The 143,214-nt window shown below is 37.4% G+C and overlaps 1 protein-coding gene and 1 long non-coding RNA gene across 9 annotated transcripts; both read left to right on the top strand.

The window, feature by feature from the left end:
- The first annotated feature begins 30,590 nt into the window (after nt 1-30,590).
- On the top strand, nt 30,591-33,254 carry LOC132097139 (uncharacterized). The gene is made up of 3 exons (XR_009422674.1): nt 30,591-30,744; nt 30,880-30,931; nt 32,388-33,254. It is a non-coding gene; the product is annotated as an uncharacterized LOC132097139 (long non-coding RNA).
- A 1,938-nt stretch (nt 33,255-35,192) lies between these two features.
- Nucleotides 35,193-121,313, top strand: LOC132097600 (pre-B-cell leukemia transcription factor 3). Of its 8 annotated transcripts, none has more exons than XM_059503439.1 (11): nt 35,193-36,807; nt 37,503-37,582; nt 103,070-103,311; nt 105,463-105,653; nt 107,009-107,144; nt 109,006-109,035; nt 112,258-112,423; nt 112,995-113,072; nt 113,506-113,618; nt 114,577-114,666; nt 119,534-121,313. In XM_059503439.1, the coding sequence occupies exons 1-11, from the start codon at nt 36,611-36,613 to the stop codon at nt 119,624-119,626; spliced, it is 1,416 nt and encodes a 471-aa protein (XP_059359422.1). In that variant the 5' UTR covers nt 35,193-36,610; the 3' UTR covers nt 119,627-121,313. The 8 variants fall into 8 exon arrangements, with proteins under 8 accessions (XP_059359422.1, XP_059359424.1, XP_059359423.1 ...); XM_059503440.1 differs by having other exon boundaries at nt 35,203-36,807; nt 37,509-37,582; XM_059503441.1 differs by lacking the exon at nt 109,006-109,035 and having other exon boundaries at nt 35,199-36,807.
- Nucleotides 121,314-143,214: the final 21,901 nt, after the last annotated feature.

Raw genomic sequence — 143,214 nt, forward strand, 5'->3', positions numbered from 1 at the left:
TCCCTATGTACTCACCGCTATCCCGCAATCCCCCCCCCCCCAAAAATAAAAATACGGTAAGTAGGTCCCAGCTGATGCTGGAGGGCACGTCTTGCCAGCGTCGGCAGCTAACAGTTTGAGTTGGCATGGGTGAGCGGTGAGGGCAAAGTTTTCCCAAACACACCTTACCCTCGCACTCACAACCGCCCCGCTGAAGACCCAGAGCTTGAGCTGTCAGTCCGGACGTCCTTCACGACTTGGGGCTTTCATCTGGCATTGAGGAGGAGAAGGACCAGAGGGGTTTTCGGGAGAAAACAGAGATTTATTTCCATCAAGTCACATCGTGTCAGGCAAATCGGCAAACACTGTGCTAAGAAGAGAAACAAAGAGAGAGAAATTATTTACGATGCTTTTGATTGTGGGGACTAGAGCGAGAGGGAGAACAAGACAACACAGTATGCTTGACAACTACAGACAGACACCAAAGCCACAAAGAGAGAAGAAAGACAACCTCATTGCCAAATTCAACACTGCTCTTGTTCAAAATGTGTCCTAAGGCATGAATGCTTAGAAACCAACACTACAAACCTCACATTATAATTTGCGTTACCCCGTACAACCCACTGTTTTAGTTTACATAGTTACAGAGTTTGAAACCAAGGTCCACAAAAACACACCAGCTGTGTTAAATTGTTTCTACGAATTCCAAAGTGTAAAAATGCACTAGAAATGTACACAGAGAATGTGTGCTGCCTCCACAATTCTGTGTCTGTCTAGGACTGCAGTTTGTAACTTTCTGTACATTTCAGAACTCAAAATGTAGTCGTTAGTCTAAAAACAGCTTATATTGAAGCCAATCTGCCAAAATGACAGGTTGTGGAATGTGCCAACTTATGATGAAATAGTGTGGCTAAACACCGCCTCTGCAGAGGAAGATCAACACCTGCTTCTACATCGCTGCCTGTTTAGCCCCGCCCACTGATTCGTGCACAACGAAAATGGCGAACACAGGTCTATGCGGAAACAAAACAATAAACTTGGACTTTATTTTCAATGAAGTTTCAGACCACATCAATAAGAACTTGGTCCTTTGTTCACATCATTTTATCGTGGATTTGTTTACAAACAATGCACAATTTGAAACTGGATTTTTCGGAAGATTGTAACATGATGCTGTGCTGACTATGTCGGATATGATGTCGCACAATGCAAGTGTGAGTAATGGTTACTATTGCTTTGTCTGTTAGTATTTATGCATTTTAAACCTAAAATGCAGCAGCATCCGTGTGGTAGCTATCCAAACTGTTAGCTAATCAAAGTACTGGGCTTTTACTTCTGAGTCTACAATCTGCCACACCTATTCAAACAGAGCGTTCTGATGAGGACAGAAAATAGCCTGCAAATTATGTTTTTGATGTAAAAATCTTGATAACTTTATAAGTGGACCTCAGAAAAGAGTACCAAGAAAGAAAGAAATAAAAGTCAGTTCTTGACCCCTTAAAATGTACGATCTATAGCAGTTTACGGTTTCATTATGTACTACTTAATATATAATAAAAAACTAAATGCAATCATGGATGTAATAACAGTTCAGATGACACATTGCCATTTAAAATTTTGGGGTCTATAATTTATTTATTTTTTTCAAAGTATATCATGCCCAACAAAAAATAAAGTAAAAATAGTAATACCGTAAAAATAAGATTAAATTTAAAACAACAGTTCTATGTTTTAAAATATTTCAAAATGTCATATTTTTTCCTGTGATGTAAACAAATGAAAACTAATAATTCAATTAAACATTTCTTATTATCATGTGGAAAGTGTGGAAGAGTTTCTTTTAAGATTCTACAATGAACATAATTTGAAATAGAAATGTCTTTATTGGCCATTTTGCTCAGTTTTATCTTAAAAAAAGAAAAAAAATGAGAAAAAGTTCATCGTGAGGTGATTTTATAGGATCAGGCACTGGATCGGGCTCCCACTGAAAAGTTTTTTCAGCCAAAAGAATCACTTTACTGCCATGCGACGGTGATTTGGTTTGTTGCTTGTGAGTTGCTAAGCAATTTCTAATTTGTTCTGAGTGTCTTCAGCACATTGCTATGTGCTTGCTTGCAAGCCCAAACTTAAAACAGCTTCTTTGTGATATTCTGGTTGCTAGATATAGCTTGCATCTCTCTCTTTCCTTTTAAGTCTATGCAATTTTTCATCTGTTTTATAGTCTGACAGGCAAAAAAAAAAAAAAAATACAGTCTGATTGCTTAGAAAAGTGAAAGAAAATTATCAATGTGTCCAAAGTGTAAAGATACAGTACTGCTGGGGACTTAAAGTGTTATCTTAACATTATGTGAGTGGCATGGAAAAGTGTGTGTGCATGTGCTGAGAAGCGGGGAGTCTTATTAAGGTATATTTGCCTGACACTGAGTGATTTGAGTATTCACCCGCTCTTCAGGCACGCTGGTATAAAACACATTAACCGTCTTTTGATCACACTTTACCTGACACTGTTCATCTCCAGTTATCTGCTCTACTCGCAACATTGCCTTTGTCACCGAATGGAGTCTCCTGTAAAAACAGAGGGCAGATTATGGAAAGCAGGGCAGCAAGATGGACTTACGAGACAGCATCCTTTGCCAGCAAGAAAATTGAGACAGAGTCTGAATTACTAAATTGTAGCTAAGGGACAAGACATATATTAATGCTCAACAGACCTATGGCTCAGTATTGATCCAACATTGTCTGTTAACACATTAGTACCCATGAGAGGAAAAAAAAAGTTTCATAATGTCACCGAGAGGAGACCAATATATTAATAGATACAATGTCATTGTCTATATTTCATTAGTGTTTAGTTTTGACCAAACGTTTTAAGGTGTTTTATAGCCTCATAATGTAAGTGAAGTGCCAGGTGCATTTCTTTGGCCCTCAATACCAACAATGAAGTATATTGTTCACTCCTCAAACAGTTATTTTGCAAAAAATCCCCCACAATTCACTACCGTTGATGCCCTTTCTGAATTCAAACCATAATTTGTACTTCAAAGCTTTCTAGTATCCTCAAGTCACATGCAGGCCAATCACGTAAAGCTTTGAACTTTGAAAGAAGTTTCTGTGAAGACCTGGTTAAGAACTAAAAATGAATGTAACACACGCACCAGCCCTTCAGAAGGAAGGCAGAAACACCAGGCAAACTACTGCCCACTGAAATGTCTTTTTAATGATCAGGTTTTCCAACTTTACCACCGATGAGGATCAAAGGAAATTGAAATATGTCTTATGGTTCTCTGTGATTAGAGCAGAAAACTCCATACCATGCATGGTTGGGGACGTCCTGCTGATGACGGGCTGATTCGAGGCTGGTTTAAAACACACAAATCCACCAGCACATGCAGGATTTCCATCAAAAACTGTGATCTGAAGCGCAGCAGTGTTCACAGTATTAAAATTTAGGGGTGCAAAAATGGGTAAAAAAAAAAGGATGCATTAATTTGATCTAAGTTGACAGTAAAGAAATGTCAAATGTTACAAAAGATTTCTATTTCAAATAAATTATGTTCTTTTGAACTTTCAATATATCAAATAATCATGGTTTCCGTAAAAAAAAAAAAAAATATATATATATATATTAGGCAGTACAATCGTTTTTTAACAATGATAATATAATTAAAAAAATGTCTGTAAGAACATGTAGGCCTGTTATATTAAAATAGTTATTTTGAATTTTAGTAATATTTCACAATATTATTTTAACAGTTCTTTCCCCCCCATAAAGGACAAAAAGGACTTCTTTTCAATAACATAAAAATCTCACCCCAAATTTTGGAATGGTAGTCCAAATGCTGCAATTCTAAGGAGGAGGTAAAAAAGTTTGAGACCCAAACATCAACTTAAACATTGTTGTAACAAAATGAAAGTTGTTCGATAGCATACATTTTTGCTATGTCAAACTAAATTTTCACGAGTTGTCGTGAGTGTTGGTGGAGCCATGATTTTGTGCACCACATCAACACATGATCTCAGCCAAAGAAAACAGCGAATGCATTCTGATTCTCATCCCCTAATTAACAAATAATTAACATGGACTGTTTCAGGATGTGCTCAAAAGGTATAACCCTCTCTGTGATACATCTACCTTTTTTTTTTTTTTTGGGGGGGGGGGGGGGGGTTTACAGTTACACGTTTGGCAGGAATTTAAGCAGTTTTCCATCTGTATCTCGTCAAAAGTTCTAGAGACGTTTAAAAGTACAGATATGTAACATCAAGATAATTATATGCAACTGATAATTAGAAAAGAAAAAGAAATTGCATCTTCCTTGATCATCCTGATTTGTTGAAAGTGCAGGTCAATATATCAGCTAAAGTTTCTATGGTTTTGTCTGTATAGCAAGTTAACTGCATCTTTTTCACACTGTTAAAGGTGTAGCTTCACACTTCGCAAGTGTTAAATCAAATGTACAAAGTAACCAGATTTTCCCACTCCGACATTTCAACCTTCACCCTCTAGACTCCCTTTGGCTCATTTCGTCGATGCATGCCACAGTCAAAGGTTCAACACTTACACCACTTTGAGCTAAAAAAGGGAGAATTAAATAGCATAAGTAGAATAATTATTTACTTGACAGTTTAATAGCAAGAACACACAAGTTTCCTGGGTGGGCCCTGAGTATGAGCTCACAAAGAACTGCTGTTTCCATTCCAGCACTCAAAGCTGCAGCGTTAGAACAAGAAACACACCATGTAGAGTTCAGTGTTTGAATTGTATGACTTTCTGAGTTTTAGAGAGCACTGTTAATCTTAAAATTCATTTACAGTCATTGAAATAAGGATGAAATACACATATTAGATTAAATGAAAATTAGAAATGTTTCCTTGGCAAACCTAGTGGGAAAAATGTATAAATAATTAAATAAATACATATTTTTTTTTTATTTGCAATACATTTATTTTGTGCTAAGTATACTACAAATACATTTAATTTATGTGCTTAATAAAAATACCCTGCAGTTGTACTTTTAGCATACTAAAAGTATTACATAATTAAAATCTGCTAAATTGGAAACACTAATTTTGTACATAACGAACAAATATTGGAACTATTGCACGCATACTTTGGGTATATTTTAAGGATCTTGCATTTAAAGACTGATATTATAAAGCGATCATTCAATCCTTATTAATAGTGATAACACATTTTAGGCATAATATTAAGAAATGTGCATTAGAAATACTCCAAATAAAGTTTGACTTTAATTTTATATCAGAAGTCAGTAAGTGATATGTCAATAAATATGTTAATGGCTATGAAGTATACATAGCAAGAAATACATGTAATTAAAATAAATGATGGCATAGTTATAAAATATGGTTAAATATGGTTTTAGGACATTTAAACCTTGGATTGTAGGAAAAGTAAAATAGAAACAGGTTTGGACACTTTCAATAAGTAAATAACTAATCAAAAATTAAATGTAAAGTGTGTGTGTATGTATGTGTGTGTGTGTGTGTGTGTGTGTGTGTGTGTGTATATATATATAGACACACACACACACAAATCAAACAGAATCATGTCTTATGAAATTCTCCCTGAGGTTATTTAATCGGAATTCGACGCGATTCATCAAGCAAAATATTTCAGCCTCTAAACTCTTGGTGATAAAGCTTTGATATGCATTTTGTTAATCTATGCTGATGTTTGACTTCAAAGTTAACCTAGAAACTTTTTAAAAGCATTTTTGTAAAGGCCACTTTGCTTTGCAAATTATCCTGAGTGTACTTTAACAAGGGCCCATTTTGTATATTTTTTCATCAGCGGAAAAGAGTCTGTCCACGCCTGTCAAATCTCTCTTCCTTTTAACACTGCACGCATACCCTCTCCAGCCTCTCAACCTCTCTCCTAATTGCATTGCTTTTAGCACAGTAAATCTCTCGGTGTCACTGGCTGCACTCTCCGCACATAACGTATTGCCTCTGTGCCGACATGCCTGGCACTTTCAAAAACTTGCCGCCTTCAAAAATCTGAACTGTAATGACATGATTAATGAGCTTATTAATTAATCGCTAAATGTATGCTAATTGTTTAATTGGTCGCTTGATCTATTTAAGATCATTTATAAATTAAATGAGTTGATTTACCCTGTGTATTGATTGGATCTGACAAGGAATTATTTGGCCGGCTACCTGATTTGCAATTTCTCCAATTAATTCACAAAACGGACGTGTGAAGACCGGCAGGGTGATGTTCAGCACCGTCCAGGTGATCTACACAGGCCTGACAAAAACTGCACTTATTTATGAAATCGAGCAGGTGAAAAGAATCCATTAATATTAATGCAGAACTGTACATTTTCATAAGAGCTGGCTTACGGAGAGCTAATCTTTGAGCATTTGTCATTGTAAATCTAAATGTGCTTCAAAAATTCAGGCTAAAAAAAAGGGAGCTTACCTTTGAAAATCCTCAAGGGGGATAAGAACTGATTTTCACAAAGCTTTTTAGCTTCAGTTTAACAAATCAACCAAAACACACACGCTGAACACACTGGATTTCAAAGTTTCTGTTTCAGCAGGTGCAAATGTTCCTATTTTCTTGGAAACCTTATTTGTCAGTATTCACATGTAAAGTCTAATAATGCAGAACAGAATTTACATTAAATTAGGTCAGTGTTAAATTTATTAAAAAAAGTGATGCATGAAAGAAATATTTATTATTAAACAAGACCACAGGAAGTAGTGCAGACAATCTCCACAACTTATATATATATATATATATATATATATATATATATTCAATCCATGTATTTCAAGAACTCAATAATCATTTAATAACCAAATTTCAGTATCAATCTAAATGTTTGCGTATGAGGTGAGCGTGATTTCACCAAGTACATCATGTTCCTGGTTCAACATCCTTGTTGATCCTGGAGCAACATTCCAATCAACCAATCAGAATTGAGATATAACTTTTCAGGAAATATCTGTTTTAGGCTTACAATCAGGGTTAGGTGTGTCTACACCCTTGTTAATCAACTATCATTTCCCTCTGATTTTAGGAATAAATTATGGGTAGGCTTAGGTTCAGGGGAAGGGATTGGGTTAAATCTATATGTTTGGATAATAATGTTGATCCAGGATCATCAGACGATGTTGAACCAGGAACATGTCCCACTTGGGAAAATCACAGTGACCTTACATATGAATACTAATGAGATCAGGATGAAATTTTCCATTTAAGATGCAAGCAAATCACTCATATACTACATTGGTCTTCAATATGAACAATCCTCAAAAAATGTAACACTGAGTCAAACAAAGTGCTCTGAAACACCTTTAAAAGCTCAGAGCTGTGTGTGTATTAAGACCTATTTCAATATTAGTTTACAAGCCTTTGAGATTATAAATCCAACAGGATTTTGCTGTTGCAGTTTCCCTGGCCCTGATTTACTGTGGAGTTTAAAGGCATTGTTTGGTGAGGTGTAGGGAACTGCTGGGGCCCTCGCTATAAACCTACTTAGAAACGAAAAAATAGAGGAACAGAGATATACCCTGCATCCCAATGTGCACACTATCCACCCTGTCTGCCCTAAATAGTGTTGAAAATGACATTGGAATTTTACAAGAAGTACCGCAGCTCCTCACTGTAGTCTAAACACCTCACAGCTCTTTCATTTTGAATCAAAAGGACAACTAGTAACTTTTAGCAAAGTAAGAGTTGTTTATTAATGATATTCGTCCATTTATGATTCATTTCCAAATGTGCTTCTTGATCTGACACATATCTGTGCCTTGGCCATTCATTGTTTTCTTTGACATCGCACATTACTGGAAAAGCTAAAATAGCTGTTGTCACCTTTCTGTGGTAGAATCAAAGAATCAAAGAATTTCAAATAATTTTAGGAGAGCAATAGTGAATAAATATAAAGTCTTAAGTGGAGGAGCTTAAACTATAACAATATGCTGTTTTAGTACATTTGCTGGGATTACAGTATAGAGTGCCTCTTTATACCAGACTTTTAGATACACTTTAGACAAGCCCAGGCACTTTAATTTGATTACATTTTGATTCTTCAAACAGTGACAAGAAAATCAACAGAATGAAACTTTACAGGATGGATATAAATAGTTAAATTGGCTCAGTTATCAGTTGCCTTTTAGAGCCTAAGAGTTAACTTCTTTTAAAATGATCTTATTAAATAACTGCTGTTACAAAAGGGTTATTACAAAATATTCAATGGGTTGACTTGTGTCTAAAAGAAAGGACTATAAATACTTTAGTAATTAAAACATTTCCAAAATTTCCAAGAAAACACTTTTTAAAACTATTAATTAATTGCCAGTTTATTTATTCATTTATAATTTTTTTGGGATGTAGTAGCACTAGGTAACATGTTATGTATAATAATAATAATAATAATAATAATAATAATATTTTTTTATAATATATATGTATATATTTTTTATAATTTATATATTTTTAATTAATTAATTATGTCTCATTCCATATTGCCAAACGTCCACTGGGACATGTACCACATTTCGGTCAGTAAATGCTAATGTAATTCTGAATTCTAAAGTGTATTTCTCTTTTATCTTTGGTTCTCCCTCTTTCACTCTTTTATTTTCTTTGTACTTTTTCTCAGTCCATATATCTTGATGTCTGATGATTTGTATCAGCTCCATTGCTGTTATGGCTCTATCACAATTCTTAAGGCCAACTGGATAACAGAACCCATTTTGGATTCAGGCTAATGGTTTGCTCATTGATACTGTGAAGAATGTACAGTATCTCTGTCTCTTTCTCTCTCATTCTCTTTCCAGAGAGGTACCTCAGGGGATCAGGCACCCCATTTCACTTTTGCAGACTTATTACCCTGCCTACAAACCTGCATGTGATCAGAGCTGAAGTTTCTTGACTGCCTAAACTTTCACATAAATGTTCCTCCAAAGTGCCAATCTGAGACTCTGAAATGGCATGTTGCCTCTAGTTGGTAAATGAATTTCACTATCACTAAGATAATGATAAGGCTCTGTTTTAGTGACAGTTTGAATAATAGCAAGGTCTACAAAATGCAATTTGCAGTAAGAAACAAACCCTGTTAACTCCTCCAGCAATCACTGGGGTCACACTGACCCTCAAGTTTATTGAATAAAATAAATAAATAAACAAATAAATAAAATATTAAGCAACACAGCTGTTTTCAGCATTGATAATAATAAAAAACTCAGCATATTTGAATGATTTCTGAAGGATCTTGTGACAAGAATAATGAAGATGTGTCATCACAGGAATAAATTATATTTTAAAATATATTTAAATAGAAAATGCCTATTTTAAATAGTCATAAGGTATTGATGATATCATTGTAATAGTATTGTCACAATATTATTTCTAATCAAATAATAATCCTTTGAGAGCAAAGGACCCAACACTTTTGAATGATAGCCTATATTGTTATATTGTATTATTTTATTTTATTGCTAGTAAAATAATAATTTAATATGTGTGTCTGTACTATACTTTTAAACTATATGTTGCATCATATTTAAAATATTATACATTTTACACATAGTTAAATGTATACATAAAATCATGAACATATTTATTATTATATTATATTATATTATATTATATTATATTATATTATATTATATTATATTATATTATATTATATTATATTATATTATATTATATTATATTATATTATATTATATTATATTATATTATATTACACTTACACTAATTTATACAAATTAGTGGCTGGGGCCTCACTTTGGAAAGGGCTTTGGTGATTAGGTTTTAGGTGAATGTGAAATATCCTTAGAAAAATGTTTGGTCCTAGGACATATACTTGCGTATTCTCTCATCTACTCTAATGGTGTTGCTTTCCAAGAGCGTCAAAAGGGTCGCTGACAGGGTGGCTGGATGAAATGCTCTCACGAGTGGGTGGTGAAGTCGTGGAGATGGTCTGCACTACTTCCTGTGGCCTTTAAGAGAGCAGGAAGGAAAGGAAGGAGGTGATGAATGGCGATGGGTAGTGCCAGCAGCGAGGACTGCAGGAGAAGCTCATTCAGGCCTGCCTGCCTGTCTGATTTATAGTGCGGGGAGGGCACTATGTACAGCTCACCATTTGCCATTTTGCCCTCTCGCTGTTCTCCTTCTCTCTGTCGTCGATGCAGAAAAGGTTAGGGGGCATCGAACTGACACAGGCATTGTACACATCTGGCTAAGTGTGGGAGTTCTTTACTTTGATAGGAAAAGCACCGGGGATGTGCCTTAGTAAATACACCCTGTGCGGAAACAACACCTGTCGACGATTTGATATGGCACTCGGCACACTTCAGGCATCATCAGCAATCCTTTTTTGTTTTTGAACTCTATCAAACGCAGTGGATGAGTGACAGAAAGATGGACAGATGGTGTGATATTGTTATAAACAAAAGTTGAAAGGCGGCTGATGTTTGAAGGGCCTCTTCACAATAATCGCAGTAAGGGCAGAACGAGTGGCAAACATTAGCGCATCTACCTGAGCCGTGTGATTACTCCACCCCCGAGTCGTGCCCTTCTCAGGCTAATTACCACCTGTCAGACAACCATGTCACCTCACCTGCATTTCTCAAACACTCCTCTTCTTTGATGAGGTTCAAAATATTATCTTTCCGATGAAGAATAAGCAACGTGTGTGACTGCTGTGGTAATTATCATGTTTGCGCTGTCAGTGGAGCTGATTAGCCTGACTCATAAAAACATGACCCTCCGGCCCAGCAAAAACAAGGCCACCCATATTTATAACAGGCAAAGGCAGAAAACACCTGAACGGACTATTAGTCTGTCACAACACACTCTCGCCATCCAACACATACACACACACACACACACACACACACACACACACACACACACACATTTAAACACTTCCACATGGAGCTCAAGTCAGCACTTTATGAGCTCTCGTTAAAAAACGCACCTCGACAACTCAGCAGGTGAGCTTGTTGTCACTCAATTTGAGTATGTTTACATTTGAAATAAAAAATAAAAATATTATATATATTTTGTATTATTTTATTTGTGTTGTCTGATCTGTCTTTTGGAGGAAACTTCCTAATTGTATCTTTTTTTCTATAATAATAATAATTATTATTATTTTTATGTGTACAAGTGTAATTTTTCCCCCTCAGATTATTAATGTTATTTTGCCCTTGGGGAACATTATATAAATGTTATCTTAAATATTTATAATACTCATTCACATTTTACATGTTGAAAATATAATTTTAAAAAGCAAATCTGATAACTTTAAATTGAATGAAGAGAGAAGGAGAGAGGGAGGAAGAAAGGAGGGAGAGGGAAAGAAGAATAAAATTGGGAGTTTGTTGGCAGCTGAGTGACAGAAACAAACAGTCCAGGCTTGAATAGCGCTGCGTGTTGACTATGACAGGTAACATGTCACCCAATCGAAGCCAAGCCGCTAATTAGCAAGCCGCTAATTAAGACTCTCGCAAACACACACACACACACACACCATTCTGCATATGGACTTGAACTGGTAGCAGACATTTACTAAAACAAAGTCAGAGGAACCCAAATATGCTAACAAAAAGGATAAATTCAATCTTTCTGTCATTCTTTGAGAAGTTCATACTCTGGAATCATAGAATTCCACAGAAGTTTCAGCAATACTTCATATGCTTAACATAAATATATATATATATATATATATGGTAGCACATTAGCTTACAGTCCTGTTCAGCATGTACATAGTATGTTCTTATTATAGTAATTAAAATAACTGGGTAATAACTAGGTACTAAACCTAACCCTAAAACTAACCCATGTGCTAATCATATATTAGCCATTACTTTCTTAGGTAATACACTGTAATGGCACGTAAAGTATGACGAAAATTATATTAAATGTTAACATTGTTACACAATTAGGGTGACATCTGTATGATTTTTTTTCATTGATGTACTTTAGTTGTTCTCAACTGTAGAACTGTAGAATTAATCAAATAAAACTGTATACATTTTTTCCCCACAAATATCACTAGGCTTTGAGTTGATATGACCACATGGACACCAAACACCAAATACATACATAAATGCCTAAATAACATACTGTAATACGTAACATTTAATCAAGAATTCAACATCAATGTGAATTGATTTTGCCAGCATATTTTTATTGTCCCTATGCACTTTTAGAGACCCCTGTCTTATTAAATCATATTTAAATAATAAAATCAATGCTGTTAAAATGTTTTGGGAGGATTGTAAGGCCATGGGGATGATATAAGCATTTGAAACTCTATTAATTTCATCGGTACATGGCGTCATATTTAGATTTAATAGAAAGTTTTTAATGAAGCACGATTGGAAAGAGGATCTTCTACTCCATTACGGTTTGATGGATGGTGGAGAAAGGTTAGCAGACACTCATTAGCACTCTCTTAAATTACCAAAGCAGTAGCCACCCTTTTTTTTGCTCTCTCTCTCTCTCTCTCTCTCTCTCTCTCTCTCTCTCTCTCTCTCTCTCTCTCTCTCTCTTTCACACACACACACACACACACACACACACACACACACACCATTTTTCTCTGCTGAAATAAATATAATCTTTAGGGAAGATATGCTGTATTGGGTCCATGTGTAATTAGGACATTTCTGCCAGAAGCAAACAGTGGCAGTGAATCAGAAAATCTAAATGTGGGAATGAAGAAATACGAACCAAAATGTACAGATATGCTGCACTTGTATCAGATTTTTCACATGTTTATAAATGTGTATTTTCTTAATGCTAACTCCAGGGCACAATACAATTTTAAATTGAAATTACCCTGCAAATGACAAAAAACAGTCAAATGTGTACGTGTAGTTTGATGTTGATCCTGCGGTAGGTATAATCCAGGTGGGCGTCTGTCTCTGAGTATGTAAATGTGCTGGTACATTTGATGTGATATTATCATAATGGCCCCTGCAGGAAAGTCTGCATCTCCATCATTTCACGTGCCACGCAGATGATGGAGACCCTGGTGAACTAATATACATATTAAAATAGATGTACATATAAATTATATGGGGGTGTTTTATATTCGTATGAATGATGACGCAGAGCTAATGCAATGCCGTTATGAATGAAAGGCAGATGTTGAGCTGGAATATCACACATGCATGTAGCATGGAGATAGAAAAAAAGGCATACATTATAAGTTGTGCATAAAACGAGATGAAGAGACATGGTCATGGCCAGGATCACTAGTGCAGATGAATGTATACATGTATTATATAATTACTAAATAAGCCGAAATGCTGCAGGATTATATGAAAGCAGATGGGAGTGATTAAAAAAAGAAAGGAAACAAAAATTGCAATCACTTTTTTTATTAAATTTATTTATTTATTGTTAATTTGTAATTTTATCAAACATTAAAAAAAGAAGAAATTTGGCACAAAATGGTAATGTGTATCCAAAAACATTATAAACATTATGATGTTTCATACTGTAAAACAAATAAAAAAGGTGCCACTCTGGAGCAAATTATTACAGATAATAAACCTTATTTTTAACATAAGATTGGCTGTGCCTATTTGTAATTTGAATGTTCGAGGATTCCATTATCGTTTGCTTCCAGTTATTTTTCCTGTAAAAAAAACTTATATGTTGTATTATAATGCAAAGTAATTTTAATTTATTATCACTTAGCACTTAGATTTATTTATTCATGTATTTATTTATTTATTTATTTTTACTATAGTACCTAATGAATCAAAAGTCTTTCGCAAAGAAAACCGCTTACTTCAACCTTGCAAAATAAGGTGGATGCACAGCATTATCCCAACAGTAACATGGTCTGGATTAAAAACTGCTCTGGAATGAACTAAGCACACCCTTGTGTACATACCTCAGGCTGTGTATGCCGATCATTGCAAAACCCCTCAACTCCCCCCGACCCTCTGCCACAATCCATTGCCCCTGCAGCCTCCTGTCTGCAGATCATTACAGCTCTGATTATTAGTGACAACGGCGAACGCCCATCACTCAGCCCGCGTGCCATATTGGCAGATGAACAGCACCCTCCGCTCCACACAGCCCTGCAACCGGACCACAAATCTAGCTGAGAGGGGCCCAGACTGATGATGAGTTCTTTCAGAGGGTATGGCTTGTTGACTTTGAAAAGGGTCAGTGCAAGTGCACCATACCAAACTAACTAGGAAAAACAACCGAGAATACCTTCCCATCTTCAGTAGATGCAGTGTTCTACATTACAATGCTCATGGTGCACATATTGCATTTGAATAAAATTAGTGTTGTTACTAATTAACAATGTCTCTGTGCTATTAGTGGTGGGGTTATTTGTGACCTGTGCTGGCAAAATGAGTCACAATGAGCAAATTTTCAAAATATAAAATTATTCTATTTTTTTATTTTTATTTTCACCCATTGGAAGTCGACGAATTCAGCAAAGTCAGTTCTGAGAAAACTTGAAGTTTGAAGTTTGCTGAAGGTTCCAAAGCAAAATCGCCTAGCAACATTGCATCGATTCCTCCACTTCATTTCTTAATATGAATTACTATATCAATAATCACAATATAAACATTTTTATTTTATCTTCGTTATTAAAAATAAAAACAGATGCAAAACAACAACTGTAGAACAAATAGAAGAAAGAAACGCATGGCATTACTTTTTTTCATTTTGCATTTAAACAAAAGCATTCAATTAAAGAAAAAAAAAAGTTTGAATCGCTTCAGTGTGTTCATTACAAAAAAACTTTTTTTTTAAACTACAAAAATCTGTTCAATCAAGAGCAGCAATCTTTTCTTTTATCATTTGATTAACATTAATGCGACAAACGGACTATATAGTAAGTCATAGTGTACTGCACAGATATAATTTGATGCTACACATCAGATGTTTTCCCCAACAGTTCCCTTAACATTTTAGACTATGTTTGTGTGAATAGTCTACTTAAATATTTTAATTCTGTGTATACCATCTGTGTGTATATTTATCGGGATTGCGCGATAGCGGAAGCACATTTATGTGTGGGGTTCATATATCAGTTAGCAGCAGCACAAGAATCGAGCAGAGAAAAGGGTATCCCTCTCATTTTAGATATTGAATTACTATTTGGACCACTGGGATTGCTACATGGAATAAAATCAGTAAATGTGACCTTTGCTGGCAAAATGAGTTGGAATCCGCACAGGCTAATTTTGAGCTAGAGACAAAAAAGAGAAAAATTAGATTTTGGTCAAATTTAAAGTTTTCACAAAAATGAGTTCATCAAGGGCTTGTAGAAGCCCTATAAATAAAGAAATCAAGTGACTGTTTTCATGAGTTAATCATTAAAACATTCATTCTGCTGATTTGTTTAAAATCACAGATTCATTCAGGAATAAAATTAGATACTATCCTTACGAGTAATCATTGAATCATTAACACAACTGATTCATCCAAAACACGTTTTTTTTTTCAAGAATGAAAATAGTGTCTGTCTTTATGAATCAGACATGTCCTTGAATCAGCGATTCATCCATTTCATTCAGAAACACAAATTCAGTCAGGAGAGAAAGACCACAGTTGTGCGTTACTCATAGACTCAACAATTGATTTTGCTTTGACTTCCTTTGAAACCAGTATTTTCGTTGGTGAGCAAAAGTAGACATAGTAACTGGTAATACATAATTTCTGTTCTTGTTAAATAAATGTAAACTTTAAAAACTACAAATGTAGACAAAAATGTATTCTTTGCAGTGGATTTGAATGGTTTGGTGATTGCATTGAGATACAATGTAATAGAGTCAATGCTGTCTATTTACTTAGGAAGCTAATATAAGGTATGAAATATATAAAGTGATTAGCCTATATGAACACACTGTGTAATCAACTGTCAGATTATTATTATTATTATTATTATTATTATTATTATTACAATAAATATGTGTGCACTGTAATGTAAAGTGTTATCTGTTACTAAGCATTATGGTAATATTCAGGCAGTTTATTTTCTTTTTAATTTATTAACCTAAAATAAAATTCTCAAAGGTAAGAGTGGGGGAGAAAAAAATCTTCAGTCCAGGAAATTTGCATAAAGCAACAGTAATAAAGAATTTACTCATGCTAATCCAAATGGCCAGCATTATAGAAAAAGAAGCTTAATAATAATTATTTATTCATGCAACATGGTCCCAACTGAACGTGGTCATTTTTTAACGCATGTGTTTATTCTTTTTTAATAATGCTGGCGAAACAAAATAGTCTCCCCTCTGCCACTGGCCCGTAAATAATGATAAATCAAATGTTTCATCTCACTGGAACGCCAAATAAGCAAATAATGCAATTTTATCAATTAGGCTTTTGTCTTAATTGTTGACTTCACTTAGTGTGCGAGCAGCAGCAAGGCAGAGCGCTGTGCCATTTTTCAATTAAAAGGTCCAGATGTTTTCGGAGGCATCAGTAGGCACCAGCAGTTATGAGAAATGCTTCATCTGCATTGTAATAATCACTACAATATCAGCTCCGGGCAGCATTTACATACTCATGTTTTATTCCGGCCCTCTTTTCTAATGTAGCGCTTAATTATAGTCAGCATCCCACAATGGCGGGCCTCTGGAGCACCCAAATTTATTTACTCTGTAATGTGGAGAGGCACCGGTCTCCTTCCCAGCGAAGCTGTAATGTGCCACTCTCGCAGTGGTAGATAACGGAGGACAATGAATAGTTGAAGTTAATGAGTAAAAACATAGGAGATGTTTCGCTGTACAGAGGAAGTGAATTGTGGGATTGGGTTTAATTTTTGGCACTTGGTTATAGAATTAATTCAACATAAATGCATAAAGAGAAATACTTTTTTTTTTTTTTTTTTTTTTAATCTTTCCGGTTAACTATTCCTTTAAGACTGACTGCACCTTCATATTCTGGAGCACTGAGTTCTTCCAGTTGTGAAGGGCAGGTCATATTCCTACTTCCATCTCTCTGTGTGTTCGTTAGAGAGAAAAAGTGAATGAGTGCAAAGGAGGAACATAACAATTGGGCAAGATGCATTCATGCTCAGATAGAGAGAGCTATTCTCTTCCCTCCCTCAGTGTGTGTGTGTGTGTGTGTGTGTGAGCATGCAAGCAAGAGTAAGAAAGAGAGAGTTGTAATCCACTTTCTGTTCTCGCTGCAGAAGGCAATCAAATGTGCTGCTCATGTGTAAAGACACTTATCTGCTCGGGGAGTATTTCAACATCATATTTCCACAGGAAGTGAGTATCAGCCTTGACAGGCGATTGCCTCTGTTCTCTCATATGTCTCTATAGACAGCACCTCAGAAGGAGACAAAACAGAGAAAGTGAGAACAGAGAAAGGAGGGAAAAAGTGACATTTTCTTAAAGAAAGGCCTTTTACAACAATCATAGAAAAGTTATCAATATCCTCAGGAGTGTCAGCGCTGTGCAGTCGTCACGGAGGTGATCGCCTGGTGATAAAGATGGAAATTTTAATCAGGCCCGCTCATCTTCCCCGTGTGCGGGCACCCTACTTCTGCAGCTCGCTCAAGGCGCTTTTTATCATTTCTTTGTAAAACGATTTCTCTTCATCATTTTCAGAGCAGGTAATATACCCCTTGCTACTGCTCCGAGCTAGACAGACTTAATGTGTTCTTAAATTCACAAACAAGTAGCTTGTTTTGTGATTGTTCCGTTCCGTTCAGCAGGTGCGCTACATCTGCAACTTTTGGAGTCGATTTCAGCAAAGAGGGTATTTCGCTTGCTCCTCTCCTGTCCTATTCTTCAGTTTTCTTCAAATCAGGTAAATGCCACTGCTGGAGTATTACTGGCATGGTGTGAAGAAGAAAAAAAGTGTGTCAATTTCAATACCACCCAGATAAAACAAGCTCAGCTCGGCTTCCCACCAAGCAAGAGAGATGCTAATCAAATTCACACAGTCTGAATTTTTTATAGCTTTAAAGGATTGTCAAGGCTAATGGCGCCTCCTCCGCTGAACGTCGTCTGGCAGTAAATCAGTGCACGCGGGCCTCTTCCCCAAAAACAATGACTAATACCGCACTCTGTCTCTCCAAACGCTGGACTGGTGTGAAAAATCTGGGCGAAGTGGCCCTCCTGACACTGATGCATCGCAGACGCAGCCACAGCTGCATTCATCATGTCCTATGCTAAATTAATCTTGATAGGCTGAAACCAAATTACATTAGTCCTCTGTTTCACACACTGCTCTCGTGAAAGGAGCTGAACAAATATTTATGGTTAATTGCTGTTTTTAAGATAATTAGAGACAGGTTGTGTGACGCTGAACATGGCAAACTGAGATATCAATTTAATAGGTCGGGGGGAATGTAAAACTTTAGCCAAATTTTAAATGCATTATGTCAGATAAGTAAGTAAATAAATACAAAAATAAAATGTAAATACACATTTTTTAAGAAAAGATAAAAATTAAACTCACATGAATGCAAGCCCCCCACACACACACACACACACATACGCAAAGAACAGGTTTCAAATTGTAACAGTGTTTTTAAAAACAGAAGCTAATATATTTAGACACTTCATCCCTGTCAAATGTCAAACCTGTCCATAGTAAATTAGATAGCTCGTTACTAAGAGATACACTAATAATATTAATAGAACATGTGTGAACTTCATATACATCTACTGAAAATTGCACTAGCTGGTTAAGACCACAGAAGAAAATGGCTAAAAAAAGTTCATTCTTAAGATAACTCAGTTAATAATAATTCCAAAAGCTCATTGTGTTTAGATGTTGCTTGTAGTTCTGCTGGTTATCCAGCAAGCTTTGCGGATGGGTGATTTCAACCGGGTTTGGGTTCAATTATTTGAAGAGACTGAGGAGTTACTGTATATTAAACAGGTTTGGAAGTATGCTATGTTATATGTTAGAGAGAGCTCCAGAATGAAATATTGTGTTGACAGTGAGGTCAGTGAAAATGTTTATTTTATTCTATTATGTCTATTTATTAATTTATTAAGCTTGAGAAGTGGGTATATGTCACACAACAATAATTCGGTTTTTAATGCAATGACATTTATGTTCCTTTAATAATTATTTAAATGTCTACAATTGTCCATATGTCTTGGCATGCTACTGTATATGAATTAATGTAGTATATGTGAATTAATATAGTAACATGACTGCATATGTGTTAAAAGTCATCACAGTGAAAAGATACCTTTTATATTAATGTATGAAGGTCATTATTTCACTTGTTTTACATTTTAATGTTGAGAGCACTGATACTTAAAATACATTTCAGAATGAGATTGTAGAATCAGAGAGAGGTTTGTTGCCAAGTATGCTTCCACACATAAGGAATAAGCATTGGTGAAGCTTCTACTACAAAGAATAATACAAATAAAAATAGAACTACAATAACAATTGAAAGCCATCCGCTATTCAAAATAACTGAAAATAAATTCATTTCAAATTTCACATACAACACTCCAGAGACACGTGAACATTCATGTGCACACAGACATACTCTCAACACTCAAATTATTCATCTCACAAATGAACTTGTTTTCTTCTGAAATAATTAATAAATGTCGCAGGAGAAGGAAAGACCGAGAGCTTTTGTTCGCTTCTTGTATAATCATTAATTCATATTTACACGTGAGTCTTACAGAACAGAGCAGCAGCTAAAAATTGTGCACCTATACAAAGCGTGTTGTCCTGACAGGTAAAAGGAATCGTTTGCAAGCTTTTGCTAGTGTTGACACTTCATTCGTATCAACGGGAACCCTCTCCAAAAAAAAAGGGGGGGGGGGGTCGGAGTTGGGAAGTTTGCCAGCTTGGCGAGGTGGCCATATTTTAAAATACATCATCATGTCACTTCTTTAATGTACCATAATCTATTAGGCACATGGCAAACTAACAGGAATCTTTTTAAATGATGGCTTTTTATGGCTTTGTGCAGGTGATTAATTAAATAAAAAGTCAGCATTGCACAAATCATCCCTTTAATTAGTCGGAGGAATGTCACCGCAGCGTTCTGCGACGTTTCGCGGCGGGAGGATGAGGCGGCGGGGGGTGCCAGTCAAAGTGCCACCAAGAGCGAACGTGGTTGTGGGTGTGTGTCTGAGCATGTGTGTGTGTGTGTGTGTGTAGTAGTTTTCTCCGGGCCTATGCTGGGTACCCGGCAGCAATTGCAGGTGCTCATGTCAGCTGGAATTCAACTCCAGATGTTTGGAGAAGATTGATTTCATTATGTTCTTCTGCCTCCCTTGTTTTCTCTCTCAGTTTTCTCTGTGTTTTTCTTTAATTGCTTGTCTTGTGAATTAGCGGTTTTATTTCCTTGTTCCTTTTTTATTTTCAGCACTCTAAACTTTTCATGTTTTGCCAAAACTGCGAGAAGCGGAGAATATAAATAAATTAAAACAGCCATTTATTCCCATAATTGTGCATTGCTTCCAGGCTCCCAATTATAAATATACATCATACATCTGAAGCCTAATTAACTTTTGCCAAATTAAAGAGCAAAAATAGAGCCCCTAACAATAACGTTCAACAAAAACTCAGCTGTGACATTCAGTTCGATTCTCATCCATTATTATATAATGTCACCGTTTTCTGGTTTGGGTCGTAAATACAGAAATGTCCCATAAGTCTCTGCTGCTTCACAGATCACACGAATTGTGTTATCAGGACTCTCCTTTTATTGAATTAACTCAGGTTCCTCTTTTCTGATTAGAGGAATCCATTTCTCTCTCCATTTGGATAGATCTGTCCTCCATCATGGTTAATGTTAACTTCATGTACACACTGAAGAGGGACTGCTGGGATCATCATTCTCATTAATGAAGCTCAGACACCGGTCCCTGTGTCCTCCTCTATACAAAATGCTTCTTCATTTCAGAGTTGCTCTGCTTTATTAAAGCTCATTACCATTTCTCTTTTAATAAGGCCTCTTTAAAGTCATTACCTGCAGTGGGGTTTAAAGAGTACTGCTATTAAAAGGTTACTTAGATGTGAATAATAGCCCTGCGATATACTCAAGTTAATTACTATTGGAAACTGGTTGAGGTTTAATTTAATGCTGACCCGTTCCATTGAAGAATATGTTGCGCTGACAGAATTGACGAAAAACGAGGGAAGAGGAAAATCATTCACGGTCAATAAGCCTATTTATGTCAGATGGTTTTGAGCTGGATCGTATTCATTTTCCCAACAAAGAGACGCGTATCTGTGAGCAGAGGCCAGATGTTCGTATTCTTCAGCGCGGCCCGTTGGAAACTATCTTTGAGCGGCGGTATTTTTAAACAATCGAACGGTCCTGTTAGATGTTCCCTTTGTATCAGTCATATTACGTGCCTGCAATCAACATGAAAGAAGGAGAACTAATGATTTTTCCTTCTCGTTCGCTCTCTCTCTCCAATCACGCCCTCCTCTGCTGCCTCATTGTCACCATTGAACCAGACATAATCTGACTTCAATTGTTCTTGCTGTTCCAGACTCTTTACTCTGTCTCTGTCTGTTGTGAGCGAAGAAGTGCTCTTGTTCATTTGGAGACACTTTCTAACCTATATTCGTTTAGCAAGTTTACTTCGCATCAACATCGATACAGTGTGTCAGTCCGGTACGGCGACAAGACACAAAGGAGAACAGCAGAACTGGGGAGGAACGGGGGGTTGGGGGGTTCCGAGACCCCCCTGCTCCGACTCAGATGAATGTTGTATCCCTGGCTGGCGTCTCCTCATACATAAATCTGCAAGCCTGCTTAATTCAATCTGCCTCGTGCATCTGACTTGGCACACCACAATTTGATTACCACAACTGTACTTTTTAACTCCTGTCAGGGAGCAAGTGAGGCTTATGTAAACATCTGCCAGAACACATGGTTGCTTCCGATTAGGCCGGCCTTAAATCAAACCGCAGCAATGAATCTTTACCTGACACTAATACTTTTAAACTTCATACGCACAATTAAAATGAATTGCGGCTAAAGCAAAGGGGACAAACTGCATTAACGGGTCATCTCCCATGTATAGGCTCTGTCTGCCAGCGACGCTAGACGATGTGGATGTGGTTAGCTTTTTTCTGCTACACTGGAAGACAGATAAACACAGAGCTTACAGACACGCATCCATTACAAATCACTTTGGTATGAGGGTAAATTACCCCAAACATGAACATAAGTTCACATGTATGTTTCCCATAGAAAATGTGTTTTAAGTATTTGACAGTGATTAACTAATTATTAATTGTAATGTGTAATTTGTGACATGGGCATCATTTTTAGTAGTCTACATTATAGAATAATATTAATAATGCTTGTTAAAGGGATGAATAGAATTAAAAAGAATAAAATAATAGAAACAATTGGTTAACCATGTTTGCATTAGCCTCATATGACATAAAAAATTGATTTTTAAAATTGGATTATCGGAGCGCATTTTTACAAGAAAATACTATTTCACTACATCCTACTTTAAAATTTTCAGTGTAGATGGATTGCTGCTCCTAGATCTGCTAATAATAATAATAATAATAACTGAAAAGTCCACAATTTTATATTTTATCTTTATCTTATATTTTATTATGACTATTGTTCTTACTTATCATGCACATTGTGTGGCTCCATTATTTAAAGGACAACAAACTTCACCTTCTGTTTCCAAGAAAACACATTTATTGCTATTCATCTTATTGTGTCTGGGGAAAAAAAAAGCAAAGTTACAGCTATCAATTTTTAAAAAGGATTTGAGTATTAAATGAGAAAATGGGGTGGTGAATGTTAGATTAGACTGGGTTTACTCATTAAACCAGAGGGACTGTTAATGACTTCAGCAGTGCTGAAACGGCACATTCATGAGAGATGATCAGGCAACAGCACTGCATTTTGTACCGCTCCGCTCACAAAGTTAACATTCAAGTTTAAACCCGTTTTTGTAGTCTCAGTTCTTTTGCTTTTTGGAAAAAAAAAATAGCACCCTCAGATTTATAGTACATGTATTGGCAGAATGAGCCAAGAAATTAGACTCAGCAGCCATTACCTTATTGCTCTGTTATCAGCACATTTGATTCAGTGCATTACCAAATCACAGGGTGATTTTAAGAATGCTCCTCTCGAAATTATTTTAGTGTAATGTAACTTATTTGAACATAGAATTATTCATTGCTTAGAGAAAGTTGCATACAATACACAAACATAAATTAATAAAAAATGGGGGGGGGGTCTATAATGATATTAAATCTATATCAAATTCTATAAAATAAAAAAAAATGCATTTATGTATTGATCAGACCTTGAGATTCACTCAGTGATTTTTTTATTTTTTATTTTAAAAGTGAGATTTTAACACCCCTCATCTGCCACCCACTCCCTACCGGACCCCCGATGATTGACAGCTTGACTCAGTTACTATGTTTTACAGATGCATTCACCAGCAAGCAGAAGACCTTTGCAATCCACGGTTTTTACCTCATTCACAAAACAGCGGAAAAAAGGCATGATGTTGAGTGATGAGTTTTTTTTTTTTTTGGCTGGAGTGGAAATTTCCTTAATGATAAAGATGGTGGAAATTATGGATCACTCTTAAAAATGCCTCAATTTCTCTCTGTAAAAAATATGTATCGCAATTAGCTTTTTAATTAATCCTTGTTCGAAATGTGCTGCATGAACATGTTTTCTTTTTTTGTGTGAGCAATCTGTTTCCCTTCGTCTCAAGGTTGCTTGACTTTAAATCGGTGCACAGGAAAGACTTACGGGTGTATGTGCGAACCCTTTCATAAATCTCCAGACGTTTCATGGTAGATTCTAATTAGCAAAGGGCAAGAAGCCTTCTGATCACTTTTTCACCCCAGACTACATTAAAACAATGGCAAAGAGTGAAACAGGTGATGTCATACATGAGTAAAAAAAGAAAAAAAAGACAAGTTATCCTAGAATTGTCTTATTTGTATGGATAATTTCTAAATCTAATATTTTAGCAATTTTAATAATGCAATCAGTTTGATCAGACACTGTTGCCATATCTAACAGGATGATATTGACCCTATTTATTGTAAATAATCTTTTCAGCTGTATGATCTGCAGTTTTATGGGAGAGACATTTTCTTTAAACATTGTTTTTAGTAACTTTCAAGAAAAAATTCTTATGTAGGTTATTATGTTTAGCAGATTTCTTAATGTATATTCAAACATAAATATATTTATGAAAATATATGACTCATGTTTCTACTTACATAGAATGCATTGTAAGACATTGTTTGTTAATATTATTAATGAAAGTTATTATAAAGTTCTACTGAAATATTAGACAATAGGTATTTGGAAAATTACGGAAAAAAAAGAATGAAAGAAATGTAACGTGTGAAGTTTTAAACAGTTTACATTTTGTACATGTTTTTTGACTGAGCAGTAACATGTCTTCAAAAGCTTCTTGGTTTCCACTTCAAAATACACATTAAAGCGAGCAAAAAAATTTTTTTTAAGAATTTAAAGACATAATACTGAAATATGTTGTAAACCTGCAGGGTTGACAATCATGGTGTCTTAATGGTGTGTGAATGGTTCAGTTTTAATCATTTCAACATTAGACAGCCTCTCAATTACAAGTGAAGCGGACAGCAGAAACAAAGGCAAACCCTTTCAACTCTTATCAAGAGTTGATAAGCAGCTTTTGTGTTGCTCTTGTGGACTTCCACACATTGTGCCTGTATCTGTCGCTCCTTCCTTCAGACGCTTCAAGTCTTTGAGCCTTTGCAAACGGACATACAAAGCTCTGCTCATAATACAGAGAGCTGAGTGATCACAGGATGTTGTCGCACATTAAACAAGTCCTCCTGTCTGTGGTGGGCTTTTGAAAATAACACTCTGTCATCTGTATCTGACAGGAGAGATGAGCAAGTTCACTAGCAGAGATAGCTGAGATATCCGCTGCTCACTTAGCGTGGAAACACACCACACAGTGGCACTACAGAGTGTGTAGTCTGCTGAGGAAAGAGAATGTAATGGGAATCGGCTAAGAACCAACATGACATGACTGCCGGTCTGAGATAAATTTTGCTTTTTTTCTAATTCGAAACTTTTTCCATACAGAATCATTTGAAATTAGATTTGAAAGCTTTTAGAATGCGACTGTTACAATTAAAGACTCTTTTAGCGCTTCACTCTGAAATCAAATGGGCATTTAAGAGACATAAATACGTGTTTTATGCAAATATATGCTTTACAAATTATACACTTTAACATTCAGATTTGTTAGGGAAGTTTTATCAAAGAGATACTTTAAAAAGGAAAAAGGAAAAAAAAAGTAAATGTAAGAATGTGAGACCACAGTGTATCACAATCTAATTTAAAACATAAGAAAATGTGAGCATCAACATACACTCAATATAGATTCTGAACAATCGAAAATAAGTTTTCATAGTAACGACACAGAAGAACAAGTTTTGGTTTCTCAAAGAACCTGTCAGTGAAATGTGAAAAAAAGATCCATTTCATTCTTCACTCTTATTTATGGCTCCGTGAAGAACCTTGAACCTTTCCATTGGACAGAAGGTTCTTTGTAATGGAAGAAGGTTCTTTAGATAATTCAAATGTTCATCAAAAAAAAAGACTATTTTACATATTGATCACTGAAAGGTTTTTTTTTGTGAAAAAACCCTTTTGGAATCTTTGTTTTTAGGATTAAAATATTGTTTACATAAAGAAAAAAAGAGCTGTTCACTGAAAAGTTTTTTGGGGAAACCAAAAACAGTACTTCTAAGGCTTTGCTGTGAAAATCCCCTTTTTGAAACTAAAAGTGTTCCTCTGCATAAACTTTTTCCATGGATGTTCTTCATAGAACCATGCATTCCAACAGAGAACCTTTATTTTTTAAGTGTGTTTGTTAAATCTAAAACAGAGAATTGTGTGCAAAACCATCTACAATCTGCAAGTCGTCTCCCATCAGCAGCAGGATTATGCACATGGCTGATTAATGGCGTCCGCCACCAGATTACTTGATTTGATAAGCAGTACAACCCATCACGAACATAATACATCACAAATTGTTTTGTCAACAATTTATGGTACTATTTATCCAATGACCATCGCCACTCGCTGAGTAATAGTGTCATATCTGACATTATGTCAATAGAGAAGTTGAGCTAAGGGCAGCCAGGCTGCAGTGATTTAGACACAGTATGTGCTGACCTGCGTCTATGTTTAATTCATAGCAGATGAGCAGAAATAGATGGATTACTGTTCCTAGATCTGTGTTAAGGCAGAAATGGGTAGGAGTGGCCAGGTTGGTATGCCAGTCACACACCTGGTCCTGGTACAGAGTTCATATCTGTGATTGTGCTGAAAGTAAGCTTGACGCATCGAACAAAGGATTTGCAATTTGCAAATATTCTTTCCTGTATCATATAAATATGTTTAAACTCAATATATTTTAAATAAGCTGTAAAGCTGTAAAGAAGCTGTCATTGTAAGGTTTTTAGTGTGTTTTATCATGGCAAAGAAGTATAAATATCAAATTAAATATAACTATAAATATAAATTCCCCACTATTAACGTGTACTGTTAATTAATTTTTATACCGTTGAAACAGTGAAAATGTTAACATTTAAGTGCCTCATTGTAACCTTGATTTGTGTGTTTGTGTGTGTGTGTGTGTGTGTGTGTGTTTGTTTTTTTTGTTTTTTTTTAGAAAGGTGGAAATTCATTATTTGTGGTAATAAATATTATTCCACAAACGTTGTCTGTTGAGCTTAACTTGTGATGAACCTGGAAAATTTTCTTTCAGAAACACCACTATACTTGATAAATTTGGGCACATAAATGGTTTTGAAGACTTGACTTTTTCTAGGTCAAATGAATGTTCTTCATATGATAAGACTTGGCATATTGTACCAAAAATCAATAGCAAGTAGTAATAGGAGATATTCAGGCTGTCTGTACTAACATTTTAAAATCAAGGGCAGTACTAGGAAATAAAACGAAAAAAAAAAAAAAAAACGGTTCAGTTCCATTTATTGTATCAAAACAGTTTTTCGCTTCACAGTGCAAAAGGAAAGAAAAGCAATCTGAAATCCCACCTCTTCACATAATCATTCTAGTCATCATCGTGATGGTCAACAATTTCTGGCTGCTTGTTTTATGATGTTGTCAAAACAGGCCTGCACACCGTCGTAATTTGACAAGCTTTCCGGATAGCGTGCCCTTGGAATGAAGGCTGTGGTCCAAGCCGTCATCAAGGGGATCAATGCTGCTCCTGAGATTGGCCTGCAAGTGGCAAATAAATTCCACAGCAAAAACATCAGTTCCACAGGTATGAAAAGAAAGAGGTGAGCCAGCGCCGGCTGGTATATATATGGCTCTCGTCCAAAGCACCACTGGCTCATCTTAAAGGTTACAGTGACTACCCTGTGCACTAGTGTTAACAGAGCTTTCCCTCTCTGGGTTTATGGTCTGTGTAATAATTTTAAGCAAAGTGAAGAGTGTTTCCACAGGAGATGTTGGAGGAACAGCTGTGGGCCAGGGAGTAGGACAAGTGGAGAATGATTGATCACTGGGAGCGGAGAGGCTGTGTACCTCTCACCTTCCCCCTGCGAGGCTCCACGTCTGCCCCTGATCCCTTACATCTGCCTGCCCTTAGAAAAGCTGGAGGAGGAGGCCCGGCTGGATCTACTCAAATGTCCCTGTACTCTGGAAGAGGAGAGACTTAGAAACATTGGCCAAACCTTAAAACTGGGATGCCATTCCTTTTTATTATACGTGTAAAGGAAATTTTGCTTATGGCTCTGTTTTTATTTTTTTCAGTTATTTGAGGAAAATGTGCGATGGGAGACCTGCAACATTGTGAAAGAAACACTTCTACATTGTTGTAGTTAGCTGATTTTGTGCAATGATACCATTGCATTGGAAGGTTCACAGTAAATGAAATGAATGAAACCTTTTCTGCCTCTTTATTTCTCACGCAAAATGTGTGCATATAAAATGTATGCATAAAAAAAATTGAATTGGTGATTATTTACTTATTACTATTTACTTGACTAAAACCAGTAGCTGGTTACGCCAACAGGTGGTGACAGTTGATTGTCTTTTTATGTGAATTGATGTATCATTCACTTAAACGACTCGCTCAGAATCACTAATTCAAGAACAATTTGTTAAAAAATCACTGATTTATTCAGAATCGAAACTGCCTTGAAGAGTGAGGCATTGAATCATTTACTTTACAGATCCGTTTAAAATACTAACAAGGATTTAACTTTTTTTAACAAGGATTATTTTAAATACTAACAAATTTAATACTAATCCATTCAGGAACGATACAAGCCAGTGTATTTGTGTGCGAGTCATTGAATTATTCCCTCAAACGATTCGTTTTCCAAATAATGATTCACGGTTGTTGATCGGTGACGCAACATTTGATTCTATTTAGGCTTCGTTTTAAACTATTCCACGGTGAGTCAAACTGGAAAAGTAACGGGCAATATCTTGTCTGAAATGTAAGTTACTCAAAGCTTCTTTATTGCACAGTGGTTTGAAAGCAATATCATAATCGCCTAATTATTTTAAAATTAATTTTAATCTGCTGTCAAACGATAAACCAACACATAAAAGGCTAAAACGCTCTAACACTAACGTTTTTATCAGGCTCTCTTCGATGATTTAAGTAATGGTTAAGATCTTCTTCTTTTTTTACAACCTTAGGGGCCTATTTCTTTTTAACAGGATATTGTTACTAACCTGTCAAAACGAAGCGATACTTTATAAAAAACATTCATTTGATATTTGATTGAAATACACCATTATGGTTTCATTAGCTCATCGATTTAGCAGTAATCTCATATCAGAGACCATCAAGCAAGTTACATGCAATAACCTGGGGCTAAATGTTAAAATATGATCCAGACTAGCTAATGACCCTATTACAATCGACCCAGGAAGCTGAGAAAGAGATCCTCCAGGTTCTGCGGTGCCTCATGCAGACTGCCCTCTGCTGTATCATCATCTTACTATTACAAACCGGCACGTAATTCATCCAACCAACACAACTAATAATGTTTCAAATGAAAAAGGGAAGATGGAAGGGGAAAAGCCCTCCATGTCTCCCATATTTTTTCTTTTCCTCTCATTGTCCGCCTCTTTTCTTTCTTCAGCTCTATGATGTAAGAGGTGAGTGTCCACCACCAATGACCTATTAAATCAGGCTTCATTCCCTTAATTTCTTCGCCAAACAGGCACCAGACAAAAATGTCTGTAGAGACTGACAGTCAGAGAGAGAGAGCACACAGGCAGACCGACAAATAGGGAGAAAGGAGGGACGAAATAGAACCTCACAATCAAAAATTATTGCAGCTCCATGAATGTGTCCTGTAAATGTTGGCATGCTAATTGTGCATTTATAACATTTTTTAATGGCTTGTTAATTTACCTCCCACTCTATGATTGCACTTGAAATGAGTTAATGACTGTGGGGGGAGAGTTAACAACATGCCCTGGCAGACACAATATTTCCCTCTTATTTATCAACCTGGTCTGGGAGAGAGACAGAGCAGCTTTGATTGAATGAAGGGGATGCCTGCCGGGTGAAGAAGTTAAGCTATGGGGACATATATAGACCAGAACTGTAAAAATAGAATTAATGTTTTAATTTCCGTTTACCCCTTAAAAAATATAATAAGACATAATTACGAAAACTGCATTCAGTTGGAGAACAATTTTGTCTTTTTAAACATAAAAAGAAATTGGAAAAACAAAGCAGTCATACGATCAAAACTAATAACACGCCACAGTGTGAAAGACTAGTAAAAAAATCTGTTTTTCTAAATCCTAATATTAGCTATAATTCAAAACAGACTCCCTAACCAGCATTAGAGAAACTACTTTAAAACTGTAAATTGTAAATTACAAGCTAATAATAGTTATAAGGAAAACAGTTTCATATTATTAAAGGATCAGATTTTTAAACATTTTTTAAATACACTACTAGGTACTAATTTTATATTTTTAATCAATAGGCTACTACTGTATGCTTTATTTAAATATATAATATAAATATTTAAATAATATATATATACACACACACACACACACACATACACATGTATGTATGTATGTGTACTGCACGTTTGTGTGATTATTACACTTAAACACAAAAAAAATAAAACTAGACATGCTTCAAGTTCTACAACAAAGACAGAAGCATAGTAATTTCAGTGAATGTTTAACTTAGTATTTTGATATAAAAAAATGAAGATGAAGTATTCCACAGAGAGAGAATTGTTTATTTAAACTTCTTGATTTTCATGAGCCTGCTTTATTAAAATGAACCAGATTTCCCAATTCTACATATGAAAGAAAGCACAGTGTAGGAGAGTGCATTTTATTATTCACTACACAGTCAAGCTGTGTGCTGAATAATAATAACCTGAAATAGTAACCTTAAAAAGTAACCTGGTAACACTACTGGAATACTACTTTCACTACTTCTAGTTATTTACTGCTCAAGACTGGCCTTCTTAAACATAAAGCATGTCTGACGGTAATATTGATGTATGGCCTGCATGCAGTGAGTATCGGGAAATGAATAAACAAACACATAAACTAGATAAGAGACTGGTGCTAACATGGTTAGTAACGTCTCTGGCACTGTCCGTTCAAGTCATTTCCTCCAATCTTCCTCAGCAACAGGACATGCCTTGGCGACATATAGTCGAGAGGCAATTGAGTTGCTAGATTTCTTGCTGTAACCCGGGCAATGAGACAAGAGAGCAACACTCAGCAGTTCAGCTGGAATCCTAAACACACTGCAAAGGTATGTTTGTGTTTCTTAGGCTATTTGATGCTAGAATTAAAGAAAATAGGTCCCATTTCTAAATGTATCAATAAGCTTGATGCTCAAACCTTCAATTTACTTAACATTTCATTACTATTAACATCTTTTCACCAGGGCTGAAATCTGACCTGAATAGAGAGCGAAATGATTTGGGAGGCACTTTAAGGTAACACATTCGTAACTTACTCCACTGGAACTCCACTCCTCACTAAACAAGCCACTCTATCAGTAAATGCTAATCTCCTAATTAACAAGCTAATTAGGTAATTATGGGTTTGCAGAAGGATGCCTAAATGAATTATGACAACACAGTCACTGCTTTCTGAGACACCTGTGGGCCCCTTTTTGGCTGTCACTACCAAAAAAAAAAAAAAAAAAAAGTAAGGTGACAGCCTGTTCAGGTTTCAAAAACTTAATTCTCCTGGAAAAAGAAAAGAAAAAGATGTGTATGTTATGAGACAGGGGCTATTTGTTTTGAGCCTGTCAATTAAACCTGTCAGATAAGAATGAATTTGTGACTAATTACCACCTTATATGCATAAATAAGTGATAAATAATTGAGTGTTATTAAATATTGAAGACATAGAAAGGAGCTATGCACAGTAGTATTGTGATAGATTTGTTAACATTTTTTTTAAATAATAAATAATATACATTATTATTTACATCAGTAATATCTACATCATTATTTAACATCATTTCCTTTTGCAACTCATTTTAATGGGACCTTTTCACAAAATTTGATGACAATTATTATTTTTTTTTAAATATGTACTGTACATTTATAAAACTATAGCCAGTGTTACATTTTAAATTTCAGAAAGCTAGTTTATGCTGCTGCATACGTGTATCTAATATAGTGACTGAAGGAATGTCAGGAATTTGACATCTTTCGCTCTTTTAACCAACTTAATCAGTCTCTCTTTTTTATTTTGCTTTTGGAGCAGATAAGAACACAAAAAATATGTTTGTTGTAATTTCGTTCATCACTATAAAAGTTTACCCAACTATGATGACTTCCTCTTCTGAGAACCCTGCAACTGTAAAAAGGTTCTGTTATGCTTTTAATGTTTTGTTTTATGATGTCTGATAAAGTTGTGATGCAGAATCTGGTATGCATTCATTTATGCATAGTTTGTTTGTTTTTTCCGGTCAACCTTTTTGGCATGACAGATGCTAATATATATATATATATATATATGTGTATATATATATATATATATATATATATATATATATATATATATATATATATATATATATATTGGACATTGTTTTTCTCTCCAAAAGTAACCACTTGGGGTGAAAAACTGGTATGTGTTGGGGGGGGGGGGGGCTTGTGTGCTCATTAGTGAAAATAATCCTGAACGGTAGGCTTCTGTCCAAGAGCAATAATATTAACAGTTCCTACTGACAACAGTGAGGTTACACTGGCCATATTTGGGAGAAACTTCGACTGATATTTTCAAGACGCTCAGTATATAGGCGTACTGCTCTTTAGGTTGGCTGAAGGAAGTGGGCAGTAAACATCCAATAATAGAAATTGTGTTTATGTTATTATGTAAGCATGGCATCATGACCACAATAAGCTGAAGTGTCTTTTTTTCCCCTCCCACCAAAAGATTTGCTGTCATACTTGGGGAAAATGAATTATGTTGACATATGGCTGAAAACAATGGTGGAAAGGCATTCAACATAAGGCAATGAAGAATCATGCAGTGTTGTGGAGGAGAGGATCTGGAGCTGTTCCTTTGAGCCCTCTATGACAGGTATACAGAGCCACCTGACAGCACAGTATTTCAGTGATAAATGCAGTGGGTCTGGGACTTCCATTCACTAAAGTCAGGAGTGTGCTGGGCTGATACTTCAAGGTCAAGTGAATATGAAAGAGCCGAACCACACAGCTTGCTAAAAAGAACAATGCTTCCTAACTTCGACAACTTCTAAATGTTATGTTCATGTGACGTGCTTATAAACACAGATGTTGTGTCACAGCATCGTTTCGTGATTTTTGAATGTTTGTGATTTAAAAAAAAATCATAATCTGTCAGCCACACGTGCTATATTCAGTCTAGTTCCTCTACACACTGATAATAAAAATGACAACGACTATATAAATGAAGGTGAAACATACGCACACACACACATACGCACTCAGTCGCAGCCAAAACAATTGAATTACGGGGCTTGTGGCATGTTGTCTCACTCTGTGATATGTGTGAAATGGTTAATTAAAGGTGAGCTCATTATTCTTGCTCAGGATCCAGTAACTGTGTTAACATGATCCATGACTAATATATCACCCACTTATTGCACCCGAAGAATTTAATCAATTGCTCTGAACACCAATTCATACACAAGAGTTGAAGTAAATATGCCACTATAAATTCTACTGTTTGATCTGTATTGTTCAGGAGGATTGATGTGTAAATCAAAAGCCAATGGTTGTGTATTAAATATGGTGCTTATATTAAACTATTACAGAAGAACACCATGTTGTAGTGTATTTAAGGACCATATAGCTGATTTTTTCAGTCTGATATAGCCTAAATATAACATTAAATTACTCTACACAATGGAAGATGCAACTCAAATAGTTATATAATATTTGTGTATTTATCCTTTAAAAAAGTAATTCAAAATCCAATGAAATTCTAAACAAATTTAGAACAAATATATTAAACATAAGCTAAAAACAGTGTGTACATGACCATATTTTTGTGACCTAAATATATATATTATAGAATGTCCCCATTAAGATGACAAAATTTCTGTGTAACATTCAATCAAGTTTATGCAGCAAATATACAGCAAATACACTTTAGTTATTAAATTATGCAGTTTATGCAGCAAATATACAATATGCACTGTCCTTTTTTTTTTTTTTTTTGCAAAGTCTACAGGTATTTTGGAAACGAGGTTAAAAACCATTGCCAATTGGAACCGATTTTTAACATATAGATGAAACACATGGATGGTTTATATCAAACTGAACAATAAAAAATGGCTGATTCAGACCATTTCACTCACTTAACATTTATTAACATGATCACAGAAAAAAAAAATATATACAACAGACAAGAAATAATTTTTAGTTGTAACTTCTTAAAAATGTAGTATTTTTTCATATTTAATAAGTGAAAATTAGCTCAATCTGTGTTACAGAACTTTGTGATCTCATAATCAAAACCATGTCTACATATATGCACTTATATATATATATATATATATAAACAGACTCTCTGGCATCAAAATAAATGCTATAGATTGAATATCATGAAGCTCTTGAAGCTCCAGGCATGCTGACAGATCCTTCTGTGCTTTTCACATTGTTTATCCTGATCTGGCTCATCCCAGAGGAAGTTTTGATTTTCTGCATATCTGATTATTCACTCTTTAATTAGCCTGTGTTAATTTCCCGTGTTGAGTGTGTCAGTGATGGAGGCAGTCCACTGGGCCTTCAGTCAGATCATGCACTATGGAACGGGACTTTCTGGTGCCAGCTTTCACAAATTCTCAGCGTAGCGTCACATGTTGGTGCCTTTGGAAGGGTGTCTGATTGACTTTCTTACTGTGCAAAAATTAACAGCTCTGTTTCCTCGGTGTGTGTCTCCGATTCTTGGTAATTAGTCCCATCACATCAGTGGCTGTCATGTCACAAGTGCAACCCTGCCGTAATGCATTACCTCAGCTATGGCACCAGAGGATTTCATAATTAATATTAACCTGTAGGTACATACAGTGTCTCATGGCAAAGTGCAACTTTTTTTCTTTTCACTCAAAAATAAAATTGAAATTGGCTTTTTTGTACCAACTGATCAAATTAGTGCCATAAATATTGTCTGAATGCTTTCGAGCACTAAATATATAACAACATGATTTAAATAACGTTAGATGAAATAAAAAATTATTGAACGCATCAATGCAATGTAATTAGATGTGAACTGTAAACTTTAATAGAATAATTATACAAATCTGTGTAACGTAGTGGAGTTAGCACATATATTTCCTTGGTAATCGTTTTTTGTCAGTGATGAGCTCTTATTTACCTCAGCACGAGAACAAAACTCCAACAAAACCGTGTAGGTTTATGACTTTGAACAAAAGACGCGTATTTTAAAGCGCAAAAACGCCAGCCTACGTGAAATGTAGTGATTTGGAATCGAAAATACAGTGGTTTGGCGGGAAACCCAGAGTGGGTTTAGTAAAGACCGGAGGAAGCGCAGATATGTTTCAGTGTGTCTCCTTGCTTCAAGCCCACCGAGCAGTCTGCTACCATAGCAACTGCCAAGGAGCGCTGCGAAGCGCCGCCTGCTTTTGCAGTAGATGTCACCCTTGGCAACGGCCAATCAGAAGTTGATATCTCTCTGTACAACCGTAGCAAAGGTACTGTGCTCTGAAGGCGGGCGTTCTTGCTCAGCGGGAGCCAGCCGTTGGTCCTTGGGGCCGTCGCTCAATCGCGGACTCTTTGCTGATTGGTTCACGGCGTCTATTTCCAATATTATAAACATGTCCTCTGCTTTCCTACCCCTACGAGCACGGCTTGTTGGAGGCGACCATACTATGGTGTAAGGAAGCGAAGGGGGCCCGTGCAATTCATTATTAGTTTGAATCAGACAATATAAAACTCCGACCTTTTGTTTGTTTTATTGGAAATGGTTATAATGTAACGGCATGTTAATACATGGACGCTCTTTTAAATGAGGCACGCTTAAAGTGGAGACTTAAACGCTGTTGATTTGATGTTCTGGTCTCATCATTATCACCACCAGCAGTATCATTAGTAGCTAACTGGCATTTTGTTTTCGGGGGCTTCGGCGAGAAGTGACAAGAATCTAAGACCCCTCCTCTACAGGGCGGAGCGTGCATTTTGATGTCGATTTTGTATCTTTTTTTCTTCTCTGACACGTCCGCACTGAGTGAATGGCATTGGCACATTGTCAATCGCTCACTACCGCTGCCATCAAACAACATAAAGCACACACAGCCCGCGCGCTCGACTCATAAATTTCCGCCAGCAGATATTTTTGCGCATCGCTTTATGGCGCGTGATTAATTTTTTCGCCAGTTTTTCTATTTTCCCTACTGAAAGTAAGAAAACTTTTTTATACGTTTTTCTATATATATTTTTCCCTTACAATCTTTATAGCTCTGGTCGCCGGTGCTGATGGTTTAATTTATTTCACTCGGCTTCTTTTATTTTCTTATTTTATTTTTTTGGAAAATCGTTTTAAAGGCAATATTTTTGCCTGTTGTTCACACTCAGTGTGCGTATTTTTAATTATATAATCATTAATTTTAATTAATCGTTACTTTCCATCAAAGGCATGGGATGTTTTGCTTGCAACTCTTTGTAATAGGCTACTAAGGATTTGTCCAAGTTTTCCAGAAGTGCACAAGGCGAAATTATCCTAAGAAGACCGAAAATAAGAATTCCAGACATCTGCAAAGGACCCAGCTCTTCTAAGAAAAAGACAAATTGGCATGAAGATTCGGACAGGATTGAACGGGCAAGCCACTGTCACCTGAACGCTGAAGTTTACTGAAATAATAGGCACGAAATAGCATCGCTCATTTTTCTCCGATGGACATTCGTACAGGAGGATCAAAGACGATTTAAATCTTTTCCATAAAGTGATTCCTGGGACATCAATTCTACTATATTTCATCCAGCGATTTATCGTATCTGCTACGTTGCTTCACGGTCAATATTTTGTGCACGATAGCGACCCGTTAACCACCGCACATGAAATAATCAAGTTGTTTTTGCATGTGCATTACCCGACTTTAATTTCACCCATCTTAGTGACTGAGCACGAGCGCATTGATTGTGTTGCTGCGGACTATGGACGAGCAAGCCCGGATCATGCAGGCTCTCGGCGGTGTCAGCCTGGCCGGTCACTCGGTACAAGGAGGCATGGCTCTGCCGCCTCCACATGGACACGACGGAACCGATGGGGATGGAAGAAAACAAGACATCGGTGACATTCTGCATCAGATCATGACCATCACCGACCAAAGCCTGGACGAGGCGCAAGCAAAGTTGGTGCATTTTTACGTTTACATTGTTTTGTTCAGAAAGTATTTATATTCATGCTTTCTTATTTGATTTGTAAAATAGCTTACTAGTGCTTCCACTCACACGTTACAACAGCTAACTTTATTTTACAGTTCTGTCCACTCATTGAAACCCTCGTCCCAACTCTAATTTTTCACAAATGTTAATACAGTAATACATTGAGTAACGTTTGCATCTGAACTCCAGGTGGCCTTGTCACAGGTTATAATGACAATGTCTCAAGTTATAAAGTTTAGACAGAATATCATAGTTACTTTTCACTAAACTTGTAGCTGATATAAAAAAACTAGCCTCTGAGAATGATACACAGGTAAAGTAGCCTTACACAACACATGTGGGCATCTCATTAAAAGTTTCTACATCACAATTTCCTACTTATAAACTTAAGAAGGCCTTGAAACTTTTACAGCCCTTAGCAATTACAAAATGTTTTTGTTTACAATGAATATAAATATTGGCTAGTAATTTTACGTAGCTTTGTTTTGAACTTCTCTGATGTGTCTAAATCCAGCTTTGCCTATATGCTTTTATCACCTTTAATCTAATGCAGTTTAAGGTTCAATTTAAACTTGAGACTTAATGTCTTATTAAGTTTTAATGTGACGGAATTATGAGTTTTAAGTGACTATATATCAATCTCGTTTCTTGCTCCCAAATGGCACAGGAAACATGGGCTCAACTGTCACAGAATGAAGCCAGCCCTCTTCAGTGTCCTCTGCGAGATCAAAGAGAAAACAGGTAAGATAATGCATGCCCCAACACAAGGGCAAAATTACGCACCGACATCTCAAGAAGAAAAAAGCAACAATACAGTGCCAGTAATCCGTCAGACACCGCCATCTTTACTGGTCTTTCTTTCTTGCTTTATTTTTTTATTTATTTTTTATTTTTTATTTGGTCGTCAGCGGGATCCAGTTGTACCAAGCCATATCTAGCATCCACATTTCCGTTTCTTACTTCTGAGAATTAATAGTAATAATTGGATTTCTAAGAATAAGACTGTGAAATATGCACCGATGAGCTCCCCCCTCCCTCTGCGTTGCATCGTGAGGCTGAACTGAGTGCCTTCTTCTGGGGGCATGTATGAGAGAGGCACCCCGGCAGTTCCCTTGTTTACAGCGCGCTATTCTCACACCATCCATTTAATCTTTCAGGACCCACTCTTGTTGAATTGTTAGGCAATTATGCATCTTCGGGATACTCTTCATTTGTCATTGAGGATATGTTTAGTGCGGGGTTGGTGTTGTATATCAGGCTTGTTTTGTTTAATTGTACTACTACGAGCCCAGTGAGCGTCTACGCGTGTTCGTGGTTCTGAGCGCAGTCCAATTCCAGCGATCCTCTGCCTAATTATGCGACCAATTTACTGGATAATTATTGGCAGTATCGGCGGTCCTGCAGTTAATTATTGCCCCCATTTTATTATGAAAGACGCCAGCGCTGTGAAGGTGACATCGTTCTCCGACACGTGCAAAGACGCTTGGCTTTATAGTGTCGTCGCCGTTGTTTTTTTTTAATTATTATAATTTTTTGTGTCTCTGTGTGTGAAAACGAGCTTGTTATTTCTGATAAGGAATTTTCGATATGCCATTTATTATTACTTTGTTGGGAGCCTAACTTGTAAAAAATGTTTAGATCATAGGCTACACATGGGAAAATATTTAAATCCTAATAATCTTATATTAATTTATGCAGTTTATACTCAATACTAGGTGTGTTTAAAACTTAATATGGATTTCTTTATCAGTAATTAAATACAAAGTGGTTAAAAAGTGTAATGAACTGTAAGTTGTCACTTTTGCACCACTTAAAAATTAAAATTGTAATTAAACTTGATTTAATTGTTATTTTATTTTACTGAGCACTGACGGAGGCAGGTGTTAATATTTGTTTGTAAATTTCAATATTTAACTAATGCAAAACATTGATCCTGAATGGCAGGCTTACTTTAATTTATCACTAACACCATTTAGGGACCTTCTGTAAATCAATTTTTATTGCAGAAACACGAACGCAGGTTATTTTGCAAAATGTTTACTTTCCTGTGGCTCGTGTGTGACATCACTTTATTGTAATTAGAAGTGCTTTATAGAAATTAAGAAAAATATATTTTAGAAACAAACAGAAATAGCCGATTTCCACTTTTTTTTCTGACATTCAAGCACCTCAGAAATAGTCTGTCGCGCGCGCACTGTAAATGAAGTCCAATGATATATACAGCATCAATTCAGCACGTGCGTTACCAAAGCTATACAGCCTGCCCCAATGACACGGAACATTAGCATATGTCACTGTCTCACAAAAGACAGTTTATTTTTTTCTTTGAGGGAAGAGAATCAGATCAGTACGTCCAGTAGCTTAGTAGATGTAGTTTTATATGCAGTTTTTCCTTTATGCTGCGACGGTTAACACGCGCGTGATGTGCGCAAAGGCGCGCGCGTTCTGCAATCATGCAGGGCGCAGGTATAAAGAGAGAATGACCACATAACCAGATATGCAGAATCCAGAGAGACCCTAAGATAAGGGGCATTTACCAGGAATGTGCAGTATGTATTGCTGGATAATGCGAAAGGAGAATAGCAGAGCGAAACCTGTAAGGTGAGCCCAAAATACAATGGCAAACGCACTGAATTAGACTAATAACTGTGCTTTTGTCTTTGCTTTTTAATTTTTAAGCATAAGAAAAGGGAAGTTTATTTTATATGTTGTGTTGAATACACATATGTGTTTTGAAATAAGCATGTTTTTGAGTGCTATTTAAAAAATAAATAAAGTAAACTTTATCGTATGTATGATGAATGTATGAATATTAATAGGTTCACAAATTACACATTTAATTTTTGATAAGGAAAGAGATGGTCAATTCACATACTAGAGCTTAAATCTAGTTTTTGAACAAAGATGAATACAGTAATGTAATGGCATTCAGATATCAGTTCATGTGTTTATCATATCTCAGTGTGGTTGTATAGGCAGATTTGTGGCCTTTGTGTGGCTTATAAGCAGAAGTGACTGGAGGAAGATCATAAAACTTAATGAACTTCTCGGCCGTTAGAGGTTTCAACTGCGGGAGGGCAAGGCCCTGATCCACTGCCCGGTCTGCTTGAGTTGTTCTTTATGCCTGTTCAGTAATGGAGGGAATGAGGAAAAAAAAGATAAAGAAATTAATTACTAAATGCTGTCGCTGTATCGTGACAGCTTAAACTGGCTACTGTTGTGTCTCAAGAAAAGATGAATAGTTGCAAGACAATTTTTTATTATTATCATTATTATTTTACATTTGCATTTACATTAACATTATGTGATCTGGTGTGAGGTGTTTTTTAAATATATATTAATGTAATATATGTAATATGTAATATATTAGTATATTTAAATAATACTTAAATATATTACATTTAATATATATATATATATATATATATATATATATATATATATATATATATATATATATATATATATACACACAAATACAAATTTTTTTTTGTATAGCGCTATTTACGATACAAATCATTACAAAGCAACTTTAGAAAATTTTAGAAGATTACGTTTCTACAATATTTAGTAATAGCTTATAAGTGGTGACTCACAGTTTGTGTGCATATGAGAGGATTTTTCAGACGATGAACATTATTAACAGCAATTATTATATGATGCAATCACACTTGTAGCAATATTTGTTAGTTCTGTTTGTATTACTTAATAATTTTATATATATATATATATATATATATATATATATATATATATATATATATATATATATATATATAATAACTTGTTTGCTTATGAGTGAATTGTGTGTTAGTGTATATATAGGTGTAATCATGCAATACTTTTCTTTCTAAAGTCTATTCTTGTGTTTTTAAATATTATCCATTATTTGCTTACAAATGCAGTTAAATGTAAGTGCATTTATTGCATTATTTCTGAGAAAATTTTCCATTTAATGTTACACTGTACAAGTATTTTGATTATTTTAAACCTACCTCCAGCTGTTGACTGTGGTTTCATGTGCACCTATCATGTTACGTGTAATACAGCTATGTCCCTTATTACATTATAGCTCTAATTAAATATGCATAAAGAGTAGAGTCCCTAAGTATGCTAATTTTTTAAATGAGCTTGTTTACTAGCTCAGTTGCTGTAATCTTGCTTAATCCCTTTGACGCTGCCTGTTTGAATGGTTTCTTTTTTTCCTCCGTCTTAACGCATCCAGACTAATTTCCTAACAAGCTTCATTCTGCTAATTTGTTTATTAACTCTGAAGTGAACACAAGCATGATATTTTCCTGTTCCGTACATGTATGTTCGCTTTTTATTGTTTCCCGCTATCTGAAATAATATCACGAAAGCAGTTTTTTTAAAACTGTTAACTGGTTTTATAAATAGACTAGTGCAGCAGTACCGATGCTTAATTTACCAGCTATAGCGTACAGTTATTGAGTGATGAAGGAAGCTGTCGCTTTCTTCTTTTTTTTCCCTCCACAGGCCCGTTGAAGGACATTGTCTCATCAGAGTGATAAGAGATACTTCCACTGATAAGCATGCTACTACTGCTACTCCTTGTTATTGTTTTTCAGCCAGACACATCTTCTGGAGGCTTTTTTCTCCATTAACGCACCACACACATACCTAGTGAATACTTAGTGTCAGAGCAGTATTTTGCATATCGTACTCAACAGATGTGTAGAAGAAATGAGAAGTTGAGGGGTTGTTGTCAGGTTTTGGTGCAGTTGCAGTGAAAGAACAAATGTGAAAAAGTTCCTGAAAGTTATGGGACAATGCATGCACATTTAGCACAGTCTCTGACATTCTGACAATTTACGACTGCTGTGGAGATTTTTTATGTTTGTCTTTAACCCAATCATTTTTTATTACAGATTTTAAAAAGTAGCAAAAATTTTTTTGTTGCAATTAGCAATCTTTATAATTTAGCTTAGTGTGTGTGATTTTGATATTGTACAGTTTGTGCCATGCAGTCACTGCTAAATGTATCTCTCTTTATACAATAAGAGAAAATGCTAACAACTGCCAGTGCTGATGTATGAATAAGTTCCAATTGGAGAGATTTCTTGGCCTTGTATTTGTGAATCGCAGCAGAGAACAGAGCTTTGAAAAGATGAAACATTCATTGTTGCTTTTGGATCTGATGCAAAGGGGGCTTAAAGGCGAAAAAGGGTAAATCAAACCTGAAGTGTTTTTACTGTAGCTATGTAAACAGTGAGAAGTAAAAGCTGTGTATGTACATCTGTTTGTAGAGCGAGCAAACAGAGATGATGTGTGTGACTGTTCGGGATGCATGAGTGTGTTAAGAGTGTGTACCTTTGCCTCGTCTATGAGAATGTCAAGGATGTGCGCATTTATACCCCAAAACTGCCTGATCTTAACTTCTTATCTCTCATTGCGAAGGTTGTGAATGACAACCGTCGTGTTGACGAGTACAGAAACGTGCCGAGTTAATTGTCAGATTAACCGCAGATTACCACAAATTCAAAGTCTTGTCGGACTGATAGGTTTGAGTTGTTTTTGGGGTCCCCGGGGCACCGCGGAGAATCGGCATGAAAAAATGTTCTTTCTTTCTCTCTTTCAAAGAGTGGCTGGGCTAGATGATGTGAGGGAGAGAGGGTGGGTAGAGGAGGAGAGGAGAGAGATACATACATGGTGGATAAATGGATACAAGCTTTTTGCAATGCAAAGCTGTCTGTAGTGTTGGGGAGCTTTCTTGGCACTCCACTAACTGCTACTGGAGGCCCTGAGTAGATTTCCCCATTGCTAATGCCCTGGAAGTATTAATTCACTTTGATATGCTAATTAGAGGGCATTATGCAAGAAATGAGATTAAGTGGCAGCGTGAAGTCATTTGCCTGTCAGTAAATTGAGTGTTTTTAGCAGGAGGGGTTTGTTTTTTTTCTTCTTCCCTTCGACTTTCTCTCGCTTTTGCATTTAAATGAATCAAATGAAGGGAATATGGCAGAATGCTTGAAAATCATTTTTTTGTTAGCAGATGCTGTTTTTTTTTTTGCTCTCCCTTTATTTATTTTATTTTTTTTTCCCAAGTATCTGTTTTTCCAAGGAAGTTAGTGGTCTTTGTGAGGTGGCTATTTTTTTCATGTTTTTCTGCAGAATCCTTTGAAATACATGTATTATACAATGTCATTCGCTTCCGCTCCTGCTAACATTTCATTTGGAGGTGTAATTAACAAAACAGATTATTTTAGTTTAATTTCTGTGGAGCTTATATTGTTTCTAATCCCGGGACAGCAATGGAGGAATCCCAGCAGGAAGGGTGAAAGAAGTCTTAACGTGTGAAGAATAAACTTGTCTGGTTTGTTTCGAAAGGGAATACAGAAGTGCAGCGGCGAATTGAGGAAGACCTCTGCTGGGTTGACTGTGTGCTAATCAGACGGCGCATGTGTGTGTGTGTGTGTGCGCGCACGTTGTTTGCTTTCTCTCCGCCGGTAGAGAGCAGGGCTGGCGGCAGCAGTGGCAGATGCAGCTGGAGCAGCGAGGAATAACAAAGGTGAAAGATTACCTCCATATGGCATTTCTGACCAGGAAAGAGAGAAAGAAAGGAGAGGGGTTAGGTGTGCTCTGAAGCAACACTCCTTTCTGAAGTGAGGTTTAATCAATACAGAGAGATTACAGAAAACTATTACAGGGCCAAAATCATAGGCTCCTCTTTCTCTCGGTTTCTCTCCTCTTCCCTTGTTTGCTGCCTCGGCGGCGGCTGCCTGCCTATTGACTTGTTGTTTTTCTGACCTTTGACTCATCAAGTTCAGAAACGGGAGGTCTGGAGGAGAGACTGCAGGAAGCCGGCAGTGTGGCCCCCGCTGTGCTGTTCCCCTCACACACACACATGCGCGCACACACACACGTACGCTGTTTTTCAGCTGCGTGTTGTTATTTGTGCATCCGCGGCGAGACCCTTCTTTGTGCACTCTGAACCGGCTGAATTAATTTGTAGGCACCGTCGTAATTAACCACATGCGAGGCTGGCTAAAAGCATTACCTTGAAAAAATGGAATGCAAGGATTTCGAGAGTAAGCGTTTCTTAAACCCTCGGGGACCATTCATTTTGAGGCGCCCTGACAAAGCGGTAATGAGCCAACTAAATCTACCCTGAAGTTAATTTGACATCTGCTGGGTTATTGTTGTTATTACTTGAATTGTTATTGTTCTATTTTTTTTTTGCCATTTATTTTCTATTTTTTAAATAATAGGGTGGTAAAATAATCTGAAAGTGATATTTTCAGTATCAATTGATTGGATTATTATGAATGTGACGGCTCATTTTAATACTCCGTAATTACAGATTATTAATTAATGAGAGAACATACTCATTAATTGTTTGCTAATTACGAAATAACAAAGGAGCACTTAACCATGAAACTATGAAAAATTGACTCCGGCTCGTGAATCATATTTGTGTAGGTGGGAAGCCGTGCGTCTCAGTCTCTTTATGACATCATCATGAACCCAGTCGTTACCATCCAAAGTAAATATTAGTGAGCACCACCCTCCTCTCTCGCCTTTAGTTACAATAGCACAATCTTTTTTTTTTTATGTTTTTGTTTTTTTCAAATGCCTGAGTAAATGTATGCAGCCTGCAATAGAAAGCCATTCAGCAGTGGAGACAATTGACTTTGGGCTGCTTTTTGTTCCCGTCTGCCCCAGCGATGCGTCTGCAGTGACAAGATAGTGTAAGGCAGAATGGCTTCTGCTCAGCAGGGCGCCTGGACTCCTGAATGCCGTGGCCTCTCTCTCTCTCTTTATCTCTCTGTCCTTCTCTCTCTTTCTCTGTTTCTTTCCATTACATGACTTGGTGTTTGAAAATCGAGGAAGAGTGACTGCTATCTTCCTTACAGTGCCGTAAAACCCTTTGCTTTCTGCTGGTGGAAGGTGGGTATGGAAAAGAAAGAGCAGATGAAGGAATTAACAAAAGAAAAAGCGAGGGTACGGATGGATGTCAGGCTTCCGAGAGGTAAAAAGAATGCAAAAAAAGGAGAAGGGAAAATCTGTAATCGCAAGCATTCACGTGCTTGGAGCATTTGTCTTTTTTCGAGGAAATGTTCCCACTCTGTGCCTTGTCAGACATGTTTTTACATATGAGGCTAATCTACTTCTTGTTGCATATGGCAAAGGCTTTGCGGCACAAATAACGTGCCTATATACAAAATGCACTTACATTCACATCAGTATGATTTTTCACTGTACTTATCCACCATAGCTTCAAATCTTTAACTGAGATAAAAAAAATAAAATAAAAAAAAAACATCAACAGTTGATTTTTTTGTTTTTGTTTATGCTTCCTGTAACACATTTGCTATGCAAATAAGCCTTTTATGGTGTAAAATTTTGGCAGGATTGTTAGGAAATGTCTCGATTGTACATTTAGCAATGGCAGAGGTGGTGAAAATGCTGTTGGAATGGCTCAGAATGGCTCTGTTTTTTGACAGAGACAGAACATGTTGCAGGTCAGATTCAAACCTGTTTTCTCACATGAGCAGCAAGGTTCAGTGTGTCTAGATTTACAGCTAACATTTAGACTTTTTCAGTGATTGTATATCTCAGTCTCCTTTGGGTTCAATAAAAGGTACTGTCTTGATAGAAAGTGTGACTTTAATAAGCCACTGCAGTGTTTCTCTATATGTGGTCTGTGCATTAGGAAAGAGAATATACACCTCCCTGGAATATATACGGCTTTTAGAGACATTGTCTTGTATTTGCTTGTCTTATTCATAAATTGCCTCCTGATTCCTCAACACACACACACACACACACACACACACACACACACACACACACACACACACACACACACACACACACACACACACACACACACACACTCCTGTCCAACTCCTTCTCCTTCTACTCAGTCTAAGATGAGCTCACGTTTCATTTAATTATCTCTGACTACAGATTGCCCCTGTAACCTGTCTATGAGGAAGTGGACATGAAATAGTTGATCTTTTTAAACTCCTGGCCAATCAAGAGCAAGATTTCCATATCCACTTTTACCTCATAGTTTTATTTTGTGTGTTTATATATAAAACACTAATTCTTTATGATATATGTTTTTTTTTCCTCCTTAATGCTCGACCTACACTTTACCCAGTGTCACATGCATGCTCTTTATATACATGCACACACGTATTCCTCAGATGCGGTGACTGCCGCAAACCTCTGATGAATCTCACATCACCTTTGAATTGTCAGCTATCCTTTGCCGTTTAACTAAATTGTGCTCTGTATTGAAACATTAAATTTTCATTTAAAAAAAGTAAATGTTCCCACCCGGCGCTGCTGTTTTAATATTTTACATCCCCCCCTCACCCTGTCATCTGTATATGAAATAAGTGCAATTTGTGATGCGTTGTCATCAATAATTTTGTCACCAGGGCGTAAAAGCTGCGAAACACCCATCCACCCACAGCAGTGTTTGTGTCACATACGGAGCAAACTGTGATGCGATGAGCATTGCTAACGTTGGCCAAACGTTCTGGATATGATATTTGTGTAACTCAATTCATAGAGCGCTGTCTAACACGGGTCCCATTTGTTATTGACACAAGGTTCATGGGCTGTTATGTGCAGTTTTATATAGATATTTTCAATATTGCAAGCAGTGGTACTGCATCCGGTAATGGAAATAAAACCTTTTTTTTTTTTTTCTTGAATTATTCTCAGTGTTGTGTTACATTGATTTATGTTCAACATGGTAATAAAATAAAGCCAGGGCTTTCAACCAGAAACCCCCTGGGGGCTCATGAAGGTACTGTAGGGGTCCTTAGACTTACAAAGAATATTTTTACATATATCTCAAAGTGTATTTCTTTAAATTTATGCAAACTCTTTTATCATCTGATTTACATTTATGTTCTGTGTTGGACAACAAATTGGCACAATGAATCAAGGGCATAGAAAACGAAGTAAAGGTAGTTTTTTTCCAAGCATTTTTATTGATTGGCAGAGGGTCTAGTTGTGTGGTCCCCATGTCAAAAAAGGCTGACTGTCCTTTAAATTAAGGAAACATTATCGGGAGCCCTTGATCACGTTTAGGTTTCAGGAACGACCTGGAAAACTACAGTTGTGCAGTACTTACAATTATTCCTCCTTTACTACTCCTCATACTGCATGATTATTAATTTTGCAGGTGATTGCACAATCCGAGTGCATTACTCAATTCCGTCTCAAAATCTTTATAGTGTCCCACTGAGGTAATGTCCAAGTGCTTGCTGAGGCTTTCTTGGGTCACCACTCTGGTTGCACGACCCCGATCTGCACGGCTATCCAGCAGAACCTGCATCACTGTCAGAATGCTTATTAGCACAAAAAGGGTCAGGTGGGAGGGGAGGGGAGGAGAGTGGTCCTCTCATTGTAATGACATCGCTATTTATAGATCTCCATTTCATTAGCCTCCTCTGTTTCAGTGGTGAGATTTCCTCAAGGGGCAGAAGATGCAAGTCCATATACTTCCTCATGTACCGTCCTCATGTGTGTAATATGCAGTGTTTGTCGATGCACACTTGTTTTTCTAGGACAGAACTACTGCATAGCCATGTCTCTTTTCCTGTATTTTTTTTAAATATTTGGATTCATTTTTGTAGGTATAATATGGTTGAATTTAATCAGTGGAGTTATGTTAATATTTATTTATTTATTTGTAATTTAATTTTAATTCAATTCGATGATAGTTATTACAAGCATATATTTTTTAGAGAAAGTTAACATTTTGTTTATAATTGCATGGATATACTGATTTACTAAGTTCACTCCTCTATGCAAAATTTGACATTATAAGGATTGTTTTAAAAGTAGTTTACATGTAGAATGTGTTTAGAATATCTGGCAAATATGCACGTAATATGTGCACAGTGCATTTTTCGAGCTCAGGCAAGTTGCCTGATGTGTGTGCAGAAATCCAAATGTTTTTTTTAATGGTAAATTAGACTGAAGTATAAGTCTGTGTTTTATTTTTTAGCCTAAGGCAGCATTTCTGGGTCTTATTCTCCCCACAGCACTGCTCTATCCTCTCCTCTTCCTATTTGCATTCCTCAAATGAAGTCCCTGTGCCATTGTTCCTTCAGCATTTCATACGTTAGAATGATATATTGAAAGCAGAAATGGGAAAAAGACTGCAACGCAATGAAATTTTAATCAGCGTCTTCTGCTGCTTTAACAAGGCAAATAATTCTTATTGGCTGCTGTGTTAAGATTTCTAATATTTAATTCATAACAAAGCTGGCGTTATTCTGCAGCGGCCTTGACAAGCCTCGCTTCGCCTGCATGGAACAGCGTTAAAAAAAAACCTATAAGCAGACGTAAACGTCCGGAAGCTAGTGGGCAGTCCTCAAGAGTGGTTTCTAAAAAATCGACTACTAGGCATTCCTTGGATTTAATCACTGGAGGGGTTATGTATTGATTGATTTGCACTTATTTATTTAACATCAAGAAACCGGCCTAATGCCATCGCTCACTTTGACTGTAGCGTTTTCGGGTTAATGCTCACACGTTTAATGCCCCCCCCCCCTTTTTTTTCCTGGTTAAACATACACTCCCTTGAATAAATGGCCCTCACATAGTTGACAGGAAGTTTTAAAGCTAACCCACTACTATAACTGAAAAGTTAAATGCTAATGTTTGTGTTTTTGTGACCATGGGGACATTTACACTCTTGGGTGAGGAAACAAGAAAAAAAGGTATGCAGGCTATGTAGTCTATCTCACAGAGAGTAAACTGTTTAACTCCTGACTGAACGAGTGAGATTTACTCTACGTGTTGCTAACGCTGCTGGAGGGAATGCTACTTTACCCAACTCTTCCATTTTTATACATCCCATCAGTTAAAGAACCCAAAAGCCTCAAATAAATGTAACATCGTTAACACTTGAAGGTATCCTTGTTGCACTTTTTGTTGCATGTACTTACTATTAAAATAACATTTATTTATGCATAATTACATCTAAGTTACCCTAAATCAATCCCTAATCCTAACCCTAACCATATAGTAAGTACATGTAGTTAATTAATACTCAGTACTTAAATGTATAATTACACTGTAACAAGGACACCTTTAAATAAAGTGTAATTGTATCTTTTCTTTTTCAAGAGTACATAGTCAGCTGCCTACATAGACAACATTTTAAGGCATCATAAATGCTGTTTTAAATGTAGTCAATTATTATGCATAAATCCAATCCAAAGGCAGCATCACATTTGTGTCTTTATGTAGATGGCAGTTACAGAAAGTTTTGTGGTGAGCTTGGGTAATAAACAAATTAAATAAAAATAAATTCAAATATATTTTAAATAAATTATACATACATAGATAAATGCATGGCAACTGCAAGTGAAATATATGCAGTGACCATTACCATTTAAAAGTTTGAAAAGTTTGAAAGTATTTGATGTTTTTGAAAGAAATGCTTATTTCTTTCATCGCTGCATTTACTTGATCAAAATTACAGTAAAACAATATTGTGAAATATTGTTACAATTTAAAATAATTATAAATAATATTTTGAAATGTCATTTATTCCTGTGATGGCAAAGCTGAATTTCCAGCAGCAATTAATACAGTCTTCAGAGTCACATGATCCTTCAGACACTATTAGGCTGATTTGTCTCATTATCAGTATTAAAGTCAGTTATGTTGCATAATTTTTTTTGTGGACCCCACCCCCCTACTGACCCCATTTTTTTAACAATAACGTATAGATAGAAATAGATCAATGTGATTTAAACATAACTGTTTTATCCAACATTTATATGTATTATGTATTTTTTTATTAGAGTAACACACCATTAGTTAAGCAACCGGACAACTTTGAACTTGAGATCAAATGCCAGTTGAGCGAACGCTATTTATGTTCCACAAAGATTTTCCATCTACGTAGAGCGTTCCAAATCAGTCACTTATGATGTTCCATGATAGTCAGAAGGCAGCTGACTGTGTAGGCAGAAGGAAGCAAGGCAGCTCTCTAGGTTTTGGAACAGAGCTTGTCTCTTCACCCTAAGCCCTTGAAGTTCATTTTTGTAAGCTGAAGCAACGGAAAGATGGCGCAGGGCCAGCCGGAGCTAGGTGCTGTCTCATGTATCAGTGAGAGGGGCAGATCCTGTTCTGGGCTCATGGTGAAATGGCTTAATTGGTGTCAGAGCCCCTGGGATAGTCTCTCTCTTTCTTTCTTTCTTTCTTTCTTTCTTTCTTTCTTTCTTTCTTTCTTTCTTTCTTTCTTTCTTTCTTTCTTTCTTTCTTTCTTTCTATCTGGTTATCTCTCTCTCTTTCCCTTTCTCTCTGTATGTTCTGAAAAGCGACTCCTCATCCTTTCTCCTCTCTCCTCATCCTCTCTCCTCATCCTCTCTCCTCTCCTCTCCTCTCCTCTCCTCTCCTCTCCTCTCCTCTCCTCTCCTCTCCTCTCCTCTCCTCGGTCAGAGCTGCTTGAATGAGGAGTGAGCAGCACCATAACAATGCTTGCTGATGTTTGGGATGACAGAAATGAATACGCACTCAGTTCCTGGGAAAGTGGTGATTAATGGCAGTGAGTAGGGGAACACTGTCCTCTCCTTCTGCTACAATTTGATGGGGATTGAAAAGCAGCAGAAGAAAAGGAGCAGGTCTTTATTCTCTCACAACGTGGAGGTCATTCTGGAGTACATTATTTCTATTTCCTGCTGCCATTCACTCCATTTTCTTTCCTGTTCTCACTTCTCCATCCTCTGTGTTGTGTTGTTGTCAGTTGGAGGTCCTCATGGAGGTCCTTGCTGTGATATTGTTCCAATGAGGTGCTGACGGTAGTGGCTGTATACTGCCCCAGAAGTTTGGACTTCTTTTAAGAAGTCTCTTATGCACATCAAGGCTGCAAAAATACAGTGAAAATAGTATTATTGAAGAAATATTTTTGCAAATTAAATGATTTATTTAACAACTATGTCTATTTGAATATATTTAAAATGTAATTTATTCCTGTGATGGCAAAGCTGAATTTTCTTAGCATTATCCTCCGTCTTCAGTGGCACATGATCCTTCAGAAATCATTCTGACATGGCGATTTTGCTGACCAAAAAACATTTTTTAATCATTATGATCATTGTTAAAAAAGTGGTGCATTTATGTTGTGAATTTATGTATCATTTTAAGTAAAAATAATATATGAGGAGAAAAAAAAGAAGTGTAGATGAGTTAAAAATTAGTTATGCAATGCAATGAAAAATAGAAAAATAATTTGTTATATTAACTATATATTTATATACACACACACACAATGTAAATATTCAATATACTTGTCAAAACTACATTTTATAGCCCAGTAGAATCATTCATATATAAAGTACAATTCACAGAATTAGACAAGATCTGATTTTGTGCACACCAAGTATTCATGCCTTCATATCAGTTAAGATAGTGAGGTTAATTACTGTCACCAAGTTTTTCTCCTCTCTCTCTGTGGCAGTGGCAGGGTCCCAGGGACATCGCCTCAGTTACTTGTTAATTCATTTAATCAGGGATCTTGGCACTCTGCTCTTCTCCTGGATGGTGCAGTAATCTTATTTAGAGCGAGACGCAGGGGAAACCGCATGTCCGCGACCTGATACTTTCATCCCTGTCAATACACACAACGCTCCACTCAGCACAGCAGGGTTCTGACACGAGCTGCTCCATCCTTCCCCGTGCAGTAAATATGTGCACTTCACATTTATTTTCATGCATTACTCATTTTGTTTGGTCATCAGACAGATGAAATAAGTTCCACTCTTAAGTCCTTTGTATCCGGCTTTTGATTTAGAGCTCAAATATCAAATCCTCTTTTTGATAATGAAACTTGCAGTGCACGGTTTCATTTCGCATCAAAGTTGAAATAGCTGAACCGAATTCGATGACATGCGGTGGTCGCGATATCATTATCTGTTGTGTCCTACTAGAGACGGCATGCATTTTTAATCATGTGTGCCATGGCGCTCTGTTCATCCCTTCACGTAACTCCTTACATTTCATATAAGAGCAGAAAAACAAGAGGACCAGCGATCGAAGGCCTTTGGTGAAGGCTCGTAGCTGCTGAAATGTAAAGTGTGGGTTTAGACACTGGCCACTCTGCTGACAGCTAGATTTTTTTGCTCACTTTTGCCTCTCAAATAAGCAGCAGCTCTGTCAGAATGATTGATAGCGATTTGTTTTACGTGGCACAGTTTGAGATTTTTCACTCTTTTTCTGCCTTACAAGGAGTTGGGAGTTTTTAGAAGTGGAGCAATGAGTTTAGTAAAAAAAAAAGGCTGTCATTAATAGACAGACGAGTGCTAAAGAGGGTTTTTTCGATTTCACACAGTAACTACATGTCAAATATTGGTCTTAATGATCTACTAAAATAGTTTAACTCTTGGCATCCTTTTTTGTAGTAAAGTTGATGTTTTTCTAACAAATATTGTACTTTCTTTATATAATTGAAAACTATATAGTGTGTGGGCGAAATGAGAGGAGAATTAGCTTGTTTTTTTTTTTATCACATAGCACTTCATGGCCTTTTTAATTTGCCCTAGCCTTTAATCTAATCATGTTCTGTAGACTAGTGCATCCTAACCCATGCTAATGAAGATTATACACCAAGGGCAGAGGGAGCGTTTCTCATTTTCCTCTTCAAATTATTGACACTTTCAACGAGACACCAGGTGTATAGTAACATTCTTATCATGTATTTCAGCTTATGTGTGTCTGCTAATTCACCACTTACATTGAGTCTGTAACTGGCTTTTTTTCTGGAATATGATGAGCACTATATGTGTTTTGTGCATGTTTGTGTGCACGCAGAGCATGGTCATAGTCGCACGGGTCCGCAGGGATGGTAGTGTAGCAGAGTTAATTTATTTAATGACTGAACCTCTCCTGTCTCCTGAGTCCTGATTATTCTCTCTGCCTGATGAGAGCAGAGATAGAGTGCAGGAAGAAATAGAACACACACACACACACACACACACACACACATGCAATAATAAGCATTTTAAAGTGTGTTTTATTGTAACACAGTATAATTTTATTTAAAAATGCAAAAAGAATTCTAATTATCTTAAATTATATAAATATACATATAAATATATAGAAAGATAGATAGATACATATTTTATCCAATATTATAACTAGACTGTGCACAATAGTGTGCATCCTCTACCCCTCCTCCTGTCTATCCAGGCACCAGTGATCAGGCTGGACTGTAGGGCACACTGCTAACACACAGGGTCTGCAGTAGAATGGAAGCACTGGACCCTTGAGCTCAACCTGAACTTGGAATGAAGTAATGAAAACACAACATGATGGCTCAGAGGATGAGAGAGGAGAGCTAGAGCGAGGGAGAGAGTAGGAAAGTCAACGTATAGCATTTCCATAAGCCAGCGGAGGGTCGCACAAACTGGAAATGATTTCTTCAGGCATTCGCTGTCAAGTGTTATTCAAATAGCGCCAACCTCATATTTGAATAACAGCCGACATTTTGAATTAATTAATCAGCCGAGATAGTCCAGGGCCTTTTCTCATTAGCAGACGGGTCAGGCCGGAGAAGATATATGCTCTGGTGATGATATACTTGTCTTTAATCGTGATTTATGGAGATTTGCAATCGCACACAATTTGTCAGAGGTTCCGGGAGCATGCTAAAAATAAATAGATAACAAAACAGGACAGAGCATATTTCATTACCTGATCTTTGATTGATCTGGCAATGCTGAAAAAAAAAGTTTTTCTTTTGCATTTGCAGGAACTATCACTTTTGCATTTTCATGTTCCTTTTGGTGCTGTCAGCTGTTTTTCTACTGCTGTTTATTGCCAATAGTGGGATCTTTATGCAATCTTTATAATATTATAATTTAATATTATTATTATTATTAATATTAAACTATCAATGTAAATACAATGCCAATGTACGTATACTTGATCAAAAATATGCTATAATTTAGGCCTAATACTGTTAATTTTACTATTAATTTTATATATATATATATATATATATATATATATATATATATATATATATATATATATATATATATATATATATATATAGGTTAATACACTGGTGATTAGAAGTTTAAGTGATTAGCTTATGCTGGTGATTAGCTTATGCTCACCAAGGTTGCATTTATCTGATCTAAAATACAGTAAACAGATGAATATTGTGAAATTTAAAAAAAATATATATTTTTTTCTATTTTATTTTATTTGCAAATGTAGTTTATTCTAGTTATGGCAAAGCTGACTTTTCAGCAACCATTACTTAGTATTCAGTGTCACATAATTTATATTTCAGCAGTCAGTGCTGCCTAATATATTTGTGGAAACTGATACTTTTTTTTTTTCCAGGATTTATTTTTTGAACAGGGTTTTTTGTAACAATGTAAACATCTTTTCTGTCACTTTTGATTAAGGTAATGCATCCTCGCTGAATACAATTTTTAATTTCTTTCAAACTGTCCTCAAACTTTTAAGTGGTAGTGTATAACTATCTATAACTTTCTCTCAGTACGTGTCCTAAAATAAAGATGAAGCGCTCTGTGTCACTGCCCAATGTAAATAACATCCCGCAGTGTTGTTGACAGTCCAGTGTTAAGCAAACTGTCACTTCTCTTCTCTTGTTTAGTGTTGTTCAGTACAATTCCAGAGATGCGTTCTGATTTAAAACAGGGATGACGGTCTGCTGCTGTGGTTTCAGATCTGAAATATAGAACATCAAATTAATTTTTATTTATCCATCCATTAATATGTATTATTTTTTAGTCTCTGTTTGTGTTCGCATAGGTAATACATTCAAGTCCAGGCAGCTTTTGGCAAAGGAGCAGTTCACATCTAGGATTACACGGGCCTAGTTGGAGTCGTGCTTAGAGACTCGTTAATGTGCTTGTGTTTTCAGACGAATTAATCATTCCTCCTGCCAGTATTTGTGGACTGTCAAGTGGACTCGCTCTAAGTGTGTATGTATACACTCGTAAGTACTATGTATGTTTAGAAAGAGAAAAGTTCAGCGCTCTGTAAAATAAAGGCCTGCTGGTTTGTGGTTTGGTGTTTGTGGGTGTTTGCACGGGCTTGTGGCGGTTAAGCGTGTAGAGCAGGAGTTTACGTTGTAATTGGTATGTCTGGTGCCGAGCAAGGGCTGCGTGTGGAACTGTTACAGAGTAATAGGAGAGGCGATCTTCTAAATGCCTGAAACAGCTGCTAACTACGTCTGACTGTGTGTTTCAGCATTAACACTGCCCTAACAAGACTCAACCAGCTGCCTGCCAACACAAGCGTTTACACTAGACTCCCAAAGCAGTTCTTTTAAAAATGTTTACCGCTGTCTAAAGTACGACGTGAAAATGCGCCAAGCTTCCTACAGGTAATAGGAATCTGTGCTAATAACATGTTAGCACCTTTTCAGTGAAGTGCAAATAGAATTTTCTCTATTTGACTTTTTTCCATTGTGTATTTTTTTTTTCACCATATGTAAATAGGACATATAACACCACTTCCCAAGATGCATTCATAGATTTAAGCATTAATTGTTTAAACTTCTGCAATGTGTCACTACATTTCACAGGAAACTAATTAGATGTTTCTGCATCTCACATGTTTTATCCCTTTAGGTGTTTTAAGTCTTCATTAAAATGTGGTGAACTGCATCTGTGTGGATGAGAGTGTCAGTATATTTGTGTGTGTCTGCGTATGTGTGTGTCTGCATACATATGGGCAGGGGGTAGATGTGCCATATTGGCGTGCGGCCTTCATATAATGCAGCACAGCGCTGACAAAACATTCAAATAAATTGCTGTCATGAAGTCCAAACGCCGGATCCTGCGATTTTTATCTGACGGGCAGAGGACTCAAAATGTGCCACCCTGACAGCCGATGCCGGGACACCTGTGACAGAGAGAGAGAGGGAGATGGAAAGAGAGAGGGATGATAGAAATCTAGATATGGCTGATCCGTTACACCTCAGCACTCATCAATGCTTGATATTAGGAATGTAAGAAAAGAGCCATGCGTGTTGCGAGACATGACTGGGAGAGGATGTGTCATCATATATCTTGTCAACAAGCTGCGGATGTCACTTTTGGCACCATTGGACAACTGCTGTCATGAGAGCAGGTTTTTTAGTTTTTTTTTTTTTTACTAATTTTTACTTGTAGTTCTTAGACATAGTTTAAATTTATACTTTTTTTTAAATTTTTTTTAAATTAATTTTAAATTTTTAATTTACATGACATTTTCAGACATTGGATACAAATTTCTACATTTATTTCTAAACATTTTATAGTTTGCTTACCTTGTAAGCTTACAGTATATCTGCTTCCAAATTTACTGTCATTTATGGTCTGTGATTTTGATTTATTTATTTTACAAATTTAATTTAATTTTAATTTAATTAATTGATTTTTAACTAATATTTGTTTTTGGCTGCACGTTTCTGTCACTACAGCTGTTTATACTGTATACATTCCAAAGTTTCTTTATCACACGCTCCAATGCATTACATCAGCTTCTCGTTTTTGATGTTATGAAGACACTAAACAATCATTTCCAAATAGCAATGCTGAAAAAGCTTGTTCTTGATTCAGCCCCACATATTAATATTAAGCTTGAAATCTGGCTTTGTCATTTATTGACAACAGAGGAACAGCAGAAGGATGTTGACATTGTGACGAGGGGCCTTCCTCTGTGTCTTACATTCTCTGTAGCATTGTTATTTTGCTCGTATGCCATCTTAATGAGAAATAGAGCCTCATTATGATTTTAAGGATGAGAGGGGAAAGCTTTTAATTAATGATATGTAAATGGTTCTGAATTGATTATGTTACAATATCAAGAGAGATGGGTAGAAGCTGTGGTGTAATATATTTTAATTAAGAATTAATTAAAAATGATGGCAATTTCAGAAAGCCTCACAGAAAATAGTGGAATTTACTCTCAGTCAGAAGTGAATTAGCCTCTGATTAAATGAATGCCTTGTATTTATAGCATGGTTATTTTTATGCCTCGCCAGGAAGAATTACACATTTGCTCTGATATAAATTAGCACTTGTGTCTTGGTGGTCCACCAATCGCTGGAATGATTGGAGGTCATGTGACTTCTGTACATTCTCATAATCAACCAGGTTCTCTAATTGATCTTAATTTGGAGACATTTTCACATTTTATATTTTTCAGTCTGATATGCCCTCTCTCTATCTTTCTCTCTCTTCACATTGTGATGGAGGCTTTTATTGCTTTTATACTGAGCCAATGACCTTTTTGCATTTTTCTATTTTCATTAAGACATTATTAAGTATGTTAATTAAGCCGTTTTCTTACAGTAAGTGTGATTTTTTGTGTGTGTGTGTTTTACTATCCTTATGGGGACTCAATTTGGTTCTCAATGCAGGCAAAACCTGACCCACCGACATACTGTATTGAATCCGTCTATATTCATAGACATAGTCTGACACATCAAACACAAAAACTGTCTAACTTAAATAAATTTGAGATCTTAAATATCCATATACTGTTATATAGTCTATATGCATTTTTAAACACTGTGGACCGAGACGCAAGAATTGACAGAGTTTATCACAGAGTCGACACTCCAGAGAGAGTGAACTGTGAACATCGGAAGACACTGATTAACCTTTAGCTGCATAGATCTTCCAGTCCTTTGTTCGGAAAGAGAGACGAGAGAGAAGATGCGGTTCTCAGGAGTGTAGGAGGTGGCAGAGAGGCCTTTGTTCTTGCCGCTGCGTAGCACACGTTTCAGGAAAGATCTCCCCCGCGATCAATGGAAGCGCGGCTGGGATGGGAGTAATCGAGGTGGGGGGTCCCTCGAGGTCGGGTTTGATTGGAGTGCTAAGTTTGGTGTTGAAAGGCAGAGGGGAGAAGCCTGCTGTATCTAAATGTATCTAAAGGCATTAAAAAGTATATGCATGTGTATCTGATGTCAGTTTTGGTCCTGGACAACTTTATTTTGCATTTCTTTATTATTTACTTTTATTATTTATTATTTAAAACATTAACTTATTTTTTTAAATACTTTTTATTTTATTTACATTATACTAAATAAATCAATAAATCAGTTACTTTATAACTTTCAATAATTAACTTTTTAAATGAACTACATTTTAATTTGCGACATTGAAATAAATAAAATATTGAACTATTTTTTAAATATTCATTTAAACATTTTAATACATAAAAATACATAGAAATATTGTTTTTTCTTGCTCGAATGCTGCTTTAAAAAACATTGATTGATCATGATTTTGTGTGAGTGTTTTTCTAGCATGTTTCTATGTTGTTCATATGCAAAGATGGTGAGGCTTATGAAGGAGGACAGCTAATGTTAGTTCTTCTCTCTCTCTCTCTCTCTCTCTCTCTCTCTCTATCCCTCTCTTTCTCTCTCTCTCTCTCTCCCTCTCTCTCGGTCGAATTAGATGACAGTACTAAAAATGTTTTAACAGCGGTGCTCAATAGATTCCCTTCTGAATAAATGGAGTGTTTAAGAAAGAGAAATAGAGCGAGGCAGTGATAGGAGTCTAAACAGACAGCATGGAAAGCAAGAGAAGGACAGAAGAAGTGAAGGGGGTCAGCATGTAAACGGGGGGTATCAGTTCCATTCCCTGCAGAGCATCTCTCTCTCTCTCCCTCTCTTGCGGTTCACATCCCTCTCTCTCGCCCACCCACCCATGACTGGTCGAGTCTCGCTCCTCTCTTCGACACCTGCAACCAGTTGCAATACATCACTGTCAGGTCTGCTTTCCCCACCCATCCGCACATGTGTATGCTCACGAGTGTGTGTACGGGGAGAGTTGAGCGCTCCTGACACACACTCCCCGGTGGGAGCGGTTGTAGGTGAGGGTGCGTATGGAGATGCCAGGTCCCCTCACCACCCTCCACTGCTCTCACACTCAAAATATCATTCAAATGGAAGGCTGAGGATTTCTATTTTTTGTCCATGGGGCGATCTGAATGCATCAAGGTGTACCCGTGAGATCTCTTTGGTCAGAAGCGGCTCTGATTGGCTACCTCGTTTAGGGCACTTTGATCTAGCTAAAACACTTGGTTAGGTTTAAGGTAGTCTAGCACTGACAGACATTCAATGCTTTGCCCAAGTCTTTTTGACATTGCGACCAAAGAATCACCCATAAGTTTCACACTATCTTAGGCAATGTTAGAAATTCAGTTTGGAATTCCTATTTTGAAATTTCACACTGTATAAAATATAAACCACGGGTTAATGTTCTTATTTGCATATTTGCAGAGCCGGATATACAGAGAACAAGAATATTTAATGAGGCAGACAAGCACTGTATAATTGGTTGTTTGTTGCTAAAATTTAAATGTTTTAGTTCATCCAGAAAAGAAAATTTCTGTATAAATGCAAGAATCAAAACATAGTATAGTTTGGTATATAATTTGATAATATAATATAATAAGAGTATGTAAAATGTTTATTTTATTAATATATTTATTTAAAATCATACTTTTTAATTTAAATATATATTTTTTATATATTATTTAATGGTTCAAACCAGAAAAAACTGTTTTGCTTTTCAAATAAATATGCCTCCTTTTTTTAAAGGATGTTTATGTATTGTACTGGAAAACCGGATGTAATCACTTTTTTTCAGGCTAATAAAAAACATGTGAACCCTTATTTCTAGTAACAGAGTAAAGCATCCAATCAGAACAGAACAGATCTTATTGTTTTGAGTAAGCTCTTGTCATGTTTGTTTACAGTATGAATCAGATGGTCTGTCAATAATTCGCAGTTATCCCTTTTGCCGCCGAAAGGTTTATTAAGGAGATGTTAAAGAGGCTAGCATATGAAGTTCAATACAGTGAGTTCCAACTTGACACATTCCTGCTTCTGATGACGGTGCATATTGACGTTTCCAACTGTGACTGTAAAAACAGTTTTGCTTTTGTTAGTTCATTAAACTTCCCCACATGAGTCTGTGGTCAGTGGCCATACGGCCCAACAGGGGTGCAGAACATGAGGGCCAGTGTGTGTGTGTGTGTGTGAGATTGTCGTGAATGGGGCAGAATTACTACGGAGTGTGAAAGCAGGCTGTAATGGGGTCATTTGGAAGGCAATTGGCAAGGGTTAATGTACTATGGAGAGATGAGGTGATATTGGAGTGAAATTTGGGGCTCGATAATGTGTTTAAATGTAAAAGGCAGCCATGAGCTGAACACAAGAGTTGAAGCAGGAGCTGGGAAGTGTGTGGGGAGCAGAGGTAGGATGTTTCGAGGGGGCCGTGTGAACAATAAAACTCACAGTCATACAAATGGACATCAGGCCCTCGCTCTCTTTTTCAGTCTCTCCTCCTCATGCACATTTTTAAAACAAGAGTCCTCTGTGTGTCTCAGCGGCCATGGAGGAAGTGTTATTTTACTGAGGGCCGTCTCGGACAAAGCGCTCCATTGTCCTCTGCAAATTTATGAAATCATTTCCTGTATCATCAAGGAAAACACCAACATGAGAGTATGACAACATGAAATGTCACTTTGAAGGACTGCTTTGAAACTGAGCACCAAGGCCCCTATGATATTCAATACTCGGCATATGTTTAACATTACGGCCCGGATAAACAGCGCAATGGCCCGGTCTTGTCCTGAGTTAAGTGGTTCAGAAACAGTCATAATGACACAGGGAAGAGGCTTGGAGAGGACGGATCTTTATGCTTTGTTACATTAGCGTAATTGCTGTGGGTAATCCTGTTTTGGGGAGAACTTTAAGTGCGGTTCTGGGAGTTTGTCTTTGCCAAGGATCTTTAGAAAGAGTTTCACATTCCAGAAAAAAGTATTCTTGTATTGTTTGCTAAAAATATCTAAACATCCTTAAAATAAGGTAAATTCATTTGATAAAAAACTGTGTAAGATTAGACTTGTGATTATTCTGTTAAAACTTATATAATTGAATATTTTAGTATGTAATATCTTCAAAACATAGTTAGTATAATTGTTTTATTAAAACGTGCATTTTTTTCTTTTAAGCATGAATCTTATGCATTAATCTTAATTTAATATTATTTTATTCTATGTAATTGAATAAATTAATATATTAATAATAATAATAATTGTATTATATCCTTTCATAGTTTTTTCTTGTTGTAAGAATAATTCTAAAGCTTTAGGCTCTAAAAACAGCAAAAAGGAATTTAAAATAATTTAAAGCAAGATTCTCTGAACAGTCGTAAATAGCTCTGTTTTCTTTCTCGACTAAATGTGTCTTGTTTTAACACTGTTTAAGTATTTAATTGGAAAGCAAGACAAAAATACTGATTTGGAAAATGATTTTTGTAGTGCATCTAAAGGACATGCCGATATGCAGCTACACTACTCAGCTTAAACTTTGATCAAAGCCAAACTTCCTTAAGGTCATTCATGTGAATTCCCCCAGAGGTGTTAGTGTGCACTGGAGCACAAGGCAAGAGGAGTGTGTGTGTGTGTGTGTGGGAAGAGAGAGAGCATACAGTTGGAGTGCCCGTGCTGGATCACTGACCAGCCAGTGCATTATCATCAGTCCTGGCCTCCAGTATGTGAATCCCTCTGATCATGTTTAACACTGCAGCCGTACAGCAGTCCTGACTGAAGATTCATAGAGTGAGGGTGTTTTCTTTTATCTTTTTTCTCGAGTTCACCTTGTGAATCACTCTCTCGGTGCACGTGCAGATCTCTCTCTCTCCTTCGATCTCTCTCTGTCTTTCTCTCTCTCTCACACACAAACTGTGCCCCTCCACTTCTCCTGGGCTGAGGGTTTTGGCGAGGAGCCGGCTACTTCAGCTGAAGCAGATTTTCCCAGGCTCCCACAGGGCTATTTGAGCATGATTCCCATTGGGCCTTAACCCATTATCAATGTTCCAAATCATTTACAGAGAATCTATTGAGTCTTATACTGTAATGAACTCACTTCTCATGGCCTTCTCTCTCTCTCTCTCTCTCTCTCTCTCCATTTATATGAAAGTCAAAGTACTAAAGTGCTGCCCTCAACTCCACTTCTCCATTTTCATCTGACGCCACTGTGCTGTGTCAAAAGCCAGCGTTTGATTTGATTTAAAGTGCTCAGATCCAAACAATTCCTTGATTCCAATCAATAGTGGGATCTGAGTTTGATGTACCAATCACTTCTTTTGAAAGCAATTTACCTCATAGACTTAAATTAAGTGTTGAATGTGATTTTAGTGGTTATTTGCAGCACTTTAGTTTCAGCAGAAGCCCTCGTCTTATGAAGAACCATTTTTCGCTGTAGAGAGGTCTTTGAGTTGGCCATATAGTTGATGTTAGATTCAGAAGAACTTTGGAAGACCCATTTATACCCATTTATTATTTGGGAAATATTTACTTGAAATTGGCATGGGATTACCCCATTTAATGTTAGATGACGAACCATAGTTAATGAGGAGTGGGAAAAAAAGAAGTATGTTTTTTGTTTTTAATAATATGATTTTATTTTATATTTTTCTCAAGCTCAAGGTTGTTTACATAAAGATTTTTCCACGGCATCAGGCTACAAGACACTTTTTTTGATCACCACAGTGCTAAAATAACCTGTATTGTCCAACTAAAATACACATAATGATCAAATCCTGTGTATGTTTCCTAATTTAGAGACACTGGGGGATCTAGCCAGTGTTCCTCAAGCATAAAGCAGGCCCCCCAGTCTGGAATGAGTCTAGAGATCTCACTCCTGGTGTCAGGCCATGTGCAGGCTTATAGCAGACATCTTCCCCTGTCTTTAGGGATAGCCACTCCTCCTCCTTATCTCCCCACAGCAGACATTGGTTGAGAGATGAGGAGATTAAAGCTGCCCTCTCTTTTGTGTAACACCGTGTCTGCATTCATGTGAGACATGTGATTGAGAGAGGTGAACGAGTGCTTAGAGCAGCTCTGCTGTGGATGATATGAAGGGAATTACTCTCCTCCCTGTCTCCCTTTCTGTCTGTGTGTTGTTGTGTTTCTCTCTTTCTTCCCTGATCATAAGCCTAAAACAGATATTTTCTGAAAAGATATCCCTCAATACTGATTGGTTGATTGGTATGTTGTTCCAGGAACATGTTGTACTTTGTGAAATCACGTTCACCAAATGTATGTATATGTCTGTATATATACAGCAAGGTAGCTTGTTACTTCGAATGTGAAAACTGCATACATTAAGAGCACAGCCCCAGCATTCATGTCATGTCACTGGAAAAACACCATCAGAAAGAAAGAGAGAGAAAGAGGGCAAAGGGAAGAATGGAGAAAAAAATCAATGGTGCAATCTTTTTCTTTTTGCCTTCTCCAATCCGTAATTGAAATGGAAAATCAAATGAACGGCGAGCAGATAATTGTTTTATCAATATTCCCGGGCTGCCCTACAAGGGTCAGTGGCGAATGATCACAAGGCAGGGATATGACGAGGACGAAATGCGAAATTGAACAGCTAGGAGGTAATAAATCAGTCCTGACAACTAAGAGTGACCAGCACGTACCCGGAGCGACCTGTATATCCCCCTCTCAGAGGCGGAGTGTGCAGAATGAAGAATATTCGTCTCATTACCCATCTTTCTTAATGTCCTTATCAGATATTAGCCAAAGAAATTTCTCAGGTAACATCAAGGTCAGTTTGGACGGTCATTGTTATTGTTGTTCTACTGTAATATCCTAACTGTAACCGAGGACAGATGTCTATGACTTGAAGTCAAAACGGTTTTAAACATTTTCCGCTCCATTATGTATTCTCAAACCAACACGTTTGACTGACTTTACAAGTCTCGTAAAACTTAACGGCTAAAACTGTTGCTGAAAAGCAACATCCTAAACCAGACATCAGTCCTTTCAAATACAAACCATCCTCTAGCCAGACGTTGACAAAAAATATGAAATTGATTTGGTTGACGGGTGTTAAAGAGTCGACAGTAGAATGTCACAAACAATGAATGGTGGCAGTCGCAGAGAAAAAAAAAATCAATGTGGAAAGGTACGTGCATGGGGGGTGGGGTGTTTAGAGAAGGATTTGGCAGGTGCCCACCGTCCCACGGCTGAAGATCCATCTTCCTGGACTGGTGATCAAAAAGGAAAGCTGGATGGGTTTAATGAAAGAGGGATCCATAGAAAGGTGACAATACAGATAAAGATTCAACAGCGCAATGCTTCGCACATCAGAGCAGACTACTGTCAGTCTGACTTATTGAAGATACATCTTAATCAAATGTGCAGAGGCAGTAGAAAGTGATTAAATCTTCTGTTGTGCTGGATTTGGTTAGGCTGTTGATACTGAGAAACGCAAAAGCTCTGGTTTTAGTGAGCATGTGATGTTTATACTGTCAAATTTTCATATGATTTAGCTTTATAAAACTATTACATATTCTGAAAGGAAGGTTAAAGGATGTAAATAAATAAATTATTACGTAGACTCATGTCTTTCCAAACCTATATGACTTGCTTTCTTCTGTAGAGAGCAAAAGATGTTTTGCAGAATGTCCAAGCTGCACTTTTCTGTACAATGGACGTGAATGGTGACCACCAGTCCAACAGTCTGTTCTTCACAATAAGCTATTATTTGGCATTAGGGAACCTGAAAGATTGCGTATTAATCATATAGACTAGTTTTGGGATTGTTATTTATTTATATATTTTACCTTTTTGTAGCTTGTGAGCCTTTTGCACTATTTATTTGAAATAGAAAAGTGTTGTGTGGACATTCTTAAATACAGATTTATGGAAGAAAAAAATGTGATACGGGTTTGGAGCAACATGAGTATTGAGAGAAAAAAGAAAGAAAAGGAAAAGTGTTGAAGTATCGTCACAGTTTTGTTTAAGTGGTCATTACTGTTTAACCCCTCCTCTGTGAGTACCTTTACTTTGTTGGGATTGCATTTGTAAAGCCCGGGCCATATGCCGCTTCCTCTTTAGCTGGGATTATGCCACCATTACTGCTGATAAAGGCTGTTTACAGGCTTGGCGCGGGGTTGGCGCTTAGGGCGATTGGAAACTGGCACTGGTCTCAGTAGAAGTGTTTGGCTGATGCCAGCTGCTCAGTGCCCTGGCTGTTCTGTTTTGTAACAAGTCTTTTAAACTAGAAATGCCACATGTTTGTGACATTTATTTTACCTCGGATGGTCAGTGTGGGTTGTACTGGAAATATAATTATGTCTAACTGGTATTGGTGATTGTGGGGATGTGCTGAATTGCCTAAATAACCAGTCAACAAAACAATCTTAAGGAAGCGCTGAATAAGTAGTCTGGTTTCGTGTTCAGCTGACCTGCGCGCACACACACACACACACACACACAGAGAGAGAGAGAGAGAGAGTGAGAGTGAGTCCTGGTGTTTTGAACAACTATAAATGACTTTTCCGAAAGGTTTTCTTTTTGTAAACTAGTCAATAGTCAGTAGTTGGACAATTAGTTCATTATTATGACCTATCCTTAAAGTCTCTGTGCAAAAATATTATTGCTTTTGTTGTATTTCAATATATTATGTACAGTAAATCTATCGAGAGGTTCCGTTTTAGTTAAGCTGCAGTCACATTGGTTAAATTTCGATGAATTGTCATGGACCCAAACCATTAAATATAGGAATCCTTGTGATCAGGACTTTCGTTTTGACCAACAAAAAGCTGCTGGTTTGACAGTGACTTCTCTGTGAACTGTGCTTCATGCATCGCTACACTATTGACAAGAGACAATGGACCTTTATTTGCCCCCGAAATTTTATCGAAAATCCGCTAATGTGACTGCACCTTTAGCAAAGGGTTAAAGCCTTAAACTTTAAGAAAGGAGCTTATTGGTTGCTACACATCGATTGTGCCTCCTAACAATCAATTCAGCCTTCGGCATGTCAATCAGTGTGCGTGGTACGCTTGGTGTCGCGCTATGATAATGACCCGTTCCCATGACACCGGGGGCCCGATGGCCTCGCGTGTCTCTAATTAATAATGTAAAATCAACAACTGCCTGATTCCCAGGCAATTGTCTGGTCATCCTTTACCTGCACTTGTCAGGCTGATGCCTTTCATGCAAGCTCATCTGTCGAGAGAGAGAAAACAGAAAAAAAAAAGAAAAATGTGTCTCTATTCAAGTTCAGCCAAGACTAGCATACACGGCACAGCTGATTGAGTGTATTGATTGGCACCACCAGAATCAGCCTCTTTGATCAAACGCACATTGAGGCTGATGTGTCTGCACATGATATGCTCTTTTGTAGACTTGCCAGACCTGTTTTCTTATCCGCTCGCTGAGAGGGGTTTGAATGTAGGACAGTGAGACTCTTATTAGCTTTTTGTGCGGTTTTGTATTTGGTCAGCGAGCTAGATACTAGATGTTTTCCTGTGGAGTCGTACTTTAATAGTAGTTAAAATCGAGTGATCTGAGACATTATGATTGTGTGTGTTGTGTCCATGCGTGCAGTGATCTTTTCAATGATCTTATTTATTGATTTCAACAATGACTTTTAGGCTTTTAAGATCACATTTTTATGGCCCTTCCATGTCTTGAGGGTTTGTTCCTTTATTTTGTTTTGTTGGGTGTCTTAAGTTATCTCTCTCTCTCTCTCTCTCTCTTTCCACTCTTTTGGTGCCCAGGGAAATCACGCTGATCAATATTTCCCATTTTAGAGGAATTGCAGCAGACATTCAAGGAGAGCAGAATTTACAGTACCTTCTTCTCAGCTATAATCAAATTATAATTTAAATGTGCCCTGCGAACAATTGAGCTGAAATTAAAATCAACCACACAAGCATTGTGACGGTGTGTGTATGTTTTTGTTTAGTTCTTTTAGAGGTATTTCAGAGCAATATGTACAGATTCTCTCACTATATTATGTGTTTGACAGAAAAAGCAGCTCATACTGGTTTTGAATGTATTTATAATTATTCTAAATTTGTCTTCTTAGTATATAAATCAAAGAATGTAATTTCAGCTGCCTTTTATGATGATCAAAGGCCATTGCGCAACTCAACCTCAAGCTGTCTTTCCATTTGAGCTGAGAGGAGATCCTTTACATACTAATGTGCACTTCCCAGCTCCTTTTAGCATGCTGGTTGCTTTCTCTTTCGGCTGCTGCTCATGAAAGAAGAAACCGTTTGCGCAAATGACCACAGCTTTCAGAAAAGAGCTTGGATTACATGTTAGCATTGTCATGTTGAAAGAAAACCTTTAGTAGCTGCTAACTGGTGAGTTAGGACAGCAAAACGGATTGCACATTCAATAATACACTTATTTGTGAAGTAAATACACAGCCAGGTGTTTTTTTCAAATAAAAGTAGGTTACTTTTTGCCCTGTGGACTCTGTGCAAAACACATTTTTTCACACCTTAGTGTTAAGGATGCATCGATGTATCTGCCACCGATATTTATCGGCTGATTTTTGATTATTTTAAAGTCATCGGCATATTGTAAATAGCATGAAAATGGCAGAAACTAAAGGGTTTATTAATTAACTGCATGTCTGTTACATAATCCAACATTTTTCTCTGGGCAAAATAATTAAATACTTGCCTAAACAAAATAAAATCTATACAATATGTAGTTTGTCAGACAGCATAGTACGGCCTTTGCAAATGTGACGCTGACACAGCCAACCAATGAAATGCTTGCGTGGATTTGTCACAAACCACTAAGCATTAGGCCTAGATTTAAGTAAAACTGAATGGCAGGTAATATGCAGCTTTTTGTGTGTTTGAATCCAGCAAAAATGTATCGTGCAGAACATGGATTCAGACAAGTTCACATCATACACCTGCAGCATTTCTGTGAATGGAGAAAATTTAATAAAACTATATATATACAGTACAGACCAAAAGTTTGGACACACCTTCTCATTCAAAGAGTTTTCTTTATTTTCATGACTATGAAGATTGTAGATTCACACTGAAGGCATCAAAACTATGAATTAACACATGTGGAATTATATATGGAATTATATACATAACAAAAAAGTGTGAAACAACTGAAAATATGTCATATTGTAGGTTCTTCAAAGTAGCCACCTTTTGCTTTGATTACTGCTTTGCACACTCTTGGCATTCTCTTGATGAGCTTCAAGAGGTAGTCACCTGAAATGGTCTTCCAACAGTCTTGAAGGAGTTCCCCGAGAGATGCTTAGCACTTGTTGGGCCTTTTGCCTTCTGTCTGCGGTCCAGCTCACCCCTAAACCATCTCGATTGGGTTCAGGTCTGTTGACTGTGGAGGCCAGGTCATCTGGCGCAGCACCCCATCACTCTCCTTCTTGGTCAAATAGCCCTTGATGCCTTCAGTGTGACGCTACAATTTTCATAGTCATGAAAATAAATAAAACTCTTTGAATGAGAAGGTATATATATACCTATATTTATATAAAACAGTAAAAGACATGTCCAAATACCAATTCTGCTTGGAGTAAACCAATCCTTTTTTTTTTTTTTTTTTTTACCAGTGCTTTATGCAGTTAACCAATATCATTATTGGAGTCGGCCAATAGTTGTTTGTTAAAATCGGTATCGTAACGGCAAAAAAATATATACACCTATATATATAGGTGATTTTACACCATTGTATACATAGTAAATTCTTGTACATCATGTAATATTTTATTACATTTTTTCATAATTTGGCATTATTATGTCTTAAGAAAAAGATTCTGTAATTTTAAATAAAATAAGTTACATATCCTACAACCCGAATTCCGGAAAAGTTGGGACGTTTTTTAAATTTTAATAAAATGAAAACTAAAGGAATTTCAAATCACATGAGCCAATATTTTATTCACAATAGAACATAGATAATGTAGCAAATGTTTAAACTGAGAAATTTTACACTTTTATCCACTTAATTAGCTCTTTTAAAATTTAATGCCTGCTACAGGTCTCAAAAAAGTTGGCACGGGGGCAACAAATGGCTAAAAAAGCAAGCAGTTTTGAAAAGATTCAGCTGGGAGAACATCTAGTGATTAATTAAGTTAATTGATATCAGGTCTGTAACATGATTAGCTATAAAAGCTTTGTCTTAGAGAAGCAGAGTCTCTCAGAAGTAAAGATGGGCAGAGGCTCTCCAATCTGTGAAAGACTGCGTAAAAAAATTGTGGAAAACTTTAAAAACAATGTTCCTCAACGTCAAATTGCAAAGGCTTTGCAAATCTCATCATCTACAGTGCATAACATCATCAAAAGATTCAGAGAAACTGGAGAAATCTCTGTGCGTAAGGGACAACGCCGGAGACCTTTATTGGATGCCCGTGGTCTTCGGGCTCTCAGACGACACTGCATCACTCATCGGCATGATTGTGTCAATGACATTACTAAATGGGCCCAGGAATACTTTCAGAAACCACTGTCGGTAAACACAATCCGCCGTGCCATCAGCAGATACCAACTAAAGCTCTATCACGCAAAAAGGAAGCCATATGTGAACATGGTCCAGAAGCGCCGTCGTGTCCTGTGGGCCAAGGCTCATTTAAAATGGACTATTTCAAAGTGGAATAGTGTTTCATGGTCAGACGAGTCCAAATTTGACATTCTTGTTGGAAATCACGGACGCCGTGTCCTCCGGGCTAAAGAGGAGGGAGACCTTCCAGCATGTTATCAGCGTTCAGTTCAAAAGCCAGCATCTCTGATGGTATGGGGGTGCATAAGTGCATACGGTATGGGCAGCTTGCATGTTTTGGAAGGCTTTGTGAATGCTGAAAGGTATATAAAGGTTTTAGAGCAACATATGCTTCCCTCCAAACAACGTCTATTTCAGGGAAGGCCTTGTTTATTTCAGCAGGACAATGCAAAACCACATACTGCAGCTATAACAACAGCATGGCTTCGTCGTAGAAGAGTCCGGGTGCTAACCTGGCCTGCCTGCAGTCCAGATCTTTCACCTATAGAGAACATTTGGCGCATCATTAAACGAAAAATACGTCAAAGACGACAACGAACTCTTCAGCAGCTGGAAATCTATATAAGGCAAAAATGGGACCAAATTCCAACAGCAAAACTCCAGCAACTCATAGCCTCAATGCCCAGACGTCTTCAAACTGTTTTGAAAAGAAAAGGAGATGCTACACCATGGTAAACATGCCCCGTCCCAACTATTTTGAGACCTGTAGCAGAAATCAAAATTGAAATGAGCTCATTTTGTGCATAAAATTGTAAACTTTCTCAGTTTAAACATTTGCTATGTTATCTATGTTCTATTGTGAATAAAATATTGGCTCATTTGATTTGAAAGTCTTTTAGTTTTCATTTTATTAAAATCTAAAAAACGTCCCAACTTTTCCGGAATTCGGGTTGTACTTACAAGTGGAATTTACAAAAAGAAAATAGTTTTTATCTGTTAGTTTAAAAAAAAAACTCAACACCTGGGAGATTAGTACCCAAGGGACACCAAATTATGCAATTAGTTTAAAAAAAAAGAAATATTATTTACATATATTTACATAATGTATTACTTTTCATATAAACTGCCTGTATGTATAATTAAGTTTATTTGTTTATCTAATCCATTGTGGTCATATAACCTGCAACACTATCCAGGTTCTCTGCAGGGAAAAACACCTCAAGGCATTTTCGTACAGACAGCAAAATCAAGAACAGGGAAAGAAAATATTTATACAGTCCCCTAATGTGGGACTTTTTGGCTGCAAAGATTCTTTTGTGGAGCCCGAGGGTGTTGTGTAGTGCTTTCTTGCTCATGCATGTCTGTCTGTGCACTGAATCAAGCCCCAGTCCCCGTGCAGGAAGCCCTGCTTCAAGTCTCAGGGGCCCGGTGAGCCGCAGACGAGATGTTGGCAGCGGCCGAGTTAAGCTCGACTAGTGCGGACGGACCTTGATATATGACTCATGCACTGTGCGTATGTGTCAGTGATGAACACTTCTGGAATTTCCCTTACTCCAACTTTTTTTTTTTTTTTCATGTTCACTTTTTTATTGGAGTGTTAACAGTAATGGTTTATGAAGGTTTCTTTTTTCCCTAAAGTGTTTTCACGGTAAGATTTTGGAAAGGAACAACCCAGACTGCTTTTAAAAGAAGAAAAAAAAGTTCTCATCTGAAATGTGGCTTCCCTTACAAGGCCCATGTGGTCATGGTGATCTGTAATGATTTGTTTGTTGTGAGTTGGTTTGCTGAAATGGCGCTCCAGCCTAGAGTTATCTGATGGTATCAGTTACAGAGTTGTTCAGTCACTGAAGTATCGGACACTACGTATGAAGGCACTGCCAAATGGGTCGGGATGTTCAGGCTGTGCGTGCTTGAGGTGAGTTTGAGTGTGTGTGAACGTCTAGGGTTCATGGATTGTGCGCTGGGTTCAGCTGGTTGCTCATGGCAGGTGTGGACAGGGTTCGAGCTCCGCCTGTCACAGGTGTGTAAATTCAGATCCTCGGACAGTCCTGGACAGCCATGAAATGAGACACTAGTATCTCCCTTTCCCTTTCACTCTCACTTTTCCACTCTATCGTACCATCTCACTGACCCTTTCTCAACTCAAATCAAACAAAAAAACATGAGAAAACTGCCTTGGGCGTTATTCGAATGGGATTTGTTGTCCGTGAGCAGACTCTACATAATAATTTTTTTTTTCTTTAGAATCAGTAGGAAAACCAACTTACAAATGTAGCTTTAGTTACAGTATTTGATTGGAAAACTGATAAAATTGTATGAATAAATAAATATAGACAGCACTCCAGCAAAAATGGTCCATTGTCAATAGAGATGCATGAAGCATCACTCACACCAAAGAAATATTTTTAAAACAAGCAGGTTTCTGTTGGTCAGTGTGCCAAAATTTGAAAAATAAAGAAAAAACAATTTATAATAAAAGAAAAAAATCCATATAAAGTAAAAGTCTTGAACCCTATCCAAAATGTTGGAGAAATATTTCGTACTTATGCAACATTTTAAACTGTGCAGATTCTTATTGAAAAGACTAGAAATTGTATGGTTTCAGATGGCATTTAGTACATGTCAACCTTTGAACCTGAAAATGTTCTTCTCACGTAGTCAGTCACATGACAGTGTTCAACGCTGTGGTGAGTTCGATAATCATATACAGTAGTTTGTGTAAGTTATAAATCATAATATTTATAACCCTATATAATATATATTATACAGGTACATGTTTACATTTAAAACATGCAATTTAGCTCGTAGTTTTCTATCATTTTTATGGCAAGTTATTGGAGAGAGTAACACACATTTTTCCAATTCTAACTGCAATAAAATCCTTTTCCAAAGTAAAACACTTACAGTTCAAATAGGGTTTTTGCTTTATATTTTTTTATGAAGTTGTGTGGGAAAATTCAGACATGTTCAATTTGGACTGGATTTAAAATCCTAAAATACATTTGTGAAACACAAAGTTGGCCAAATAGAGTTTTACGCAGTACTACATGCACAATATCCTCTCTTCTCTTTTCACGCCATGAGCCTTCTGAAGAAGTGTGTGTGTGTTTGTGTGTGCATAGAGGAGCTAATGTTTCGGAAAATGTCACTTTCACTTGCTGGCCGTGGCTTGTCATAGGTCAGGCTCGAGGTGCGGGCTGATCCATTTATTAAGTCCAAAATCCCATAAACAGCAGTCTCAGCCCAATTAATAATTTACATAATTAACATGCAATTTTAAGTTGGGGCTGGCAGAGCAGGAGCCGTTTAGGGGGAGGGAGCGGTCTGGTGTGTGGGGGCATAATTAAGGCTAACGCAGCCATTCCGCCAGGACCCCTGTTGGCAATTCCAGCACATTCCACTCTCTCTCTCTCTCTACTGCATCCTCCTCAGCATGGTCGACTGACAACTGGGCGACAGGCTTTCCCAGCTAAAGCGAAAGCCCCCTCTGACAGTATTAATAGTTGACAAACTGCGCCTAAAGCCTGGGCATTGTTTCTGTCACTTGTTTGGTTTGATGTCAGTGTTAGCCATTATAAATCAATAGTGTCAGGATTTGGTAATGTTTATAGCAGAGCCAAGGTTTATTATTTCATGTGACTGTCATGGACAAATAGTATTTATCATAGCTGTCTATAAATTACGGCCGACAGACTGTTGGTTTACCCAAACCCACTCCACTCTAGCAGGGACCATTCTGACGTCCACTTCCATATTTAAAGCAATTTATTTTCCCTGAGCCGGAGCCAGACGTTAACCCCACGCTGGTTCTCCTTTCTCTCTGTCGGCCCACGTGTGTGTGTGAGTGTGTTGCTGCAGTGGTTTCTGCCGTCACATTAACACTTCCTAAACAGCTCAAGGGCAGACCTCGAAACATGACCTCTCACATCTCTCACTCCAGGAATTTTTCTTCTTTTCTTTTCTTTTGTCAAACTTTCTAATTTGTTGAGAATTACTTTAAAATCCCCCTTTTGAAACTTTTTTTAACTAGCCTTTCCTGTCCTTTCCTTTCCCATCCCATCCCGTCCCATCCTATCAAACTTTCCTTTTACTTTGTATTTCATATAAACAGATATTACACTTTGTTTTCATCCACATATATTATCTAGTGCATAGTAGTTTGAAACTTTATTTACAAGGTGAAATAAAATCACATTGCTAGAGTTAATCTTAAACCAGTCCTCACTTTTGTCGTTTTAGTAAAACAATGCTGTCTTTTAAGATAAAAGATGATTTGAATGGTAAATTTAGTAAAATATTACCACTTCTCTTATTTGCTATATATAAATGATGCAATGTTTACTGTAAGAATGAAATTAAGTGTACATTTACAGTAAGAAGTGGTTCTGAAATAGGGAGTTATCTTATGATACTATGCTAAATTCAAAAAACAATGTCCATATTTATCTTATTAATAGTAAAATAAATAGGTTTAAAAAAAATTGTTTTTATGTCAAAGTGCAATTATGGGCCAGTTTTTCAAACAGCTTATGCCAGCGCAAATCATCTTTTTGCATTAAAACAGTACTTTCAGGATTTACTAAAAATGTGCAGTGAATAAATATCACTGAAAAGTCGTGGACACAGTAATTTTTTAACGCCTGACCTTATTGAATATGCATATGCGCTGGTATATGCGCCATTATTTAAGACCTTCTTAATTCTTTTCTACTTTTCTACAATAAACAATTCTGAGCACTATGTTGCAATATAAAAATCAGTTGCAAACCAATGCAGCAACTAAATTAGTACATTAGGATCCTACATCAAAATATTTCTCCTGCTCTCTCTCTCTCTACCCAGAAACTGATCATTCCTTCTCTCTCCATCTCCCTCATCCTCTCTCTCTCCGTGGCTTTGATGATAGCCGGGCTGTCTCTGTGTGTAAGAGATGTCTTTGGCCTTGGAAATGATTTCTCGGTGGCCAGACCCAGCTCCGTGCTATTGATCAGTGGCAGCCATTGACTATCAGTTCCACTTGCAGCAAGGAGGTCATTAGTTACCCACACACACACATTCATCAGAAGGCAGCCGTGGATCACTTAGAATGCTAATGCACACGGTAGGAGCTGACAGCTGGACCAGGGGGAGAGAGACGGAGGGAGAGCGAGCGAGAAGAGGGGTGGCTGTAGGGTTGTTCCTGTGTTGAGGAGGGTGTACCAAGGGAACGCATGTTAAATTGTTTGCGCGTGTGTACAATTGAACTCTGTATTCTATTCTTAGTGGCTCGACTGCTAATGTGTGTGCACTTTTCCTTATCGTACCCCTCTTTTGGCCAAGCCTCAGAAATAGTGATGAAAAAGAGAGATGACATTGGCTATCCAGCTTTTACCTGCATTTGCAGTCTCTTCTGACAAGGGCCACCATGCCTGACCTACCTTGTTTTAGCCTACAGCTGAACGTGACCATACCCTTTAAAATAAAAACAAACGATGCACGAGGAAAGCAAGGCAGCAAGAGAGAAAGAGAGAGAGCGTTTTATAATTGGGCCAAGCGAAGCTGCGGGAGGTGGCCGAGCCTCCACGTTCGCCTTTTGTATATTCATGACCCCCTGACTTGATTGATGGAAGGATAGCGTTTGGTGACACTGTCATTTGCAAGTTGAAAAGGTAGCACAGTGGCTGGAGCCGTGGGCTGGGGTCCGGGCTAGGACTGTGGTACAAGCCGAGCGAGAAAGAGAGGGAGAGGGGCTCATTTCTATGCTGATGATATCCAAAGCCCTTCTCATTTCCTTTGTCTCCAGTGGAATGACATCTGCTGACAACAGACACTTTTTTCAAAGGGCTCCACAGTGGTGGAACAGAAAGGGAAAAAGTAGGATTCTGGGTTTGAATTTTATACAACTTAAAAACAGATACTATATATCATAGAAGATAGAAATTTCTTTGCATCTTATAAAATATATATTTAATGTATTCTATGTAGACTGTTTATGGGAACTTAAACCTGCAAATACAGCTTGTTTTTGTGATTCTAACATCGCAACTTTGAGCATATAACTGTTACACACTGTATGACTGTCTGCATTTACATATAAACACCTCAATGTGAACCACAACTGTATTTGGATGGCTGTCAGTCTTAACAAGGTAATTTGCATACAAGATGCCGTAAAACTAGAATAGCATAGCAAAAAATAGAAAAATAGAATAGCAAAAACAGCCTGTAAAATTAAATGTTTAATTTGATCAAAATACTTTTTATTACTTTTTTATTAAATTCAGTTTTTATTTTTGATATTTGTAATGAATAAAGCAAAAATCTTTTTTTTTTAAATAATTTTTACTCTTCTTTTTAGTTTAAATTTATGTAAAAATCAGACTAAAAATCTCACAGCATTCCTACATGACAGGCCAATTGGTGAAACACTGACGCGTTCATACACAGAAAGACACATCCATACACTCTGTTCGATCTACTAAATGTGCAGGTGTAGCTTCCGTCTTTGTATTTACACCAATTAACACATAAAGTGTAATTACCCCTGTGGAGTCGGTTGGAAGTCCACAAATGAGGGCACCGCTGAGGCCTCTGGCAGCTGACACAGAGAGCCAGAGAGAAAGAGGAGAAATTAGTAAGTATCAATTAAGTGACAGTGATACTGATGAATGCTCACTCTGAAAGGTGTCAGATGAAGACTGTGTGTAGGGACTAAACCCAGAAGACTGCAAGATTTGAATGCGCCATGGGGTCTGTGTCACCTAATGCTGTCTGTAAACCCTAAGATGAGGACAACAGATGGAAGATGAGGGGCTACACAGCCCAAACATAGACCAAAGTTTTACTGTTGATTCAGAAGTGTCAATGTCAAAGGTTTGTGTGCCAAAGTTTTGATTTTAAATAGAAAAAGCATTTAATGTAATGTATGATCCTGCAGAAATCATTGCAATATGCGTCATCTTCCATGTTAAAAACAGCTGAGGTGCTAATGTTTTGTGGAAACCATGATATAATTTTCAGCATTCTTTGATGAATTGAACATTGAAAACAACAGCATTTATTTAAACTAGAAATATTTTCTAATGTTATAAATGTCTTTACTGTTACTTATTCTTGCTGATTAAAAGTGTAATTATCTTCAAAAGTATATATCCAGAAGTCGATAAAATCTTCTCATTTAGATAGCTAAGTAAATATATGTGTGTGTTTATAAGAGACAGAGAGAGACATTATGTAGTTGCACTTGTCTTCTTTCTCGTATTGTCTTGGATTACATAGATATACAGACATGAAGAGTGAGAGAAAGAAAGAGAGAGGGAGAGCGAGAGGGAGCGCAAGTGTGATGGATAAGCTCAGGGGCTGTTTACAGCAGTGTGTAAAGCATTAAAGAGCTGGCAGAAGGGCCATTAGCATAAATGTTTAAATCAGACAAACAAACTTATGTACCCAAATGAAAATGTTTTCCTGCATTAATCTGGAGCAGAAGGCTCTGGTAGAACAATTAGTGCCTCTCTCATTCGCTCTTTCCCACTCTTTCTTTTCCCCCAACTCTTATTCTCTCTCTTTTATTCCGCAAGTGTTTGTTTAAAGACCTAGGACGGCACTTCTCCGGTCCCCTATTAGTGCAGAAGCATCTGACACTTTAGAGACCCTGTTTCAAGATTTGGCGAGTAATTGTCAGCCTGGTGTATTATGACTGAGTTTGTCAGACAACTGTAAAGTTTCACAGACTAGCTGCGAGGCATCAGACTCTCTTTGTCTTGCTCTCCCTCTCACTTCCCGAGTTTCTAGTGTTGAGGACCAGACTGAAGCTAGGCTGATTTAAGGCCTTGTAAAAGTGTCGGCTTTTTAAATACTGTTTGCATGCCGCCTCGCGGCAGACATTTCATATTCAGCAGATTTACATGATGGCCATTATTATGGTTTTATGAAGCGTGAGCTTTTAAAACTATTGCCTCAGAAATGCTGGGGCAATTTCTGAGATAGTTCACAAGCTCATGACTAGAAAAGACCATAAAGATTGCAGTGTGAAGCTCAGAGCCTTTTGTCAGATATACCAGTCCTCTGCTGCAAAACCTAGTGAGGCAGCATTTGAAGGCATCATAGGTGCTGCTGATGCAAAGACAGATAGAAACTCAGGCAACTTAATTTTATTTATATATATATATATATATATATATATTCCATTAAAGGTATTTGTTTTTCTTAATACATTAAGTCATGGCAGTAAAATGTGTTACAAATGGCATTTCTTGTTTACTTGATGAAATGGTATTTGAGTTTAACCTGTGTACTTGAATACCAAGGAATACCAGGTTCACCAAGATGTCATACCTTGGTCCTGTCAACTAGTATTTCATCTGGTTAACCATAGCTAATTTTTGACCACTTAATGACCATTTTAAATCTAGAAATGATATACAACCAGGTACCAGCTTGAACTAGTTTTAGCTGGAGTTTGTAAGTATTAGAAGTTTCCATTAAAAGAGTCTATGGGGCATTCAAGATGCCTGTGTGCTTCAGTCTGAGGAAAATCCCCTTTCACGGTATCCTTGTGTGTCATGGAATGGCATATATCCAGTCCAGTTTTTACATATGCCCTGTCGACACTGCTTTACATGAGCTGTTTGTTTAAACTAGCCGATAAGCTCTTCAAAGTTCAGCTGCTTAAATTCTCTCTCTGAGAGGTTTTCTACTCCCTTTTTTCTCTTCAAATGTTAAACTTGCATAATTTACGGTGGCCCGTTGCAGCACTCTTGGCCTGGCTCGTCGGGCCTGCCTCTATCCATCTTTACAGTAGTGTAAGCACTGATAGCAGAACATGCTAGGTGTGACAGAACCTCTCCTCTTGTGGGTCGGACTTGACGTTTCTCTCGTGGAGAGTTATGGCTGTTTTGGTAAGACTGGCGGGCCAGGAGGGGTCCTTGCTGCAGGGTGGAGTGATAGATTCAGCTGCCTGAAGCATCCCAGTGTGTTTATCCGTGGCTAGTATGGCAGCTTTCAGAAGACATTTACCCCATGATTTGCGATGAGCTTATGTGTGAATAATTAATGGCAATTAATCCTTAATTACAGTAATTAGGCAAGTCACAGGAAATTAAGCTGCAGCTGGAGAGGCCCTGCGCGTCAGGGAGGAGGAGAAGGGAGGACGCACAGGCGAATGTGGCATGGCGGTGCTGCTGGAGCAGCAGAGGGTGGCTCGGGTGGCACGGTGAGTGCCGGTGTGTGCCCATGCGAGATTGGCAGCCTTGGTGTGGCGTGCGGTGACACAGATGCTCAGCGGGCATAGAGCCGCCTCGCAGAAGAACAGAGCTGCTAGCGGTACAGAGCAATATTTTTTATCCGTCTTTTCTTTCGATCTTTCCATGCCTTCTTTCCGGCGGTCCCTCGTTTCTTGCAGCTTGCAGATATAGTCATTCACCCATTGCCTTTCTGAGATCTGGGGTCCACAGAGTTTAAGACAGCCATTTGAGTCATCTTCTTAATTTTCTTTTAATAAAACCAAAATTTATGGCATTTCCAAGCACCTGGGCCATAAAGCACTTGTGCCAGGCTGCCAGGAAGACCTGGTGGGTAGAATTCCAGGCGCGGCACACTAACTCATCCGATATGCCGGCGAGACTCCTGATGAGCCGTCTGCAGCAAAGTGCAAGCAAAATACACTAACCATTCAGAGAGCTTAAAATAGGCCAAAGGCAGATTTGTGCTTTCATTGGAGCAAGTGGACATGGGGAGATGTTTGGATTGTGTTAGCTCTTAATTGAGATGGGAGTCCAAGGAGACGCTGATCTATTTTCCCTGTTTAGTCCAGAGCTCATTTGCGTCTTTTCATGCCTGCCTGTGTGAATTTCCGCTCCTTTCTTCTACTGTTACTTCCAATTACGCTGTTATGCACATCACTAATTCATGTGCCAGGGCCTCCGGATCAGCCTTGGGTTTCATCTCTGCCCATTTTCAACCCAATATGACCTTCATCTGTGCTATTCTTTGGGTTTTTTGATGTGCCCTGCAGTCAATTTACATTTTAAGTTCTTAGGTGATCAGCAGGACTCGATACTGGGACCTTTTTTTTTTTTTTTTGGTAATTTGCGCTTTATTCTTACCTGTCTGAAACACCTTAATAATATATTCATAACTTCACATACTGTACATGGAATTTAATGCTAACTCCTGTTGTTCCATTTTAGGTTTTTGGTATGATGGGAATAATTATAACTGAGAGCCTAGACTCGTTTTTTTTCCGTATTCACTACCAGTTTTTGACAGTCTTCTCTCCAGTGCATCATTGAAGTGGCAGCGTGGGTTCATTTTTATAACACGGAGGGAGAAAGGGAGTGTTTTACTAATAGGGGGTTTAAGTGGCATGGTGAGGCGCCCAACTGTGATATTACATTAACCCACCCTGCCTCACATAGCCTGCCACCGACGACAAGATTAAGAGAACACACACCACCCCACTCTTAGCTCTCAAATACTCCACTTCAAATAATGAGAATTTATTGAGGAGCTCAAAGATGCTTCTCTCACACCTCCTTTACCTCTTCCCCCTCTTTTATCAGGACGCACAGCAGAAAGCATGCCAGAGTGCAGCTGATGTGGATGTGCACACTCTATAATGATGGTGTGCCTGCCTTTTTCTTCTGTCAATTTACAGTAAAATTCCATATAATAGTCACATAGTTAAAGCTCATATGTGTTAACCCTTTAGCCTTCCATTATAATAGGAGTTGAAGCATTTGCACACTATTTGCGTTCCGAATGTTCTAGCAAAATCTACGTTCGCTTTCCACATGCATACATTTTCCTCCATTGATTCCTTGGATAATCATACAGAACCCAAGCACCAGCGAGCCCTTTAGCTCCAGACAGAGAGAGCAAAAGGAGGGAGAGGGACTGGTGGTGTAAAGTGACAAGGTCAGCAGGTTCTCTCGTCGCTGTACAGAATCTTCCGGATAAGTGAAATAAATGAGGCAGTGTTAGCTGCTAACGGAACGCGTGTCACCGCAATGCTAAAGGCTAACTGCCGATTGCCACGCCTTCAAATCTCTGGGTAGGCTAAGCTTCTGCATCAGCATAGACATCCTGTTAAAGTGTCTGGGAAAAGTGCAATGGAAGCAGATACGCATATAGTCCAGCTCACTGATTCAGTTGATACAGGAAGCAAGACAGAACAGCATAGGTGCAGTACTAACAAGGCAGTTATTAACTACACATCAGCAAATGCAAAGAAATCAGAAAACCACTCTGACGTATTACTTGCACACTTAATCATTACTAGTCACATTAATAAGCTGTGCGTTTCTCTTGAAAATTCCTCTCTGAAAATAATGATAATGAAAATATGCTTCCTTGGCAATATATATATATATATTATTTTTTATTATTTTTTCATTTATAGATTTCCATCCTGTTAGAATTTTAAAAAAACCTTTAGCAAAAGCCAGTTTCCTGATGATATCATCCTCTAGAAAGGAAAATCATTTGGCTGGAAAACAACCGAACAAACATCAGTAAGTAGTTTGTTTTCTGGCATTAGTTAGTTCCAGTCTGTTTTGTTTTTATATAATTACAGAAATCTGCATATTATCAAAATTTCAAAAGATGCTGAATGCATAATAATCTATGATCAATAAAGATTAAATAGTAAAATATTAATAGGTTAGAAGATACTGCATAAGAGGAATGATATTGCTCACAACAGTTGCTTACATTTCAAAACAATCACCCCTCCCCCCCACACACACACACCAAAAAAAGCCCAAAAAGATTAATTTCACATTTTCATTTGACAGTGTCAGGTCCCAGTAAGACGTAGAAAATCCAATTGAGGGAAAGCACAGGAGACTGTACTCTGCATTTTTGTTTTCTTAATGTAGCATTTCCATACAAGCAAACTTTATTGGAAGACGCAGCATTATGGCTGGACCTCAAGATGTAAACGTAATCGAATAAGGACGCAATTTGTGAAAAGTGGCCGATGTCCTGAGTCTAGCCCCCATTCTCTTTCCCCCATCCAGTCCTCTTACAATTAAACATCCAAAGCACAAAGAAGAGGGGATTCATGCGGAAAGTATGTAATACCATTAGCTGACATTTCAAAGTAGAGATCTGTGTGTTTTTCTTTTAATTAGAGTCCAATTGTTTTAATGGCAAAGTTTCATTCAGAGTATTTGTATTCGTATACTTTCGCACATTTTCCTGTTTTTTTCCCTTATCTCCCTTATCTCTCTCTCCTCTTTATATTTTTCTTGGTCTCTAATTGTCCATTGCAGTGAGTCAGAGACACGCCACAAGAAAACATAAATGTGTGGAGGCTATTTCTCCCTGAGGAAACTCTGCAGGGAGGCACCAGTGACAGCACTACTGACGGGCTAATGGAGCAGTCTGAGTGTGTGTGGTTGTGTGCATACGTGTGGGTAAGGCTATCCCTTCGCCCCTGCACTGACCCTTTTGTGGGCCTGAATTCCTTAAATGTTTGCAGGATCAAGTCACTTAATTTGTGTCTCTGCTCGAACCCCAAAACGCAAGGCTTCGGAGGGAAGTAGAAATAAAAGAAAAGAGAAAGCTATTGAGATTGAGATGGAGGGAAAGCTTGGAAGAGATATTCTGTACATTGAGAGCCAGGTTTAAGTCAGTAGGCAGTATGTATTATTTCACACTACCTCATATTGTCCTTCGCCAATTGTTTTTGACAGGTAAAACGGTCAGGGAAATCGGCAAGGGAATTCTGTGTATTCCCACAAAATGGCAGGCATCGGCATTTAATCACAGAGTCTACGGTGTGAAACTGCTCTGTATTGAAATGTACGAATTTGCTGCGCCAGGAATGGGGCGCATCCTCTTTACGTCGAAGACTATTCTGGAGGGATCGCTCCTTGAGATAAAATTCAAACAGAATTCCTGTCGCCCGGCAATCACCGGCGCTCCCTTCATCAACTTGCAACAGCTCCCTCTTGATAGGAGCAATTCATAATTTCAGCTCTGTGTCACACTCGCACAACCGCGGCCCACTCATACCTAATAGCGAACGAGTCTGAGGCAGGAAGAATGGGGCTAAAACACGTCTGAGCCTTGAGAAATATTTGAGGATCAGTCAAAGTTATATTTCAAGAACTAGAATGCATAATATATTTGGGGCCTCGCAAACATCAGCCACTGTTTTGCTCCGCTTCTGTTTCCCGCTCAATCACGATGATGAAACAACAAAGGATGGGAGGAGGGTGGTGGGTTTAGAGGCGGGTTGGTCCTCCATGCCGGGCTGTGTGCTCGTCTCCCGAGTTCCTCTTCCTGGGTGAAACGACAGTCGTGTGGTGGGGGAGCGAAGGACTCCTCAGTCAGTGCGTGACACTGCTGTCAGTGCATGCATTAATTATGCAGCCCGGGGCCACGGAACGAGAGGGGGAATGTGTAAGACTAAGACGGAAAGATAGGGAAGGAGAGATGAGAAAAGAAGGAGATGGATAAAGGAGATGTGTGTGTGTGACAGGACAAACAGTGGAACGGAATGAACTGTTTAAGAAATGGCTCCAGAGTCCATTTTAACCTGGAGGATTTCTGTAGCGGTGCAGGGTCATACATAACGAATGAAGTCATTATAATTGACGTAAACCTGCTGTGACCCTTAAGTCAACGTAAAGTCAACAATAACCTGTGTATTTTCTTAATGCACATTCCTGGTCTTATTGTGAGCTATTTATTGTTGCTTGTTATTCCAAAGCAAAAAAAAATAAAATAATATATCTTGTAATGTTCAAAATGTAAAGTAACTTGCCCTTCCTCAGAAATGGCTTTCCTTTTAGTTTTATTTTATTCTAATTGAATTTTAGTTTGTTGTTGTTGTTGTTGTTATTATTTTGCATTTTCAATTTAGTTTAATTTTGACTCATTTTAATTGTTTTCAAAATGTCATAGTTTGTTTATTTAGTTTTTATTTTAGTTTTCATTTTAGTATTTTAGGGCTTCCAAAGTTAACGCACTAATTTCAAGTGTTAAACATCATTACGTTTCTCAACATAGTTTATTGTTATCTACTGGCATTTTATTTTTAATTGAAGTCAGTTAACATTTACTTACATTCAGCCTTGTTCCATAGTGGCTTGTAACGTGCCCTTTTCACTATCCGATAGGTTGTTTGGCCAAAAACAAAACAACAACAAGAAGAAAAAACAAATTATTTTCTTGAAAATCATTTTCAGATTACAGAAATATGATGGTTTTTGAATAGCAATTTATGTTGAATTCTTTCATACCATGTACACTATTATTTGGGTTAACAAACAGCTTGTAGATGAACTGTTCAAGCATCCAATGGAAAAATAACTCTGAAATATTGTCTTGGAAGATATTACTATTAAAGTGAAGAATCCAGTCACAAACTCATCCAAATAACCAAGACTTATTTACATTCGGCCAAGTGACTTTTTGGAGAAATGTTTGTACGTTCGTGTTCATTTGGGCCAAATGTGTTGTGTAGACAGGGCCAGCTGTGTTTAAGATATGACTCTACTTTTTAAGATGGACCAAACTGAACTGGACATGTAATGACAGCGAATCGCCATGGCAGGCTGCTCTCCATGAGAGATGCTAATTTTAAACCCTGGCCTAGATTTAGTACAGCCTAGCACAGCAGTTTCCTTCCTGTGTGCGCACACATACTTACGGCTCACTGTGCTGTCTCCTTTCCTGTCACTCATCCCGCATCATCCACCATAATTCAGAGGTGATGCCTCATGACTTCTCACTGCCATCAGCCTTCTGCTCTGTAAGTGTTCCAAGGTTTAAATCCGTGGCTGTCAGGATCTCTTCTATATCCAGGGATATATATTCTGCCTATTCTGTGGGCAATATTGATGAGGAGCTTTTTTTTATGGATAGTCCTAATTGAGTTAAATGCAAAAAGTAAGCCATTTTATTCTGTTGATCAGGAATTGTTTCCATGAATGCATGAGTTCACTACCATTATTCCCTGCGAGAACTTCTGCATCTTTATAAAGACTTAACCCTGCCGGATCCGGCATGCTCGCTTTGTAGCGCACACAATTTTGATCTCAGGGAAACTGCTGTTCCGTAACTGTCACCTGTCACTTCCATTTTTCCGCAACACAAAAGAACATATCTTGTATTACATGGTATTCCACAGGGGTGTTTTTCTTTCCTTCCCCTGATCTCTGCAGTTATTGAAAAATAAATGCTGTTAACTACTGTTTGAGTGGGCTTTGATTCAAATGGCATGAAAAGGAGCTGGTTGCTTTACTCTCAGGGAGCACAATTGAAACCATTAACGAATTATTCACTCTCTCCCTGAATGTATTCATTTCTTTATTCAACGTGATCATACATAACCATATTCCTTTTGACGGCAAGTATGAAAGCGATATTAGCAGCCCAACACAGCATGGAGCTACATCGCCCCAAACGGCACGGTTCCGTGGAAAGAAGTAGGTGGCACTGAGGAAAATCTTTGGATTCGTTCCCCGAGGAATGACATGAGCGTATAGCTTTAACTTCAGCCTCTGTTATACCTTAAACAAATTCACGCCCGCCCACGGACCTCTTAAATATTTAATTTGACAACTTTTTAATCCGTCACTATGGCGTGATGAAGTAATTGTCACATGTCGGGAGAGGAGGAAAAAAAAAGATTAAATTATACTTTGAAATGCGAATTGAAGTGATTTAAAAGGTGCCAAGCTCTTATTTGTTTTAGGACCTCAAGTAATAAGCCAAGGCTAAGAATGATGACTTTTCTCATGTACTTGCGTGTTTATCTGAGGGCTTTGGCATTACAAAGCCGGACTCCCTGGTGATTTGCCCGGTCTGGCGTCCCCTGCAATCCAGATGCTGGTGGGGGCTTCAAACCATAACCTGTACTAATGGAGTTCACGGGTCTGCTCACTCACACACACGCACATTTCCAAACTCAGCAGTGCCGTATATGACCGATGACATTTCACGAGTGCTTTTAAAACCTATGCCTAAGCTATTGACCTTGGTTTTGCTTGGATAATATGGAGCAGGAGGCAAAGGATTTGCTGGTTGAAGCGAAAACCTTTCTGTGTATGAGACAAACTCCTGAGCTCATGTACGGTGACTAACTGTCTTTTCTTAGCATATCTGATCTTTTCTGATCACAGATTAGCTATCACGAGAAAGACATAATGCCCTCCTATCTCATCTGCAGAGACTGGGAACAGAACAGATTATACTCTACCCATAATCCTGATGAGCTGAGTTGAATCCAACATCCCCAGTGTTTATCGGACCTTCATAATTTAATCAATTAAAACATTATATGAAAAGTATGACAATTGCTCACATTCATGTCATACCAAACCTGTATGTTCTTTCTCCTGCGGAATATAAAATAAGATATTTTGAAAAGTGTCTTTGTCTTCCATCATACATTGGACGTTAACTGGTCACCAAAATGTTTGGTTACCAATGTTCTGTAAAATATTTTATTTTTATGTTTCTAAGAGGGAAGAATCAAATTATATAATTTTAATTTGTGGATGAACTATACCTTTAAATGTGACTATTTAATTCAGACTCATATTTGTCTTTCTGGTTTGAGCTTTTTTTCTAGATTTACCCCCTGATTTCTTCTCACCCTCTCACCCTGGCATGGGAGGTGTGTGTGCCTGGTTGTGCCCGGCTGGTGCCCAGTTTTGCAGGGCATGGCGCCCAGAGCAGCGGGCAGACCCTTCAGGCTCTCTGTACCTTTCATCCATTGCTGAAGGTGAAAGTGCCCCCTCAGGGTTACTGAGTTCTGCCCCTACGATTAGCTGCTGTGCAGGGAGTCAGATAGAGGAGAAATTATATTAGAAAAAAAAAAAAAGAGAGAGAACTGATTTTGCCCTTGTCTACTGTATAATGTTTAATAATGAAGGCATTTTTTGTGTCAGAAATTAACTTTTATATTATGGAGCAATGTATGTCCCCTGGAGTCCTTCTTCTGGGCTTTTTATCTTTATGAAGGCTTATTTTTATCAACCTGTTGCCCGCTTATGTCAAATACTTCTGAATCAATTTTTGAAAAATTTTTCTCAGTTGAATAATTATGGATGTTATTATTTCAAATTAAATTAACATTCAATTTAATGTTATAAATTAATATCGGTTCTATCTATCTGTCTATCTGTCTGTCTGTCTGTCTGTCTGTCTATCTATCTGTCTAGCAATCCTTAAGCCATTAATAGATTGTTTTCATGTGTTCATTGAAAAGTAGTGTTCAGGAAGGCAGTACACATACACACCACTATTATCCTGCACAGAGGCAGCTGAGATTTATGAAGTCCACATGTTTAATACATTTCATTTGGTCCATGGGATTTGTACTTGCTTCGGGTTTTTTGTGCGTCCTCGAGTGAAATATTCAGTCCGTACTCAGCCAGTATTAATAAGGGACTCCAGAAGAGAGGGGAGCGCGGCGTGCATAAACATTTAGCCCTTATAGACTTCCTTGAGAATATAGGGACTGCACAGTACATGTTGAGTGCTATGAAGCCCCAATACATAAGGTCCCAGAAAGCAACAGCCTGTTGAGAAATGGAGAGCAGTGTTACATACTCCTGCAGGCCTTCTAGTAGTTTAGACAGTCAGATATGGAGAGTGTGTAGACTGAGAGAGAGAGAGCGAGAGGCCCCAGTGTGAAATAGCAACCAGGCAAATTTAAAGCCCCTGCCGTCTCGCATTTTCAGGTGGAATCCATTCTTTTGTAAACACATCCTACGAAGCTGCAGGAGTGAGTGAGGCAAAAGAAGGGGAAATTATGAAAAAAAAGAAAAATAAACAGATTACTCCTCTGCCAGGTGTGGTCACTGAAATATTTGCTTTGCTTAAGTGCTGTTGATTTTTCAAAAGAAATAAAAGAGATCAAGTGAGAGACAAAAACAGACCCTCTTCTCTGATGTACTTGCTAAGCAGGTGAGAGTTGTTTTTAGCGGAGTGTTTGCTTATCTAATGGGCTTTCCATTTTGATGGCTGAAAGTGTCATCACTTCTCCATTTAGGCAGCAAACAGGAAACATGAGTTAAGAGAGAGAGATAGAGAAACAAAAAGATTGCACTCTTTCTCTCTTGACTGCATGAGTAATGAGGGCTAAAGAGAGTTCACAACCTGACTAAACAGCTAGCTATGTTAGCTGCTGCCCATAGAGTGATACTTGCTAGCTCTTGTGTTTGTTTCGCCCTTGTGGACGCAAATGCACTTGCGAAGGCGGATGCTTTTGTTTACATGGGTAATACGGGTGTATTTAATGTTGACAGATATGGCTTTTGGGTGAATGCTAGCCGGGGTGGATTGAGGGGCCCATAATGTGGCTGTCATCTGTGTGAACAGAGGTTGAAGAGAAGCAGCCCACCTCCGTTTCCCCCCTCGCATGGAGCCTGTGCTCCTCTCACTCAGCGCTGCTCGTATTTATGGACTGGTTTTACTGGCCTCAGACATGGCGCTTTTACGCCGATCTGCTCAGACTCAGGGTTGTTCAGACATTTACGTTAAAATTGGGAGAAATTGTCTGTAAACCTGGGGAATGTAGAAGTACACTCGCATAGACACTGACACAAGTGTGACACAAAATTTACCACAGTCATGAGAATGTGTGCGGTGAAATATATATATATTTTTAATTTAATTTAATTATGAACACTACTTCCTTCCTGAACACTACTTTTCAATGAACACGTGAAAACAATCTATTAATGGTTTAAGGATTGCTAAATATTTAGATTGCTAAATATTGGATTGCTAAATAGATAGATTTTTGTTTTTTTTATTTTGCAGAAACTTGCTTCAATACCTTTCTTACCATTACAAAAAATGCCATGGTGTAATACTTTTGTTAAAATACTGTAATTGTCGCCATCAGTAGTGGAAAAAATATATACAGTTAATGTTCGTATTATAAAAGACATTAATGCAGAAATCAACTTTTTTTTTTATTGTAGCACCTACATGCAGACCACTTCTGTCAAAAAAAACAAACAAAAAAAAAAACATTTATTTCTGCATTAATGTCTTTTATAATACGAACATTAACTGTACTAATTTTGTGGTATTTTTGTTGGAAATTATGGTTACCAGGGTAAATGTATGCATGAGTGAGTCATCTTTATTATAGCAGATAAAATGAACTGCAAATACATACTTCATTTCATGCAAACTTTGGGGCCTCAATGCAGTGTGTTTCCATGAAACCAAAATCCATTACCAAGACATTTCTATCTTATTAATAAAGCCCCCTGCAATACACATTTATATTCAAATCTTTGAACTGCTGCGAAGCTCCAAAAGAAGCAGGCAGAAGTCATCTGCGAAAGTCTCTCTCTCGCTAAGCCCTCGAGTTTATATGCACAAACACACAGAGCGCAGAAGAAACGAAAGGGAACAAGGAGAGCGAGCGAGACAGCGACAACCCCTCCTCGCCCTCTTCTCCCAAATCCTAAACACTGTTTACTCATATTTTAAAATCAGCCTTTCCACTGCCCCACTGTGAGGATATCGAACTCATTCAAACACGTCATCTTTACCAAAGCTTATTAAAAAGACGGACACAGCAACGGAGAATCCTCATTTTTCAGTCTGTGCTGTAATTGCCCAACACAGACGGGCGAACAACAATCGCAGAGAGAGGGAGCGAGAGCGGGTACGCGGAGGCAAGGAGATAAAGGGCTTTAGAGGGCTGGAAGAAAGGAGGGAGAATGTCTCAGAATCTCTCAATGGACCATGTTCCAATAAATCCCCTCGCATTTCAAAAGGGTGCGGGATTTCACAAACACATTTTGAAAGACGATCCTGTGAATCGAGCGAGCACTTTACGATATAAGTGCCAGCTTCTTTAAGCTGAGAGAGCGAAAGAGGACGGGGGGCAGGGAAAATGCGAGCAAGCGGGGTGGGCTTTTTGTGCATGTAATGCCTTGTGTTTGACCTGAAACTGCACTGGCTGGCTGATCTTTTGTGGAAATGATATACATGTGGAACAGAAACATAAGGCAATCCAATCTGAAAAGGTCAGTCGCCACTGCAGTCGGCTAGAAAATGGAGATGAAGTGCATGTTTCCCCTCGTCTGTTTCATAATAAAAAAAATAAAAAAAACATAATAATAACAGCCCCAGCCCACAAAATGCTTTCAGAGCTTCATCTTTAGCCTGGAACCATTGAACTGAGGTGGCTAAATGCGTCAAGTCCTGAGAAGAAAGGAGTCAGTGATTGAATTGTTTGCCGGCAAGCTAGGCTAATGGTGCTGTTGCTGTGGAGGGCTCGCATGCTCTCATTAACCCTCTAGCTCGTTAGCGCCGGTGGTTGCGCATGCTTGACGAGCCCCGGCATCTCAACCTGACGCATGTCGTGTCAACGAGCACTCTTCCTCGCCCCGAGACAAAGGAACTTTGGCAAGACACTGGTCCACCCCGACCACAACCGACAAAACGTTATCCCCACTAATGTCTTCCCCTCCAATTAAATCTGTAACTGTTAATTACTGTAATTAGCTAAGCAAGACCTTTCTCTCTCTCTCTCTCTTTATCTCCTTCTCCACCTCTCTTTCTCTTCAGCGTTTAGCGATAAGCTGAGCTCTCAGTTTTGGAGTGCTGTTTGGAATGGAAAGGTGTGATGTTGTGAATATTTGTGATTAAAATGTTAACATATAATCTAAAAGCTAAAGGTCAGAGGCCACAGCTCAGACCCTAAACCCCTATTAAGAGATGTGTGAACAAATATGTTTTTAAAAAAAAACATTTTTCCATGCACAGAGTTCATCCATATGTGCCAAATTAAAGAAGAAAACAGTGCAGGTTATTTGAGAAAAATATCTTTGTATATGTTTTGTATGTGTGTGTGTGTTATGTTTATTTGAATACAATATAGAAATAATCAAATTAAATAAGAAGTGGTAAAATAGATCTGTTTAACAGTAGCATTTAAGTAAGCAATAATACAGAAAGTAAATAATCAGACGTAAAATTAAAACACTGTATCAGTCTACATAGGATAAATGTAATATAGATTAATCCTTACTGAAGCTACAAGGTAATTTAGTCAAGAGTAGCAAGTGATTTTCTCTTTTTCTTTTGTTGTTTGATTAACTTGATGATGCAGACAACAGGTATATTAGGCTGCTGTCACTTTAAGACCTAATGCACAGATCCAGTACCTTAACATATCACTTTTATCCAAACTGTTTACGTTAACTTGAAACATTTAAAACTTAAAACCAGCAGAATTTACACGAACGAGATGCCATTTTAACATAACATTGTGTGTATTTGACTGTTCAAGCGCATAAAGAATACTGAATTAGGGATCTTTGGGTATATGTCAGTGCAAGTACAGTACATCATTTAGCTCTTTTTCAAAGGCTATTGCACCTAATAACACTTTTAACACCCTGTGATATGCACAACATAGCAAAATATCCATCAATGGACAGTTTATATTGTTTGTATCACCCAGCCCTATGCTAAATATCTTGTTTTTAAGTAAATGATGACAGAACTCATTTTGGGTGAACTGTCCCTGTCCCACTCTCTGGGAAATAAAGTTTACTCTCTTTTACTTGTTTTTACACCTTTATGCCCAGTGATGGGCTGGTGCAGGTTAAAGAACCACTGTAGGGATCAGCAATGGATTTTACAGGAATTTTAGGGAACATCTTCCCTGTTCCTTCACACCTGATTTGTGTACTTGTGCGCTACTTAATGGATTTTGAAGAGTGTTATCGCTGAAATAATTGCATACGAGTTCTGTGGTGAATGTGCATCCTCAATGATTGGAGCTCCGCAGGTTTCCTGCCTCAGGATGCAGAAAACAAGGCAATGCTAATCTGTAATTTGGAGTGTAGTTCTTTCTCTGAAAAAAAAAGAAGTGATCCTTCAGAGGGAGCTCTTTCTCTCCTCCTCTGTCTATCTTGCTGTCTCTCTCTCTCTCTCTCTCTCTCTCTCTCTGCTCCAGGCAGCAGAGTCTTTGCTGTGGATTCACTGCAGCCAAATTTAAATGATGGACTGTCAAGTCTGGCACAGAGGACACCATTGCAAAAAGTCATTTCTTTGGCACTGGATCACGGCCCAGCTGTATGTTTCTAACGCTGCTTTTGTTGTTTATCAACACGCCCTTGCACATACACGTACAAAAAAAAAAAAAAAAGACACGCACATGTGGGCATCTGACATGCAGGAACACTCCAGCACACTCACATATCGCAGCGAGAGAAATGAAGAAACCAGGCAGAGAGGATTCTGGGATTAGTGTGCCTGCATATTACAGCAATATTCACATCTGCCCAAAGCTTTTTATTCTTGCCTTGCGTGCAGTCGTGCTCATGCGTGTGTGTATAATGACACTAATACACCAGAACCTGCCATTGGTGTGTCCTGTTTTTATATGTGTGTGTGTGTGTGTGTGTGTCTGTGTCTGTGTGTGTGTGTGACCTGGTTTTACATACTTCTCCGTTGCCTAATTAGGCAGTGCTGGAGAAGGACGAAGCGGCTTGCATAGATTATTTGCCTGTGGGTATTTCATAAGTGCCTTTCAATGACACATTTGCATTATTTGCTGGAGGTGTACATTAAGAGGCACACTACCTTGGCCACAAATGAAGGCCAGGAGCTTAATAAGACAAGAACAAATAACCTAAGCAGATATTAACATGAAATATGACAACCCAAAGTGGGCTAGAAATTGAGAGAGTCGAATTGGAAATGTACAATATTGAAAATAACAGAGCTCAAAGCACATATACATATTTCATGGAATTCTGGAAATATCATGATATTTTATATTTGAATGAATGAAGAGACCACTGTATTGGGGAAAAGGGGATGGTCAGTAGTAGAGTTGGGAAGTTTGATTCATATTAATGAAATGGTTTATTCAGACCTATTCAAATACTAATGCATTTTTATTGTGAATCATGACTCAAGTATTGATTTACTCAAATTTATATAATAGCTTTTTTATAAATACATTACAATACAATGAGTTTCAGCCTAATCATTAAACAGATGATTCATCTGCACTTTGTTCACATCCTTTTCAATTAAGTTATAGATTCCATTTGATTAGATTATAAAACATTTTGCAAACCATTTAGACCAAATCAAAGAACATGTTCAAAACATCAATTAGCAAATCAGATATCACTATTTTTGGTAGAAATTAATTTATTAATACTTCTTTTTAACAGTTTGTTTTCCATTTTGTTGTATAGATTACCATTAGATTAGATTAGTGATTTGAAAATCTAACTGAATCTTTACAAAGAATCAATTGAAATTACAGTTAATTTGTAAACTAGATATATCCAATCATCAGTTAAGATTCATTATTAATACCTTTTTTATCACTATGTTTTTGATTAGGTTTTTTTATATTTCCATTAGGTTCCATGGGTTACAGAGTGCTTTGTGAATAGTTTATTAAAGAGAAAAACAGCAAACATCCTTAATCAGTATCTTATCACTACTTCTGTTTAGCACTTTTTCCATTAGGTCATATAAATTACCATAGGTTAGAATATATTGTGCTTTGCAAATCGTTTCAACTGGATGGTTAAACAGAATTGGTTCAAATTAATTATTTTGTGAACTGGACATCACTAAACAATAAAGATCAATGTACAGTATCACTATGTTTTTGATTAGGTTATATAGACTCCCATTAAGGTACATTGCTGAATCACAAAAAAGAACCCGTAAAAAATAATGATTGTATATCACTAATCATTAGAGATCCATATCTTAACGTTTTCTTTTTCTTATATATGAATTAAGAACAGCTCTTTATCACATGGCTGACTGTAGGACTGCGCCTAACACTGTGTATACCGAAAACTGCTGGCTTCAGCATCTTGACCAGTGACTAATTATACATACAGGCTAAACAAATGATTGAATAAAGCTCAGCCTGGCCAGAGCCAGTGACCCCGTGAGATCCAGCACAGGAGCCCATGCTGAATAGGTCCCGTCAGGTCACTGTGTGTGAGAGAGAGTGTTGATCTGTGTCGCTGTGGCCTTGCACTCTGGTTTGGCCGGCCTCCACATAGACAGACAAGCAGCCTTGCTCGCTGACCACTGTGGTTCTTGGCCCCAGGCCGACTCCATGTCCAGGAGGGCACACACACACACCGACACACACAAAGAGGCAGAGACAGAGGCCCTCTTGTTTAGACACTCTCACTCTTTCTCTCCGTCTCTACCGCGCTTTCTCCGTCCTCTCCCTCTGGACTCTCTTGCTGCGTGTCACTACAGACAAATGTCAGCTCCTCAACGGGACAGTGATTAATTTTGGTGTGCTTGGCGAAATGTCTACAAGATGTTTGTTTGGGTTATCTTTTCCCACCCCTGTCTTCTCTCCCCTCCTCCTCTCTCTCACCCTGTCACAAACCTCTCTCCTGGGGAGAGGAAACACATCATCATCTAGGGACATCCAGGCTACCTGAACTGACAGGAAATCCTCTACTCTTGACTGCTGCCACTTTTAGTCACGTCTCTCACTCTCTCTTTCTCCCGCTTTCTTTCTCTCCTTCTCTATTGCCTTTTAAAATTCAGATGTTTAAACTTGAATGCCCTATCCCAGCTCTGAGGTGTGTGTGTGTGTATTGTCACGCATCGCTGTCAACAGACCTGATTAGCTTATCATTCTGTGCAGAGGGAAGAGATACCGCGTATCATCAACATCATCTTCCTCCCAGTCCAAATCGTACTGCTCCATCATTTCTCATTCCTCCTGCATTCACTGCCATGGTGTTGTCCAATCTGTAAGCACTGATAATTTAGAAGCCTTGTAGTGCAACAACTCAAAGATGTTTGTCAAACTCACTATTATAGCTAAATAACACTTAAACGAATTGTGATCGGTCAGTGGTCAGTATTCAAGTGGTCACAATGAAGTGCAACAGTAGCCAGATACTTTTTAGAGGCCTTGATTTGTATTTTTCCATTTTTTGTTTATTCATTTATTATTTATTTATTTTTATTTGAGGCAAAAAGTATTCCCATAAAATGTAAATTATATAAATGGTGAATGGGAATAAGATAAAAAAATTGTTTATTAATTCTAGATTATATTAATTCTCAAATTTAATTAGTTCTTATTTTCTTTAAAGAAATTAATTTCGCAATGAATCTGAAGTAGTGACATCTTTTCTTCTATAAAGACGAGTGTAACAAATTACCTGAAAAAAGACCATTGAAGAGAACTTTCTCTAGAGTATTTTTCTCTTATATTCTCTAGAATACACACACACACACACACACACACACACATATATATATATATATATATAAACGATCGATACCATACATTTACAAAAAAAATAAAAATAAATTCCGACTTTTTAAAATGACACCGATTTGTGTCTCTATAGAGAAATCAATAGGATTTTGCCTCTGAAATCCAGCTGTTGCACTCTATAAGCATAATTCATTCCAGACTTTATCCCAATAGTCTCACATCTCTCACACTCACTCTGTTGTAACTTTACATTTAGAAAATGTCCAGCATGTTAAGTCTGTCAGAGTCGACAGGCTGCGCGGTGGTCTCACGGTACAGCGGTCCCCGACTGTGGGGAAATAGAGAGCCTCTAGCGTGTGACTGGGGCTCTGATTTGAGCTGGCTCAGTCGATTTGGTGGGAGGGCGCAGTGTGCTGGCCTCCCCAGTGCAGTCTCAGGTATGGTAATTAGTCTGTCATTAACATTGGGAATAGCTAATGTGTATTAATGTGTTAATGGCATGTTAATTACCCTACATGTGAGAGCGAGAGAGAGCCCGGAGGCGCTTTCCGTCAGCGTTGTCTTTGCCATGTGGATGTAGGCCAAGACTCATGTATGGACACACACATACACAGAAAAAGACACTTGAAGACGCATTAATGTGCTTGAATGTTTTGGTTGTTTTACTTGGCAGAACAAAAGATTTTTTAGAAGTGATTTGATCTGCCATGATCTTAATGATTCTCCAACACGATGTGACTGAGAGGTAGATTGTGTTATTTGAGATAAAGATGTGTGTTAGTATGTACATACACAATCTGATGCACATCATATGTAATTCCAAATGCCCACTTTTTCACACACTTTCCATTGACTTTTATTGTTTTTTATACTGAGCTAATGAAGTTCTTTTCCCTAATCTTCTCACAAACCCTTTTAGATTTCAACTTAACACATTATGTAATGCATTTATTAAGCCATTTTCCTTGTGTGGACATTTAGTCTGCAAAACGCGCCCCACATATACACTTTTCATGGTCATGAACGACCGAGCACTGAGCCGCTCTGAGAGAGATGACCTTTCTAGATATTGACAGGAAATAAATTCCCTTTCGATTAGTTAGCTTTGGGAGACCTGCACCGGTCGATGCAATTAGACTTGCCGAGGTGTCGATAGGCAGCGGTCTGCTGCAGAGCAACTCATTGAACAGAAAGAGGGGATGAGGGGTTAAGGGGTCAGTCGGAGGTGTATTGAACTGAACTCATGGACCGTGGATGCGTGAAAGAGAGCGCTCGAGAAGAAATCACTCTATGATGGTGCTCGCATGCGGGGGATAACTGAATCACAACAAATTTCTTTCTTTCCCGTCTCCTCATGTTGCTTCACAAAACCAGATGCTCTTCCTGATATGAATGAACACGGAGAAGTATTTCTGCTGTCAGAATGTCACAGTCGAGTTTCAAGCCTTCCGTTAAATGGATGAACTGAAAACAAACAATTTAGTTGTCTAGATCAGTGTTTCTCAACCTTTTTTTCACATCTCAAGCACTTTTTTGTCTATATAAACAAGAAATATTAACTTTTAAAGTTGTGTTACACTACTGTTCAAAAGTTTGGGTACAGTAAGATTTTTCTTTCTTTTTTTAAAGAAATGAATACTTTTATTTAGAATAAAAGAGAATATACATAGTGACAGTAAAACCGTTTATTACATTACAAGTAATTCTATTAAAAATAAATTCTCTTATTTTTTTTAGATATTACATTTTAATATTTTTAATAAACTGCTTTGAGTTTAACTGACAAAATGTACATTAAAAGTGAATGTGTTTAGCAAGTAGTTACAAAAATACATTTTATATTATAATTTTTTCTTTTGAAAAGTCCTTATGTTTTCGTTCAGTGTTTTATTTAAGTTCTATTTATTTAAAGCAAAGCTGAAATCCCTGGTTGGGAATCACTGTTCTCGGGTTTGTGTAAGTAATCACAAACACAGATCCTCACCAAGTCGCTGACCGTACTGAAGAAAAAAAAATGACTCTCAATGGTGCTTGCGTGTGTGTTAAGAGCTTGGCACGCTTCAACACTGCACATTAACTCAGCAGGGATGCATCTTTATGGCTCTCAAGGCCACTTTTAAGTGATGGGAGTAAACAAGGTAGAGGTCAGAGGTCAGTCGTAAGGTTATGCCCAGTGCCTAAGGGACAGATTGAGGGAGAGAGACAGAAAGAGCAGGTGTAAATTCACTATAATTGTTGTGACGGCACACAGTTGTCAAATTCTTGTCTATAACAGTACCATTGTTTGTCTTTTGTACTAAAGTATAAGCCCTGTTTCACACTGCATTGTTTGTGCTGGTCCTACTGTACACTTCTGGAAATATGCACTGCTTACAGTGTGTGGTGTGAAACAGGCCTGAGTGTATTGAGTAATCTTTTGTTTGCAGTTTTAAAAAAAATAGTAGCATACCAGGAACAGTTCCCCCTTCATTGTGTTTCATTTTGAGCTGATGAAATCGAGTGACAGGCCTAAAGTACGGCGTTTAATTGGAGCTGGTTCTTCGTCGTACTGTGTATTTTTAGGGAACTTGTGAAGGTGAAGCTTGGCCTCCATTCTTCAAACAAGCTCCCAAACCCCTATTGTCCATTTACTATGATACCAGCAACATTGCATCAGACCCAGCTGCTCGGAAAAGAGCTTTTTCTGTCGCCTTGGCTCGGGGTTTAAGTCCTAAGGAACTTACATCAGACAAAAAAAGTTTAAAGGCAAACAAAAATTGAATGTTTCGTACTAATACCTTGGATTGTTGCATCAGGTAAAGGGTTTGGATAAAGGTGCATGATGTTTACACATGCCGTCAAGCTTATGCTGAGAGAGTGAGGTATTAGGTAAATCCAGTGTGGATATCTGTGACTAAAGCAGTGGAAATTCTCAGCTGCGTATTTGTGGCTTTACTGCCAATGAAAGATCTAATCACCTCAAAGCCTATTTTAGCAGTATCACGGCACGATGTTTACATTGCTCATCCTAAAAGTGTTATTAGCTGCTTAGCTTAAAGGAAACCGCAGGCCTCGGGATGAAATAACCTGCTGTGTGGATATGATAGCACTAATTCATTTCAGACATATTGGGGTTTAGTTTGAAGTGATAAAAGTGTTGTTACAACTGAGCAGATTTGCTTGTTTCTTATTTGTCTGGCTCCTCCGTGAGCCGGAAGTTATATGAATAGTGTTGCTATAGTAAAACGCATAAGAATAAAGATTAAGGGAAGCGAACCGAGAGAGAATATTCCAAACTGGAAGGATAGAAAATATGGTGAAATTACATGTGAGTGTATAAAGCAAAAGGAAAATTATATATATATATATATATATATATATATATATATATATATATATATATATGTGTATGTGTATAAATGTTTATTTTTATAAATTTTAAACCATATATAAGATGAGAAAATGGTGAAACGTATAACAGCTGAAAGAGAGAGGACTGGAGAACCCTAAAAAACTTTTGGTAGCGAATGGGGTAAAGATTCAACAGGAATTGACTAGACTCTTGTGTCTGCTGTTAAAAGAAAGTGGCCCCATAAAGCACAGCATTGTTTGCTTGAAGCTCTTGCAGCAGGTGGAGGTGGAAGAAAGGAGGGGGTCTGTGTCTACAAACATGCCCATTATGGATGGCTCTCCTGGGCTGCCGTGGCACCAATACACCCGGTCTGCAGCCTGGAGGGGCCCGACGCGCTCTCCGCACAGCCGAGTAATCATTTTTATCCTCGCCATTTCCCAAATAGAAATGGACACGTATGATAAAAGTGTCAGGGCCAGTGTGGGCGACAGGACCTTCTAACTGCATTACATGTCACATCCTCACGTCCCTCTCTGTTTTGCTTTGCCTGTGAACGGCCGTGTTATTGCTCACAGGAACTTGGCGGTAATATACAGTTCGAGACAAGCAGCTCTTTATGGCCTCAGATTATTTGGTTTGAATGAAAGTGCTGATTTATGTCTGTTTAAGTGAAAAGCTCTGTAAATTCCCTCAGCTGCGTTTCCTGTTCTGGTCCTTCAGGAGCGACTGAGCGGAATGGTAGTGACAACTGAGGCTGGTGTGGAAATGTGTCAGTTGTGGTATATTTAATATAACTGACAGAAACGTGAAGAAATAAACCAACCTCAAAAACTAAGCCTTTACCTCCTCTAATGTAACACAAATCAAACGCAAACCCAAACATACTCATACTTGCATATGCTACCCAGCGTGCACTGAAATCATCGCATCATCTGGAAAGTATCATGTTCATTTTTTTTTTTAAGCCGTTGTGTACAAACCCCTGATAAACATCTAAAACCGCAGACAACATCTGCTAAATGTCGTTCTAACATCTGACAGGGAACATTTGGGCTAATCCATATGAAAATGATGCACACATCAAATCAAGGTTATTGTAGTTAACTAAAACCTTTTAAAAATCATTACATATATACATATATAAACCTACTTGCAACATTTCACATTTTCATTTATTTTCATTTGATGTTCTAAAATAATTAAAACTACAATTTTAATAAATAAAAGCATAAAAACTACAAAAACAACATTACAATTTTTTTTTACTGAAATGAAAATAAAATGAATGAAAAATGGAAATATGAAAATGTAAAAATGAAAAGTGATTAAAAATATTAATAAAATTGACATATTATCAACTCGTACTAGAATCATTAAAACTAAACTAAAATTAATATAAACTATAAAAACATCTTAAATGAATAAAATGACAAAATTAACAAAATTACTAAAATAACTGAAATTAATATAAATGGATAAAAATGAAAATATGATATCATGGAAGCAAAAAGTAATTCAAAATAATAATACAATATAATAAAACCTATTATACTAGCAACTTGAAGTACTGATTTTTTAAACTGAAATTGATAAAAAATTGATAAAAAATAGAAATATTAAAATATTAAAATGAAGACAAATTCAAAATAGTAATAAAAACTATATAGTATCAATTTATGTACTAACATCATCTAAATTAAAATGAAATTATTATAAACTTTAAAAAAAATATATATAATAAAATGACAAAATCAACATAATTACTGAAACTTACTCAAATTAAAATAGGATAAAAATGAAAATATGAAACCATGAAAATAAAAAACGAATTCAAAATAATAGTAAAATATAATAAAAACTATTATGCTATCAAACTACAACTATTATTATTATTATTAATATAAACAAACAAACAAAAAATCTAGAACTAATGCAGCATCTTTTTTAAGCTTTGAGTGCATAGAAAAGTGCTATATAAATGTAAGAAATTATTATTAATTAATATTATTATCTTGCTCAAAATGATTCTAGTATCCCGAAGTACTGAAATAACACTGGATCAACTTGATGTCTTGGCTATTGGTTGGTTGTGTGTGTGTGTAGTGTTACTGCTGTTGGAGTCAGTGGAGCAGGGTCATATTGTCCCTGGTGTGGCCTTGGTTCTGTGCGCTGACACTGCATTGTCCAGCACAGCCAGCTGAGCGTCTCACACAAATGACCTCATTCATCCTCAGCCTCTCACACCATTACACCCCATGGCCTTATATCAACAGCACATACATGCGCTAACACCTGATCAATAGCGAACGGGCCAGGCAGTCTGGGCTGAAGGTGCCGCTCTTTAAATTTGTTGTGTTAGCCGAGTAAATGGTATCTTCATGTTGACAGCGTCTTGTCTTTGTATATTTACAAAAGTGGGTTAGCTAGAGGGTCCGTGTTCGGTGGGGTTTGTTTGTACTCTGGGTTTGCTTGCCACAGGAGTTGATGGATTATAGCTTTTTTTTTTTTTTTTTTTTGGTTGAGCTTTATGGAAGCGAGTCTTCAAGTCTGTTTGCAAAACCATAAAATGAATGTGTAAATATTTGTTTATGTTGTAATGTGCACAAGAATTGGAAGTAAGTGTAGCGTTGCAAATATATGACCTTAGTCAGTTATGTAGTGTGTATAAATGTATGCGTTCAAACTTGTATGTTGTTTATGGGATTGATTTGAACGACATATAGTAAATAAACTAGGTAGTTGACATAAAAAAATCAAGCAATGCCCTGTGGTACGGCAAAGCCGGCTACTGAATGCAGGGATGTACTTGTTTCCTATTTATTTCAGTTGTTTGAAAAAAACCAACAAAAAACATTGTTGCACAAGCAGCACAAAATTTATAGTAACATGTTTCTTGAACATCAAATCAGCATATTAGAATGATTATTGAAGGATCATGTGACACTAAAGACTGGAGAAATGATGCTGAAAAATCAGCTTTGCATCACAGGAATAATTTCAACTTCAAATAAAATATAATAAAACATAAGTTATTTTAAATTGTAGTAATATTTCACAATATTCCTGTTTTGACTGGATTTTTATCAAATAAATGAAGCCCTACTGACCCCAAATTTTTGGACGGTAGTATCCAAACCAACCTTTTTTCCATCCCAATATAATGTTGAACTACTCAAATGTAAAAGAAAATTCTTTAAACTGTTTACCCATCAAGCATACCTGTGTTCTTGAGCGTAGTGTGTGTGTGTATGTGTGTGTCTTTGTGTCTCTGTGTCTCTGTCAAACACACAGAGAGGCTTAGCTGCTTGCCAGGCTTCCACAGTGCAATAATAAAGTCAGTAATCTCCTCATTTAGGATTCAGCATCTCACAGTATCTTAATGAAGCCTGTAATGAAGCTCTCAGAAACTCTCAGAACCCCCAAATCACCCACTAGTTAAACCGTCCAAAATACCCAGACCAACCACAGCATACACACACTCGTCTTAGTCCTAGACATTTCTTGCATTTATGATGATTCCTCGCCCCCTGTGTTAGCTGAATAATAGTATGTTAATTTCAGCTTGTTTTTATTCTGGTTTCAAGGCTGTTTTTTTTTGTCTGGCTTTTAAAGCTTATGTGTTGAATGAAAATTAAGTGGGATCTATTCTTTACGTTCCCATAATTCTGTATAAAAAGATAGAACAAAATGGCAGAGAACTTTGATCCAAGCAGCTTTAGATACCAAGAACATTGTTTCTTACGGTGAATGACAAACACTACCACTATGAAAGTAGAAATCGGGATGTGTCCCAAAAAACAAACACAGAAGGCTGCAGACAGTGTGCATCTTCTTAGAGAGGCTCCGTACAAATACATGTTAAGATTAAAACGTTTGATTAAAATCTTTCACAAAAAGAACTTTTTCTGCTTCATTATTCTCCTATATGATTGGAATTCATTATGCAAACATGGAGAGAGAGAGAAAGAGAGAGAGAGGCAAGCATGCTGAGGAAGTTTGTAATCAATCTTAATGGCTCTTTACTGCTCCAAGGTTCATTATGAATATCAGGCAAAGACAATGAGCTATCTTTCACCCTCATATCGATTGCTATGCAAATTTACATACATTTCAAGCAGCCTTGCCTCTGCAGAGAGCAGAACCGGGTTGTATAATAAAACAGTTTGTGAACAACAAAACATAACGGCACTTGTGAGAACACTTTCTGCTCATTATTACACCGTACTCGTGATTTCGGAACAGCAGGTGAGCACGTTCAGGAACACGTGTACAGGCGCGCCTTTCTGTTTAGCATCGCCTCAGCGTGGAGAGGTGCCATCACGCTGTTGAGTGTGTGTCAGTCGGTGAGTGTCCCTGTCATGTATGGCTGTGAGTACACACACCGTGTGTGCAGTGTGCTGTGAAAATTTGAGAAGGCAGCACTGCAAAACAGAGGAAAAACAAATTCGTACCTACGGGCCTTTTCAGCACTCTCTCAATACCCCCAGTGCCCTGATCCGTCTCACTTTAACTCAAGCATAGAGACGGGCCGGAGTGGACGACGTGTTTTCACTCTAATACAGTCTGCAGTTATTTTGGCCTGTTGTGACAGATAGTGGTATCTGCTGACAGACAGAAGCTTGATTGCAGAGCTGACTACTCGTGTGATAGTGCGCCTGTGATTAATGACTATATGAAATTCTATCATTTGTCAATAATTAATTCACTCTTTCATCGTTCACGGGTCATGAGGGCAGCAGACGGACCCAAGTGAGGCAGTATATGTCTTTACATTCTCCGTTGTTTTTTTTTTTTTTTTTTAAACATTAAGAACTTGTTGCTGGAAACTTCTTGCATTATATGTAATGCAATACATATGCAATATGTAGAATAAACACAGTCTTTGTAGGGGTTTAGTAAGTGAGCATGTTCTGAAAATAATGGTTTGGCCAAAAATGAACAGTCTGTCATCATTTACTTGTTCCAGACCTGTTAGGGTTTTACACTTAAAGGGTTAGTTCACCCAAAAATGAAAATTCTGTCATTAATTACTCATCCTCATGTCGTTCCAAACCTGTAAGACCTTTATTCATCTTCGGGACACAAATTAAGATCCTAGAAAGTCCTAGAGTTCTCTGAACCCTCCTGTTCAGTTTTGGAGAAACTATCCATTTCAGAACATGCTCACTAACTAAACCATTTCAAAATCTTAAAACATAATATATTTTGAAAAATGTCACTGGGGTCCATGTTTTCTTTGAGCCTAAATGGCTTTAATTGACTTTAAAGGAGTATCAAAATGTAATCTTTTTTTTGTTCCACAGTTGAAAAGAGTCGTACATCCAATATGATAAATTGATTCAAAACTGTTTAAGAATATAAAAAGCCTGGCCATGTCACTGACCGATCGCTTCTTGTTGTTTATCAGGTCTAAGTATCCGCGGGGCTCAGGAGGAGGACCCGCCGGATCCACAGCTGATGCGTCTTGACAACATGCTTCTGGCAGAGGGCGTTTCTGGACCGGAGAAGGGCGGAGGATCGGCGGCGGCGGCAGCGGCGGCAGCAGCAGCCGGCAGTCCCACTGACAACTCCATCGAGCACTCTGACTACAGGGCCAAACTCTCCCAGATCAGACAGATCTACCATACTGAGCTGGAGAAATATGAGCAGGTGAATGACAGTATGCACTACATTACAGGAAGACTTTCCCAGCTTGCGGCAAATATTGCTGTACTGAAATTCATCTTCAGTATGCTTTCTTTCTCAAGTCCTATTCAATCTTCATAGGCAAAATGTTATAAAATGTAATGAAAATAAGTAAAGTAAAGTGTCAACTTTAATGTTTCAGTTGTGGAAATATGTTAAAATATGGATCAAATAATGGTCCATCATCAAACAGTCTAACAGAGATATTTGTTTAAAAATGGTTTGAGAAACATTGGGAAAAATTCATAAAGATTTAAAATTATAATCAATCAGTTTTGGGGGATTGAATAAAGTCTTTTAATATGTCATCTAATGATTATTGTTCTAAATATTCCAGACATGATTTTTTGGTATACAAACTATTGTTACATTGAATTTTATTGTGTACCATCTGTGAATCATAGGAAAAATGTATGACAGTAATTTTTCAATCTGAAGAAGTACAATTAATTAAGATGCATTCTAACGTACAAAAAAAGATACTGTATTAAACTTATAGTGTTTTTCAAAATCTGATGACCATCTTAAAATTGATGGATGATCTGCATTCACACATTTGCATTGATCCTATGAGTGTGAATAATCCCAGGTTGCTGCTCTGTCTGAATAGATGTTTTTCACTAAAGGCTTCATGACAAGTTTAAAGGGAGACCTGGAGGCCTTCAACTGAACTGAAGGTGTCAGAGGTCTAAACCTGAGCAAGCATTTTACATTTTACAGTCCTGTCTATCATGATTACGATTGAGAGCGGATGTGATTTATGGTGGTATTCAGGCATCAGGACATCTTCAACTTACCTGACCTCTGAACAGCGGTAGTCTAGACATCCTCTTATAAATATTGAGCAGACGCTTTTAGTTACAGTGTGGAGAGCAGCCTCTGATAGCATAGTGCATTTGAGAGTGTCGCTATGCAGGACTGGCTGCTTCATTGAGGTCATGTATTGATTCTTTAATGGAGCTGACATTAATTTTTGATTCAGCGCTTTAGTTATTTTTCTCATAATCAAGGACGAGTTGAACGAGGGCCTTTCAATCATTTTTTTCATATGCGCTAAAGTTAAAGTCCTTGGTGTTTTGAGAAGATGCCTTGAAAAATCCAAGTAATAGCTGCATGTCTATTTGCCCTGGGTCAATGACATGATGATCATTTTTTGCCTGGATCTGGAACCAACATGAATGCAAGTACATCTCTAAGAACTTGTGTTCTGTAATAAACTAGATTGTATATGGTTTTTCCTCTTGTTTGTCATTGACCCCCTAATGTTCATTCTGTACTTGCACCATAAACAATAAAGAATAGTCATGAGAACACTTTTATTTCTAAATAACAATCTTTTTAATATGATATGGAAGTTGTTTAGCTGATGGCCTAGCCAGCCAATGGCCTAAATTAGACTGATTAACTTGCAAGCATTTAAAAAAGGAGTGTGTGGAAAAGGTGGCTCAACCCTTTCACCCAGAGTAAATGCATCTTTCTTAAGGGTGTTCCCCCTTTTAATTATCTAAATGTAAATACTTAACAAATTTTACTCCGAGTAATGAGCTAAAGTGTGCACTACCTAAATTAGTTATTCTAATTAATCATGTATGAACCGCTGCTTTAACGAAAAGCTGTTTAAATTCTACTGGCGCTGGGCAGGTGCCAAATTGCAAATCGGCATTTGCATTCATAGATGACTTCACCTATTAAGCCGTTCAAGTCCTCCACAGCACTACAAACAGTATGGATGGTGTTTTTCTCATGCTTTCAAGAGCAGCAGCTTTGAACTTGCTTCAAAAATTGCTGATTGCTGCTCCAGAGAGCTTCAAACGAATGCAGTTGAACTGATGTGCTTCTTCTGCGGAATAATGTCAAAGAGTATTTCTGTCACTGTGCTGAGAGTATATAACGATTTTAAAAAGAGGGTCAGTCTCTAGGATGTTTTTGGAGTTTAAGTGAGGATGTGATGCCGGAATTGTATATTCAGAAATTATTTATTAGTCTAGCTGTTGAGTCTCAGCAGCAGGTTCTAAAGACTTTAGAGTAATTTAGTTTTGCATAATGCATTTTACACCTACATCCTCACTCAGAATAAAAGCTGTGTCCTAAGTTCAAAATTGTCTTTCTCCACAGGCATGTAACGAGTTTACTACCCACGTCATGAATCTGTTGAGGGAGCAGTCTCGCACACGGCCCATCTCGCCCAAAGAGATCGAGCGCATGGTCAGCATCATCCATCGCAAATTCAGCTCCATCCAAATGCAGCTTAAACAGAGCACCTGTGAGGCCGTCATGATCTTGAGGTCCCGCTTCCTTGATGCCAGGTTAGTATCAGTGTGTGATCTGTCCACATAAATTATAGTATGTGTATTTACATACAAGTTGTACCAGTTGTATTTGAAAGAATTAATTTTCTGCAAAAAATTAATCTATGCAAGAAAATAATTATTTGAGAATAAGATTTCAAGGCAACCATCAAATATAATGGCCCCAAAAGGAGTGGTCACATCTTTATGAATCAAGTCATATCAATAGAAATCCACTCAATCTGATTATTTCATGTATTGGCATTAAAGTTGGTCACATAGTTTTGCATTGTTTTCCACTAACATATTGTTCAAAACGAGGACAAAAGATTCATTATTCCACTAAAATTTTGTTTAACAGTAATGAAGTTAGTCCTAAAAAAAATCTCCTGCCTCATTAGTCTACAGATGCCAATTGGGTTGATATTTTATCTATACAGTGGAATTCGGAAGTTTTTAAAGTGTGATTTAAGTTTGTTCAAATACTTAGTTACTTGAAGTAGGATCCATTTTTAGTTCCTTTAACCTTTAACCTACCCAGTCAGGGTTCAGGCCAACCACAATAAAGCATTCATTATTATTCAACCATTAGTGGTTAAGATATGGTCTTGCCAAGACTAGGGTTTTAGAGCCTAAAGGCTAACCACTGAATGCAGTCATACTAAGCACCTGAAAGCAGTTAAGAGTTTTATAGAGTGGAAATTAAGTCATTTGTGTTTGGTGGGTAGGAGGTCATCAGCAGGTGGTCCAGATTACTGTAATCACAAACAGTTGGTAGAGGAGATCTGGAGAGGAGCAGAGGGGAGAGAAATGATGCAGTGAACATGAGAAAAGAGTGGATGAGGTCTCGAGGAGAACGCTCAAGTGAAGCAGAAGCACAATCGTTTGGCTGGCCACTCATGTAAAAGGCATTAAACAAGGCGAGAGAAAGAAGTCAGTGCTTAACCGTGGCGGGGTGGGCCGCAGTGAGTGGCGATAAGTGCAACTCCATCAGGCCCTGCCCCAGTACTTGAGGAACAGTGTTCAGCTGGCCATGGCCTGATTTCCTTAATGTCCCAAGATACAGCTCTGACTGGGAATGCTTGAGCACCTCTAAATGCCCCCATCAGAGTGAAAGAAAGCGCAATAGAGGGAGAAAGAGAGAGGGAAAGCTTGCTGCTCTAAACACTGAACATTTCATGCTTCGCTTAGAGCTCAACCGACAACGTAACATCATCCATTTGTGTGTCTACATATGAATTCTGATAATAGCCTTCCCGACTTCATTTCCTGCCAGCTGCTTCATTATGAGTTTGGCCATCACACATGGTTTAATTTGAGTTTCTCTAATTGCCTTCCTTTTCTTGTTTTTCCTCCCGCTTGTCCGACGGCAGACGGAAACGGCGGAACTTCAGCAAGCAGGCGACCGAGATCCTGAATGAGTATTTTTACTCACATCTTAGTAACCCTTATCCCAGTGAAGAGGCCAAAGAGGAGCTGGCTAAGAAGTGCAGCATAACAGTATCCCAGGTGAGGCCACACCACCCATCTATGTAGCACATGCCCCATTTGTTGGATAATCTGGAAAGAATGATTAACAACAGGTCAAAGTCTGAAGACTTAAAGTCCCCATTCTCAGGGTTTACTTAGGTAAATCCATTGCCATCCCTGCTCTGTTCCATTTGAACTGGTCTTAGCTGATTTAAGCTAGACTTCAGCTGAGGATCTTCAGCCCTTCTCTTGGAGGCAAACTGTTCTTCAGAGTTTAGTTCCAACCTGCTCCACCACACCTAACTCCCTGTTGAAAAAAAAAAAACAGCATATGCTGGTTAGGTATGTTTTGAAGAATGGCTGCTGGTTTGAGCTGGTTTAAGCTAGTCCTTAGCTGGTTGTGTGCTGGTTTAAGCTGGTCCTTAGCTGTTCGTGTGCTTGTTTAAGCTGGTCCTTAGCTGGTCTTGTGCTAGTCATAAACTGCTCCTAAACAATTAGCTCCTGCTCAGGACCAGCTTTGGGCCAGCACATGACCAGCTTTAACCAGCTCAAACCAGCAGCCATGCTTCAAAACATACCTAACCAGCATATGCTGTTTTTTCAACAGGGCTCAAAGTGATCCTGAAGACCTTGATTAGGTGGTTCAGGTTTACTTGGTTGGAGCTAAACTCTGCAGGACAGGTGTCACCAGGAGCAGAGTTGAAGACTCCTTCTCAAGATGGTTTAGAGGATTTTCCAGTTGGTCTCCTAGACTGTTCAACTTAAAAATCCCCAAGAACCCAAACTCGGTCCTGGAGGCCCGGTGTCCTGCAGAGTTAAGCTTCAACTTGCCTCAACACACCTGCCTGGATGTTTTTTAGCATGCCAAGTAAGACCTTGATTAGCTGGTTCAGGTGTGTTAAATTAGGGTTGGAGCTAAATTTTGCAGGACAATGGCTCTCCAGGAGCGAGTTCGAAGACCCTGGCTCTAAAACCAGTCAACAGACCAGCCTGATAGGCCATCTTAGACTGGTTTAAGCTATGTTTTTCAGCAGGGTAATACCATAATCTAGAATAACAGTGGCTAATTGGCTATGCTAGATCACACAAAGGCCCTGTCTTAAATGGTTTACTTAATGTCAACTTATGGTCTGGTGACCTTCGCTCATATGGTGTCCAGCTTGTCATTTTAGGTTTCCAAACCTTCCCAAGCAGCCCATTTGAAGCCACTATGCATCCTTGAATGTTACCCAGTAGTCCGTGTTGCAAAGCATATACTCTGAAGAGGATCGCTAGGGCTGAGGGTGCCATTTGGGACAGGGCCAAGCTTGATCAGACCAGAAAGACTCTCCAGCGTACTCTCTCTCTCATTGTCCTCTTCTTTCCTCTCGTCACTGTCTAGCATGCATACCTGTTTGCTCTAACACATCAGTCTGATACTTCCACTGAGCTGAGTCTCAAGCAGGGCCTGAAGACACAGAGTGTACCCTGTTGTGGATGGATGCCACAGTTTGTGGTGATCTGTGTCAGTCATTGTGTTTTAGAGTAAATGTGTGTGTGTATGTGAGTGTATGTGTGTCAGAGAGAAAGAAGAGGGACTTTATTTCAGTCGCAAAGTATGATTCATTATCGCAAGGAATTTAAAAGAATCACAGTGTTTTCCCACTCTATTAACTAAATTCAGAATCCACCTGAAGGCAAGAGTACCCACCCACACCCATCTCCCCACAGACAAAACTTTTTTCTGTTTTTTTCAAACAGTCACAGAGGTGGTCAAAGAAAGTGTGTACTGTTAATTTATTGGTCTTAGAGCATATCTGCATACCCTGTGGTGTAATAAATGTTTTTTCTCTGTGGGGAGGGGCTTATGGAGGGTTGTTCAGAGTCAGATCCTGTAAAAGCCATTCTTTTTTGCCTTCAGGGGGTGGGAACCACCATCACAGTGTCACAGGTATGTCATGACTTCTCCTGCTCCACTTTTCTTGTGCCATTTGTTTTTCTCTGTTGCTTTTCCTTTATTCTGTCACTCCTTTATGTGTGTTCACTTAGACCTTAGAACATGTTAAGACATACTCAGCACTTTGTTCCCCCCAAAAGTCTACCTTTCCTACACATACTGTAGTGCCAACAAATCTGTAAACTTATAACAAGTGTTGAATGGGCCTATATTTGGAGTGCTTAGTAATCAAACCAAGTGTAAGATATTTTTTTTTGTAATGGTAAGGCTTTTGCTGTAATGTACATATATACACCCCCTCCACTCTTCCCTAGAGAATTTCACTTGATTGTGAAAGCACTAAAAGTATGTGTCTCTTTTGATTGTGTTATGTCTTGTCATTGCACATTTTGACATGCCTGTAATAGATATTTACCCCGCATTGTATTTAATCAGTGTGTTCTGTGTATGTTCAGGAACCATTTTTATTTAGAAATATCTTATATTAAAATTAATTTGTATGTTGGAATATTTTGTTCTTAAATGTATTGTTTGTTATAGTATATAAATTGGGTTTAAAAAATATATGTAGAAATATATATAGTTTTTGTAGTGTTTTTTTATTTTATTTTTATTTTAGCAAATAAAAGATAGTAGTATATTTTTTTTTCTACCAGTTATTTACATTCTTAAGGTGGTAGACATATTTTTCTACTCTTATTTTAAAAGATTCTAGCACACATAGATCCCAGAAGCTACCTGCTTTGCCATTTTTCCTTTATCTGAGACATGAGCTGATTTAAAGTGATGTGTGGTGTTAATGGTATTGTTGATGATATTTAGTTGTCTTTATCAGGCACTACTTCACTCAGTGCACAGAATCAACCTCATTATCTGGGCACAATCTCTGTGCGTGTGTGATTCTCTGTCTTCTAAATGAGGCACACAAGGTCACATGATGTTTTTTTGAGAGAGAGTTTTCATAACCACTATGATTTTTAGCATTGTGTCTAGAGGGGATATTGTGCACCCTGCAAAAGAGTGGGCACAAAATGTGGTGCCCATCACCCAATTAAGTGTGATTCTTCTGCTTCGATCTTCCTGCGGTTCAAACAAGCGACACTTATCAATATTTCAGCTCATTATACATTTAGCAGAGCTCTGCCTCAGGTTAATGTGTTAACTATTAATGCAGACCACTTCATTATTGATAATATCAGCAGCCCTGGCCACTGCAACCGCCCATGCCAGGGAGTGAGAGTATGTGTGTGTGTGTGTGTGTGTGTGTGTGTGTTTGATGAAGCCAAACGTCTGAATCTCCATTTAAGCTCCACTCTCAGCAAGAGAGGCAGTATAAATCGGGAGGTATTGAGACCTGGGTAAGATCATCCATCCCATTTCAGTGACACTAGTGGCGTATTGACCCAAGCTTGGGGAAGGAGTAGTGGTGAATTATTTACTACATCCACACAGGCTTTCTTCTCCATTGGTTTAAAGCAAACAAATCAGGTATTGAGTTCCAGACATGAAAGTCTACTGCATCTCTGGTATGTTCTCGCATAAATATAAAACCCAAATATGTGAGGTAGATTTGTTTCAGAATATTAGTATTTAAAAATATTTGACAACTTAAAGTCAGTGTGATGTAACCAACATGCAGGAAGTAATTTGTTGTCATGTGAAAACACAAATTGTAAAACATGAAACTATATCACAGGATAGGGTGCTTTTTTCATATTGAAACCAATATGAATAAAAAGATTGCATTCAATACTTTTTGTAGTACATTTTTAAAATATTTCCTATTTTCATCATCTTTATCTTTCATCCTTATTTCATATTGACCCGTACAGCTAAAAAAATCAATAATTTAAATGAGTTATATGCCCCCCCCCCCCATGTTTTGTTAAAATATGAAATATTAGGGTTAGGAATAGCTAAGTTTAAGGTCTTTCATCTTTAGAAGGAGGTTAGCTTAGAGACTATGAGTGCCTCATTTCCATGGCCTTAAACTGCTTCATAAGCAGGTTAAGTAAAAAGGATGACGGCTAGTGCTTTCATTGCTTCCAATTAAACCTTGCTTGTTAGTTTAACCTCTAGGTAAACCCATCAAACAATTGATGTTAAGGCAAAAACCTGCCAACGGTGGTGGCTTCAGCCGAATGGTCATTAATTTTAATTGCCTAGATATTAAAGATTTAGAAGCGCAGAGGCATGGTGGGGGTAGAAATGATCTGATGTCATGTAAATTCAGCCGCTGTAGCGTAGTGTGGCTCGGGCTGCTGGAGATATTAAAATGGAAGCAGAGAGGTGGAAATTAAATAAAACATCATTAAGGGGCTGAGGCTCTCTGGTCCTCCAGTCCAGCCAGAGCCAGAATACGGCAGGAGAGATCGCCACGGCGACAGGCCACCGTAATTTATAGGGCTATTAAGAAACAACCCTTAATCTCTTTATTATTCCACAATTATGCAGTGCTAGCATTTGCACATCTACCACTCCCCATGTGACCCAGATCTTATTGTTTCCTGGCTGCTGTTTTTAGTAAAATTAGCATTATTGTAATTATTAATGTATTGTGTTGAGGCAGTGCGGCTGCTTTTAGGTGTACTATCTGAGTTGTGGTTATTATTATGTCTATTATTTGTCTTAAGGCAGGAGCACAAAAGTGGTTTTATGCAAAAGTAAAGAACATTAGTGTTATTAAGATGCATAAAAGCCTTGCCTTTGAAATGAAGGGAACCGAATGGATCCAATTTACCTTAAAGAAAGCTTAAAGAAAGTAACAATAAAAGAAAGAGTTATGTTAAAACTCTTATTGAGAATATATTCATTTATTAAATGGTGCCAGGGACCAGAAAAAAACACTTTTTAGCAAGATCTCTTAGCCTTATAAGGAACTATACCACCTTCACGTTTGGCACTAGCTACCTGATTCTATAAGAACAACACTGATCCAAATTTTGCCACAAGACGAGCAGCCCCTTGTGTGTTGGTTTAGTCTAGAGACAAAGAGAGCATGTCACGCCTCCATCCACAATAACGCACAAGCCCTGTGTGATAATCGCTTAATTAGTCTGCATGCCCAGCGGATATTACTGTGGGAGGCTGGGGACTGTGGACTTGATGGACCCAAACATGACATCTTGAAACAATCACTCTGCCTTGTCTGCACTGACGTCTGACGCCCCCTCCTCTTTTTTCCCCCTTTTTCTTTTCTTTCCGTCTCTCCCTCAGGTATCCAACTGGTTCGGCAACAAGAGGATCCGCTACAAAAAAAACATCGGCAAGTTCCAAGAGGAGGCCAACCTGTATGCCGCTAAGACAGCCGTGACTGCAGCGCATGCAGCAGCTGCCGCCGTCCAGAATAGTCAGACCAACTCACCCACCACACCCAACTCCGGTAAGCTTGCACTCATCCCGGACGAGCCCCCTAAAACCAACCAACCATCCAGAATTCCAGCTTGGTACCTTCTGAACCTCTGCTCCCTCTGGCATGCCGGATGGCTGCTGTGACAGTGAGAGGTCCCAGCCTGGGGATGAGTCTCACTCTCCTGCCTCTGAGACTATACATGCTGAACGAGACAAGCAAAGTCAAGCAGAAACTGTGTGAGCGGGTTGCACATGCTGAATATGTTTCTAGTTTTGCAGGGTGGGAGGGTGTTAGTGCTGGTGGGGGTAAAAGAGATAATCCTTACCCACTGTCCTCCCTTTCTATCCATAAATATGTGACAGTGTGACCCCCGCTGTAAATTAATGGAAATCTCTTGCTCGGAGCATGTTACACTCTTGAAGAAATGTGTAATATGAAATAATAATGAATATTTGATTAGCAAAATGATACAGTGTCTACCTTAAATTGATGCTCTTCAGACATAATAAGCAGAAGATTTGACTGTGATAAAGACATGGATTAGACCCTGAGGAGTTGCGGGTAAGCAATTTTTAAGGGGTCCCCTTTTTCTTGCACCCAGGATTCCAGATGAAAGATGAAGAATTTCAGCTGGACTCTGCAGAGAACAAAAACACTCTATTAACCAACATGTTCACTGGTACTGGCCTTTTCCATAAGCTTCTTATTGTCCTTCTTGTCATTGGCATATAATTCCCTTTATGAACTAGTCCACTAGAGTAGGAATAGGTGTGAACCCCTGTGGAAAACTTAAGACTTCCAACTCCATAATCCAGCTTTGTCCTTTTTTGTTATTTCTCAACTTTGTTTTGGCATTTTTGGTGACCCCCACGTGCCCTTTTAGAGATGTAATGCAACCTACCCGTCATCCCCATCCCTATCCTATCCTTACATTTCTTCTTTGTTTATTTTACTCTTCCTTTTGTTGCTTGCTTTCCGAGCATCACTTCCTAGCGTGGTGTATGGTGCACATATGTCCTCGCACACATTGCGTGTATGTGTGAGTCTGTGATAGCCTCTCTTTCTCTTTCACATCCTCTCGTTATTCAGCTCCTTACATCTTTCCTTTCTAGGTTCGTCAGGTTCTTTTAACCTCCCAAACTCAGGGGACATGTTCATGAGCATGCAGAATCTGAATGGGGATTCTTACCAAGGGGCACAAGTCGGAGCCAATGTGCAGTCACAGGTAGGCGCTACGCACAGGAACTGGGGCTGTGAACCAGAGCAGACCTGTCAGTTAGCCTACCATCCACATTAAAAACTCAACTCCCTCCCCCTCAACATATAGACAGTGATACAGATTCGATCACCCCCTCAACAATTAGCTTCATTATAGTCATGGAAGATTAATTATGACTATAGTCTGGACATGGATGGATCCTTCACATTTCCAGTCTGGACCCCCAACTAAAATACCATATCACAGCCCATAAGAGGCCCGTCTGACTAGAGACTCATTATTTACAGCATTATGCTAGTATATTGATCCTGGAGCAGACCCCATTTTGTAGTTGATGTTGTGAATGCATTTGGCTCTGACTTGAGCTCTTGGGTTGGTATTGGTTGTATGGTACTGTTCTTTCCTCCAAACCTCTATATCCTTTTCTGTCCCCTTTCCATCATGATTATCCCAATTTTCCATGTTAACATAAGCTCATTTTATCCTCATGTTAAAAGACACCATTTGAAGGAGAGAGACGAAGAGTTAATGTGTACTGAACATTTCTCAGATCTTCTCATGCTCTGATAATGTGTTACATACCGTATTCTCCTCCAACTGTTGTCATGTGTGAATATTACCGTGTTTTGTAGTAAATTTCACATCACAAATATTCCATTCCTTCTTTCTGTGATTTTGTGTTTCGAGCCTGGAAATAGAGTAATCCTTGCCAGAAAGCAATAGAGAGAGGAAACACATATGCTGTCCTAAATGTTGCATTAAACCACATATGTATCTCTAACTTCATTCCGCTGCATATTCCATTACAGTATGATTAATTTAGAAAACCGCAAAGCCATCAACTTTTTTGTTTAAACACCATTGCCTTTGTCTGTTGTCACCATGCATCACTGTGTTGATGTTTGCATGTGTTTCTGTAATGCAGAATGTTGACAAGCTTGACTTCCTGTTGTGTCCTCTGCAGGTGGATACCCTGCGCCATGTTATCAGTCAGACGGCAGGATACAATGATGCGCTGGGGGTGAATCCCATGTATAGTCCACATGGCTTGAATGTAAGTACAGTCTCAGTCAGCTATGACTGAAGTGCCACCAAATTAAGCAATAATAAAGATACTACACTCATCCTAACATTATAGAGATAATCTATAACTCAAGGCTTTTTCAAAAATTGTTATACATTACCATTCAAGAGGTCCCTTTTTTAATGTTTTGAAAGAAGTCTCTTATGCTCACTTAGGCTGCATTTGTTTCATTAATCATGAAATATTATTACAACATAAAATAACTGCTTTCTAATATGTTTTATGTCTATCTAATTTAATATGTTTTAAATGTAATGGATTCTTGTTGTGGCAAGCTATATTTTAAGCAGCCATTACTCCAGTCTTCAGAGTCACATGACCTTTCAGAAATCATTCTGTGCTGATTTTAATGCTCAAGAAACCATTCTTTTCTTTTCAATGTTGATAACAGTTGTACTGAGTAATAACTTTGTGGAAACCATGATTTTTAGGATTATTTGATGAATATGAAGTTCAAAAGAACAACATTATTATAATATTTTTAGACTTTTTATCAATATAATGCATCCTTGTTGAATAAAAGTATTAATTCGTTGTTAGGAATTTGCTTTATTTAACAAAATTATGTGCCATGGGTTGGGGCTGCACGAATAATCAATATTAAATTACAAAGGCGATAAATCGTGATTAGACAGAAGCAGCGATTGTCATGCATATCTTTCAGTGAATCGTCTGCGACTATGAACATGATTTTGCATAGCTTGTCAGTGAACTGACAAGCTATGCACTCCCGCAAGATTATCGCGACAGTCATTTGACTAGTGTGATCTCTTTGTTCCGTGCTTGGGCACGGTTCGTTTAACTGTTCCTGGCTCGATTTGAACAGGTGGGCCAGAGCATAGTTCAGTTGGGCTCAGGTGCGGTACATATGTAGCCGGAGCGCAGAACTTCTGATTTGTGCAGCATGATTGCGTGTACATTTCTTAGTAGGAAAAAAAGTTATAGATCTGTAAACCAACATAATGTGAGAGGAAATTGTGTTACCACATCCCAAACGACTTAAAATAAACCAAAAAGTTAACAAAACAAAACAATGTACTTCACTGTGTTGAGCGAGAGTGCTTCTCTGCTGTCTTCACGTGCTATCAGAAACTTCCCGTTTCCCACTTATGAAGTCATGATTACGAGCACATTGCATTTATTTCTGTTAAAAATAACAGTGAACAGCGGCTTGTGAATGTAGATGATTAGCCTAAATTATTTAATCGGGAGTGTTCTTGTGAGCACTGATGTAGTCTTAGGCCAACCCCAAATGCTCTCATTGGTTGAGATGCATGATGACACCCATCCCAAGCCAGTACTTATCAACATCCCACCCCTCCTGTGACCCATAGTTTGTCTGTACACTCTTAAAAATTAAGGGGCTTCAAAGGGTTCTTCAAGTGATGCCACAAAGAACGGTTCATTCAAAGATTCTTTTATAGAACCATCTCTTTCTTACCTTTTCATAATCTGAAAAACCTTCCTACACAATAAAGAACCTTTTGTGAAGCAGAAAGGTTATTCAGATGTTAAAGGTTCTTTATGGAAACATTTAGACAAAAAAGTTTTTCAATGGCATCGTGAAACACCTTTATTTTTAAGAGTGTATGTGTATTGCCAGCCAGTGAGCAATGGACTTTTATAATAATAATACATAAATAAAAACACTGTGTTAATGCGCAATAAAATAATTGTAGGCATTAATTAATTAATGGGTTAACGTGGTAATAACATGTTAACTTGCCCAGCCCTAGCAAATACATATAGTTCTTATAACATAAATCAGAAGGACCTGAGTCATAAGCAGGTCCCATCCCCAGCAAGGAATCACCATAAATCCAAACTCCACCTCAAACAGAGTGATGATTCAGAGAATGACAGGAGTATCTGTCCTATAATATGCATAAAGTGGAAAATATGACAATTTTTTAGAGTGGGAATAAATGCTTTGCTCAGTAAAAGCTCAAGCAGCTCAAGTATTTAGGAGTGGTGAGAGGAAAATGAGATTCAGAAATATGTAAAGTCAGTTTGTTGCCTGTGTAAACAGTTCCTATTACAGTAACCTATAACGTGGTAAGATGAAAAGGCTTTTACTAGCATGTCTTGCCTCTGTTTGCCTGTTTTGCAATGCTTCAAAGAATTTGCAATATCCTTATCAACATGATGAAATATGAAAGTATGATTGCCTGCAGCCGTCTGCAGGCATGAATTTTATCTTCCTTGATGAGGTTTGATATGATGTTTTTTTTTTGTTTTTTTTTTTTTTTTAACCATACACTGCATGATATAAAACCATCTGAGTAAAGACACATTTATTTGATGAGAAAGAGAGGGTGAGAGAAATACAGACATAAATCTTCCTTAAGCTAAACGCAGGTTTAGATGTTATATCTGTTCCCTTGCTTGTCGAGGAATTGTTTATAAAAACATAAACTTAGATGTGTTAGCTTTAAACATTAATCTAAAAAAAAACTGCCTAATGACAAGACTTTGGCTGGTGAGTTGACACTAGTTTTTTGACAATTGAGCATTTTCTTCATTTTCTGAATTTGTAATATTATCAAATGAGCCAGTAAAATATGTTTTAAGCATTATTACATATTCCTGATACAAAACAGCTTATTTATTAAATGATCCTTGTACATTATCAAAAAAGACACATGAGCTTTGCTAAAGCAAAATAAATCACTTTCTATTGAGAAACAGATGCAATCAGATGGAGGAATAATTTGCAGTGAGGTAATTAATAGAGCAGAGCTGTCATATGTGTACTTTCTGATGACTGTTAGAGCTCCATTTGCATGAATTAACTCTAGCAAAGCACACAACGATAAATGTCATAAGTGAAAACGTATGCCCGATTTTTCACAACAGTGGGGCCCAAACGTGGCAGTGTATCTCTGGCTAATGTGGAGACGGCTGTGTGTGTGTGTGTGTGTGTGTGTGTGTGTGTGTGTGTGTGTGTGTGTGTGTGTGTGTGTGTGTGTGGAGGCCTCTGTGGCCTGTAGCTGTGCAGATGAAGTGTCAGCCTCTCGCAGGCTCAAACGCCACACGTTCACACTCTCTCACTCTGGTCCACTGCTCAAGTCAGAACTCACTCTATCATTACAAGTGTGTGTGTGTGTGTGTGTGTGTGTGTGTGTGTGCGTTTGTTTGTGTGCATGTGTGTCAGGCTGAATGCGAGTTATCCATGTCATCAGGGTACAGCAGACTTCCTCATAACGCTCGCATTTCAGCATCAGTCCAGACATTGTGGCTGGAGGAGACTAGCACAATCTATTTATTGACCTGTTCCAGGAACTCAAAATCAGCAAATGCCTAATTCCGCCACTGAATAGTCCCTGTACACAGACAGATGCACAGGCACAAACATCTCCACATGATTTTTATATAGAAACACTGACAGATTGTTTTGATAACCAAACACCTCATTAGCAAATCAGCATACAGCAGTAGTTCCCAACTAGTATTGCTTCAGGATCCAGATTTCACATGAAGTGACAATTCTTTCAAATGTTCATTGTACAAAAAAGTTAAATAAAATTAAGCATAGTTTTATTATTAATATTATTATTATTGTAAAATATTATTGTAATATATAATTCACCATGTTTACTATTTGTATAATTATTTGTATAATTTTATTTATGAAGCCAATGATTTGCCATGTTCACCATGCTCTTCATTTTATTTATTATTTCTAATAATAGTTATTATAAATATTATTTTCTTTACTCTTCATATTATTTATTTATTATATAATGTGTTTGTTTGTTGACTGTTTATTATTATTATTATTATTATTATTAATGTTATTAATAGTAATAGCATTAATATTTTATGTTAAGCAGTGATTCACCATATTTATTTTAAAATAAATTATATTTTACTTATTATTAAGCCATTGATTCACCATATTTATCCTTTTTAGTTATATTAAATGTAGTCTGACATTTTCCTTTACCTAAATAATTTTCTTTGTGGTTTTCAAGAATGAGGGCATTTCCTCAGGTTGGCTTCTGCCTAAAATCACAAACTTCTGCTGAATAATTAAACATTTGATACTGCAGTTTTTGAATGAATTCACTGCTTTTGAGCTCAAATATTTTGAAATAGTCTCCAAAAAATAATTGGGTATTTTTTTTATGTGGTCCTGTCATGTCCTACTAATTGGGACCATTGGCATCTTCTAATTGTTTTTGTGTTGATATGGGGAGGGAGGGTTGACTTAGGTGGGGGATTTAACCGTTTTGGAGGGAAGAAATCCAGCTAAAGCTAGTCTCCACTAAGAGCCGGGCGATTGAGTCGGGAGCACACAGGCGAGCAGGGTTGAGGAAAGGCCTGCACCGTCGCTTCCACTCAGCATCCTTCCGGCTCCCCCCCTCCCGCCCCGGCCTCCCTCCCCTTGACTGACATCAAAATATGGAGCGACAAGCTGTCGGCCCACCGCTGAAATCTGATTAGACATTGATTTCAGCAATCGTTCCCATTGGCCACAACGTTTATGTGAATTTGTTTTCTGAAAGCGAGGGAAGCAGGGACAGAGAGAGGGAGAAGCCAAAGTATGTTTAGCGTGGCAAGATGGCCATCGGCATGTCAGACAGTAGATCAGAGGAGACAGGCTCTCTTATTAATTTCTTAATGCATTAGTATGCATATGTATGCATGCTTCACTCACATGTACACACCAGGATTAGGACACACACTTCACTGCAAGCAGACAAATAAACCCATGAATTTTTGAATACTAGGAAAGATTATCTCATGTGTTTTACATAACAAAGTGTATTCGTTTTTTTTTTTTTTTTTCACTGTGAAATTAATAATATTTTTTTTGTGTGTGTTTTGTTTTCAGGGTAATGGGGGATGGCATGATGCTACGACGCCATCCTCTGTGATCTCCCCTACAGAAGGCCCTGGTAGTGTGCACTCTGATACCTCGAACTGATCTCCTCATTGACATGGCCCCTTCCCAAGCTGTGGACAACAATCACAGAATTACAAAACCACAGACTGACCAATCAGAGACACAGAATAGACTCTCACAGATAATCCAGAAACATCCTCACGGATTCATCCGCAGTACTTTTCCACAGTGTTTTGGAAGCTGGACATTTCTTAGCCGTAACATCAGTCCACTGCAGTTTTTACTAACAAGCTCTCCTCCAATTATATTAAACCAGTATGTTTTGTTTCTTTTATCATTTGAAGTGTACAAGCTCAAAATGTATGTGAGTTATTAGGCTTTTTCCTCTTTTTTTTTTAGTTTATTACCAGTCATAACCCCTTTCCATTGTTCTAACCAACTGTTGGCAAAGCTTTAGTGCAGGAATGCAACTGATACGAAAGTATATTCATACGATGCTAACCGATGCATTTAACAGGGCTAAATGCTACAGAAGGCAGCTTAGGGACTCCATTGCTGATATTTTTTGAGTTTTTATTAATATCACACCTAGCAATGACTTAAACAAGACCACCTATGGAAGGGAATCCACTCCATTTTGGGAGGTGATTTTTTTGAAATACCTGGCAATTAATGTCTTTTTTTAAAAACACAAAACCTAATTGATATTTAGTCCACTGCGATTAAGGAAAGAAAGTGTAGAAGATGTAAAAAGGAAATATGGATCATCTTGTCGGCTCTTCTGGCAATTTTCAATTCAAAAACATTCTTGTATATGACATAGCTTGAGAGTATTTATACATCTCACAAATAAATACTCAGCTTTATTACCTCATTGAAATTCATAGAAAACCAATAGATTTAAAACATTTCTTTAGCTTATAGTGCTCTCACTGACTACCTCTCAAAATCACCACCACCACCATTTTTGTCTTTTACTTTCTGTCATTCTTTTTTTCATCTCTTTTTAAAATATTATTATTTTTTTTTTTTTGGATTGACTTTTGTTGGATTCGGTTCCATCTTGTAGAAATTAGCTCTCTCTGTCTCTCTCTCTCTCTCTCTCTTTCTCTCTCTTTCTCTCTCTTGCTCTCTTGCTCGCTCGCTCTTTATGTAATCTAGTGTATATTTTAACCTTCTAAGAAAATGAAGTTGCTTTGTTGCAGCTTTTAAAAAAGGAAAAAAAAAAAAAAAAGAACCATAATATGAATAATACGAATAACACGGAGAGTATGGCGAGTACAGTGGCTGGTGGAAGGGAATTTTGTGTTGGAACAGGGAGGGGGAAATATGATCATAAAATTAACACCAAACAGTAAAACTGTTGTAAATACTGAAGAACATTTTGAATGTTGCTCATCTTGTTACTAATTCATGCAAAAAAATAAATAAAAAAATAATAATAAACAAAAACCCATGATTAAAAAAAAAGAAAGAAAACCTGTAATGCATAGAGGTTTCAGTGAATTGTACATTTCAAAACCCTGTGTGACAGGGTTCCAACTTTCTTTCTCTTTTTTTGTATCGTATGTGATTCTGAAACTGATAAAAAAAAAAAAAAGACAAAAAAAGAAAGTCATACAAAATTTATTTGTGGCAGTGGTTCTAATGTATTAAAGATGTTTCGTGTTTCTTTCTAACCAGACTACACCCTGGACTGAAAAGTCTTCCTTGTGGTAGTTATGTGTAATTTCAAACATGAATAAACTGTTTTCCTTTCATGACAAAATGTTTTGATATTGCCTTCTTCGTTTTAGGTGCACTTGAGATGAATATATAACACTAAGAAATGACATGACATTTATTTACTTTAGTATTAGCACAAGCATGTTGGTGATTTGAGTTGCATTGTATTATTATGTACTTCTGTTTTATGCATATACATGTGTATCCATGCACATATCAAAACCAGAGTCTTGTTCATTTGCATGAATACCTCTTCATGCCAATTTCAACAAAGTGAGAGATTTATTCTCCTCCAGCGCGCATGTATCAAATCAAGCACACACTCCGAACTAAACACAACACTGCATTCTGCTGAAGCACAAGTGCTTGTGTCACATTACTTAGACAATCATACGCCAATATCTTAAATGCATTAGTACACGTCTATGCAAGCCACACATGCGCATGACAGAGCTTCTAAGAAGAATTGACAGTCCCCTCATAGAAAGCATGGTTCCCCCCGCAGGCTTGTTCTCTGTCAAAGAGAAAGAGAGGGATTTTAGCATAGTGAGGGCTGTTGGGGCCAAATGAATTATTTGGTTTGATAGGGACCCATGGAACAGCTTGTGAGAAGCTATTCCATGTGGCATGGCGACATGTGACAAGATTGCATTAATAGTACTAATTGTTGCCTGAGCCCTTTGACAAATGCAGCTAAATTAATAGCTTCCTTTAATTGGCCTGTTTGTGAATTCGCACTCTGGCCCAAATCCGGGATTTATTCTTCATCTTTTTTTTTTTCCCACAAATAAACAGGATGTGATCTTTAGACAATGAGTCGAATGAGAGTCTGGAAGTGTAGAGAACAGATAAAGGCACGCTCTATTCAAAACGTGTGGAAAAATGCTCAAAAATGGAACATATGCAGCTCAATCAAAATTAATAAATTATAGCAACAGTTGATAAGCCTAGAGGTTGCTATGAATTATATAATTTATGCTGTCACCAAATTGTTGAATTCTGGACCAACAGTTAATAGAAAATGTCCATGAACATCTATTCCACATTTCTATAGATGGTTAAACTGCCTAATTTTTAATGTAAGAGCAGGGATGGATTATCTTTTCCTTGACTGTGCAAGGCTTCCAGTGTCGTCCACTTCTAGTTATATTAAACTGGAATTTCTTACATGTTTTTAATTTATAATTGTAATGATACTTGCACTGTTATTCTTCTAGTTATTTACTTATAGCAGCTAATGATTTGGAAGTTGAGATGCATGAGAATACAGATTATTACTACATTTTAAGGCTGTCAGTTGATTAAAACAATGAATCATTTTCTCATGAATGATATTAACATTAATTATTTTGAACCTGCTGAAATGTTCCTATAAATGTATTTTTCTTTCCAAGTGTGCATTCTGAATACTACATATATTTCCCTACTAATTCATAGGTAAGTCTAGTGCTCATCTTCTCAAGTGTTTTTATCTGACCGATCATATTTCATACCAGCTGAGTTTTCATTTAAAATTGAATGTAACTGATAAACAGGATCTGCCTGTGTGTTGGTGTTCTTATCTTAAATAGTTGAATGAATACAGTACCTGCCTTGAAGAAATTTAACAAAATTAAACATATTTAATTAATCTTAAACAGTAGCATTGATTGCCAATGAAAAAAAGAGACATAGAATAGTGATTAAAACATTTAAAACAAATATATATATATATATATATATATATATATATATATATATAACTGACACCCTGTAGTGAAAAAGATTTGCATACAAATATAGATACAAATACAGTGTGTGGTTGAAATTAATTGTGGGTGGTTAGCAAGTAAGCTAACTGCATGCTAAAGTAGCAAAAGTGTTCCCCCAGTAAACTAACTTCTGAGAGTTTAGATTGGTTTAGAAGTAATGTAAATGGTCCAAAATTGCCATAATAATTTAATTTATAACCCTGAATCAATGATATAATATGCACGCTGGATAACAGAGCAAATTTTCCAAAAATGCACTGCAAATACAGCCTTTCCTCAGACAAATCCAAGTATTAGCTGACAAAAGATAAAACCATTACCAAGGTCATGCACTGCAGTTTAAGTGTCACTTTTAACCTAAAGTAGTGCTTTCTTGTACCAGAGTATATGCACCAGGAGTTTTACAGCACTTTCTGTTCTGACTAATGACCTGATTGACTTTGCAAGCAGAGAAAGACCTAATGGTTCAAAAGGAAGAATGTATAAGATATCTAATGCCTGGAAGACATGAGGCTAATCATTATGCCATGAGAAGTTACACACTCTTTTTGATCATTTTACCACCTAAATTACTGTAAACTGTTTTCTGATCTACTATATACGTGTTTCAGTATCTTGCCAAGCCATCTGCAAAATATCAGCCCAAATCATCATCATCTTTCTTTTTGTTGTGTCTTTTTTTTTTTTTTACTTGGATGGCCGAGAGAGAGGCACAGCGATAAACAGTTTGACCTTCAAATCTTGTTGCAGGTAAACCTATTTAGCATTGCCTCAGTCAACTGCTCCCGGTGGTCAGTGCCCCTAGTAATTAGAGGGGCAGCACAAATCATATACAGACCTTGAATAATGAAAGCCAATTTAAACAATCCCCCCTCTGATCCTACTAGAATGATTTAGCTGCCAAAGTGAGACTTCAATAGCCTCATTTGTTGCAATGGTGTTTTTGTATATTAATGTAATGTGGGAACTGAGATGGGTTTGACTGCTAAGAGAGGGGGTGTGTCTTTTTGTGCTCATTTATTAAAGGCAACATTTTTAATACATATATATTTTTAGAGCTGATTATTATATTTATATTATATTATATTATTAATTTATTTATTTTTTCAAATTTGTTTCTCATAATTTTGAATTTATAATTTTAAATGTGACTTAAAAAGGTATATGTGACTTTATTCCTTGTAATTGCTTAGTAACCAATTTACACACACACACACACACACACACACACACACACACACACACACACACACACACACACACACACACACACATATATGTATATGTATATAGGGGTGTGTGTGTGTGTGTGTGTGTATGTGTGTATGTAATATCCAGTTTGTATATTATCACAATTTTAAACTTGTTTCCCATAATTCTGAATTGAAATGTACTATTTCTAATGCAAATTATACAATTTATAATTTATAATGTTAGGTAAAAAATGTTAGCCTGAATGCACTGTAAGACGCTTTGGATAAAAGTGTCTGCTAAATGCATAAATTTAATTTTAATTTAATTTAGTAACGTGACATTTAAATCCCACAATGGAATTTATATCTCATAATGTGATTGTCTCACAATGTTAATGTTTATTTTTCTCAAATATGGCTTTGTATATTATATATTTTTATGTATATTTACATTATTTTTAAGTTTCAAAAAGTGACTTGTTGCTTATTTCTCTCCAATTGAGAAGTATATTTGAGTGAAATGACTTCTCAAACTAGAAAAAAAATGTAAGGTAAGACTTAATTTGGTTCATCAGAAATTGAATAGACTGCTGTCAGTTGCTACAATGCAGAGCAAAGTGCTTAAAATCCCCTTATCTGTTCTAAAATCACTGTAAACTACAGCTTCACAGTGCTTATTGCTTTCATTAAATGTTTACTATGTATAAGTGCCAAGGTTTCATAAAATAAACACACAGCAACAAAATATCTGTAATAAATGTAATATATATATATATATATATATTTTTTTTTTTTTTTCATTATTTAATCATTATTCCAAAAAGCAAAGTAGTTTTTCATAAATGTTTATCAGAATATTTAGCAGACACAACAAAACAGACTTAGTGGCGCAGTAATACTCATGTAATACAGAGTATTTTACAAACTATTGCTCATACTGTATATAATACAGAGTTACTGTTTGTAACAGAGTACAAACTTCACAATCATCGGGAAGAAGGAGGCGGGAACCGGCGGACATTTAAATGAAAGTTTAATTACAAAATAAACACAAAACTCGCGCACGACTGCCGCACACAAACAAAACCAAACACAAAATAAAGTCCAGGCCTGGTCCTCTCTCGTCCTTAACTGTTGTCGCTCCTCTTTTGTATCCTTCCAGTCTCCTCCCTGGGACTCGAGACCGGTGAGTGGAGCAGGTGTCGATCATTTCCAATCACTCCACCGGCCTCGCTCCGTTCCCACGGCTCTCGGCCCTGCCCCACTCGTCACATACCCCCATCACCCCTCGCAGGACGCGGGGTACTCCCGAGACTGCGCTTCACACCCCCACCCCCCCTTCACCCCTCCGGGGGGACCACTCACGTTGGCTGCGGGAACCTGGGGGTAAGGACAGACAGACGAGGCAAGAGAAAAGGAGATGGAAGGATGAGGAACGACAGAACGAAAGAGAGAGGGGAGAGAGGAGAAAAAAAAAACATTTGTTCCAGATCCCAGACACACTGCTGCTCGGCCATCCACCAGCTGTGTGAAGTCTTCCGCGGTGCCTGGCGACGGTGGACGCGACGGCTCCTCTGGTTTTGGGCAGACGGCAGGAGTCCCCCGTTCCCTGTTCCTCCTGATTCCTTCAAGGATGGCAGCAGGCTCCAGTGTAACAGATTACAAACTTCATAATCATCGGGATGAAGGAGGAACCGGCGGACATTTAAATGAAAGTTTAATTACAAAATAAACATAAACCTGCACGACAACCCCTCGCGGACGACTGCCGTGCACAAACAAAACCACCGGTGAGTGGAGCGGGTGTCCACCGACCTAGCTCCGTTCCCACGGCTCTCGGCCCACTCGTCATACTGTTGTATTACTGAAGTTTTAACCTTGGAAACATCACAGTAGCACTTGTACTGGATAATGTTCAACTTTCGGAATTTTGAGAAAGTGCTGAAAGTTGTCATGTCTGAAATATGCTGTCAAAAAAGTTCAGATGCTATTTAACAGACTGCCAAGTCAAAAACACTAGTTTTTGTCTCCACACAGATTCAGCTCTCTGCTAAAATAAAACAAGATTCACACTTTATAACAACTATTGAGACTTCATTGTGCAAGAAACCCGTGTTGTCATTATCCTCGGTCAGAGCATCACTCTTCCTAACCGTCTTCTGTCTCTCCTCCCCTCCAAACACTCGGCTGCAAAGGTGAAGACTTAATTGAACCTGGTTAGGAGGTGACTGCAGAAGCCGGCCACACTCACAGCAATTAACTGAAATGTCAGGCGCTTCTAATTCGAGTTATTCTGTCTGTCTGTGGTGGAAAGGGCTTCCTCCATGGGTCATTGGCTACCAATTTAAAATGGAAATTGACATCCATTTATTCCCATTTTCACTGCAGACTCCTCCAAAATGAACCGTGCCTTTTAACCCAAGCGAGGAGAGGGAAAAGTAGCTTGCAAGAGGCTTTTTTATTTATTTAATTTTGTGCTACTCTGAATAATGGATAATGCAGCAGTAATACAGCAAACAAAAACAGTAGGAAGAACATCATCATTCTCTGGCCTTCCAGAAATGTGTTTAAATCAGCAGATTCAACCGAAGGACCTTTAATGTAGGCCAAGTTACATTTGTTAAAGACAATGTCTATTAGGATTGTCTCTAAGGTTCATTAAAGGCAACATTTCCCCCTGTAAAATTTAGCCCCGAAAAGCATGCATCATTAAATATGGAAATCCTGAATTTTATTAGCAATCTGCTAGATCTGAGCTGATGCCAATTAAATTAAAAGAAGATATCATTTATTAAGCCAGAGTTCATATTCTGTTAAATATGAAATGTAATTTTCTTCTCGTATTGATTAATTGCTGCTGGTTCATTGTTCAAAGACCCATGTAACATTTCAGCGAAAAAGGACATTGTTTATTCATTAAAATTTGAAACCATCCTTTTTGCTTGATGCTCCTCAGCTAGAAATGAAATGGCTGTGATTCAAAACTATAAATGAATAAATACATCTGAAAGTGTAAAAAGAAAATGCAATGCCTATTTTTCATTAGAGGGCCTTAATATTTCTTTCACTCCACTGATGCTAATTTTTCTTATCTCCGTCTCTCTTTTTCACAAACCCACACATATTTAATCAGTCAGCTTTTTTTTTTTTTAATGGGCAGCCCTCTGATATTATTATCATCTACAAAAGAACATATAAATTCATATATTAAATAACACAGAACTCAAACACTGCTATTGACCAATCAGCATCAAACATCTGTTACTGATTATTGTAATTGATTACTCTGCCTTTGTCTCAGATCAAAGTGTTTATTTTTGTATCTCGCTGTTTAGTTGAGTCTCGACAGATCGAGTGCCGATTCTGGTCTTGAACGGTTTTATTGACAAGAGCAATATCACATGCAGGTCACCAGCCAGACGTCCCACTTGCCCACAGTGTATGTATGTATTCCACACACAATTTTCCACAACCTACCCTTGCAGACTGAAGAAGAGGACGGGGAGGGCGAACAGAGTGGAGATGTGTTGATTGGTACTTGTTAAAGTATGATGTATGGCCCTCTCGGAGAGTACAGCTATCTGGAAGTCATTACAGTGGTCTCTCTTATTCTCCAGCCAAAGTGAACTCTACATTTTAAAGGAGAATGTCCAGCCCTTTAATATCTGAATATAAATGGAGTGGTTATTTTAGAATGAGTGTGTGATTTATTACTGATACTTTGTCAAATTAAGTATACTTTGGGGTTGGGAGTTCGAAGGAGCTCTGAAGTTTGCCGCTGTGGTTCAATTCACACTTTGCTCACTCTTGTAGGATGTCACTGTTTGATTAATTTGATGGAGGACATCCGGGCCGGTGGATTAGAAGGATAGGTTATGATCTCCAAGTTTCTGCCATGGTGGATTGTCTAATATAATTATATTTGGATGGAGTTTGGCTACAGACACATGTTGTTCCAACTGGTCCCTCTTCAAATAAATAACTAAATAATGGATTGAAAATCATCCCGTTTCATATGCAAGTATGATTATGTGATGAATGACATTAGAACTAGTACAATGACTTAAAGCTGCAATCTGTAACTTTTTTTTTTTTTTAATGATCTGAAATTAATTTCTGAGCAAGTAACCAGCCAGTGTTCAAAATTATTGCCTTACCTTAGCCCAATTCACAATGGTAAGCTTATAACAATGTTTTTTTAATTTGAGTGGTACTTGTAAGAATTCGTGGGAAATTTGAGCATGCCGCTGCATCATTATGTCACGTCTGTAAACATCAGTGGGATTACACAAGTTTTGTATTTTAAAGAGAACCAGTTCTAAGAAAGAATAATTTGCTTTCAGATTAAACGCATTTCTTCATATGAAATGCATTAGATTGTAGAGGAATTGAAATCTACATGGAACGCTAATACACACTACATACACATAGTCACACAATGTTTATGATGTTAACATTAACAATTTGAGAACAAAGTATAACAAAAATAATAATTTGCACTGTTTGATGTGATAACTGATCATTAGATTTAATCAACATTGGTAGCGCGATTTATTGTAAATCTTTTACCTCAGTTGGTCAGAACAAAAGTGACTTGTTGAAAATTCTTGTTTGGGTCATACTTCCAAGACATAGAATCTGTGATTCTAAGGTACAGTATCCACACCAGTGCAGTGACTGACTGACACAAATACCACTCAAGTCAAGTCAAGTCACCTTTATTTATATAGCACTTTAAACAAAATACATTGCGTCAAAGCAACTGAACAACATTCATTAGGAAAACAGTGTGTCAATAATGCAAAATGACAGTTAAAGGCAGTTCATCATTGAATTCAGTGATGTCATTTGGAAAACAAATTCCTCTGGTCTTGGTTCTGTGGTGATAAATAAAGATTCTGAACTGATTTATTATTTTCCAGGTGTTTTTTTTTTCTTTCTGGCATTCACAGCTTAAAAACTGCAAGACAAATAGTTTTGAAACACTTGCTAATGCCCATACAATTAACACAAAGTTCTCTTTTGAGAATCCAATTAAAACTTTTGAGCTCTGAAACCATCACGTTTTGTTTTCTTCACGCTTGTGTAAATAGCTGGACTAATTATCACATGCCACAGTCCCCCCTTCTCTAAATGCAACATTTTCAACAAAACCCTTCAACAACAATCCATTCAGTATCTCTCACCTTCAACCTTGAGCTATATTACATGCTATAAGGCTGCAGACAGCGTCTGAGGGAGGAGAGGTAGTGTGTACTGTTCATGGGGACTTGACTTGTGAGTTTTGGGCAATGGCAGAGCTGTGAAGACTTGTGACAGTAGACAGGTGTTCTTTTTGCCTCTCAACACAGGGTTGTCAGACAGAATAGCAAAGCCTTTGTGCTCTTAAAGTGTAGTGATATCACAGACACATCACTGAATCAGACTTTTTCCCCTTTCTATCTCAATTTTGCCCTATATGTGCACCTTTTAATAGTTGACCCAAAAATAAAAATGTTCTTATTATTTACTCAACCTCATGTCATTCCAAATTTGTATGCTGTTATTTTTGTATAAAATGCACACAAAATGAAAAATTAAAGTTGAAATGATATTTAATTACATTTACAAAGATAATTACTTGGTAACACTTTAGAATACTGTTCCATGAGTAACGCAATATTAGCGCTCTAGTAACTACTATTATTTAACAAGAAACTCTAATTCATGAATTAGTAAGTAATAGTCCTTAGTCGAATGCAGTAATCAGTAACTACTATTTTTTTCATACCTCCCCAAGAACTACTTAGAACTACTGTATACATGTTCATAATTAATATGAATAATGCATAATTTATAATTAATTCTAAAGTGAAGGTCATAGTAACCCACTGGTAATGACTCAAGCATTACCAAATCCCTCAAAAAGAATTACAAATTATTTGGATCAGTATTCTAAAGTCACTAACATGATAATTATCTAATAATGACTGAAATCATTGTAAGCTTTTGAGGATTTTGTAAAGTATTGGATAGTAATTATTCAGGTGTTACTTCATCCTTCTAGAGGAATTAAAACATACTGTTTTTGTGTTCCACAACAAACTATATTTACAAAGTCTTTAATCGAATCTATCTTTTAGTTTCATCCCTTTCTTTCCTAAATAAGGACCCTGGCATTAAAGTACCAGGAGTGTTTGCAGGGCTATATTCTGTTTCTCACAATCTGGCACGTTTTCATATTTTGTAATAAAGAGATTTTGGTGGTTGGATTTGTAGATTTGCTTTCCGAATTCCCCTCAAGCTTCATTTATATTTAATATTTTGTGTTTCGCGTGGAATTAACAGCTGTGATTTGTTTTTGCCATCTGTAAGCATTTACTTGGACTTTATTTGGCTTTGTAACAATGGCTTGTTTTCGTCTTTGCATCTCTCTCGACAGGCGAAGCAGATCTCTGACAGGTGCTGAGGCTTTTGCTCAGGAGACTTGGAGAGTTGAGTTACTACTGCATTATTCAACTGAGCTTGGATAAACAAACAGCGCTCCTCCGCCAAACAATGCGCTCTAACAAGGCAACACTGTGTAGTACAGGCCCCTGTGCTAGATACTGTGCTCACAATTTTCATTTTCAAAAAAGAACTACTTACATCTCCTCCCTTCTCTGTGGATATTACTGGATGTCCTCCTCCTCCTCCTACAGCCTGGTTTCTCTTTCTTTGGTCACATGCACCCAATTCGAGTATGTGTGTATTTTTAATCCAATCTTGACATTTTGCAAGTGATTTAATCCGAACTGTTTGTTAAGACTGTGTTGTCAATATCTGGTTTATCTACATCGGTTGTCATAATGACTTAAGCTCAGCATGGTGCCACAGAATGGGAAATTTGCAATCTGCTCATTTACATCATGAAGAGAAAGCTCACAAGGTGCATGAGACAACATAAATGTTAAAAGCATTACTGTGCTTGCCTCTTTAAAGACCTAGTATCAATCTTATTTTTTAATGTGTTAGTCAGCTATTTACAGTTAAATATCTATGGGTGTAGTATATGTTAAAACTATTTGAGCTTCAAGCCTATATACAGTACTTATAATTACAATTGTACATCCCTTAGGAAAATCAACCATAGAATGGTTACTATAGATAAACTATGGTAATGACAAACTAACCATGCCTTTGCTACACTAATCATAGCTTTACCATGGTGTTTGGTTATACAATGGTAATTAATGCGCCAAAAAACATAGACTTACACTTTCACTATAATAAAGCTATGGTTAATTTTCATAAGGGATTAAAGCAATATGCTAACCAGTTTGTATTCTTGTGTACCATAATGGACTGTTTTTGTTTGCTAAAATACTGGAAGAGGCTGACATAGAAATCTCACACATGCGAGTTAAAAGCTGAGCCCGGTTTCACTGGATCATATTTCTTATTAAAAGAGGTATGTTTGTTCCCATCAGTAGCTGCACAAGTTAAGGTTGCATATGATGACGAAAGCATGTTAGTGTTAGAACACATAAAGATTGCATTGCAGTGACTGCATTAAAAAAAAAAATTGTTTGTATGGAAGTCTATGAGAACACTATAGGGCCGATTCTCACACTGAAATCAGACTGATTTTAGGGCAGTACTCCCCAGAACTTGACTTGACAATGATTGGACTACAGGTATATATCCAAAGGCAGAACAAACAGTCTAGAACAGTGACAGCTGTGATTGAATGTCATAGCAAAAAAAAAAATTTTTTTTTTTTTTTAATATAGAAGCATGCAAACTTAATATGTTTAAACTCAATACACAAAATAATGTCTTTGAAATTGACCCCTATAATGACAAAAAACTTTTGTGTGTGAATGGCCCCATACTTTTACATATGTCTATTTGATTTTTGAAGCTACTGTGTGAACAGGACAGTTTGAGAGTCAAACCTCTTGTATGGATGTTTAGTCTCTCTCTTTTTATCTTTCTTCTCTCTTGCATTCCTCCCCATAGTCACCAGGAAGCGATTTCCCCTCTTTCTAGTATCATCACAGTGATACTTGTCCTCTTCAGCTGCTCATTTGTTCACTCTCTCTCCTTCTTCTGTGACCTTCTCTTTTTCCTGTACCTTCATTCTGCTTTTCTCCTTCTACCTGACTTCCTCGCTTACAGAGCGCTGGTCTAGTTTTCACCATAATAACTTAACACTTCAGAACGCATTAGTCTATGTCCCCACAACAAGGCAGCATGACCTCCGAAGTCAAAGAGCACACTCTTCCGTTTGCCTGTAGTAGCTATTTATCAAGACAGCCCAGGGCTTGCTATGATTCAGCCCAGAATAAATCCGGATGAGAGCCTGCAACGGTGACCTGTAGCTGCAGTTCCTCTGCAAATGTCACATGAACCTGCTGACATGTAAACCACAAAGCTGAGCATTTAGGTGGATTGAGTTTTGATTTCTTCTGAATATAGAAACAAAACAAGGAACAAAATGATTGTCTTTAAAAGTCATATTAGGGACTTTCTATAAATACATACGAATACATATTTTTTTAACTTCTTTAAAACTGTGTAACCCATGGAATGGCTTCATTTGAACCCTTTCTCAATAGGAAGAAAAATCATTATTAAAACAAATGTTGCACATTTTTATTAATACTGTGGTGTTGACTAAATTCATCAAGTTAAATTCAATGCCATTCAATCATGTAACTTAATTTATTGTAAGAAAAAATTGTCCAACAAATATTTAAATTCAAGATATATTCAGATGCTGTTCTTTTAAATAAAAAAAATAAAAAAAATAAAATAAGTATCATGGTTTAAAAATAAATAAATAAATAAAGCAGCACAACTCATTTCAATATTGATAATAAAAAGAACTGTTTCTTCTGAAAGGTCATGCGACATTGAAGACTGGAGTACCGGCTGCTGAAATTCAGCTTTGCTATCACATAAATAAATTACATTTTAAAATAAATAAAAAATAGAGAATTGTTATTTAAAAATATATTTAACAATCTAATGTTTTTTATTCTATTTTTGATCAAATAAATGCAGCCTTGGTGAGCATAAGAGACTTATTTTAAAACATTATAAAATCTTTCGAACCCCAAACTTTTGAACGATAATTTGTTTCATAATTGCATTTAATGACATAAATCATTTAAAACCAAATACAATAAATATTCTCTGAAGCACCTTCTTTCATGGCATTTGACAAGAAAAAACTAATAAGAGTTTCGGGGCCTGGTTAAGTACAACTTGCCATTTAGTTTATGGGGTTATGAAAAATAAATATAATTTTTTTTCAAAGTATTGGCAAGGTGTACTAATGAGGAGAGTCAGAGCTGGATAATTATTTTGGTAGCCTGAATGACAGAGAATGAATAAAATAATAAGGAGAAGCCCAACATCTACAAGCAATAGAGAGACAGAAACACAGAGAAGCATCCAAGACTCAGCTCTTTCTACTGCAGCTGCTGCTGAACCCTGAGGAAGTCATTACAGGACCTGTGACCTCACTGGTGCAGCCCCTCCGACAGGCCACCCACTGGCATGATGTCATACTTCACATGTCAGGCCTCATCAGCGCTCTGCTGGCCATTGGAGACGATCGAGCAGCGCGGCACTAACCAGGAGGACGCCATTATGACAAAGACAATGTGTTAATATCAAACACGCTGCAACTGACAACAGCAGCTTTACACTGGCCCCCGAGACACAATGTGTCAGAGTCTAAACACAGTGTGAGACAAAGTGCTGGGATTTTACCAAGTCATTTTCTGATAGCTAGCACATGCATTGTGGGTAAAAGTGTATGACATTCAAGGTGAAATTGATAAAAATAAGACGTCCATTCCAGTATGAGAATATCAAAATCTTAACCATACTGTGAAACATACATGAACAGTTTATGCAAAAATGAAATGTTTTTGAAACTTGACTTTCTCTCAGTCCATTTAAGTCATAGATGAGTCTGTTTCTTCATTAGAACAGATTACGAGAAATGTAGCTTTACATTATCATCTCACCAATGGATCTTCTGCAGTGAATGGGTGCCGTCGGGATGACAGTTCAAATAGCTGATAAAAACCACAAAAATACACAATTCACCAGTCTATATCTATCTATCTATCTATCTATCTATCTATCTATCTATCTATCTATCTATCTATCTATCTATCTATCTATCTATCTATCTATCTATCTATCTATCTATCTATCTGTCTGTCTGTCTGTCTGTCTGTCTGTCTATCCACCATCCATCCATCCATTCGTATGAGTCTTTAGACATTAATTGATGGACTGGAGTTATTGTGATGTTTTTATCAGCTGTTTAGACTCTTATTCCACTGGTGATCCACTGGTGAGCAAGTGATGTAATACTAAATTTCTCCAAATCTGTTCTGATAAAGAAACAAACTCGTCTACATTAAGGATGTAATAAGGAGTACATTTTCAGCAAATCTTTATTTTTGTGTGAACTATTTCTTTATAGGGATGTAAAAAAAAAAAAAAAAAACACGGTGATATTACTTTTCATTTTACAGTTCCTATGAAAGGTCATATTGTTCAGTACTTGTGGGAGCAGTCACAACTCCTACAAAATATTCACTGACTCACTTCACTGCCCACCTCTCTCTTTTTTTACACTCCATCTTGCTTTCACCCTCCAAATCCTCTCCTATGTGATCTGATACACATGTCTACATGTGACTGCCAGGCTCCCAAGGGTAATGGAGTGGGGTCCAGGGTCTGCCAGCCCTGAATCCAATATTTAAACTCATTTGTAGTCAATGTCACCACCCCTACATGTGCAGCAGTGCAGAGCAGCAGGAAAACCCCAGAACCAGTGCTACTTACTTCAGCTTTAGTTTAGAGGAACATAGACATACACACACACAGTACGGCACACAATGCATGCTAAAATGGACAACTGAATTTATACTTCGGGTTAAACGTGTCGTAGTTTATTTTTGATAGTTAACTTGATAGCAGGCTACAAATGCGGTAAATATTTTAGACTACATTTAGCCCAGACTGTAGAAAAATGATGCAAAAATCCGTTATTCTGATGCATTTATTTAAGATTAGCTGGTCTTGGACAGACGTATGTAATTTTACATATGATTAATCAGCTGGGGAAATTGTGATATAAAAAATTTTTTTTACCCTATTTACCTGTATCATATCATGCCGTAGAATAGCAAATGAAGTGATCTAAAACCTATTTGTATTATATATATAAATAATTTTTTTTTTTAGCTGTATTTGTACATTTTATATACGTATATATGTATATATTAACCTGATAACACGGAATGCCTTTATCCCTGCTTTGTTAAAACTTCTCTGATCTGCTTAAATCCATGATCCTGTGTTCGTGTATTGCAGATGTGCATATTGTGTGTGTGTCTGCTTGTGTAAATACGTGTGTGTGTGTGTGTGATTCCTAGGTCTCAGGAGGGCTGCTTTGCTCTCCATCTGCTTCCTGGTGGTGTCTGGGACTTCAGGTTGTAGCGGCTCCAGGATCAGGTTCCCTCTGTAGCCATTGTCACTTGCATGGATTTGGCTAATTCATCTTGCTAATGGCAGGTGGCTAACTCGAGCTCTATTAAAGTTTTTTTACCACCCCCCCATACCACTGTTCAAAAAAGCCTGTTCCCTCATGTTTTATAACTGATATGATGCATTGAGCACTGTTTATCCTAAAAAAAAAAAAAAAAAAACATTTTAAGCAATATTAGCAGTAATTTTTAACTGTCGTTGAAAGCTGTTTATGTGTGTAGCCTCCAATATTGCTCAAATCGTACTTAAGAGGATTTTTTCCTAGACACTTTTACATGAAATGATAAAGATTAAAAATTCATGAATTACAGCTTTGGCAGGATGTTAGCTAGATTTTGACTTGCAGAGAGTTAAAAATTGTCTTAAAAGTCTTATCAGAAGTCTTAAAGTTATTTAAGGCAGAAGAACACCATTTGCTACATTTTGGAATGTTAAAGTTCAAAACAAACTTTCTCATGAGATTATCTATTCATATTTTGGCTTCTGAAGCTATCCTGTGTGGATAAATAGAATCTGTAAAATAGTATTTAAAATATTTTCAGTAGAAATAAATAAAACAGTAGCTGTACTTGAATTAAACACACAAATAAATATATTAAAAAAAGCTGCTAAATCCTCAGCTTTTAAGTTGTGCTGCCTGGAGACTCTATATGAACTATATAGAAGAAAGAGATGAAAAAGAAGAATGAATGAATGAATGAATGAATGAATGAATGAATGATGTGTTTCTCCTAAACAATAATGAGAATAAATAGCTTATTCCTCTTGCTTCTCATTCAGAGATATTTATCTTGAAAAAAAGGAAACGCGAAATCTCAGTTACTTTATTTCAATAGCTCACTTTAGACATTCTACTTACTACAAGTAACTTTGCAACTACATGTCAACTAACTCTCATTAGAGCATTAGTAGTCTGTTGGGCTAGAGTTAGTAGAATAGAGATTCATTAAAAGGAATAGTTCTTTAAAGCGGAATCCACTGGTGAGCAAGTAATGTCAAGCTACATTTCTCAGAATCTGTTCTGATGAAGAAACAAACCCATCTACATCTTAGATGGCCAGAAGGTCAGTAAATTTTTCATTTTGGAAGTCCAACCTCTTAGCAGTAAAATTCACTTTTTATAGTACTGTACGTTTAACAAAATAAAGCCCGAAATGTAGTCTATAAGTGAATTTAACAGTTAAATGCTCCAGATTTATGCTTGTGGGTACTTTTTTCTATTCCCAGAGGAGAACCTCACTGAGTGACCTCTTACTTGAGTCCATGACTGCGGAAGGTCGTCGCCGCACAAATGAAGAACATGAGAAGTGGACCGGGGTCTAATCAAGTCCTCTGGCTGCACTCGCTGGGAGCAATTAAGCCTCCTCTGCTGCTCCGATTCCACCTAAGTAACCAGATATGCTCCATCGACATTATGAATCAAAAGGGTTTTATGAGATGGATAAAAGAGGCAGTCTCTGCCCTATAGACCTTTTAAAGTCGTTCTATCACACATGCTTTGTCTAAAATGAGGGTTTGAGAGTGATTTGGCAGGGTGGATGATCATTGACCAAGCTGGAAAAAAGCCTAAATGAGAATGATACTTTGTAATCATGACACAAGTATATGGTATGGCAATGATGCTATAGGGAATGACAGGACTGTGCAGATAAAATCTGAAAGGGATTGCAGAGATTGACTGGTACCGCTTGCACAGACTCTGTTTCTCTCAGTCTCAGGTTCACCACAGAAATTCATTACTATCATGGAGCGTCTGACACAAATGAAGTCCTGGCACTTGCAGCATACCTTCTCAAACCACAATACTTTATCATCAGCCATCTTAGATTTGTTTCTTTGTCAGGGAGCCGGAGTGGAGAGGGGAAAAGAGGGGTCAGCTTCATATATTGTTATCATGCGAGAGGGAGAATTCTCAAAACTAGCGCATGCATGCATAAAGAAAGAAACGAGTGTGTTCTTTTGTTGTTTTATAGTAAACAAACTTAAAATAAGAAATGTAAGATTTTCTAAAGTTTATTACAAAAATAAAATAAGTAATAATAAATAATAAAATCTGGCTTTATTTTTACATTACACAGAGATTTCAGTTTTTTTAGAAGCAGCATAAATGCCATTTAACAATTAACTGTATATATTAAACATCAATACAAAACTAACAAAACATGTGATAATATAATTTAGTTACTTTTATATATAGATAAAATACTGAAGAAAAACAACAACAACAACAAAAACAACAAAAAACTAATTTTCTATACTTTTTTTCCCAATATTGATTAACTATAAATATTTGATATTTATTTGAATAAAAATTTGTTAGGGATTTTTCTGTGTCACTAAAAATATTCGGCTTATATGACTCATTTATTCAATTGCGATGAACTGGTTGCACAGAATGTTTTGATTTACTACCAGGAACAACTTGGAAAAGCATACAGTACTACTATTAATATTAACAGTACTACTATTAATATTTCTGATATGTCTTTATATGGCAGAGTAAGGGATTTATACAGATGTATACTATCCGTATGCAAAAGCATGTTATCTAGTAATGTTAAATTATTACGTATGGTATTGGTATTGTTTTAATTTGTTCTCACTTTCAGGATTGTGTACTGTAAACATACAGATTAAGAAAACGATTTTTTGCATTGCAGTCACTCAGCTAAAATCTACAGATGTTCTAAATATAAGCCGCCATTGTCAAAAATAAGATCAGATCACAACACCATCACACACAACGCATCTGATTTCCCCTCACGAAGATGCTCTACATGTATCTTTACATGCATCTGCTATTCAAATAAGAACGTTCCTGTACTGCGTGAGGTCCCCGTAACAGACACCAAAGGACAAATCAGGGACATCCATCATGAAAGGCGAAATTAGATATAGAGGAAAATCTACATTCACGACGCAGCAGCATGATGAATTCCCAAATAAACATGACACAATTAATCCTCAATCAACAGAACATTAATGCACTAGTCAATTACTAATCAAAGTCCACATGTATAGAAAGTATCTTCATTCATTCCAGCACAGGTAGGAGCTCCTTTCCTCTCCCTCTCTCACAGACGTGCTCGCACATCCCATCCCCCTCTTCAGTGGAGCGACAGATCACCTCAGAGTGCTGGACTGAGGAGAGGAGAAATATGAACGACACAGTGGGTCATACTAGCAGCCCCTCATTAAGGATAGAAGGCTACGGCTGCAGGAGGTTAATGGCCTCATGTCCCCAGGCTGACTGAGAGAGAGAATAAGAGAGGGAGAGTGAACGCTTTTACCTGGATCCACATTACCCAGTGTGAATACTTCAAATAGGCGCACAGGAGTCATTTAATCTAATATATATTGTTCAAATCTTAAACATAAGATGCCACTGGAACATTAAGGAACATTGGTGAGTTTAGTGGCTCACATATTCTTGAGACATAAAAATGTGAAAAAAAAAGTTTATGTATTTTTTTGTTGAATTAATCAATATTAGAATTAAATGAATACGCTGAGACTTAACAACAGGTTAAAACTCATTTTCAGCTCCATCAGATACATTGTCACCACAGTCAGACAATATGACAATACGGGTGCTGCGCCAGATGACCTGGCCTCCACAGTCGCCGGACCTAAACCCAATCGAGATGGTTTAGGGGTGAGCTGGACCGCAGACAGAAGGCAAAAGGGCCAACAAGTGCTAAGCATCTCTCGGGGAACTCCTTCAAGACTGTTGGAAGACCATTTCAGGTGACTACCTCTTGAAGCTCATCAAGAGAATGCCAAGAGTGTGCAAAGCAGTAATCAAAGCAAAAGGTGGCTACTTTGAAGAACCTACAATATGACATATTTTCAGTTGTTTCACACTTTTTTGTTATGTATATAATTCCATATATAATTCCTCATGTGTTAATTCATAGTTTTGATGCCTTCAGTGTGAATCTACAATTTTCATAGTCATGAAAATAAAGAAAACTCTTTGAATGAGAAGGTGTGTCCAAACTTTTGGTCTGTACTGTATATATATATATATATATATATATATATATATATATATATATATATATATATATATATATATATATATATATATATATATATGTTATATATGTTGTTATGAGGACTTTCTTAAATTAAGGGAACGTATCTAAAACTTAGACTGGTGTTGGCATATCATGGTTGTTTTATGGCAGTGGCCCTCCAGGACAGGATTTGAGGAACCCCGGTATACACTTACTATACTAATATAGGCCTACTTATCTTTTAACATATTTTAAATGTAATATGCATTTAATTATCTCACCTGGTAAAACTTTTGATGACAGAGTCTGCACTCATCATCGCATAGATGTTTTTTGTCAAAATAAAAATAAAAAGCTCTCTCTGTTAACAAAGGCTGTTAGCAACTCATCATTCATTGCGTGACATAAACTAAAGACTTCTGTGCACTCTCAGAAAAAAATAAAAGGTACAAAACTGTCACCTTTTCAAAAGGTACACTTTTGCACCTCTTAGGTACTAATATGTACACTTTAGTAACACATATGTAACTTTAAGGCACCAATATGGACCTTTTAGGTACAAAGGTGCACCCTTTGAAAAAGTTCCACCGCAGTGACAGCTTTTGTACCTTTTTTTCTTGAGAGAGTGGTTAAAAAGGGCCATTCAAAACACAATATTCAACTTACAGATTCAATAGAAAACAAGAAAGAAAGAAAAAGAATAATAATAAAAGTTAGTGTCTCATCTTGTAAAACTGTTCAAAACTATTGATGATAGATTTTTTTTGTCCAATAAAATGCTCTCCCTGCCAGCAAAGGCTGTTAGCAACTATTCTTCACTGCTGTGACATAAACTAAAGACTTCTGTGCACTCTGAGAAAAAAAAGGTACAATGCTGTCAGCTTTTCAAAAGGTACATTTTTTTTTCTTTTAGGTACTAATATGTACACTTTAAGTACACATATGCAACTTTAAGGTACAAATATGGACATTTTAGGTACAAAGGTGCACTTTTTGAAAAGGTACCGCCCCAGTGACAGCTTTTGTACCTTTTTTCTCCATGAGAGTGTGTTTAAAACGGGCCATTTAAAACACAGTATTCAAATGACTGATTCAATAGAAAGCATAAAAAAGCATTTATTGTCTCACCTGGTAAAACTGTTCAAACTATTGATGACATATCTTGCTCTTATCAGCTTATGCTCTCCCTTCTAGCAAAATCTGTTAGCAACTCTTCACTGCTGTGACTTAAACTAAAGGCTTCTGTGGTTTAAAAAGGGCCATTCAAAACAAAATATTAATCTACTGGTTTCAATAGAAAATATGCCATTTTAGGATGGGAATCTGTTTGTAAACCCATTTCAATGTCTTAAATCTCAGTATTGCTATTTAAAATATACCAGCAAGAATGCTAATAATAATCAGAACACATTTTAGTTAATATGCCAGCTTAAATTTTCCATTTTTATTGCTTAGAATCTGCAGATCTTATTACATTTAGTAAATGACTAAAGTGACTATAAAATGTAGCATCTAATCACGTGATTTTTTCCCCTTGCACAACTATGTGTCAATAATAATGAGATCTGCACTTCATCAATAATACCGCTGAGTAAATAACATGGATTTTTATATTTACATGTAAATATCGCTATCACCTTGACATGTCATGTGAAATGAATTACCATGTAGATTAAGGATTACAAATTAGTCTCATGAATAGTTGATTGCATGGAGGATATGAGGAAGGCTGAGAGTCTTTCATTAACCCAACGCTAACGAAGAGTGAGTCTGCTCACCCTAACGAGAAAATGTCAATCAGCCTTGCTCTCCATCCCTACAGTGTTACAGGAGATGATGAGGTTATATTTAGCTCAGGTGAATGGAGAATGTCTGTTGTTATTTACAGGATTGAATGTTAAGACCAACGGCAAATAGTATATTTCCATCTCTGCTTTCCAGCATCTGCATGTCCAGATGCTAATGCAAGTAAACAACCAGAAATAAGTACTTTCACTCGATCTCTCACATTTTCTCTTTTCCTTGTGTCTGGTTTGGGCACATAATTACTTGTGCAATGTGCAGCATTTACATCAAACATGCATTAGCATGTGCTGGTATGATTCAAGCATATAAAATCGAATGCAACCTTAAATGCTTTTTGTAATTGTACCTTATTGGAACTATAAGTGCAACATATGGCAAATAACTAGATTTCATTATCTCAACCAGCACTTTCACGAGCATAGAAACACCTGTTTGTGTATATACAAGCACCTTTGTGATTTCAATGCATCTGGTCTAAATGCCATTAAACATAATTTGTTTTAATGTGATATATACAGTATATATATATATATATATATATATATATATATATATATATATATATATATATAATTCACATAAAGTGTGTACAGAGAAGCTTGACTTGTCAAACAGCATACATCTTAATTTAGCCTCTCTTTTAGTGGTTCAAAGTCTTTTTAGCCATTAAATGTGATTCCTTTGTTTTCATTAAAGGGTAAAATCCTGAACAATAGCCCAATCCATTTTCAATTGCTATGTTGAGGGCTCAAAAGTGCTTCTCATCTTCACAAGTCAAGATGATTGCAAATAAATATAGGTTGTGGCTCCTTACTGCACGAGAGTAGTTTGAAGTGCTTTCATTTTTACAGTAAATGCACTTCCATCTTTGTTCCACTTAAAGAATAAACAGATGAACATTGACATGTGATGCGTTGCATAACAATTAGCCAATGAACTCAATGAGAGTCGATTTTAGCAGGTAATATGCTTTCAATTTCATGTAATCTCCATACGCACACCATCTCCTGAGAGAACCATCAATGGCGCTGCCGGTCATTACACTAGATTTTGTTGTCATATCGTATATGAAAGGCTGAAGGCTTGCATGGAAGAGAAAATAAATGAGTGAAAATGTGACAAGAATGGAATTACAAAGATGGAGGCAAACAAACATGAGTGTGGCGCTGCTACTCGAGGAGTGCTGGATGATTATCACATGAAAACTGTCAGTCACGATCTCATATGAAGGAACATCATAGAACTCTTATGAGAGGATTTGGATACTTTCTCAAGAATATGCTTAAGGGCCTAAGTTTGAATCAGGAATGAGGCAGGAATGAAAACTCGTGTGTGTTTTGCTGGCCTACTAAGAGGCCATATTTCTTTTAAAGGTGAAGAGAGGGAGGAGGAGCAGGGTAGCAGAAAAAGGAGCGGCTCACGTCAACAGCACAGCCTGAGACTCAAGGCTGTTCATCACTTCCTGCAGAGTGCATACAAGACAGGAAAAAAAAGCATGAAGATGGCAAGGCAAGGCACATATGAAAAAAAGTGAAGTGAAGAAATTCTTCACAGCTGGACATCACATAGTTTTACCTCTCGCAGCCATGACTTGACAGATGATGGTTTTAGTAAAAACACTTTGCTTGATTAGACTT

This window comes from Carassius carassius, chromosome 21 (genome assembly GCF_963082965.1).
Source record: "Carassius carassius chromosome 21, fCarCar2.1, whole genome shotgun sequence".
NCBI lineage: Eukaryota > Metazoa > Chordata > Actinopteri > Cypriniformes > Cyprinidae > Carassius > Carassius carassius.

Coding starts and splice junctions, on each gene's coding strand:
- LOC132097600 (XM_059503439.1), top strand. CDS start 36,611: ATGGACGAGCAAGCCCGGATCATGCAGGCTCTCGGCGGTGTCAGCCTG. Junction 37,583..103,069: donor CGAGATCAAAGAGAAAACAG/GTAAGATAATGC, acceptor GTTGTTTATCAG/GTCTAAGTATCCGCGGGGCT. Junction 103,312..105,462: donor AGCTGGAGAAATATGAGCAG/GTGAATGACAGT, acceptor CTTTCTCCACAG/GCATGTAACGAGTTTACTAC.